The sequence below is a fragment of the Gorilla gorilla genome, chromosome 14, assembly GCF_029281585.2.
Source record: "Gorilla gorilla gorilla isolate KB3781 chromosome 14, NHGRI_mGorGor1-v2.1_pri, whole genome shotgun sequence".
NCBI lineage: Eukaryota > Metazoa > Chordata > Mammalia > Primates > Hominidae > Gorilla > Gorilla gorilla.
Genome location: NC_073238.2, coordinates 59,657,245 through 59,786,176, shown reverse-complemented (window position 1 = coordinate 59,786,176; position 128,932 = coordinate 59,657,245). Strand labels below are relative to the sequence as shown.

The 128,932-nt window shown below is 40.1% G+C and overlaps 2 protein-coding genes, 2 non-coding genes and 1 pseudogene across 21 annotated transcripts; 1 reads left to right on the top strand and 4 right to left on the bottom strand.

Moving 5' to 3' along the window:
* Nucleotides 1-8,542: 8,542 nt before the first annotated feature.
* LOC101124545 (rubicon like autophagy enhancer) lies at nucleotides 8,543-103,745 on the bottom strand. Of its 18 annotated transcripts, XM_063697338.1 has the most exons (18): nucleotides 98,459-98,595; nucleotides 66,570-66,740; nucleotides 62,131-62,253; nucleotides 59,819-59,892; nucleotides 54,019-54,221; nucleotides 38,256-38,525; nucleotides 35,050-35,132; nucleotides 34,356-34,566; nucleotides 29,422-29,520; nucleotides 28,880-28,940; nucleotides 27,787-27,919; nucleotides 25,827-25,972; nucleotides 22,771-22,835; nucleotides 16,435-16,673; nucleotides 15,606-15,667; nucleotides 11,765-11,918; nucleotides 11,057-11,147; nucleotides 8,543-9,813 (listed from the first exon to the last, which is right to left on the bottom strand). In XM_063697338.1, exons 5-18 carry the CDS (start codon nucleotides 54,170-54,172, stop codon nucleotides 9,701-9,703), a joined length of 1,881 nt encoding a protein of 626 aa, XP_063553408.1. In that variant the 5' UTR covers nucleotides 54,173-54,221; nucleotides 59,819-59,892; nucleotides 62,131-62,253; nucleotides 66,570-66,740; nucleotides 98,459-98,595; the 3' UTR covers nucleotides 8,543-9,700. The 18 variants fall into 18 exon arrangements, with proteins under 18 accessions (XP_063553408.1, XP_063553410.1, XP_063553406.1 ...); XM_063697340.1 differs by lacking the exon at nucleotides 38,256-38,525; XM_063697336.1 differs by lacking the exon at nucleotides 59,819-59,892.
* LOC129526516 (U2 spliceosomal RNA) lies at nucleotides 40,737-40,926 on the bottom strand. The gene has a single exon (XR_008671176.1). It is a non-coding gene; the product is annotated as a U2 spliceosomal RNA (small nuclear RNA).
* LOC115930517 (U6 spliceosomal RNA) lies at nucleotides 76,688-76,789 on the top strand. The gene has a single exon (XR_004067148.2). It is a non-coding gene; the product is annotated as a U6 spliceosomal RNA (small nuclear RNA).
* Nucleotides 98,591-104,193, bottom strand: LOC129526146 (protein phosphatase inhibitor 2-like; annotated as a pseudogene).
* A 5,058-nt stretch (nucleotides 104,194-109,251) lies between these two features.
* Nucleotides 109,252-112,455, bottom strand: LOC115930451 (dehydrodolichyl diphosphate synthase complex subunit NUS1-like). The gene has a single exon (XM_055359594.2). The coding sequence runs from the start codon at nucleotides 110,359-110,361 to the stop codon at nucleotides 109,480-109,482; it is 882 nt and encodes a 293-aa protein (XP_055215569.1). The 5' UTR covers nucleotides 110,362-112,455; the 3' UTR covers nucleotides 109,252-109,479.
* Between the last annotated feature and the right edge of the window lie 16,477 nt (nucleotides 112,456-128,932).

Here is a 128,932-nt window from a genome sequence, read left to right as displayed (position 1 = left end):
CAGATGCACATATATCAGCATCCTCAGTTGGCCATGGCCACCAAGAGCAGCTCCCTGGGTAAAATGACTAGCCAAGAGGGTGGCACGTGCTCTGTGACTAGTCAGGACATGGTCAGAATGTCACTTTAGCTCACAGGCCACCGTGAATGGCCATAGTGCAGGAAAGGTGTCCACCCAGCTTTCTATAGAGTTCAGGGTTGGAAGAAACATATAAATATCACACAGGACATATATACAGTAAAAACTTACTCATATATCTCAAGTTCAGTTTAATTAGGTGCCTGAATTTTTATGGGCCAAATCTGGCAACCCTACTAGGGCTGTGCCACTCCCACACCAATTCTCTCATCCAAAGACGGGGCCCCAGGAAGCTCAGCCGAAATGTGGCCAATCTGGACTCTGACAATGAAAGACGGTTGACAGGGAGGTGACTCTGAGGAAATCCAATGGCAACTGACATGTGCTCTGAAGGTGGAAACCACCAGCATTAGGTTTTCATAAGCACTGGCACCAGAAGAGAGTAACTGTTCTAAGCTACATCTCGGTGTGCTTTTCATTACAGCACTTTCACTTCCATTATCTTGTTGGATGCACACAATCACCCTGCAAGGTTGGTGTCATGTGCCACTTTCCAGATAAGGGAGCCAAGACGCAGAGATTAAATGAGCTGTCCAAAGTCACTGCACTTGAAAGTGTCTAAGCCACCCTTTCCATGTAGGTTTCCTGACTGTTAATGGTCCACTCTACATTCTCATGATGCCCATGGGCCAAAACAATCACTCTTTCCTCCCCACGACAAGTGATTGAATGGGAAAGGGTCCCTTAGGAAAGTTGATGTTATTTTTATGGAAGACTCAGAGGGTCAGACGAGCAGGAGGGAGGGATAATGATTCAGATGTGTGAATTATACCAGGGCTGAATAAAGAGGTTATAGAGAAGTTATGATTCAGAAAGGAAGGAGGATGGACTAAGGGTAGGCAGGGGAGCTTGGAGGCCAGGGGAAAAAAAACACTGAATTTTATACACAAAGTGATAGACAAGATGCTAAACATACTTTTCATAACTTATATCATTTAATCTGTACCACAACCTTGTGAGACAGATTATCAGCATTTTACAAATAGGAAACCGGAGTCTTAAGAAATTGGAGCAACTTATCACAAATCACAGGACTAGAAGTGAAAGGATCCAAGTGCTTCTGGCTCTAAATTCTGGATCACTTAGACTCACTGTACCCCAAGGGAAAGTGGGGGAAGATTTGGGGGTATACTAAGGGCAAGAGGAATTTTTAAAGAGGTTCCTGATGGAGGGAAGAGAGGAACAGCTCAGGAAGTGGTGCAGGTCAAGCCCAACAGGAAACCTACTTGGGTAAAGAATTTGGACTTTTTTTTTTTTTGAGATGGGGTCTCACTCTGTCACCCAGGCTGGAATGCAGTGGCGGGATCATGCCTCACTACAGCCTCAAACTCCTGGGCTCGATCAATCCTCCCACCTCAGCCTCCTGGGTAGCTGGGAATACTGGCACACACCATTGTGCCCAGCTAATTTGTGTGTGTGTGTTTTTTTTTTTTTTTAAGAGACAGGGTCTCGCTATGTTGCACAGGCTGGTCACAAACTCCTGGGCTCAAGTCATCCTCCTGCATTGGCCTCCCAAAGTGCTGGGATTACAGGCACGAGCCAGCACCCACCCAACTTAATTTTAAATTAAGTCTTCAGAGGGTTTAATCCAGGGAGATAGACGATCTGATTTATGCTTTATAAACATTCTGGTGTTGTGTGGAGAATGGACTATAGAGGGGCAAGTGTGGAAAGAGGAGATAGGAGGTTTTTAATTAGGTTGAACCACACATGAAATTGCCATTTGGTAGCTCAACAATTATAAAATAGCAGCAATGCTACGTAATTCAATCTAATAGAAGTTCAGGAGAGAGATGGTGGCTTGTACTGTAATAATGTCAGTGGCTGTGGTGAGCCATCAACTAAGATATATTTTGTAGGTAGAGCTGACAGAAGTTACTGATGGACTGGATCTGGGGAGTGAGGGAAAGGGAAAGGATGACTCCTAGGTGTTTGGCTTAAGCGACTGGGTCTATGGTGGTGCCATTTTCTGAGATGGAAAAGCCTGTAAAGAAATACTAATACAAGCACAGCTATCAGTGGGCTGCTGAGTACCAGCCTCTGGGCTGAAGCTACAAATTTAGAGAGTCATTCAAAGCTATTTCACTGGATAAGACCATCCCAAGAGAAGAAAAGAGATGGCAAAACTGAGCCCTGGAATCTCTGTCTTTATTTAGAGATGGACAGAGAAAGAAGAGGAAAACCTACAAAGGAGACCAAGAAAAGAGACCACTGTCTACAGAGGAAGGGGAGAAATCACAAATGTCATGATGTTTCCGGGTTCCAAAGCTTCCAGGAGGAAGGTGAATGGTTGCATCCATCCATCTGGTCTATCTGACAGCCGGCCCTGTTCTTTTTTGTTCACGTGGTCTTTAGTAATTTACTAAATAACCAAGAAAACCAGGAGCTTTGGGTACCAGGCAGCACCTCCATCATCAGACTCTACGAAGATGGAGTTTCAGGTGGTCCCCAACAGCTAATCTGATTTCTCCACTGTGGGCATGGACAGTAGAAATGCAACCATTACTCTTAAAAGTTGTATAGTACTGATCTCATTTATCATCTGTAATTTGTCATTAGTGTAAATGATCTGATTTATCATTTATTTAAAATGATATCTAGTCTATATGGTAAAATTTACAAAGAAAATTTTTGAAAATTATTCTAATCCCACTATACAGAGATAATCACCACCACAATATGATGAAATTCATTATAGTCTAGCTTTTCTTAGCTAGACTTTTTTATTTTATTATATTTTATTATAAAACAGTACTCTCTTTTGTTAAGAAGAATGCAAGCAACTGTGGTAGAGAGGTAGGTGAAGACAATACAGTGACTACTGAATTTAGATATTGCTAGTGACCTTGACGGTTTGGGTAGAATGGTTGAGATGGAAATGCTATTGTTGTAGGTAAAGGAAGAAAGAGGTGTGGAAGCGATGGCAAACATTAAAAACTGTTCTTTCAAAAATGTTGCTGTAAAGAAGATCATAGAGGTAGAACTTGAAAGGAATGTGAGGTTAAAGAATTTTTTTCTCTCTGCATATTCCTTTATTTTTTAATATAAGGAATACTAGATAATATGGATAACTCAGAGGAGTAGAATAGTTTTTGATGTCTGCATGACTGTTATGGACTGAATATTTGTATCTCCTCAAAAGTCACGTGTTGAAGACCTAACCCCCAATTGTGACAGTATTAGGAGGTGGAGCCTTTAGGTGGTGATTAGGTCACGAGGGTGAGGCCCTCACAAAGGGAATTAGTGCCCTTGTAAAAGAGACCCCAGGGGATTCTCTCTCTCTCTCTCTTTTCCTTTTTCTTTTCTTGGGGGCGGGGAGGGGGGACCAAGTCTCACTCCGTTGTCAGGCTGGAGTACAGTGGCATGATCTCAGCTCACCGCAACCTTCAACTCCCTGGTTCAAGCGATTCTTCTGCCTCAGCCTCCCGAGTAGCTGGGATTACAGGCACTTGCTACCACACCTAATTTTTGTATTTTTAGTAAAGACTGGGTTTCACCATGTTGGCCAGGATGGTCTTGATCTCCTGACCTCGTGATATGCCTGTCTCAGCCTGAGGCATATATCTCAACTTTGGGAGTGCTGGGATTATAAGCGTGAGCCACCGTGCCTGGTCCGCTCTCTCTCCTTTCTACCATGTAAGGATACAGTGAGATAGTGCCATCTATGAGCCAGGAAGTGGTCCCTCAATAGACATCAAATCTGCTGTTGTCTTGATCTTGGACTTCCTAGCCTCCAGAACTGTGAGCAGTAAGTTTCTGTTGTTTATTATCCACCTAGTGTAAAGTATTTTATTATAGCAGCCTAAACAGACTAAGACAGTGACAAACATGTCCCCTCGGTACTCATCCCCTGGACAACAGGTATCAGGACATCTTATGTTAGTCAGAGTAGGCTGGGTTACACTGCAGGAACCAGCCCCACAAAAATCTCAGGAACTGAACAAAATAAAGGTTTATTCTTGCTTGTAAAAAGTCCAATGCAGGCACCGCACTCCTGAGTAGTTCTATTTCAAACAATCACTCAGGGAGTTGGGTAGGGCCCAGGAATGTGGACCTTCATGGGCTGCAGGAGCTAAGGGAGAATAAAGTCTCTCTCATAGTTTCCAAGAGACTTTCAAGGGCAGATAGAAAGGATCAAAGGCTGCCAAAAGTTCTGAGAGCTGTTCCCAGTGGAATAATGAGGTAAATGCAGATATCAGAGTGTAAGGAGAAGGGAGCGTGTGTGTGCATGTGCAGTACGCTGAAGAATGAGCAAGATCGGGAGGGAGATGGAAAGGGGAAGGGCCCGCCACTCCCATCTGCAGAGCCCATGCAAGAGTACAAATACAGGTCCACATGCCATATATCCAAGTATTTAAAATTTGAAATATGTTTTATCCTCCTACCATGGTGAATATCCCTTTATCAGGACCCGAGAAAGCAGGTTTGAATTTTGAAATCTTTGACTCCTCAGTGCTCTGCTCTGGAGCATGGTGGCTCAGGTATAGCTAGCATTGGGCCAACCCCTGCCCCTCTCTCTTCCCACTTTGGCTCCATCCTACAAGCAGCTGCCCCTTGGCTGCCTCTTGGTCTTAGCAGCGCAGTTCACTTTCAGGAGGCTGGACCAGGGGAAAGACCTGAGCAGCCCTAAAAGTGGGGTTGAGACCACAGGGCAGGGGATTCTGTCTGGGGCTCCATTTGATCTAACAGGAGGGGTGGGGGCTTTGGGTGCCCTTGCCCTTTGTCTCCTCACCAATAGGGATGTACGTAGCCCGAGGAAGGCCAGAGCAGGGCCTCTTTCCAGGATGAAAGGGCAGTCCTGATCCCAGGCAAGAGATGCAAGAAGAACAAGACCATGGAGGCAGGAACATGGCAGGACTAGAAAAGAGGGGGCAGCCCTGGGGAGAAAGAAGCCTGGAAGCACAAGCAGAGGCCAGAAAATGTGCAAGGAAGGGCTGGGCGCGGTGGCTTACACCTGTAATCCAAGCACTTTGGGAGGCCGAGGCAGGTAGATCACTTCTGAGACCAGCCTGGCCAACATGGCGAAACCCCATCTCTACCAAAAACAGAAAAAAATTAGCTAGGCGTGGTGGCACATGCCTGTGGTCCCAGCTACTAGGGAAGCTGAGGCAGGAAAATTGCTTGAACTGGGAAGCAGAGGCTGCAGTGAGCCGAGATCACGCCAACTGCACTCCAGCCTGGGCGACAGAGCGAGACCCTGTCTCAAAAAAAAAAAAAGTGCAAGGAAAAATACACAATTTGCTTAACCTATGTGGTTAAGCTCTTCAATCCTCAGTCCCCTTGGCTTGGAGAGCTGCCCAGATATGCGAGGATGCAAAGGTTCTCAATTTCTCATGTTTGTGCTGAAGCTTCCCAATTGTGTCTGCAGCCTGCTACCTCAGCATTACTCATAAAAGTATTGTTTTAGTTTCTCGTGAAGTGAAAAAGGGGAACTACAGTTTTCCTTCCCATATCAGTTGAGAAATTATTTAAAGATAGAGATCCTTAAATGCTTGTTTTAAGGAAGCACGCTTCTAAAGGAGGTTGACAAATGACACACTTCACCCTCCTTTGGCGATGAGTTCAGGAAGGCTTCCTGCAGGTAGCGTCTGACGGTGGCTAAGCCAGCCACGCAGGCTCAGACCTGGGGGCAGAAACTGAATGTCAAACCCCTTCCTGACATGTCTACCATGTTCCTTCCAGCAGGTTTGAATTCCGAAGTCTCAGACAAATGACCACACTCTGGGTGGTTTAAAACAACAGGGTCAGGTGCAGTGGCTCAGGCCTGTAATCCCAGCACTTTTGGAAGCCGAGGCAGGCAGATCACCTGAGGTCAGTGGTTAGAGACCAGCCTCGCCAACATGGTGAAAACCCGTCTCTACTAAAAATACAAACATCATCCAGGCCTGGTGGCGTGCGCCTGCAATCCCGGCTACTCGGGAGGGTGAGACAGGAAAATCACTTGAACCCAGGTGGCGGAGGTTGCAGTGAGCTGAGATCGCACCACTGCACTACAGCCTGGGTGACAGAGCAAGACTCCATCTCAAAAAAAAAAAAAAAAAATGAAAACAAAAACAAAACAAAACAAAAAAATCCCAGGAATTTATTCTCTCATAATTCTCAATGTGAGAAGTTTGAAATCAAGGGGTCAGCCGTGTTGGGTTTTTTTTTTTAAGGCTCTGAGGAAGAATCTGCCCCCTGCCTCTCTCTGGCTTCTGGGGGCTGCCAGCAATTCTTGGTGCTCCTTGGCTTGTAGATGCATCACCCCAACCTCTGCTTTTGTTCTTCCCTGCATCTTCTCTCTTCTCTCAAGTTCCCTTTTCTTATAAGGACACCAGTCACTACATCAAAACTCATCCTAATGCACTATGTCCTCATCCTAACTTAACCACCTCTGCAAAGACCCTACTTCCCAAAAGGCCACAGCACAGACACCAGCATAGACCTTTAACATATTCTTTCATGGGACACAATTCAACCCACAACAGTAGCTATTGTTCTAATCCTTATATTACAGATTATAAACTGAGGCCCAGGGAGTAACTTACCCAGAGATACAGAAAATAAGGGGTATGACTCAGTTTGTAATCTGTCTAGACCTCATTATTACCATTTGCCCTTGCTTGTACCAGGCCTTTTAGTGGGTGCTTCATTTTCATTTCTAATCCTTATCTCAACTGCAGAGAGTCATATCCCTCATTTTACAAACAGAGGCTTAGATAATTTAAATGGCTTCCCCAGTGTCTGAGTCTATTTGTGTTGCTATAAAGGAATACCTAAGGCTGGGTGATTTATAAAGAAAAGAGGTTAATTTGGCTTATGGTTCTGCGGGCTGTACAAGCATCGCACCAATATCTGCTTCTGGTTAGGACTTGCGGCTGCTTCCACTCATGGTGGAGGGGAAGGGGAGCCTGCGTGTGCAGACTCCCCTTGTATGGAAACAGAGGAGGCAAAGAGAGGGCAGGGAGGTGCCAGGCTTCAGAACAACCAGCTCTCATGGGAACTAAGAGTGAGAACTCACTCATCACCACAAAGATGCCACCAAGCTATTCATGAGGGATCCGCCCGCATGACCCAAACACCTCTTATTAGGCCTACCTTCAACACTGGGGATCAAATTTCACCATGAGGTTTGCAGGAGTCAAACAAGCCAAACTAGAGCACCAAGTCACCATGGGTAGGTAGAAAGTGGCATATATGGGATCTAATCTGAAGTTGTGGCCAATAATTCTCACCCAGGTCAACGCACCAGACATCTTTGGGATGGCTCGCTCCTCCTCATCCTATAGCCTCTGCCTCGAGATGGTGTAACTTCCTCCCTGCAGTTGAGAATCATGACTGTAAATGACACACTACTGGAATTGCCCATGTGAAGAGTGTAGAGGCAGAAAATGAATCACTGACCTTTACAGCACTGCAACTGATGCCTCACAGTGGGTAATGGTCTGACCAAGCATTCATCTTCTTTCTGGCAGCCAAGGAAGAGTTGAACAGAAAACCCACACAATCAGGAAGACCCATTAAACAGCTATATATGCCACAACTAATTACTTCCTTATGGGGTGCTCCATGTGGGCTGAAGATCACTTCCCTAACAGATGCCCTCCTGGGAAGAAGACTCTATTATCACATTGGAGAGGGACAAAGTCTCAGACAAATCCCATACTGCAGTTATTTAAATGACCTCATTCTGCCTCAAAATAAAAAATCAAAAGCATCACTTCCTGGCAACTGCTGTGCACTCTTCCTTAATATCAAAGATATGTAACACACACAGGCTCATCAGTGCTTTACAAACATACAAACCCTGAGCACAGAGCCCTTCAAGCAATGCTTGAGCTACAGCAGCTGCCTTAAATCAACGCTGATGTGAGAAAACACTCTGCCCAATGCCACTTCTGCAAGTTGGAGCAACAGTTACCAGTTAAGGTTGTTTTTACTCCTTTGTCTTGAAAAGACACCACAAAAGAAGCAGGGGCTAAGCATGGGCTTTGGAGGCAGGTGGACTTGAATGTCAACCCCAGCTCCATCATGCACTTCCTGTGGGAACCTAGGAAAGTTATTTCTCTTCTCTAGGCCTCAGTTTCCTTGCCTGTAAATGGAGATATAGACATCTACCTCAGAAAGGAATGTGAACATACCACTCTTACCCTTGATTCTTAACACAGAATAGGAGCAATGGGCAAGAATGAAACATTGTTTGAAGTCTGGTTTTATTTATTCTATGTGCCTCTACACTTCTATAATACTTAGAAAAGATCTGGCTTAAATAATGGATGTGAGCACAGTTCTGGCAGAGGCATTGCGGATGAGAAAACAACTGACAGAATGAGAAGACTGAATGAAAAGAGATTGACAGAAGTCATTCATTTCTTTCATGTGCTCAGTACTATCCCATTGAATAAAACACACCCATACACATGGCTGGATGGGGTTAGGGGACAATCTGTGTCGCTTTATTGCCTGCCTGTGCTGTCTGAGAAAATCAAGGTAGGTTTAGTTAGGGCATGTGAATCCCAGGGAATGTAATGCCCAAGCCCTAGGTTGCAAACCGTTCAGTCTAAAGGTGTACCATGAAGGGACCCAGCCTCAAGGCCCCTTTCTCAAGTGGGAGAAAGTATATAGAAAGTAGAAGAACAAAGAATAGGCTCACATGTTTCAGGAAAACACATAAGAACTATTAGAAAAAAGAAATTCATAAAGGTTTTGTGATTCATTTAACCTTATTAATCGATGTCTATGATTTTAATGTTATTACTAGAATCACACTGTTCATTATTTCCCCCAGTTTGTTTAAATCTGCAAATACCTTATGTTCAGTTTTACATCTCTTAAAGCAAGATCCTCAAGGGCAAGGATGAAATTCTACTCACTTCTGCGTCCCTTGACATTGCAGCGTGTGGAACAGAAATGACAAATACAGGTTCGATTTGTGCCACCTGAAACAGTGCCATCTAGAAGCAGTTGCTTCAAACTGCACTTCAACGGGACCTACACGCCCTGCTAAGCAACTCAAACTCATCATGAAATAAATCTGCAGAAGAAATGTGTACTCTCTATTCAAACTCTGGAGTAAATAAAATGTGTATGATTGACACAATCACAAAATGGCATTTAAGTGGAAGTCTGTTTCCTGAAGAAATAAAAGCCAGTGCAAACAGATTTGGGGTCATATTTTTGTTCACTGAAAGGACCAACCAGTTTCATCAAACAAGCTTTAGAGGAAGAGAAATTGAGTAATTCATCTTGTCAGTTACAGTTCACATATATGCACACACACACAAACTGGCTCAGCATCAGTGAAACATAACTATTCATATACAAAAGTATAAAAAACTTCTTTAAAAAACCAATAGCAGCCAAAACAGAACATTTGTAAACAAAACCACTACTATCAGCCCTGTGCTTAATCACAGAATCTGCATTCTTTTGAAACATTAAGTATATGCAATAAAGAGAATATAGACCATCTTTTTCCTTAATATACAATACCCAATATCTAAAACAATGTCACCAATAATAGACACAAATCGGTGTTATCATAAGGCATGTTGAACAGTCTTTTTCACAGTACTCAGGGGCATCATGTTGCTGCAGAGGCCACACTTTCCAGAAGTTTTCTCCTCGCTGTGATCCTCGCACACCGGGGGCACTCGGAGGACTGGAAGCACTGTTTGTGAAAGCAAGCCCTGCACGCTGCAAGCAAGGAAGAGAGCCGTTAGCAAACGGTCTATCTTGTTTTCTCACATTTCTGCAGACATTCGTCTCCATCCTAGGGAGGGAGAGGGGTCTGAATCCAGAGCCCAGAGTCTTCTAAAAAGAAACCAGCCAGGCTGAAATGCACGTTTCAGCAGGTCACATTTCAGCAGACCTGTTGGACTCTTCCAACAGGTCATGAACAGGAGGCTCAGAGAGCCTGATGTAACGGACACTGCAGTGCCCCCTGGATCTGCTCAAGCACCGAGGCAGGCGTTTCCCCAGCTGCCGAGAGAGGTGGTGGCTGATAACTCTTGGGAAGCCACATTGTTTCTCTAGATATGGCCCTACATCGAGAAAGCTGCTTTGTCCCCTTCCTGGCACCAGCCTGCATTCAATGACTGATCACTATATAGTGAGTAGGCCAGCCCAAATTTGTCCCCAGTTTGGAACAATGCTGAAAGGCCACCAAACTCCAGAGCTCCCCGTGAGATGAGCTGAGGGCTCCACTGCAACCCCACCACAGTTTAACTTCTCCCTCTCCCAGTCTTGCTGCCTGCACACCCCTACAGGTATTAAGTTGAAGAACATGAAACTTTTTGTAGGCAAATCTCTGCCCCAGAGTCTCTTTGCTGGGGAGCCAGTCCTGCAACACTGCCTAAAGGGTTGGGGAGACAACACTGGAGTGGCCTGAGAGGAGGATATGCCCCTATCAAGGGTGAAGGCAGAGTTCATTACCAGGATCTCTCCCATTAAACAGAGTTTACAGAACACGGGATTCTCTCGGGCACTAACACCATAGAAGGGTCGGCAACCTTTTCTGTAAAGAGCCAGATAGCAAGTGTTTTAGACCCTGAGAGCCATGTGTCTCTACAACACCTACTCAACTCTGCCTCCGTGGCACAAAAGCAGCCAGAGACTTCACCACTGGGCATGAATGATCCAATTACAAGACAGAGGGGTGGGCACAGGCAACAAAGGCACCATCTCCTCTATCCAAACCCTGCACCAGAAGACATTATCCTTTATCCCTGCCCCACCCAAATACTCCTCCTTCTGTGCCCAAAACTTCATTATCTCCAATCCAGCATACAAGCACACACCAGCATGACTGTACTTTAAATAACTGTGCTTAAATTATTAAGCTATTATTCAGCTTAAGTTAATGTTGTGCTTAAGTTACTAAACTTAGTTTAATTAGTTAACCTATTATTAAGCTTATGTTATTAAGTTATTAAGATACCTGAACATCTTCTACATGTTGCTGTCTGAAATGGGAAGATGACAGTCGTATTCTGGCAAAATTCACAAATAAAGCCCTTTCCTTGACACAGCTGTAAAAGAAGACATCAAAAAGTTACAACCTTCTCTTGATGGAGAAGCTGAGTTTTCACTATTACAGAACTTTATAAACATCAGTGTTTCAGTGTCTATGATTCCAGCCTCTAGAAGGAAAAGGATATTGTGTTTTGCAGCAATGAATGGGTCAGAATCAAAAAAAAGATAAAAATGTACATTCATCCAATTCCATATCAAAGCAGTTTTAAAGTACCAGAGTAAGGTCCTAATTGTAAACATGCACTCTGAAATGATCTAATTTCATTTATCATTGCTGCACTACAATTCTTCAATCCGTGTAGACACAGAGCCTCCTGTTCCATTGAATCCTGGTTCCACATGACTATACTTGGTGCATCAGGGCAGAGTGGGCCCTGAGCAGAACTGGGCACCCAGATGAAGTCCATTGGTCCAGGCTTGCATCCCAGCTCTGCCACTTACCAGCAGGGGCATCTCAGCTGTTACTTCACAGCTCTGACCTCAGTTTTCTCATCTCTAACTAGGTCACTGGCACTTCCCTCAGGGTTTGTGAGAGTTAAATGAAGTCAAGTGCGCAACACCCAGCACAGGCCCTGGTGCATCGGGAACGCATCTGCTCTGGGTGCACCCTCACCTCACAGCCAGCCACATGTGCAAGGGAAGCTTTCAGAATGTCCTTGAGTAAGGGTGCCAGCAACCCTTTCTTGATCCTGACCAGGTCCTCAAGGGAGAACAGGTGGAGCTCATCAGTCAAGTGTCCCGGCACCTGCTCGAACTCCTTTAATGCACTGCCAGAGAGGAAACAAAGAGGAATTCAGAAACCCACCCACACAGAGGACGGGGAAGAATGGGGCCAGTTGTTTTCTCTTGGCACTCACACTTAATTTTTTTTTAACTCAATTTAAAAAATAAATAGCTCCAAGAACAACAGTGAACCATGCTCGCCACCATTCTACATGTTGCAAGTTTGCTTGGAAGCCAGGAAGTTAAAATTCCATGAAAGCTGATTTCAAAAAGCTGAATAAGCAGAGACCTGTATCTCTTACAGCCTGCCCATGCACACATTGAGCAAAAGAAAACTGAGCATTAGTTTTTTAGGTCTTAAAGAATGTGAACCTAGTACCCTTTGATTACCAAGTAATCAAAATTCCTACCTTATTTCTTCCAGCTACATTTCAAGTCTATCAGCCTTATGGACTGCTGGCTCAGCTGCGAAAATTCTCACTCACTCGGCAAGCCTATGACTTCCAAATGCATGAGTCAGGCACTGAGCTTAAGGCTCATGCAGCCAACTGCCAGTGGTCATGGTCCCTAGGGCATTCAAAACTTCATCTTCTCCAAACCCGGCAGGTGTCGACCTGAATTCTCTCAATGGCTAGTAGAAGCACTATTCCCTGCACTTCCAAGACAGCCATGGCCTACAATGGACTTGGCATGCTACAGTGCCAAATTCTCTTCAATTCTGCACCCAGCCTGAGGTGCCCACTCCTGCGGCATCCTCTGCCTGGAGAATCCCCAATCCCTCTTCTTTGCTTCACCTTACTCTTCAAGCTCAGCCTTTTTCTCCTGGAATCCTTGCTTGCTGTCTACCCTATCTCACTCCTAACTGAGCTAAATGCTGCCTCCGTTTGTATCCTCATGGTCCCCCGACATGTGTCTAACACTCAGTCCAGCAGTGATCGGTTGGTGCTGACCATCCCCCTGGACTTAACACAGATCTACTAATTTTTTTTATCTGAAGCCCAGAATGGATATTCAAGATTTTTTGTACAAGGTAGGAAGTATAGGTATTGTTCTATGTTGTGGATGAAAAAACCGAGGCCCTGAGACCAATGCCATGCCAAGGCCATGAAGCAAAGGCTCAAAACCAAATGACTCTAGAATACATGCTCCTTCCCCCAAAATTTAATTAAAAAGCAATACATCATCATTAAAGATTAGAGACTGAAAAAAACGCTTTAAAGCTAAACCATTTATTTAAAAACTCTATAATTCCACCAAGTACAATAAACAATCTTAACTTCCTTGAGTAACCTATGCTTTTTCTACTTAAAAATCTCTCTCTCAATGAATTCATGCCTAAGTCTTTACTGGTTGTATAGTATTCTATTCTACGGACATGGTATTAATGTAAGTACTGCCCTATTATGAACACCTAGATTTTTAAAATAATTTCAACTTTTATTTTAGATTTGGGGGTATGTGTGCAGGTTTGTTACACAGGTATATTGCAGGACACTGAGGTTTGGAGTATCAATGATCCCATCACCCAGGGAGAGAGCATAATACCTCTTAATAGACTTTTGATGCCTTTTCTTATTTAAAAACAAAACTAGTAACCCCAGCACTTTGGGAGGTTGAGGCAGGCGGATCATCTGAGGTCGGGAGTTTAAGACCAGCCTGGCCAACATGGTGAAACCTTGTCTCTACTAAAAATAACAAAAATTAGCCAGGTGTGATGGCACATGTCTGTAATCCCACCTACTTGGGAGGGTGAGGCACGAGAATTGCTTGAACCCGGGAGGCAGAGGCTGCAGTGAGCCAAGACTGTACCACTGCACGCCAAACTGGGTGACAGAGCTAGACTCTGTCTTAAAACAAAACCAAAAACAAAAAAAAAAAAAACTATACTTTAAATCTCTGCCTATATCCATCGGTATGTCCTTAGGATAAACTTCCAAAAGTACAATTTTTGAAGACCATGGTTCCACTTGGTTAGACATGCCTCCCTATAAGGGATTTTAAAAGGCCCCTGGTATACTCATGGTCATATCCACTTTATTCACAATAGCCAAGGAGGGGAAGCAACCCTAGTGTCCACGGATGAATAGATGGATTAAAAAAATGTAGTATATACATACAATGAAATATTATTCAAACTTAAGAAGGAAGGAGATTCTGGCTGGGCGCGGTGGCTCATGCCTGTAATCCCAGCACTTTGGGACGCTGAGGCGGGCAGATCACGAGGTCAGGAGATCGAGACCATCCTGGCTAACATGATGAAACCCTGTCTCTACTAAAAACACACAAAAAATTAGCCGGATGTGGTTGCGGGCGCCTGTAGTCCCAGCTACTTGGGAGGCTGAGGCAGGAGAATGGCCTGAACCCAGGAGGCGGAGCTTGCAGTGAGCCGAGATCGCACCACTGCACTCCAGCCTGGGCGACAGAAGGAGACTCCGTCTCAAAAAAAAAGAAGGAAGGAAATTCTGACACATGCTACAACATGAATGAACCTTGAGGACTTTATGCTAAGTCAAACAAGCCAGTCACAAAAAGACAAATACTGTAAGATTCCTCTTATATAAGGCATGTGTGTGGGCAAAATCATGGAGACAGAAAGTAGAATAGTGGCTGCCAGGAGTTAGGCTAAGAGGAAGAGGGAATGGGGAGTTGTTAAATGATACAGAGTTTTAGTTTTGCAAGATGAAAAGAGTTTGGGGGCTGCATGGTGGTGATGATTGCATAACGATGTTAATACTTTAATGCCACTGAAGTGTATTCTAAAAATGGTTAAGATGGCAAATTTTATATGTATTTACCACAATTTAATGATAACAATAATAATAATAAAAAGGCCACTGGCTAGAGTTGTTCATCCTCCAACTAAACCATTCTTCTTAATGAGTTAAATTCTCCATTATACAGTTAGGCTGTGTCCCCACCCAAATCTCATCTTGAATTGTAGCTCCCATAATTCCCACATGTCATGGAAGGAGCCTGGTGGGAGGTAATTGAATCATGAGGCACGTCTTTCCTGTGTTGTTCTCATGGTAGTGAATAAGTCTCACGAGATCTGATTTTTTTTTTTTTTTGAGACGGAATCTCGTTCTGTCTCTAGGCTGGAGTTCAGTGGTGCGATCTTGACTCACTGCAACCTCTGCCTCCCGGGTTCAAGCAATTCTCCTGCCTCAGCCTCCCAAGTAGCTGGGACTACAGGCATGCAGCACCACGCCTAGCTAATTTTTGTAATTTTAGTAGAGACAGAGTTTCACCATGTTGGCCAGGATGGTCTCGATCTCTTGACCTCGTGATCCACCCACCTCAGCCTCCCAAAGTGCTGGGATTACAGGTGTGAGCCACTGCACCTGGCTGATCTGATGGCTTTATAAAGGAGAGTTCCCCTGCAAATGCTCTCTCTTTGCCTGCCACCATGTAAGACGTGCTTTTGCTCCTTGTTCACTTTCTACCATGATTGTGAGGCCTCCCCAGCTATGCAAAACTGTGAGTCAATTAAACCTCTTTCCTTTATAAATTACCCAATCTCTGGTATGACTTTATTAGCTACTTGAGAACAGACTAATGCATCCCACTATTGGCTTAGTAATTCAAAGAGATGGCATGATTTCCCAAGGAAAGCCATGAGGTCATCACTGTGCTAAGAAGCCCTGTGTAATGGGGGAGCCAGATGCAGGAGGCACTAATAGGATTAGCAGATGTATGGAGGGAAGGCAGCCTGTCCCAGCTGAGAATAGTACCTGTTAGCAAACCTACAGGTCTTCAACAGCTTCTTGATATGGAAGAGCTGCTCCTGAATTTCCTAATGGGAGAAACCAAACACGGGGAAAAGTTAAATGTAATAAATGACACGGGAAAAGTGCAAGTCAAATTTAAATGTTATTTCTAACCTTGAAATGCTGCATTTGTATAAAACAAACCTTGAAAGCAAACCGCCTATACAGCAAGCCTTCACAACTGAGTCCGCTGATCCACAGAGTGTGCCCTGGATGGATCCAGGTTTTGTAGAACCTAAAACTTACAGAACTTTGGGGCCTTCTTCAAGAAAAACATAATACTAAGTATAAGATTCAGTGTGGGGCCTTGGAAAGAGCCTGTGCAGGAGAGGGGCTCCAAAGTGTAAGCTTCACTAATTTTTTTTTTTTTTTTTTTTGAGACAGGGTCTTGCTCTGTCACCCAGGCTGGAGTGCAGTAGTGCAATCTCGGCTTGCTGCAACCTCCACCTCCCGGGTTCAACCGATTCTCCTGCCTCAGCCTCTCGAGTAGCTGGGATTACAGGCGTGTGCTACTATACCTGACTAATTTTTTTTTTTTATTTCTAGTAGAGATGGGATTTCACCATGTTGGCCAGGCTAGTCTCGAACTCCTGACCTCAGGCAATCCGCCCACCCTGGCCTCTCAAAGTGCTGGGATTACAGGCGTGAGCCCCTGCGCCCAGCCGCTTCACTCGCTTTATGATCCATTTGCCTCTTAGAGGATGTATCTGTGGGTTCCCCAAGCTAGTGTGATGTGCATTTCCTGCCACAGGACACTTCCAATGAGAGGGATGGGGTTGGGGCTGCGGCTCACCTTCACTCTGTCCAGCTCCTTGGCTTTCGCATACAGCCTTTGGCCAATGCTCAGCAAATTGAAAATGGGCTGGTGCCATATGCTGTCGAGCAGCCGTTTGGAGAAATTGCTGACGTAGTACTTCTTGAAGTCCCACATCATCAGGATTCGGGCAGGGATGCACGACTCTGCATATGAGTGGCAGCAGTCACAGAAATACTTCCCTAGGTATTCGCAGTACCGGAGCCGCTTCACAAACTCTGCCAAGCATACCGGAGGGTGAGTGCCACACCTGGTGCTGAAAACCTATCCTGGTATACCCCGACTTCCAATTCCTACGCAAGATTCAAAGACTCTGATGACTTGTTTCATGATGATAAAGCCATACTCAACCTCATGACAGCTGGGAAGGCTCCAGCAGAGACTTGGGGAATTAAATCATGGCCATTCATGAGCTCTGCTCTTGTGGAACAGATGTCAGAAAAACAAAACCTTCCCAAAATACTCCTGGATTTGGAAGATGGAAATTGCAAACTGCAGTGTGGCAAAAGGAACATTCATTTTAGGATCTGGAAATCTGGGTGGGAGTCCAGACTCCTCTCACTAGCAGGAAGACTGAAGGCAGGTTAGGCTAACTATTCTGAGACCACAAAACGCAACTCAGAACTGGATCGAGTGTTATTACACATAGGAAAAGTGCTTTATAAATTGTGAAGCAGTATATATACAATGTTAGGAAGCAGCATCATAAAGACCTTGATAAATCAATGAGAAAAAAATACAAAAATGCACAAAGGATGAGAATAGGTAATTCACGGAAAGAAGAAATGCAGATAACTAACAGAGAAAAACAATCTCAGAAACCAAAAAATGCATATTTTAAAAGTGAGGCTGAGCATAGTGGCTTGTACCGGTAATCCTAGCACTTTGGGAGGCCAAGATGGGAGGACTGCTTGAGCCCAGGAGTTCAAGACCAGCGTGGGCAACATAGTGGGACCCCATCTCCACAGAAAAAAAAAAAAATTAGCCAGGCAATGTGGTGTGTGCCTGTGGTCCTAGCTACTTGGGAGGCTAAGGCAGGAGGATTGCTTGAAGGTGGAGGCTACAGTGAGCCATCATCATGTCACTGCATTCCATCCAGCCTGGGCAACAGAGCGAGACCCTGTCACAAATTGATGACAAATAATAAAATTAAATTGAAATGAAATGAAAGAAAAGAAAAGTGAGATACTCTGTTTTGACTCAGCCTGTCATAAATTTAGAAGACCCAGGACTGGTGCAGTATCTAGAGGAGGGCACTTACGTCTAGCACTGATAGAACTAATTTGTAGGAAGACATTTTTGTGATAGACTTCAATTCCTACATGTGTAACAGTAATCCTGCTTCTGTTACTCCATCAGACAGAAGTGCTAACAGGCACACATAGTGATATAAAAAGGTGTTCATTACAGCACATTTATAATGGGGGTGGCAGCCAAAATGTCCATCAAAAGGCAATTGGTTAAATAAGTATGGTGCCCTCAACATGAAATGCTGTACAGCCCATAAAGTACACAGAAGAGCATGGGAAGTGGACATCCAGTTACAAATAGGTATAATGTGATCTCAATTTTATTTAAGAACATATATATAAACATACACATAAACATATATTCACTGTCTAAATCCCCACCAAAAAGCCAACAGTGACTATTTCTGGAGGGTAGGGGAAAGAAGGAATTTTTGCTCTTTACAGTTTTTTTTTTTTTTTTTTTGAGAAGGAGTCTTGCTCTGTTGCCCAAGCTGGAGTGCAGTGGCATGATCTCAGTTCACTGCAACCTCTCCCTCCTGGGTTCAAGCGATTCTCCTGCCTCAGCCTCCCCAGTAGCTGGGACTACAGGGCGTGCCACCATGCCCGGCTAATTTTTGTATTTTTAGTAGAGATGGGGTTTCACTATGTTGGCCAGGTTGGTCTCAAACTCCTGACCTCAAGTGATCCACTCCTGTTGGCCTCCCAAAGTGTTGGGATTACAGGCGTGAGCCACCATGCCCACTGCACTTTCTAACCTACTAAAATAAACACTCATTGACCACTTTTGGAAATGTGTCTAATAAAATACATTAACAAACAAAAGGTATAAAAACTAATGCAACAAATACCTGTGCACTCACCACCCAGCTTCAGAAAGAAAACAATTCAGTTGAAGTCTTCTATGTGCCCCTCCCTCAACACTAGGTTCTGACATGAACCAAGTTTGATATTTATCATTCATAGTTTGAGTCATGTACGTCTTTGTAACTGAAATACCATACAGCATAACACAAATCTTAGTTGCCATATACTGGGAGGATTAATGAAATCATGGATGGGAAAGCAGCTGCTGTAGAACCCGTACACTGTAGATTCTGAAGATCATTTCCAAATAATGGCTTTAAAAATAAACAAGCCCTGGCCGGGTGCGGTGGCTCACACCTGTAATCGCAGCCAGCACTTTGGGAGGCCGAGGTGGGCAGATCACCTGAGGTTGGGAATTTGAGACCAGCCTGACCAACACGGAGAAACCCCATCTCCACTAAAAATACAAAATTAGACTGGAGTGGCGGTGCATGCTTATAATCCCTGCTACTTGGGAGGCTGAGGCAGGAGAATTGCTTGAACCCGGGAGGCAGAGGTTGCAGTGAGCCAAGATTGTGCCATTGCGCTCCAGCCTGGGTGGGCAACAAGCGTGAAACTCCATCTCAAAAAAATAAAAATAAAAAATAAACAAGGCCTGGCTGGGAGCGACCACAGAAATGAATCTTGCTGAGTACTTACTCTGTGCCACAGATCAGTTAAATGTTTTATGTTTACTATGTCATTCTGTGCTCGAAAGTCTGTGAGAGAGGGACAGTTATTTCCCCTATTTCACTGATGAAAGCACAAGACACTGAAGTTAGGCAACACGCAGGGCCACACGAACAGTATGTAGGCAGGCAGGATTCCAAGCCAAGCCTGGACTGCGAAAGCTCCGGCCCGCAGCCATCATGTCCCACTCCTCCTCCGCTGCATTCGATGGTGGGAAAGGGAGAGGGAGCTAATGCCTTTGCACTTGCCCAAATTGTCCCTCAGACCCAGGTCACACTCTGAGTTGATGTTTAAAAGCAAACAAATAAAGAGTTGTTTTTTGTTATTCATGATAGTTATGTTCTCTAGAGTCGCCATGAACACTGAATTAGTCAATACTGAACCACTGCTCCTGGGGGAAATTCAGGGTTAGGCACCTGTGAGCTTCTGGTAGCAACAGTTTCATCTACTCCTCAACACACACTCAATATCCATTCACTCATTCATCAAACTTCATTGAATACATGCTGTTATACTATCAATACAGAATACACTAATGTCCATCTTTTTTAATTTCCTAAGTCCTTTAACTAAAACAGAATACGAAGTAACCTAAACCAGTGGTTCTTGGCCAAGGGTGATTTTGCCTCCCAAGGGGCATTTGCAAATGTCTGGCGCCATTTTCAGTTGCCACTGGGAGCTGCTTCTGGCATCTACTGATGCTGCTAAACATCCTACAGTGCACAGGACCCCCCACGACAAAGTCCATGGTACTGAAGTTGAGAAATCCTGCTCTAAAACACAATTGTCCTCATTTTATGAAAAGTCAGCATCAGGGGGTTGGGTGGAAGAGAAATATTCTAGAACAGAGATGTCTGGTATAACTTTCCATGGGGATAAAAGTGTTCTGTATCTGTGCTGTCCAATACAGTAGCCATGAGTTACATGTGGCTATTGAGTACTTGAAATGTAGTTAGTGTGACTGAGGAACTGAATTCTTAATTTCAATTAATTTAATTTTAAATAGCCAGGTGGACTAGTGCTACCATACTTCATAGTGCAGTTCTAGAATAAAGCTAACTAAAGAGAATCAATAACTAAATGCAATGTATGAAATTTGATTGCAACCTAGATGGAAAAAATAGCCATAAATGATACCTTAAGAACAAAAAGGACTAGGAAGTAGACAATATAGAGAATTGTTTTTAATTTTTTTGGTGTGATAACTTGTTTCTTATCCTTATTTTTGGGATATACTGAATTAGTAAAGGGTAAAATGTCATGTTCAGTGTGTGGAAATTGAAGGAGACTAAGGAAAACACGACAACTAAATTCAACATGGAATTCTGAAACAGATAAAGGATGTTATTGAAAACCTGGTGAAATCTGAATAAAGCCTGGGGTTTCATTAATAGGACTGTACCCCATACTACTTTCTCAGGTTGAAACTATGATTATGTAAGATGTTAGCAGTAAAGGAAGCTGGGTGAAGGGTGTACAGGAACTCTCTCTACTATTTTTGCAATTCTTCTGTAAGTCTAAAATTATCTCAAAGACAAAAGTTAAAAAAAATGTATCCTAGAAGCTAGAGGAATTTAACAGGAAAAGCCCAAAATTATTTCTATGCTGTCTACAATCTGTGCTCCGCCTACCTCTGCAGCATGTTTTCTCCTCCTATTCTTACTCTCTGGCCACACAGGGTTTCTTTTACTTGCCACAGGCCCTTTGCACATGACGAACACCCCTACTTCTGTGGGCAATCACTTTCCAATAAAACCTCTTACTCCCAGCTTCTCAAGCTCAGATGAAGTTCCCTTGCTGTAAATCCCACGGCACTCTTGACTCTTTTGTTACGTACATCACTTTGTGTTACATACACTTACTTGGCTGATGAGTGTATCTTCCCTAAAAGATGATAAGCAAGCTCCCTGAGGGCAAGGCCACTGTACAAAAGTGCAGACACACATCTCCATACCTGAACAAGCTTAGGGAAATAACAAAAAGTTGGTGGAGCGATAGTCATATGTGTACAGTTTCTGACTCATGCATTCGATATTTACAGAAGTGCCAGGATACAGTGGTTAACCAAAGAGACATGTTCCCCACTAGATGTGCTGGGAAAATGACTCATTCAAAGAAAATCAGCAACAATGGTGATGCCCGTCAGGCATTATCATCCAGTGTGGGAAAGGAAGCCCAGATCGATTCCTGCTTGCTATTTTTATCTCTTGAAGTAGGAGCTCCTCATAGTCTTTTTCCTTCAAAAACCGACTATCAAAGGCTAAGGGAACTCTTTCCACAAAGCTCCTCTTTCCAGCCTTTTGCAGGTCAGACATACAGGTACCATCAGAGCAGAACAAGTGATTCCCAGTCTCAAGGGGGAAACTTGCATTTCTGACTGAGGAGAGCCCGAGGTTTTTTTTTTTTTTTTTTTGAGACGGAGTCTCACTTTGTCATGCAGGCTGGAGTACAATAGTGTGATCTCGGCTCACTGCAACCTCTGCCTCCTGGTTTCAAGGAATTTTCCTGTCTCAGCCTCCCGAGTAGCTGGGATTACAGGAGCCTGCCACCCATGCCTGGCTAATTTTTTTGTATTTTGAGTAGAGATGTGGTTTCACCATGTTGGCCAGGCTGGTCTCAAACTCCTGACCTCAGGTGATCCACCCACCTCAGCCTCCCAAAGTGCCGGGATTACAGGTGGGAGACACGGTGCCTGGCCCAGGAAAGCCTAATCTTCTAGGCCTCAGTTGGCCCAGGAATGATCCTCTCAGGCTACCTCCTCAAACTCTCAGAGAAGTTTGGCTAGCTCCTTGTTAAGCCATTCCTTTACTCAACAAATATCTTTTGAAGACCTACTATGTGCCAGGCACTCTTCTAGAAGCTGGGAATAAAGTAATAAATATAACAGACAACACATGTGGCCTCACAGAACTTATAATCTAGTGTTGAAGACAGATAATAATAAGACATATTAGTAAAATATAAGACACTATTTTAGAAAGACTGTGCTAAGAATACAAAATAAGAAGGAACTTCTAAGAAAATATTGTGCAAGAAAATAAAGAAAAAAAATAAGGATGGGTAATATAAAGCGTTCATCGGATTGTCTGTGGCCAGCAGTGGGGCAAGACAGGTATTTTAGATAGGGCAGCAAGGGAAGACCTCGTGACTTTGGAGTGAAAATGTGAAAGAAGCAAAGGAATTAGTCATGGGGGTGTCTGCAGAGAGAGCATTTGGGGGAGAGAAAACCACAAACGCAAATATGTCGGAAGTGAGCCTGGCATTTTCAAGGGGCAGCAGGAGGCCACGTGGCTGGAGCTGATGCCCAACAGGGAGAGAACTAGGAGGCTGGTCCTGGTGTCCTCGGTCCTAGTTGGTCACACAGCCTTGTCAGTCATGATGGACTCCTCATGAAAAAGAGGGCAACTTCTCTGAAGCTCTTATAACAACTTCTCATCAAAGGCATCTCTCACACAAGCAATGCGCTGCCCTACTTTGCTATTCTGGACCTTGTCATCACATAATAAGCAGGCGATCCATTATCCGTACTTACTAGGCTCTATTGGAGTTCCACAGCCGGCACAGAAAAAATTCTGGGCTGCCACCACAAGGTCCCTCCTGAATACGAAAAATAATACTAGTTACATTTCAGAGAAGGTCAATGGCACATTTTTCACTAATTAGAAAAGAAATTGCCATCGTGATACTTTTCTCAGCTAAGGGCCTTAACTTTGTCACTTTTCATTTGGGAAAGAAATAGATTTATTCAATACAATTTTCTAGTTGAAATCCCTGGGTCTTTTAAAGCTATGACTAATTTTTTTTATTTTTCATTTTTTTTTCCTGAGACAGGGTCTTGCTCTGTCACGCAGGCTGGAGGGCACTGGCATGATCATAGTTCGCTACTGCCTCAAACTCCTCGGCTCAGCTCAAGCAATCCTCAGCCTCCTGTGTAGGTAGCTAGGACTACATGTACACGCCACCATGCCCAGCTAGCTTTTTTTGGCTTTATTTACCTTTTTTTTTTTTTTTGGTAGAGATAGGGTCTCTCTATGTTGCCCACACTGGTTTCGAACTCCTGGCCTCAAGTCATCCCCCTACTTCGGCCTCCCAAAGTGCTGGAATTACAGGCATGAGCCGCCGTGCCCAGCCTTAAAGCTACGTCTCTTTAAAAGCTTCTGCTAGGCTGGGCACGGTGGCTCCCCCCTGTAATCCCAGCACTTTGGGAGGCCGAGGCAGGCGGATCATGAAGTCAGGAGATGGAGACCATCCTGGCCAAACCCCGTCTCTACTAAAAATACAAAAAATTAGCCGGGCGTGGTGGTGGACACCTGTGGTCCCAGCTACTTCGGAGGCTGAGGCAGGAGAATGGTGTGAACCCGGGAGACGGAGCTTGCAGTGAGCCAAGATCGCGCCACTGCACTCCAGCCTGGGTGATAGAGTGAGACTCCGTCTCAAAAAAAAAAAAAAAGCTTCTGCTAAAACCAAAGCAGAAGTCAGCGTCACTGATAACTCCAAGGGGTTTCTAGGGAGGTCTCGATGCCCGTGTACAGGGTTCCAGCTCCAGAGAGATCCAGAGACATGTTATACAAGGAAGACAGTTCAGGGAGGCCATACACCAAAAGATGATGCACTTAGGAAATTCACAAATGGATCTAAAGAAATTTAGACGAATAAGAGGTAACGTAAGACAAAGAAATCAAATCATTTCTGGTAAGAGATATTCCATTCCATTGAGGGATTTTCTTTCTTTCTTTCTTTCTTTTGTTGAGACGGAGTCTTATTCTGTTGCCCAGGCTGGAGTGCAGTGGTGCAATCTCAGCTCACTGCAACCTTCACATCCCAGGTTCAAGCGGTTCTCCTGCCTCAGCCTCCCAAGTAGCTAGGACCACAGGCATGCACCACCATGCTCGGGTAATTTTTGTATTTTTAGTAGAGACGGGGTTCTGCCATGTTAGCCAGGCTGGTCTTGAACTCCTGACCTCAGGTGATCCTGCCCACCTCGGCCTCCCAAAGTGCTGAGATTACAGGCATCGGCCACTGTGCCCGGCCTGAGGGATTTTCTATTGAACTGTTTATGCCATAGTTTTACATGTGACTTGGAAATACCAAGGAAATTGTAAAATTTGGTTACAGTTCAGGATCAGCAAAAGATGGCCAAGATAAAAATATGCTAAATCTCTGCCCAGGTGCCATAGTGAGGACCTAGGAAACCCCTAAAGAAAAGATATCCCAGGCTAAGGAAAGCAACCTCTCACGATGCCTAGACAGGGAGTTCTGCCCAAGCAGCCCCACAGACTTTCTTGGCATTCTCTCAAAAGAAGAAAAACAAAAGAAAGATCTAGTCTATAAGGCACCTCCGTGGGGCAGAGTCAACCTCTCTCCAGTCCCTTGGGCACAGTCAACAACCCTCACCGGTCCCTTTGTAACGCTTGGCAGTTTGCACACCAAATTGAATACAAACCAAGAGGGATGGAAAAATTATACTTGGTTAAAATGTTTTGTGTATAATCTTTGATCATAATCTGTCCTATAGTCTCAGAATAAATTACAATTAAACTATTACTTTAAATTTATAGGTTTATTTCCTTTTTTGCATAATCTTAGTTGTTTTGTCTTTTAGAACTTTTGTTACTTCTTAGAGAACAAATATATTTTTATTTACATTTTGTTACATTTCTTTTGTTGGTTTTGAGATCGAGTCTCGCTCTGTCACGCAGGCTGGAGTGCACTGGTGCAATCTCAGCTCACTGCAACCTCTGCATCCTGGGTTAAAGCAATTCTTGCTCCTCAGCCTCCCGAGTAGCTGGGATTAGAGGGCTGCACCCACCACACCTAGTTTATTTTTGTATTTTTAGTAGAGAGAGGGTTTCACCATGTTGCCCAGGCTGACCTCAAACTCCTGACATCAGGTGATCCCTGACCCCCGCCTAGGCCTCCCAAAGTGCTGGGATTATAGACAGGTGTGAGCCACCGTACCCGGCCTCTGTAACATTTCTTAACTATAAGTGCTTTCCCTAAGATTAAATGTTCCTTTTTTAGAAGTTTGTTCATTCATTTTTATTTCACACTGATTGTTCTGGAAGATAAAGTGGTCCAGTCTTTTAAAATTGTCATAGGCTGAGCGAGGTGGCTCACACCTGTAATCCCAGCACTTTGGGAGGCTGAGGTGGGCAGATCACTTGAGCCCAGGAGTCCAACACCAGCCTGGGCAACATGGTGAAACCCCATCTCTAATTTTTTTAAAAAGGAAACAAATTTAAAAAAAATTATTGTATATAATTTTTAAGTTTTGATATTAGCCACTTTTAAAAATCCCCTTTAAGCCTATTTAATTTTGAGTTGCTATGCAATATTCACAATTAGGGTTGCATAGCTGAATTCTCAACTTGTCAAAACTTACAGAGCCCCCAAAAGTCCATGGTAAACAAGAGGAAAAAAAAAAAAACCTAAGCCAGAAAATACAGCCAACTTTCCTTTCCCTAAAACAAATTTTCCTGTGTTCTTTAGCATATGTATTTTTTTCACCTACTGCCATAGAGAGTCAGGTGGGATCTGTCACAATGTGATTTAAATGGATTGGAGGCCCAAGCAACAGCCCATACTTACTTGAGTGGTGGATGAATATTAAATATGATTTGAAATCTAGGAGGAGCCCAGTCTTCAGTCCCTCTGATCCTAGACTTAAATTTAATTTCCTGTACTACATTCATACTGGATTCAAAGTCTTTTCGGACACGCTCTTCATTTACGACCTGCATAAGACATAAGATGATTTAGGAACAACTTAAGCATATTTCAAAGAATTTAAATTAAAGGAACATCTAAATGTATTTCCAACATTAAAATTTACCATGAAAAATTAACAGTGCTTTTAACTGAACTAAAGGGCATACCAAGAGCCCTCCACATCTCTAAAGCCATCTGCAAGAGAATTGCTTTAAACGCCACCCAGATGAGATCACTTTTCTTAGTATTTTTAGTTCATTTATTTCCAGACTTCAAATTTACTGTAAGTAGGTCATTTTGACCTGGAATGCATTTATGAATAGCAGAAGCCTCACCCCTCTTAGTCAACAGACTGAAAAATGCTACCAATCAGAACCCCTATCATTATTAGTCTTCCCCAGAAACAGCTCTATTAAGACCATTCCCCTTGCTTACAAATGTTCAGTGCCTCCCCGCTGAACCACTGGACTTTCCTACTGTCATTTAAAATCCAAACTTCTCAGCTGGGTGCAGTGGCTCATGCCTGTTTTCCTAGCACTTTGGGAGGCCGAGGTGGGTGGATCACTTGAGGTCAGGAGTTTGAGACCAGCCTGGCCAACATAGTGAAACCCTGTCTCTACTAAAAATACAGAAGTTAGCCAGAAATTGCTTGAACCCAGGAGGTGGAGGTTGCAGTGAGTCGACCTTATGCCACTGCACTCCACCCTGGGCAAGAGAGTGAGACTCCATCTTAAAAAATAAATAAAATAAAATAAAATAAAATAAAATCCAAACTTCTCAAATTAGCATTCTACATCCTCCACAATTTGGCTACTATCATTCAAACCTTATTTCCATAAAGAACAACCTCTCAGACACAAATACTCACAAACGGGTATTATCCAACTGCACCGAATCACTCTGCTCAACGGCATAGCATGCCCCTCCACTTTTGCTGCAGCTTCCTTTTGCCAAGAAAGTCCTCTCCCAACCTTCCTACCTGCCACAGTTCTGGCCAGCCCGATACTTAGCTCAAGTTCTGAAATCTGCAGTCAGCCTTCCTAAGTTCCCCTGGTAAAATTAAACACTCCTTCCTCTGCACTTCGAGGGCATTTTCCCTACCCCTGTTTTAGCCTTTGTCATAATGTTCTCTACCCTCAGAAGGCTGCTTGCTCTCTGACAGCAGTGAGCAGTGTGTTCCATGAGGGAACCAACATGTACTTTCCAATGAGGCAGCCTGGGCATGACTCCTGCTTCACAGCTGACCAGCCCTGCTGGGAGGCTGGGCCCACCACCTAAAAATAAAAATAAGGACAGCCTCTACCTAACAGGATACTTATGAGGATTAAAATGTGGACTGCTGGCCGGGCACGGTAGCTCAGGCCTATAATCCTAGCACTTTGAGAGGCCAAGGTGGGCAGATCACTTGAGGTCAGGAGTTGGAAACCAGCTGGCCAGCATGGTGAAACCCTGTCTCTACTAAAAATACAAAAAAGTTAGCTGGGCGTGGTGGCGTGCGCCTGTAGTCCCAGCTACTTGGGAGGCTGAGGCAGGAGAATCGCTTGAACCCAGGAGGCGGAGGTTGCAGTGAGCTGAGATTGCGCCACTGCACTCCAGCCCGGGTGACAAAGCAAGAATCCATCTCAAAAAAATTAATAAATAAAATAAAATAATGTGGACTGCTGAGCACAGTCTCTGGTACACAATAAGTACTCAACACATGCCAGTTTCCTCATTCATTTTGAGTCTCCCCTAATATCCAGTGACCATACAAGGAAAGACAAATGTTTAAAGTGAACAGGGCAGGCAAAATGAGGATTTAGGAACTTTCAATTCAAAGTCAATTTTTTTTGATACTTACTATCGAGCCAGCTGCACTCAGGGAACCTGCCAGCTGAGAATTAACTACTGACAGTATCCAGCACTTCTGGAACACGCGGAACAGCTCTTTGGCTAATAGTTCTGCAGAATTGAAGTCTGGCTCATAAGTGACACTGAAATGTAAGACATGCAAATACTGGAAAACTATATTCATGAGGAGTATGTTCAGGGTCTTCCTGAGGTTTTCAACTGTTCTTCCCAGCCCCCAAAACTCAGAAGAGGCTGTCATATGAGATGAAGCATGAATCACTCACCAGGCATCTTACTCAACGTAGCTCCTGCATGTTCAATAAATAAAGCATCTTTTATTTACTGAGGGCACTAAGACTTAGAGGTGTGGTGAAAGAGCACTGGCTTTAGAGTCAGAAGACCTGCATTCAAGCCCTACTTCTACCTCACAGCCTTCGTGTCCTGAAGCACATCCTATATATAAGTCTCAATTTTTATGTCTATAAAATGAGGTTTAAAAATACACAAATATATGGTCGGGCATGGTGGCTCACACCTGTAATCCCAGAATTTTGGGAGGCTGGGGCAGGCGGATCACCTGAGGTCAGGAGTTCAAGACCAGCCTGGTCAACATAGTGAAACCCCATCTCTACTAAAAATACAAAAAAAAAAAATTAACCAGGTGTGGTAGCAGGTGCCTATAATCCCAGCTATTCAGGAGGCTGAGGCAGGAGAATTGCTTGAACCCAGGAGGCGGAGGTTGCAGTGAGCCGAGATTGGGCCATTGCACTCTACCCTGGGTGACAAGAGCAAAACTCGGTCTCAAAAACAACAACAACAAAAACATAAATATACACACACATGCATACATAAAATTCACCCAACCTGTTTAACCGAAATGAGGATTAAATGAAAATGCATACAAAAGCCTTTTATATATTGTAAAACACTATAGAAACTTTGGGGGTGATTGTTTCATTTCTAGGTGATACTCTCCTAGATTCATGGGAACAAATCACTGGAACTAGCTAAAGTGGGCCCAGAATGTCAGAGGCCTAGTGTTCACACTGCCTCAGAGGTGACAGCCCAAGGGTCTATGTGCACTGTGCACGGAAGACAGATACCTCTTAGAGGAGCTGCAGGAACAGCTACAGGTTTCTGTGATATCATTAAAATCTCCAAGCTCTGTGGGAAAATAAAAGAAAGAGTGGTGAGGTCTTTTAGTCTGTTTCATTTAATCGCAGTCCATTTTATAAGAACACTAAAATCACTCCCTGCATCTCAGAAAGAGCAAATTATTCAGCATCTCCATGCTTCAGGTTCTGAGAAATGGACGGAACAGATAATGAGAGGACAGATAATGATCAAAGATGGGATTTCATCTGAAATTTCACCAAAATATAACTGAGAGGCCAAAGGATATCCGACCATAATGAATATCTGCTTTTTCATTCAACTCTACAAGTGAGATGAGAGATTAGCTATCCAGACATTTGAAACAAGAACATCTTTTATATATATATATATCAGGGCCATAATCTGATTTTGGAAGAAGTTGGTTTGAATGCCACTGTAACGTAGTTTTGTGTGTGATGCATGTTAGTGTGTGTATGCGGATGGGATTGGGGAGGCAGCCAGTCACATCCAAACAGTTTCCAAATCTTACCTAAAATAACAAATTCATCAACATCGCATTTGCAAATCTCTTTCACATCATGGTAAGTATGTGTTTCAGTCACTGGGCTGACCTGTAACACAGCACAACCTAGACAAAGAAAGGAAGGAGGTTTTTACCAATAAGAAGAAAAAGAAAAACTGTACAACCTGCAACACCCAACTAAATAGAAATTGGGAAATGAAGAGGGCTAAAAGTTTAAGAGAATTAAACATTTCAACTTACAGAATTAAAAAACTGGGGAACTATTTGTGTGTTCTTTTTGCACTCACTATGATTAAGTGCCTGTAGTCCCGCTACTCAGAAGGCTTTCATCACAAAGAAGCTATCTGCAGTCCATCCAATGTTTTAAAATATTGAAACACTGAAAGCATCTAAACGTTTAATAATAGGAAATTGATTTTGCAAATCACACGATTAAATGCTATCATTTAAAAATGTAAATCTGCCAGGGGCAGGGGCGTGCACTTGTAGTCCCAGCTACTCAGGAGGCTGAGGTAGGAGAATCACTTGAGCCCAGGAGTTCAAGTCCAGCCTGGGCAACATGGCAGAACCCCCGTCTCTACAAAAAATACAAAAAAATTAGCCCAGTGTGGTGGCCCAGCCAGCACCTGTAGTCCCAGCTGCTCAAAAGACTGAGGTGGGAGAATCACTTGAGCCTGGGAGGCGGAGATTGTAGTGAGCTGAGATCATGCCACTGCACTCCAGCCTGGGTGACAGAGTAAGACCCTGTCTCAAAAAAAAAAAAAAGTGAAAACTATAGCAACATGATTATTAATACTATTAGTATGAATAGTATTAATACTATTAATAATACTGATAATAATAGCATTAATAATCATTATATTATTAATATAATTATATAATCATTGTAAATATAAATTTGTAAAACTGTCTTCATTTGAATAAACATAGGAGAGAAACACAGAAAAAGGAATACAGTTGCTTAAGGAAATAGCCTAGCCCATAGTTTACACAGAAGTTATGTGGGCTGGGCACGGTGGCTCATGCCTGTAATCCCAGCACTTTGGGAGGCTGAGGCAGGCGGATCACAAGGTCAGGAGTTTGAGACCAGAGTGGCCAACAAGGTGAAACCCCATCTCTACTAAAAATACAAAAAAAATTAGCCAGGCGTGGTGGCAGGTGCCTGTAGTCCCAGCTACTTGGGAGGCTGAGGCCAGAGAATCGCTTGAACCTGGGAGGCAGAGGTTGCAGTAAGCTAAAACCACACCATTGCACTCCAGCCTAGGCAACACAGACGGACTCCATCTCAAAAAAAAAAAGAAGTTATGTGAAGGGTTTTGAAGTAGGCTGGCTGACTTTAAGACAGAACCCATTCTAGCTGGGTGACGATGGACAACCACCACTTCCAGCTGCAGTTTCCTCATGGATAGAATGGGGGTAAGAGCACCCATCTGTGTTTTTCACTGTCTTTTGCCCATCATCCATAGTAACGTACAATTTACATTGTGACTTAGTACAGACACAATAATATGTTTAACTGATAAAAAAAAAAAACTTTCAGGAAACATTGCTCACCCTCAGTGAGATGCACTCTGCTATTTTCTACCCTTGTTTTTTTTTTTTAATGTTCTCAGGACCAACTGGCAGTTTGAGTAATACCAACCCACCTCATGGAGGAACATCTATTGCCACAAATGTCACAAGAGAAGTACTTAATAAAAGATAAATATTTATATTTGGAGGATAGAAATATTCTTAATTTTCATTTAACATATTCATATTTATTCATGTTTTCTTAAAATTTCAGCTACCATCAATTTACACCCAACCACTATTTATAAAAATACCTATTTCAGACAAGGAATTATACTAAACACAAATACAAAGAAGACAATTTCTCAGCCATCTAAGAGTTTAAAATCTCATGAAGGGCTGGGTGTGGTGGCTCGTGCCTGTAATCCCAGCAATTTGGGAGGCCGAGGCAAGCGGATCACCTGAGGTCAGGAGTTTGAGACCAGCCTGGCCAACATGGTGAAAGCTCGTCTCTACTAAAAATACAAAAATTAGCTGGGCGTGATGGTGTGCGGCTGTAATCCCAGCTATTTGGGAGGCTGAGGCAGAAGAATGGTTTGAACGTGGGAGGTAGAGGTTGCTGTGAGCCGAGATCACACCACTCTACTCCAGCCTGGGCAACAGAGAAAGACTCCATCTCAAAAAAAAAAAAAAAAAAAAAAAAAAAAAAAAATCTCATGAGAGAGCTGAGATACTAACAGACCTAAACCACATACACACACAAAAAAACACAGTTGCATTGCATGGGCCTTGAGAAGTTCTGAGGCAGGGGTCTGCACTACACAACTCCAGGGAAAGACGAGCATGCAGATGGCACTGGAGCATTCTGGAGCACAACCTGTGTTTCATTCCACATGGATGGTGCTCCTCCCCTGGGATACAAACCAGGGAACATGTCACAGTGACAGTGGCAGGACATTGCTTCTGAAGGATGCGAAGGATCAAAGACCTGATGTGTGGTTACTGGGGGAACCCACATTTCAGGACATCCTTCCCAAAGCCATGGGGGGAAATGTCTGCCAGCAACTATACACAGTCTAGTTCAACTACAGCCCACCATCCAGCCAAGGGGAATGGCAGGAGATTCCTGTTTAAAAGGCAGGAAGCAGCCGGATGCCACAAGGCTAAAAATTCCAGAATAAAATGTGGCAAAAGGTCGGCAAGCCATTATAGAGGACAAAAAGTTGTGATCCAGGAAGACAGATACATGCAGGATCAACTAGGGGAAACAAGTTGAAAGTAAAGAGAGAAAATTAAACCAAATCGGTATTAAAGAACTAAATTGTAGTCCTTACAAAATGACTAGCCAGAAGGCTACTGCAGCAGGCCAGGTAAGGGATAGAAATGGGAAATGGATGGAAGAGAAGTGATTACGACTGAGAAGTCAGGATTGATTTGTTTACTAACTAGAAACGGGACAGGAGCACAAGACCACAGAAGAAGGAAGAGTCCAGTATACTACATAGGAATCACTTCTTCTCCACCCACATTCATTTTCTCCCTACTGGTAGCCTCAGAGGGCACGATCGTCCATATCAGATTTCCCCGCCCCCTGGCTGCATCTGACCAACCAGTTATGGACATCTAACCAAGGTAAGGCCCATCAGGTGCTCTGTCCTGGGATCTGGACTGAGGGTCCTGCAAAACTGAGTTGTTGAGCTGTGACCTGGCTGAGTGGTCAGGAAGACTGCAGAGCTGAAACTAGATGCCAGGGGTGGGTAGAAGTAGGTAGGCTACAGAAAAAGAATGAAGCAATTGCTAGAAAAGAAGAGATGAGAGGCCCAAAGTCCCCGAAAAGATAGACACTGGAGCTTTGTCTATACTGATCATATGTGTCCCAGATATATTTCCCACCGCTGGGTTCAGTGAGAATGTTCTATATCTTAAGACAAAACAACCCTTTTAATTTGAGCCAGTTAGTGCATTCAACAGGTATTTGATCATATACCTATTCTGTGCCAGGCATTATGCTACACACCATATGGAGTGAGTTCTTCCTTTGTTATTGAGTATTACTGATTAACGTGTAGTAAAGGAAGTCAAGAAGAAAAGCAAGCTTTAGTGGTTTTCTTTGGAAAGAAGGGGATTGTGAGACAGTGATGGAGAGAAGACTAGTTTAGACATATTAAGTTAGAGGTTAACTACGCCCACCTTTATGTTGCAGTGAACATATATCAACAATGAATAAAATGAAGCATTTTAAGTCACCCAGAAATGAAGTATTAAGTCACAGGTCCTGGGGGGCCAGCCAGACGGACAAGCCTCCAGCCATAGAGAGCAAGCACTTAGAAGAGATGTCCAGGACTGAAAATATAGATTCAGGAGATAATAGCTGAGAAGGAATAATTGAAGGTGTATAGTAGGTTAAATCTGCCAGGAAGCAAATACAGATTAAAAAAAGAATATAGGACTGGAGGCAGGACTTAAGAAATGGTAAGAAAGTAGCAAACCCTAACATGAGCTATCGGCTTAGGCACTCGTCCCTCGGGGAAGAACCCCCAGGTCCCAGAGTGAGCCGAGGCACTCCTCCTCAGTGACAGTGACGCACTGTGCTGGGTCCCCACCTCTGTTCTACAAGTTACCCCACAGGGCTTCCCGGTCCCATGCTCCAGCACGCAGACTCCTTGAGGGAAGGAGCACACCCTGCATACTGTTGATGTTCAGCACCTAGCACAGCACAGGCCCATTACTGAATGAAAAAAAGAAGATTCATTGGAAAAGGAAAGATGGTGTAAGAACAGCTAGGAGAATGCCATGTGACAGAAAACAAAGGACGAGGAGACATCAGCCACTTTTATTTCCAGTGAAAAAGAAAAGTAGGATGAAGTCCAAGATTAAAAGAACAAAACAAAACAAAACATAGGATTTGACAACTGAACGGAGCATGATAACCAATCCTGACCCAAGATGGCAGAAAGGGTGAGGATTACAGAGGTTACTCAAGAAGTTTTTAGACAAAGGATTTAAAGACATACATTTGTCCTCCTTTATCTGCAGTTTTACTTCCCATGGTTTTAGTTACCTGCAGTCAACTGGTCCAAAAATATCCAATGAAAAGTTCCAGAAATGAACAATTCTTAAGTTTTAAATTGTGCACCATCCTGAGTAGGATGATGAACTCCCACACGTCTTGCCATGTCCCCTCTGGAACATGAATCATCCTTTGTCCAGCATACCACACTGTATATACTACCCACCCACTAGTCACTTAGTAACCCTCTTGGTTACAAGAACAAAAAAAAAGTAGTGTATATAGAGTTTGGTACTATCTGAAGTTTCAGGCTTCCACTGGGGGTCTTGGAATATATGCCCCGTGGATAAAGGGTAATTATAGAGGAGATATATGTGAAACACATAACATACAACTTCCTCATATTTGCCCAACTTGCCTTCATAGCCACTGTATGAAGAAGTAGAAGACACAGACTCTTGCTTTATGTTGGTATCAAAAGTCATTTCAGAGTCAGGCTGATCACTCCCAAGTAACCCACTGACTTCTTCTTTATTCCAGCTCTCTGTCTGCTGTTGACTCAGAATGTTACACTTCATTTTCTCCATTGCTGATATAATCATATCTGCAACATAAAAGTGGGCATTTTCCTGCAGAAAAAGAAATCAATTAAAATACAAGCATAATCAACTTTTTCATGGAGGGTATATTAGATTTGAAAAATCAATATGCTCTATTTAAGTGGAATTAATGCATATCAGTATAAATATTCATTTAACTGAGTTACCATAGGTCACTCTATGACTTATAGCACACATTGTCCAGAGACATAGATTCGGCTTACTATAATCAACGGACAACTCAAGTTGGATTTCTTGTTATACAAAACCTTAGGTTGGGGGAAGCCTAATGCCAGACATCATTCATCAATCACAGAAAACTTTCTAGCTGAGCACAGCCACTGCCTCGGAACCCTTCTTAGCTTAGTGTTTCTGGCAGTCTCCATCAATCAAATGCTGAAAGGAAACCTATTTGTAATGATTCATCAAATTGAAGTTTCCAGATTTAAATCAGAACAACACTATCTAAAGGATTAAGACTCTATGGTTAAAAAGAAAGAAGATAGCATTCACCTTTTCTACATCAACAGGCAGCACAAATACCTCTGGTGAGAAGGAATTCAAAGAAATGGTTCTTCTACTGACTTGAACAGCACCTGCCAATATAGCAAATTGTTAAAAATGGGGAAAAGGGAGTTTAAAGATTACCTAATAAAATAAAACAATTATAGGAAGTGGCTTTTAAATAATGTAAAAAAATAAGCACAATTCTAGAATAAATTAAGATGACAGGAAAAGAAAGATCTTTCTGATGGCAGGTCTTACAGATATTGCTTTAATGATGACCATTTCTAGGAGAGGCTGTTGGAGTAACTGGGAGGTATCCTCAGCCACCAGAGTGGAGGAGACCAATGAGGAAAAGAGGGTAGAAAGAGAATAGGGTCCTGGGAAATCCCAACACGGGCTGGGGTAGAGTGAGAAGCCACAGTCCAAAAGCAGGGTCCTAAGGATTATGAGATCGCTTCTCTAACTCATTGTGATTGATCTTAAACTTCCTTTTTTCTTCTTCTTTTGAGACAATATCTTGCTCTGTCACCCAGGCTAGAGTGCAGCGGCGTGATCACACTTTAGTGCGGCTTCAACCTCCTGGGCTCAAGCGATTCTTCCACCTCAGCCTCCCTAGCAGCTGAGATTACAGGTGCCACCATGACCAGCTGATTTTCTAAATTATTTTTGCAGAGATGGGGGTCTCATTAGGTTGCCCAGGCTGGTCTCAAATTACTGGGCTCAAGCTATCCTTCCACCTTAGCGTCCCAAAACACTGAGATTACAGGCAGATTGAGCCACCGCACCCAGCCCTAAACCTCCTGTCTAGAGAAATAAAATCCAACCAAAAAAGGTCAGCATTGCTTCTCTAAGTTAGTCTTCTTCCAGTCAAAACCAACAAACTGCAGAAGGTACATTCTGCTGACACATCCATTCCTGCACCCTTAGCCACTCCATTACTGGCAATGACCACCATCAAAACAAACATTTTTTCTGTCATGTGATTTCTTACTGCAGCATTTAAAGCAAAAATTTCTGTGTCAAGAGCTGAGATGTCCCAACCTGCTAAATTAGAACAAAATGCTGCACGTGGTGGTGACACAGCTCTCAGCATGATGGAGTTGCAAGCAGAGTCATTCAAATCCCTTGCTTCATGTTCAAGAAGGTAGTTGTTGCATGGAAAAATTTGGACTTCTTAGCTTCAGAAGCTATGGCTGGCAAACTTTTCCTGTAAACAGCTAGCTGGTATATATTGGAGGATCTGAGAGCCATACAGTATCTGTTTCAACCACTCTCTTCTGCCGCTGTCGTGAGAAAGCAGCTATAGACAAAAGAGAAATTCATTTATAAAAACAGGAAGCTGGCAGGATTTGGTCCACAGGTCATAGTTTGCAGACTCTGAGTATAGAGGAAAGAGCACAGAGAAGAATCGGAACAGAGTGGATTCCAGTTCCAGCTGTCCGTTCACCAGCTGTGCCTCTGCATCAAAACGCTCTCAGCCCTTACATTGGGATATTTATCAGGACATTAGGAGATAAAGGAAGGTGAAAGTGCTTGTAAATGTGTAGTTCCTATGCAAACACAATAAACTGTGGAATCCCTTCCTACAGCCTTAAGAAATGCTTACAGATGCCGATAGTCTTTCCCTAAAGTATTTTCTGAAAAAAGAAAACCCTTTTGCCGCCATCTGAGATGCAGCGGTCATAGGAATATCCACATCTTAGTGGCCAATGGCTGTTTTCCCTATTGCTGCCTCCGCACCAGAGAAAGAACCAGATCACTCAAGGCTTCTTTTTCTTAATCTTAAAGAATGAATCCCCTTACTGAGTTTAAGAGATATTCTCAAAACATTCCGTGAGTTGTTTCTAAAGGCACTGACAGGAGCTGTTGGGAGTCCTTGTCTTTGGGCAAAAGGGGCTGGGGTATCTGTTTTCTTTCTGAGTAAAAGAAAAAGCTAAAGGATAATTTTAAATTGTAGAACTACTTCCTGTACCATGATAGAATAAAAAGTTTCAGGCAAGGGTATGCTAGGCCCCAAAGATCATCTTCAGTTTATTATAACTTGTCATTATGGTGGTTCTCTGTTGGGGAGAGGGCTTTCCTCTATAAGACAATCTATTAAGACTAATCTCTCACTTAGCCACTACTAAATTTGCAAGTCACTCTTAATCCTTAGAACTATCCAAGCAAGTGAGCAAAAAAATAGAAAAAAAAAAAAAAAAAAAAGGCCTGTAATCAGTGTTGTCATTTTGCTCAAACTTGGTCCTTATCTCAAAATTAACCATTGAAAGATTGTCCAAAATTTGTTCTTCTTAAGCAATGAATAAATGTGTTAAAGACTGTCATCATCTTTGATTGCTCAAACATTTCCAAAAGAACAAATAAACTCCATATTTTAGGTAAGGGGGAAGATGAGCTCCTGCTAGTGAGAAATAAATATACAGAGAAATAGACAGGCAGGCAGCAGGCAGACTGATGACTTTTTAAATTGCTTTGAAAGAAAAAGCTTCATTGATTATTTATACTAGGGTTTGAATAGAAATGTAAATTAATAATGACAAGTGTGACTATAACAAATATTTTAAAATGAAATAAACATGTCACAGATTATAACAATAATAGCTAATTTATTGACTCTTGAGTAGTACTTCGCACGGATTATCCAATTTTTAGGAATTTTAGGGTCTTAGGAATATGTACATTACTTCATAGCAGTGAGAGCCCTTGTTTTAATAAAAAGGGGTTTTGTATAGTCTTCGGGGGAAACTGTAGTTATTGTTTAAAAATCTTACTATTTTCCTGTCAGATTCTATACAGGTAAATATAACAAGTGAAGTGACTTCACCACCTACTAGGTACTGGTGTGAAATGCAGACCCCGTGACTGTCTGGAAACATCTCCAACCTCCACACTGACTTGAGAGTGCTTCCGATGCTCTCCCTTGTAGACAATTTAATGAGCTCTAAGTTCCTGAAGGCAGACACCAGCTTAAAGATGGCACATGGCACTGATTATCAACTACGTTAAGCTAAAAAGATAACAATTCTCTGCAGTCTAAGGAGAAAGCCAATATTTGATTTCACCTGTTGTGACCGCCCAGATGGCTGGGCTGCTGACAATATTAGATGAGGCAATGCATTGTCCCATGGGGAAGACAACAAGGCAGGCTTTAGAGCAAGGCGAAGCAAGGGTGTGAACAGAGAGGAATGAGGGAGGTCACCTACTAAAATTACCTTCATCAGCAGAAGATGTCAGATGGGAAGGCTCAAAAAAAGCACTGTCAGTCTCAGGATATGGGGAGGTGGCCAAAATCCTAGGGCTTGTGGGCAGAGACACCCGATGAGAGTATCCTGGGCGGACCATGTGTACCTCTGTTGAGGACAGAGAGAAGCTGCTACTCTTTTCACTCGAGCCATGGGGAGAAGCGCTGCCAACGGAGTCTGTGGTATCCTCAGACAACGCTGTCTCTGCCAGGGAGTCCCCGAGGCACGAAGGTGAAGGGCCTGAGGGAGAGGCAGCATCTGTCACAAAATGGGTCCCACTGTTCCCTGCTGCTGGCACCTGAGATTGCAAGTCCTGCGGCTGTTGCTGCACATCCTGGGGGTTAATCCAGACAGCTTTGTGCCTCATGAGCCTGATGTCTAATTGGCAAGGAGGATGGTCAGTGTTCAGGAGTCTGGGTGAACCATCAATAATGCCAGAGTGATCGCTGATCCCTTCCCAGGGCTCCACAGGAGAATCCTGCCTGACTGTAGGCTGTGACACCATCTTTCCAGGCTTGTGGCTGGTGTGAATCCATTCAAAACAGATAGGAGTTCCCTGATTGCTGGTACTACTTGATTTGGGCCCTGAACTCACCACATGGCCAGCTGGGGGTCTGGAGAGCTATTCTGCAATGAGCAAAGAATCATTCAAAATAAGTAAGAATTCAATTGTATTTTGGCTACAAATTATTTGGAGATGGCAAAACCCAAAAAATTTAGAAGTCTGTACTTGGCTCTATCCAACATAGTAAAGCCCGCTTGGATTTATAAGTGAAAAAATAAATAAATCAGCCATAAAACTAGCAGTAAACCTACAGAGGCTTGACATTGGGAGAGGAAACATTCTTCAAAGCATAAAATTCAGAAATCACAAAGGATCAACTGATAAATCCCATAAAAATGTAAAACATCCATGCATCAAAATTATTTTAATAAAATTAAATGTCAAATCCAAGACAGGAATACTATCTGGAAGTAAAGACACATTTCCACATTTCCTTTCTTTTTTTTTTTTTTTTAAACACAGAGTCTCACTCTGTCACCCAGCCTGGAGTGCAGTGGGGCCATCTCGGCTCACTGCAACCTCCGCCTCCCGGGTTCAAGCTATTCTGGTGCCTCAGCCTCCCGAGCAGCTGGGATTACAGGCACGTGCCACCACGCCTGGCTGATTTCTGTATTTTTAGTAGGGATGGGGTTTCACCATGTTGGCCAGGCTGGTTTCAAACTCCTGACCTCAGGTGATCCACTCGCCTCAGCCTCTCAAAGTGCTGGGATTACATGCATGAGCCACTGCGCCCAGCCATTTCCATATGTTCTTATTTTCATTTACCATATGTTCTTATTTTCATTTAGTTTGTTCTTGTGTTTCAACAAAGTAGGCAAAGTGGTACATAAAACAGACGGATGATTCATAGCACTGAAGACTTTGCTTCATGTAACTTATATTACCTTTCATACTTATAATATCAGTATCAATGTATTCTCAGTTCATAACATTTAAAGAACACAGTATGAATCTAGAACCCATCTTTAAAACCCGCTCACTTCTAAGCTCAGATTTTAGCTTTAGTGAAGACGTAATGATTAAAATGTTGAGAGCTACACAAACAAGAAGCACTCTTGTCACTGTAATTACGGGCTCGGGAAATGTTTTGCTTTTCTGTTCTTCCACTGCCCTTTGCATTGTGAAGCTAAACGCAACTTTCAACAGCAAAAGCAAGAAGAGACAGGGGAAGGCCTAGAGATAGAAGGGTGGCCTATGCCACATTCACCCTGCACAGTGGTGAACGGGAGACTTTGGAGTTAATTACAGGGCTGTAAATACCATTGCTGTGTATGTAGGCAACTCCCACATGTATCTCTATTTCTGATTTCCCGGCTAGCAAATCTTATTGCCTATTTGACATCTGTCCAGTGGGTACTGCAACCTGATACATCCAAAACAGTCACTCATTTCTCCTGAAACCTGCTCCTTCCCTGCTTTTCCCTCTTCCAATTGCCCAAGGCTGAAACTCAGGAGTCATTTGTGATCCTATCTTTCCTTAGCTCTCCAACTTCATTCCATCAGCAAGTTTATAGCTATAGCTGCTGTCTTAGTCTGAGTTACCGTCTTCTCACACCTGGACATGCAGCCATAGCTTCCCAATAGATTTCTCTGCTGTTACTCTTGCCCAGGCTGGAGTGCAGTGGCACAATCTCGGCTCACTCCAACCTCTGCCTCCCAGGTTCAAGCAGTTCTCTGTCTCAGCCTCCCAAGTAGCTGGGATTACAGGTGCATGCCACCACACCCAGCTAATTTTTGTATTTTTAACAGAGACGGGGTTTCACCATGTTGGCCAGGCTGATCTTGAACTCCTGACCTTGTGATCCACCTGCCTCAGCCTCCCAAAGTGCTGGGATTACAGGTAGGATCCACCGTGCCCGGCCAGTAACACCGTGTTTTAACACCCAGAGGGGTGCGCCGTTCCTAGGGGTACAGCAATACCAAGTTGATGCATGCAGTGGACGGAGCAAGCTCCTAGTCCATGTCCCTGCTCCAAAACTCCATTTAATATGTTGTCCTCGGATAAAGGACATATCAGATATTAACTGATAAGAACAGATACTACACTTGATCTTAGCCAAAAGGCCGAGAAGCGATTACTCTTGCCCATTTACAATCAAGAGGCATTCAAGAGATCTTTTATAAACCTAAATCAGATCATGTCATTGCCCTAAACAAAATCCCCCAAAGGCTTCCCATCAAATCTGGAATAAAATCCAGACTCCTTACCTTGCCCTCAAGGCCTGACATGATGCTGTCCCTGTAAACCTCTCTCACTTATCTTCATCCAGCCTCCATAAGCCCCAACCACATTGCAAGTTATTGAACCCTACAGGCTCCTTCTAACCCTAGGAATGCTGTTTTATGTTTCCTCTTTCTGAAATGCTCCTCCCCCAGATGATGACACATCTGGCTCCTTCCTGTCGTAAATGCCTTGATTTATAAATTACTTCCTCAAAGATATCTTTCCTAACCACCTTTCTGCTTAAGGTAGTTCCCCCATCATTACCTCTCACATCACCATAAACATTTAGTTTTCGTCACAGAGGTGCTCACTTCCTGCTATTTTTTAGTTCATTACCGCCATTCTCCCCCTACTCCCACCTAACTGTAAGCTTCATGAGAGGAGGGGCCTTGTCTGTTCCCTGCTGGGTAGCATGCCCCATACCTAGAGCTGCATATGAGGGTTCAATAAATGTTTATGAGTTGAAAGAACAAATCCAACAAAATGGAGACAAAGTTAAGAGCTAGAGAAAAGACCGGGCGCAGTGGCTCATGCCTATAATCCCAGCACTTTGGGAAGCCAAGGCGGGTGGAGAACCTGAAGTCAGGAGTTCGAGACCAGCCTGACCAACACGGCGAAACCCCATCTCTACTAAAAATACAAAAATTAGCTGGGCGTGGTGGCGGGCGCCTATAATCCCAGCTACTGAGGAGGCTGAGGCAGGAGAATCGCTTGAACCTGGCAGGCGGAGGTTGCAGTGAGACAAGATTATGCCATTGCACTCCAGCCTGGACGACGGTGAGACTCTGTCTCAAAAACAAAACAAAAAAAGAGCTAGAGAAAAGACCTCTGTGGCAGATATAACTGTTCTATTAATGGGGCAGAATTACTCATGTAGGAATAGAAGTGAATCCACATTTCCTAAAACATGAAATTGTTCTCACCCAATAATAAAAGTTCAGTAGACCAAAATAAGGTACATATGAAAACTGTTCTTGAGACTTTGAGTCTCAAGAGTTTTGGAGACTTCTTGATTTGAGGGCCCTATATTTTAGTTTATACCTTCTGGAGTAATAAGGATTATAATTTATACACACACACCCACACAGTTGACCCTTGAACTACATGGATTTGAACTTGGTGGGTCCACTAACATGTGGATTTTCTTCCATATCTGTCACCATGAGGCAGCAAGACTAACGCCTCTTTTTCCTCTCTTCAGTCTACTCAGCATGAGAGGATGAGGATGAAGACCTTTATAATGATCTATTTCCACTTAATGAACAGTAAATATATTCTCTCTTCCTTATGGTTTTCTTAATGACATTTTCTTTCCTCTGCTTTATTGTAAGAATGCATTATATAGTATTATACACTAACATGCAACATATGTGTTAATCAACTGTTTATGTTATCAGTAAGGCTGCAGTTAACAGTAGGTTATAAGTAGTGTTAAGTTTTGGGGGAGTCAAAAGTTGTGTGCAGATTTTCAACGGCACAGGGTGTTAGTGTCCCTAACCCCTGCATTGTGAAGGGTCAACTCTATGTGTGTGTGTATATATATATCTTTTGCATATGACATATATTGTTTTTGGAGGCATATAGATATATATATCTTTTGTATATAACATATATTAATATATAAATGCATCTTTTGTATGTAACATACATATATAAACATATACATGCATCTTGAAAACACTACGAAAGCCCCAAATCACCATTCACAAAATATCACAGAGTACAGCTGGTTGTGTTAACTGCCAGAACTCACCAGCCCAAAATGCCTATCTTCCCTCTCCTGACCTCAAATCCCACCTTGTGCACCAATTTCTCTTTGTCACACATCTTTTCGTCTCCAATAATTCTGGATTTTATAATTACAAAAGGAAACCATGACTACATTTTTATAAAATGCCCAAACACAGAAGCCTAGAGTAAAAAGTGAACAGCACTCATCACCCCAAGCCCCACGATCCTACTTTATTCTCAGAAATAACATTGTTAACCATTCTATTCTTTCTAGACCTTTATCTATGAATTAACGTACATATTTCAGACCAGAAGATATGTTTTCTTTTTTATACACATCCATGGGATCATACTGGAGATATTTTACAACTTATCTTCTTTTTCACTCAACATTATGTCTTGAGGGTCTATGTGATTCTCCTAAACTGTGTTATCACTTTCTATAGTATAAATATATCATACTTACTTAGCCAGACCCTACTGATAGAAATTTATTTTTAGCTTTTTGCAGTTATACAGTATATAACAATGAACATCCTTGTTCATGTCATTTTTTGGTTGACTTTCTTTTTTTAGTTCCTTTCTCTTACTAGTTCCACTCTTAGTCTGAGTCCATAGTTCATGATAGCCTCATTATTTCCAAGAGAATAAAACTATATAAGTAAGTTATGGTTTATTCTCAATTTTCTACACATCTTTTGTGTGTTTGGTGGGGGGAGATGATTATAGATGTGAAATCACATGAAAAACATGCAGTCTCAAATGGTAAAGCAGTAGTGATTCCAGGTGGTTTTGTTTTTCATTTTGTTTTCTTTGAGACAAGTCTCGATCTGTTGCCCAGGCTGGAGTGCAGTGGCACGATCTCGGCTCACTGCAACCTCTGCCTCGTGGATTCAAGCAATTCTCATGCCTCGGCCTCCCTAGCAGCTGGGATTACAGGTGGGCACCACCACGCCCGCCTAATTTTTGTATTTTTAGTAGAGATGGGGTTTCACCATGTTGGCCAGGCTGGTCTCAAACTCCTGACATCAAGTGATCCACCCAACTGGGCCTTCCAAAGCGCTGGATTGCAGGTGTGGGCCACTGTGCCTGGCTGATCCCAGTGTTTTTTATAAACAAGTTATAGTTAATAGTTCAAAGAGAATGACCTTATTTGGAGCTTCCCATACATGGACTGACCTAAGTGAATTGAGCAAAAACCAACGTCCTCATAAAAAACAACTGTCAAAAGCAGGTGCTTTCTTCACTTCCTTCTAGAAAAGTGTTGTTGCTTCACAAAAATAACCAGCAGGTGCAGCTTTGCCAGGTTATAAAATCAAAGCATTGAGAGTTAGAATAGGCCCATAATAGATTCACAACCATGTCTAAGGTCACAGCTGGGCAGTGGCAGAGAGAAGACAAAAGGCCAGGTCGGACACTCATCAGGAGTATGAATTTCTCGAAGAGGCAGATTGACACAGAGGAGAAAGTAATGATTGGAAACCATCAAAGTCCATGCAGTAGTGACAGGAGGTCAATATCCCCATTTTTTATTTTATCTTTAAGGCAAAAAACAATTTGCTAGGTGCTATGATACCACTGCCAGGTATGTTACTTGTTGCCATATTGTTTGTAGTGTGTTAGTTATTCAGTTAAGTATTATTTTTTTACTGAGCATCTACTACAGGTCTGGCATTGTTTTTGTTTTGGTAGCACTGGGGTAACAGACGGGACTAAAATAAGCTTCCTGCCCTTCCTCAGCTTATGTTCTGGAGGAAGGGAGATAGTGAATAGACATACATTTATACATTCAGACACACAAACATTTCAAGGATTGATAAGCAGAGATAATACAGGTCTAAGCAATACTTAGCATCTTCTCAACATACTTCCCGCCACTGTCACAAAGGGGGTCCTTTGAATCAGAGATACTTAGGTACAAAAAATAAAATCAATTTCCAAAAACATTTAAGGGAAGAGATACCAATCTCAAAGCTTACCATCATTCTTACTGAGATTTTCCAGCTGGGATTAAAAGGTAAGCACAGGCTAGATTACTAGTGAACATATAAGCTGCAGCAAAGGCCCTGGACAAACAAGAGACTTCAGGACTCCTCCAGCCAAGTCATTGTGACATGAGAGTCAGTGGCCCCATCGAAAATGATTGCATCACTAGAGCCACCAGAGACACAGTATTAACAGCAAAGATGCAACTTCTGCAGGAGGGATAGATGCCTCAGTGCCACCATGATGCCTACGGTGACCTCACAGAAGTCTTTCAGATCATAAGCAGCCAGCACTTGGAGGGCAGAGCAGCTTTAGCTCCCACTATGTATAACAGTCTTCAAGTTATTTCATGAATAGGCAAAAGTACATCAGATTTAGGTTTTAGGATTTTCTATGCCCCAATACTAACTGCCTATTGAATACACAACTGGGGGCATCAGAGTAAAGACACATCTTAAATCTTACCTTGTCAGTAATGCTTCCTTGGTCACCCTATAAAAACTGGTAATTGCCCCTCCCAAACAGTTCCTATCCCTCTCTTTAGCTCTATTTCTCTCTTTAGCACAAATCTCATTGTATTTAACCTCAATGACTAGTACCCCCCAGAATGTTAAATCTATGAGGGCCCTTTTATTTTTATTTATTTATTTTTTTGAGACAGAGTTTCCATCTTGTTGCCCAGGCACAATCTCGGCTCACTGTGACCTCTGCCTCCCAAGTTCAAGCAATTCTCCTGCCTCAGTCTCCCAAGTAGCTGGGATTACAGGTGCCCGCCACCATGCCTGGCTAATTTTTAGTATTTTGTAGAGACAGGGTTTCACCATGTTGGCCAGGCTGGTCTCGAACTCCTGATCTCAGGTGATCCACCCACCTCGGCCTCCCAAAGTGCTGGGATTACAGGTATGAGCCACCGCAGGCGGCCGAGGGCACTTTTTAAAATAACGTATTTTGGACACTGCTTTGTCCCCAGAACCCCAGACCAGTGGCAATAATAGGTGTTCAATAAATATATTCTTTGCACTTATGAATGAAATCATGAACAAATTATCAAACGATACCTAGATATGGTTATGTTGTTTATTTCCTTGTCACCCAAGAAAGAAAGTCAAGAATGGATGTCACCCTTTAGAAGAAATTAGAAATCATGACCTAAATGTTCATCAACCACTTCCTTAGAATAAAGGATACTAGAGAATAGAAATCACAAATAAATAAGTGTCTAGAGTGAAAAGTAAAATTCATTTTTATCAATTTTATGGTACATTACTAAGCACAGCCAGTAATAAACAAATACTGAGTAGAGCATGAATAAATCTTCAACTGTAGCATGCGAGCTGTTTGGTTACCACAGTTCCCCAGAACTTCTTCCCTTCTTTCTCAGGATCTACTTCTCTTCATGCTTTGACGTTAGGCAAAGATTCACATCCCAAAGAGAATAACAGAGCCTAAAACTATCACATATCAAATAGAAACCATCAAGATGCCCAATAATTTAACTCAACAGCTTCCAAAACAGTGTCCAGGAATTGCAGTAAACTGCAATTTTCCTATTTCATCTATATACTATATACTATGTTGTAATAAAAGCAGCAGAAAGGAAACAGTGCTATACTGTTTCCCTGGCTGGGTGGTATCACAAAGGACTCCACTCCAGCTGATTTAGCCTTTGGTAATGACCATTAATTTTGAAGGTTTGCTGTCAGAAGAACACAACAGAAGGACAGAAAGCAATCAAGAGAAATGGGTAAGTAAGAAGGGGAAGGCAAAGTTCATGGAAAATTGAATATTTCACCTAAAAGAACTGCAGGGTTGCCCAAAACACCCAAATGACTAACTCCCTCTGGTCGCTTTATATGACACCCTTCCCAGTCTCATTCTGCAAAGTCATAATTTGCAAAATTTCAGGTGTTATTATGCCAAGTTGAGAACTGAAATGGAGACCATTAGGGGACTTACCCAAAGTCTCGCCATTAGTAATTAGCAGAAGTAGGACAAAAACAAAAGTCTGAACCTGATCCAAAGCTGTTTCCACTGGTATTTCACACGTTCCGTGTGGGCTGAAATTAGCAGGCTATTTTCAATTTCATTAGCAAAGTAATTTTAAGAACTTTCCCATCAGACATGTCATAAAATATAGGATTAAGACCTACATAGGTATATTTGATTTCATGCCTCTGGACAATTGTTCACAAAATTTTATTATTATTCATACTTGTATAAAAAAGCTTTGCACCACACAGATCTAATATAAGAATATTAATTTATACACCTTACATGTGTACAGCTATGCTAATACATTAGGATACATACAGCATACGTAAAAATAGAATTTTGTTCTTTCTTTCCAATGAATCATCTTACACTTAAAGGTAAATACCCTCCACTTTGGGGACCACCACTAAATTAACATTCTACCTAAAAACTTTACATATATTAAAAAAACCAGATTTATATGCAACAGAATTTGATAACTAAGACAGTGAAAAAATATTAATACAGAAATTTACCCAAAGTAAAGGTAGGCAGCTGCACTTGAAAAATGGCTAGATTTCCATGTTTGGGCAAATAAAATGGAAAGCCATATTGGAAAAATGGTCTGACAGTTCCTCAAATATTAAATATACAGTTACCATTTAATCTAATAATTCTACTCCTGGATATATATACCCAAGAGAAATGAGAACACACATTCACACAAAAACTTGTGCCCAAATATTTCTAGCAGCACTATTCATAATAGCCAAAAAGTGGAAACAAATGAAATGGCCATCAACTGATGAATTAACAAAGTGTGCTATATCCGTACAATGAAACGTTATTCAGCCATCATTAGAAATGAAGTACTAATTTATGCTCTGACATGGATGAGCACTGAAATGACTATGCTAAGTGAAAGAAGCCAGAAACAAAAGCCATTTCATATATATATATATATATATAAAATGTCCAGAATAGGCAAATCCATTGAAATAGAAAGGAGATTCGTGGTTGCTTAGGGTGGTGGGATGGGAACAGCTAAAGGGTACCAGGTTTCTTTTTGAGGTGATGAAAATGTTATAAAATCAACTGTGGTAATGATGGCATATATTTGTGAATACACTGAAAATCACTGACTTGTACACTTTTTTCCTTTTTTTTTTTTTCGGTTTTTGAGACGGAGTTTCGCTCTTGTTGCCCAGGCTGGAGTGCAATGGTGCGATCTCGGCTCACTGCAACCTCTGCCTCCTGGGTTCAAGTGATTCTTCTGCCTCAGCCTCCAGAGTAGCTGGGATTACAGGCATGCGCCACCACGCCCGGCAATTTTTGTATTTTTAGTAGAGACAGGGTTTCTCCATGTTTGTCAGGCTGGTCTCGAACTCCTGACCTCAGGTGATCTGCCCGCCTCGGCCTCTGTTGCTCAGGCTAGAGTGCAGTGGCATGATCATGGCTCACTGCAGCCTTGACCTCCCGGGCTCAAGTGATCCTATTGTCTCAGCCTTTAGAGCAGCTAGGACCACAGGTGTGCCACCATATCTGGCCAATTTTTTATTGTTGTAGAGGAAAGGCCTCACTATGTTGCTCAGGTTGGTCTCAAACTCCTGGCCTCAAGCAATCCTCCCAGTTCAGCCTCCCAAAGTGCTGGGATTATAGGCAAGAGCCACCATGCCTGGCTAGACTTGTACACTTCAAATCAGTGAAGCATTTGGCATGTAAATTCTATCTCAATCTCAGTAACAGTATTTTTTAAAAAATAAGAATAGGAAATGCTCATCTCCCTTCAAAAAGATCTAGAACTAAAGGGAGCTGTATTTCATGGGCTACAGGGATCAAAAGAGCACAAGCTACACACCCGGCTGTGAACAAAAATACTGAAAGGACAGGAGAAAGTTAAAAGGAGAAGTAGAGAGTAGATACGGGAAATACTGAATAAATGTGTCAAAAATAGGTAAGGAGAAGAAAGAGGAAGTAAAAGTGAAATTGTCATGATAGAACTATCTAGAAAAGGAAAAGAAAAAAAAAATCAAGGGCTGGTAAAGATAACAGATGACCACCAGCAATTGAGCACCTACTGTCAGACCCTACCCTGAGGAATCCAGACATCCAAGATTATCTTCTTTTTTGAGATGAAGTTTCGCTCTTGTCACCCAGGCTGGAGTGCAGTGGCACGATCTCAGTTCACTGCAACCTCTGCCTCCCAGGTTCAAGCGATTCTCCTTGCCTTAACCTCCCAAGTAGCTGGGATTACAGGTGCCCACCACCATGCCCGGCTAATTTTTTTTTGTATTTTTAGTAGAGACGGGGTTTCGCTATGTTGGCCAGGCTAGTCTCGAACTCCTGACCTAGTGATCCACCCGCCTCAGCCTCCCAAAGTGCTGGGATTACAGGCATGAGCCACCGCGCCTGGCCTATCCATGCTTATCTTTCAACCAGTGCTGCAAGAAGGCTCTAAGGCCAAGATTTACAGATGATAAACAAGGTAAAAAAAGTTAAGTATTGTGGTTATGTTTTAAGTGCCTATTTTTTAGAAATATATATACAGAAGTATTTAGAAATAACTGATAGAATGTCAGTGGGGACGATAAATAGAAATAATTGGTAGAATTTCTTAAACTTGCTTTAAAATAATGCCAGTGGGCAACATGGATGAAGCACAACTGGCCATGTTGATAACTGCCGAAGCTGGGAGAAGGGAGAAGGTTGTTCATTGTACCATTCTATGTTTAAGCTTGAAATTTTCCATTAAAAAATTCCTGTAAGTTTTCTAAAAACCTTCAATTTGCTACATCTGTCCATGAGTCCCTAGGTTGCCTATCTGACCTCCTTATCTGCTACCTGGACACCTCTATGCCCCTCTACCCATACTCTCTTGTGGATCTTTATTCAAATGAAGACCTTACCCATCACCTTCAAACTGAGACCTTTCCCATCACCTATGACAAAACCACATCTCTACAGATAACCACTCTCTCCATGTACTGCCCCGTAGCCTTCTCTACAGCATTCATCTTCTGACACCTTCCTCCTCATCAATTCATAACTAATGCTTATATGACATTTACTTTGTGCCTGGCACAGTTCCAAATTTTCTACACACACACACACATCATTTCCTTATGCCTTGATTAGGTCAGAATCCTTCAAGGCGCTTCAGATTATTAGCAACCTAGCCCAGCCCCCAACAAAAATGAACTCTCTTGGTTTCTACACAGCAACATCCAAAGGGCAGCTGGAGGATGGGGGTAGGGTGAAGACTATTAAAGCTATCTTGATTAAGAAACAGTCAGTATATGAGCCAAACCCACAAGTCCAGGTGGCACTGTTTGGAAAAACAGAAAGCAAGAAAACTATCATCTGTAATTTCACAGTATAATAGACGACACATGGAGTGAATAATGAATTGTTTCTGCTATACTAAGACACATAGCCAGCCTACTTGAGGAGCTATTTTCAAATGACCAAGACCCAGGAGGCCCAGGCTAAACTAATTTAGCCCTAATTCTACAAGCACAGCGGTGAACAGAAGATCTTTAAATCTTGTGGACTCAAATATCTCTTCAGAATATTAATATTCACACAGCATGCAGCAGACTGCCTATACCTTGGCAATGCTAATGACATTGACATGTCTACCTCCCTGAGCCCAGATCACCATAAAACCAAGCCTAAACTAAAAGTGAGCAACCAAAAAAGCCCCAGATTTTTATATAAGTCATGGGACGAATAAAATGATTTAACAATTGAGCCATATTTTTAAAAATACTTGCAAAATATGCATATAGATAAGTGCTAGTCCCTTCACTTAACAAACTTAAAAGTCCCATGCCAAAAACTTCTAAGAATCATTTCCAAGTAAATACAGAGAGAATAGGGAAGTGCCCTAAATATATTTTTGGAATTCAGTTCTTTTCTGATCAACTCTAGCTTGTCGGAATAAAAGAACGTAAAAAAGTATAAGAAGAATACATTTCTTTATAATACAATACCTTTGAATACAATTCTTCTTATACTTACTCTATAATTGTACTTACTCTACAGTTTTCTGCAAACGTACTTACTCTACAATTTTCATCATCTAAAATCAACCAGCAAACAGTACCTGCTTACTGTGGGTGCTTTTCAACGTTACCTGTTAAAAAAAAAACTTTGAGGTCTAATTTACATTTACTTCTTTCAATAAATATAAAGCTAAGGATCATTGGAATGAATGCATTTTTAAACAATTTTTCAACATAATTGTTGGAAAAATCACATTAAGTGTATAGTTTATTCTAACTTCTATTCATTTTCCGGCCTACTGATGACAAAAAGGCTTGAATCTGAAACTTTTCTTTCTACACTCTGAGAAGTATTTTACTTTCACGGAGCATACTTTGGGCTCAGTAGAAACAAAGGATTCATTCAATGTAGAATTATTATCATCATTTCACGGGTCAGAAAAGGAAGTAAAGTGATGACCACATAGCCACTCAGCAGCATGCTCAAGTCCAAACCCTGGAACCTTGTCCATAGCCCCTAGTCTCACCATCCATGTTGCCTCCGTGTGTGGGATAAAAGACAATGCAAAAGTTAAAACACTCGCACACACAGGACCCAATTAAATACAATTTTAATGCCAATCTGAGAAAAATGACTTATTAGCTGTGTGATTTTGAGCAATGCTCTTAACCTCCCCCATGACGGATGGTGTGAGAACGAACAGAATTGTAGCACGTGTATCAGTCTGGTACACAATGTCCTATGAAGGTTAGCTTTATTACCATCATTATTATTGCAGAAAGACTTTCAGTTCAGAATAAGACAGTACAGTTAAAGAGACCTGGTTTTATTTTCCAGCTTCTTAACTGAGTCATCTTTCAGCTCCTTTTAATTAAAAAGAAAAAACAATCAGAGATCTAATTGGGTATCAGGAAGATACACAATATGACTAACAGGCACTAATATTACTACACTTATAGTCTCTGGAAGGCTGGACATACTTATCCAAGAACTGCCTAAATTTTTACAATGACACATCATGCTAAATCTTCCATATTAGAAATTCCATATTTCTCTCCATACTAGAAATAATCGTTCCATATTAGAAATAAGAATGTAGATTTGGTAACAAGGGAAACTATTCAAATTTGCCAGTGCTATTATTTGTGTGCCTTCAGATGGGGGGGGAAAAATGTGTCAGCAAGCAATGCACCCTTTCTTTAGTTTTTCACTTATTATCCTCTAAAGATCATGCAAAAAAAAAAAAAAAAAAAAACCAACAAACGTTTACTCTTGGATGTTTAACCTTGGCTCTGACAGAATGTTCCCTGTATCAAAAAACAAGAACTCAGCCAACAATGTTTTTGTTGTTAAACGGTTGCATGAAGACTATGTCCAGTCAAATCTAACCCCTCACCCCGCTCCAAGGCTATGACCCTCAATTTTCATCAAAGTTCCTACCATCTCCCACTTTGTAAAGGCCCTAAAGAAGTTAATGAAAAAAGGCAAAGTTCCTGTCCTCTGCTGTCACTCAGTAATGAGCAGTTTCATGTGGCAGTGCAGAAACTGGGGTTTGAGAAACAGACGTGTCCTGACACTCTGGACCGGTAATCATGAAAACCCCAGCACTGCCATAAAGATGCTGTCTTAACTCGGCTCCAAACAAAGTTCTGTCGGCGGGCGGCCGGCAGTGTTTCAGCGGGCAGCAATGTGGTGATACCTTCACAGGATACTTTATAGGCTTCAAAACACTTCCCTCCCTCCAGGCCATTAACCTTCTAAACCACACAGTGGGGTATGGCTGGAGTATTCTCCCCCTGAGGCAAGGGAACTGAAGTTCAAGAAGTTTTCTTGACTTGCCAAGATCTCCCCGCTACTTCGGCTTTAAGAAACTGGGTCTAAGAAACTCAAGCTTACGGATTCTGTGTTCTCTGCGCGCTCCCACCACATCTTCAATTCAAAGATCCTTCCAAATTTCACAGAAATAACCCAGTAAGGGCAGCTCTTGAGTATTCCTTTTCGAGTCTTAATTTTCACTCAAGGCGAAATAACCCCTCCTCTGAAAGTTCTCCACGTTTTCCAAGCGGACAGCATCAAGTTCGCAGGGGATCTGTATCAGTCTCAGCAGGTGGACTTCACAAGGGGCGGGTTGGGGTAACGCCCGCCTGACCGTGTCCGGCGTGGCGGGGGGTTGGGGGCGAGAAGAGTGGGGGTTGCTATGTAGGGCGCCCGGACCAAATAACACGCCGCGATTTCACACTCCAGCCTAGCTCAGTTATGTAGCCAAATGTTTTTCTGTCACCACATATCCACGACTTTGGCTGTGTTGAGGACGAAAACAGAGAAAAGACACTGATCCCAGAACACTGCGCCTGGGAGGACGCAGGGCGCAGGCTTTGTAGTCTCTGAGAATCGCCCTGCGTAAAAGTGTCCTGAGGTCCCGCTTCTGCGCCCTTCCCGGCCCAAGCCGAACACAGGGTCAACCTCACTCTACAAAGTCAACGGGATAGAAATCTGCCACCCCGCGAGGAGCCCCTTCCTACTGTCTCCAAGGGGTCCCCGACACTGCCCTGAGCGACCCTAAGATACCTGGGTGTCTCTGCTGGGCACAAACCTCTCTGGAGCCACTTCCACCATCCAACCTCTCCCGCGGCCCTCCCTTCCCTTTCTCCAAACACCCTCTCCACCCCGCGCCGCTCCCCTCTCGCCCCCGGCCCCGCCCGCCTCACCCAGCCAAACCCGAGCGGTGGAACGCTGCGCCGGGTAAACGCCGCGCGTCGGGTCCTCCCTTGTGCGGCTCCGGGCAGCGTTCCGTGGCCACCGCGCTCCCGGTAACAGCAGAAAGGGGAGGGAGGAGAGCTACCGAGGAGGGGACAGCGACGCCCGGACGCCGCCACGCCCCCGGCCTCCCACACGGGTGCCACCGTAGCTCTTTAGAAGCTCCTCAGGGAAGCAAAGCGCCATTCCCGCTGCAGGCACCGAGACGTCGCCGAGATGGAAGAAACTCTGGCCATGCGCGCTCCTACACCGGTGCCGCGGCGCCCGGGCCCAGCACCACGCACCTATGCGCGCCTCTGCCGGTCCTCCTAGAAATCCCGCCCTGCCTACCCGCTGCGCCAGACGCGACGACGCTTTCAGGGGTCAAAGACCTGGCAGAAATGACTTCCCAACCCCAGATGCTCCCAGCAGCAGTATTTAGCAGTCATACAATTGCCTGAAATGAAGAATGAGTAATCTGGATGAGTCGGCCCTGAAATCGACCTGCAACTTACCCGGAACGTGAGCTGTCTCTCTCTGACCTCTGCTGGCTGCTTCACCTGGAGTCTGAGTCCGACTCATGTAGCACTTCACTGTCCGCGTTAGTTCAGCCTTCACTGTCAGCAACTCGTCACCTTGTCCTCTTGCAGCGAAGGTTTGGAATCCCATCACGGGTGTGCAGTGGTTAGTCCTGAGATCATGGTGGTGCTAGGAGAACCTGCCAACCAATACAGAAAGTTGTCACGAATAGAAACCTAAGCTCTGGCCGGGTGCGGTGGTTCAAGCCTGTGATCCCAGCAACCAACTTTGGGAGGCCAAGGCGGATGGATCACTTGAGGTTAGGAGTTCGAGACCAGCCTGGCCAACATGGTGAAAGCCTGTCTCTACTAAAAATATAAAAATTAGCCGAGCGTGGTGGCGGGCGCCTGTTATGCCGGCTACTAGGGAGGCTGAAGCAGGAGCAACCCGGGAGGCGGAGGTTGCAGTAAGCCGAGATCGCGCCGTTGCAGTCCAGCCTGGGTGACAGAGCAAGACTCTGTCAAAAAAAAAAAAAGAAAAAGAAAAAGAAAAAAAAACCAGAAAGGAGAAGAAGGGAAGGAGGGAGGGAGGGAGGAAGGCAGGCAGGCAGGAAGGAACCCAAGGGAGGGAGGGAGGAAGGAAGGAAGGAAGGAAGGAAGGAAGGAAGGAAGGAAGGGAGGAACCTAAGCCAAGGAAGGGAGGGAGGAAGGAAGGAAGGAAGGAAGGAAGGAAGGGAGGAACCTAAGCCAAGGAAGGGAGGGAGGAAGGAAGGAAGGAAGGAAGGAAAGCAAAGAAAGGAAGGAAGGAAGGAAGGGCGAAGGAAGGAAGGAACCTAAGCCAAGGAAGGAAGGAACCTAAGCCCAGCAAGGAAGGAAAGAAGGAAGGAAGGAAGGTAGAAGGAAGGAAGGAACCAAAGCCAAGGAAGGAAGGAAGGAAAGAAAAGTAGAAAGGAAGGAAGGAAGGAACCTAAGTCCCAGAAGGAAGGGAGGGAGGGATGGAGGAAGGAAGGAAGCTAAGCTCTCTCTCGCGGTGCCCTGACTTCTCCCGGGGAAGGACCTCTGAGCTGCCTGCACTGGTAATGACACATAGGTGAACCGGTCCTGGCTTTCTTAGAAGATTCCCTGCTGCATAAAACCAAATCCCGTTGCACTTTCCTGGGTTCCTTGGCTTTGTCCTTTGTCATTTCCAGGATGGAGCAGAGGCACTGGTAATTTGGCTTTTACTTGCCTGGTACCTCTGGCATGGAGTGGCTAAACGGTGGCACCATGTACTAGTTGCTGCCATCTTCGGATAAAATATTGAATCAATATGACAAAAGTCAGATGAATACTAGCTGCCAATTACCCTGCTTCCCTTGGGGGCAGCCTGTTTGGAGCATAGACCAGCTTTGACCTGCAAGAACTCTGGATATTTGGAATATTTAAAATTCCAAATACAGTATCCCAGGAATTCAGGTCAGCTGAAGGCCGATTGGGAAGGGCTTACCTTAAATGAATCAGAAAGAAAAAGGTGTGGGTGTGTGCTAACATTTTTTGAGTATTGGCTATGTGCCAGGTACTTTTTCTTATTATTTTAAGCAAGTCTGTGAACATCCCTGAGAATAACAAATCATTTGTTCCCATTTCGCAAGGGGGAATCTATGACTTAGACAGGTTCAAATAACTTGCCCAAGGTCACAGAGCTAGTAGGTAGCACAGTTAGGCTTTGAAGGCAGGTGTATCTGACACGAAACCCTATGTCCAATTTCCACCATACTACCAGCAAGATGGAAGAATAATGAAATAAAGGGACCAGGCAAGAGCCAGTTTCAGGAATACTTAAAGGGAAAGAGGAGTCAGGAGGAACTTAGAGAAAGAATCTTGAAACAAGAGGAAATGTCATGCCAGGTAAATCAGTGAGTCAAAAACCAGAAACAGCTGTACTAGTTGGCAGACTGGACATAGTCCAAGGCAAGAAAATCGTTTTTGTAGGGAGATTAGGATATTTTGGACCAAGATTGTGGGCTTTAGTCATCCCCTCTGAAGCCACTCTGAAATCACCTTTCTCAAAACTGCCATAAGGCAGGCCTAGGCACTATCACGTGGACATCCTACTAAATCTGAGTATAGACCTTCGACATCTCGTCACAGACGCAGGAGGTTCACATTCTGAAAGAGCATCTCTAGGACTAAGGAGAAACATTCAGGGACAGGTTTTTCAAGTTAGGAATGCTCACTGGAAATCTGCTCTGTCCCCTCTGGGATCTGGAAGTAGAATTTCCCAAGCACTAAATGCTGAGGCGTGGACTTTCCAAGAATTTCCTGATTGGTTAATTCTGAGAATGTCACTGATCATTACAGACGGATCACCATGCAGGAAAAGGAGAGGCTGGTTTGGGTTTTTTCATGGGGAAGGTGAACTTCCAGATCACAGTGCCCTCCAAGACACAGGGCTTGAAAGTCATGAGTGTCAGGGACAACTCACCGTGTCAGCTAGCCCAGCCGGGCTCATGCCCAGCACCCATTGATCACACACAAAGCTCCACTGTGGCCAGGATAGCCTCATAAAAGACCGAAAGCCTAGCAGCTGCCTGCCAAAACCCAGCCAGGCTTCACAAGAAGTGATTTGTGCTGTGAGCAGAGCTTTGACCCCGGTTTTGAACTCAGCTGACAGTCAGCAAAGGGGAAACCAGTCTCTGTACAAAACAGGAAGGAAATGAGATGAAATGAACTGCATTATAAGCTACCAGAGGGTGCCTAATGGCATCTTCACCACATAGAAGTCCCAGGGAGAAAGACTGATGATTTCGCATGGGAGAGAAACCCAGACAAGCACCAGGGAAGGAAAGAACCGAGGAAAGCTGCATTTGGCTTGGCTGTTTCTCTTCCTCCTTGCCTGTCTGACTTAAACAGCCACTGTCTGCAAAAGGACACATCTGTGTGAATCCACTTACATGAGGAACCTAGAATAGACAAATTCATAGAGACAGAAAGTAGAACAGAAGTTGGCAGGGCCTGGCAGGATGGGGAATCCAGAGTTATTGCTTGATGGACACAGATTTTCTGTCTGGTTGATGAAAAAGTTCTGGAGAGAGATTGTAGTGATAGTTGCACAATGCTGTAAATGTACTTAATGCCACTGAAATGTACACTGAAAAATGGTTATGATAATACATTTTGTTATATTTTACCACAAATATTTATGTGTATGGTGTATGTATATATGTATATATTATTTATATATTTTACATATACATATATATGTAAAAAAATAAATGTATTATCATGATGTAATACTTCTTTGGAGTAAAAGCCCAGGTGAAAGCAATCAGCTGACAGGGCCCCTACATCTGGAAATTCTTCACTTGAATTTTTGTTCATTTCTCTTTTTAATTTTTATTTATTTATTTTTGAGATGGAGTCTCACTCTGTCACCCAGGCTGGAGTGCAGTGGCATGATCTCAGCTCAGTGCAACCTCTACCTCCCAGGTTCAAGCAATTCTTGTGCCTCAGCCTCCCAACTAGCTAGGATTACAGGCATGCACCACCACACCCAGCTAATTTTTGTATTTGTAGTAGAGATGGGGTTTCACCATGTTGGCCAGGCTGGTCTCGAACTCCTGACCACAGGTGATCTGCCTGCCTTGGTCTCCCAAAGTGCTGGGATTACAGGTGTGAGCCACCACACCCAGGCTTTTTGCTTTTAATTTTTTTTTGAGACAGGGTCTTGCTCTGTTGTCCAGCCTGAGTGCAGTGGCATGATCATGACTCACTGCAGCCTCGACCTCCCAGGCTCAGGTGATCCTCCCACCTCAGCCTCCCTAATAATTGGGACTACAGGCAAACAGCACCACACCCAGCTAAATTTTTTAAGTTATTTGTAGAGATGAGGGTTTCCCTATGTTTCTCAGGCTGGTCTCGAACTCCTGGGCTCAAACAATCCTCCCGCCTTGGCCTCCCAGAGTGCTAGGATTACAGGCATGAACCACTATGCCTGGCTCTATGAATGTTAATAAATCTTTGCCAGGCATGGTGGCTCACATCTGTAATCCAAGCACTTTGGGAGGTGGAGGTGGGTGGATCTCTTGAGGTCAGGAGTTCCAGACCAGCCTGGCCAACATGGTGAAACTCCACCTCTACTAAAATACAAAAATTAGCTGGGCATGGTGGCAGATGCCTGTAATCCCAGCTACTTGGTAGGCTGAGGCAGGAGAATCGCTTGAACCCGGGAGGCAGAGGTTGCAGTGAGCCAGGATAGTGCCACTACACTCCAGCCTGAGCAACAGAGCAAGACTCTGTCTCAAAATAATCAAATAAATCTTAATTTATTTTTCTTTCCATTTAGGGGTGCCCAGGGCCCAGCTTTTGGGTTGTTGCAGCTCCTTATTCAGAAGGAAGAGTAGTTCTGCCATTTTATTCTCTGCTCCAGCTGGTGTTAAGTAGCTGGGGGTTTGTGGTGGCATAGTCAGAGATGTGGCCCTAAAAGGGACTCTTTACCTTTGAGGACTAAACTCATTTTTTTTTTTTTTTTTTGCCCAAATTCCTGTCTAAGCGGTCTGGGGAGTCATGCCCTACAAATCATAAATTCTCATCAGATGGGTTTTATTTAACCCTGTATGTCGTGACTTACTTTCCAATCTGACTCTGGCATAACATCACGAGACAAGGAAGAAAATCAAAATATTTTACCCCAAAACGTGTTTCTTTGCCATATTTTGAAATGACCCTGCAAAGCTGTTCTTTGTGGGGGAAAATTTACATCTGTAAAAGATCTCTATTAAAATAGCTAGATCTTTTTCTTCCAGACCCTCCCAATCTAAAGAGATTAACTAGGATCTGAATAGGAAACATTTGTCATCTATTGTCTCTAAGGGCAGACACTATAAGACTTCAAAACAACTTTGGTCACCACAATTTTTATCTTAACCTGAACATTCCCTTCTTATGAATCCCAGGTTTTTAGACAAACTCAACCAATTGTCAACCAGAAAATGTTTAAATTCCCCTATAACCTGGAAGCCCCACCACCGCCGGCTTTGAATTGTCCCGCCTTTCCAGATCAAACCAACTATTTCTTCAGTGTATTTGATGGATGTCTCATGCCTCTCTAAAATGTATAAAACCAAGCTGGGCCCTGACCACCTTGGACACATGTTCTCAGGACCTCCTGAGGGCTGTGTCACTGGTCATGGTCACTCATATTTGGCTCAGAATAAATCTCTTCAAATATTTTATAGAGTTTGTCTCTTTTTGTCGACACCTTTGATATTAAATCTATGCACTATTTACAAACAGAGAGGGAGAAGGAAAGGGAGGGAATGAGAGAGAGAGAGAGAAAAATTGAAGAAATTAAAAGGATTGTAGACCCAACTGACTATTTGCTTCCAGCAGCCAAGATGACCAGTTAGGACCATCCCATAGCTTCAGGCTGACCATTATCCCCAGGGTAAGCCTGTTCCTGAAAATGACTGGATGAGGGGATGTGCTCTTGGTCTGACAGATAACAAGAAGTAACCTTTGACTTTTAGTCCTTCCTCCTGTGTCTTCAGTACACAGTTGCCACTTTTCCTCTTTGAAGATGCTCTTAGCTGGACTAGTAGAACTAGAAGCTGCACCTGTCTTGTGGTCTACTTTTATGACTAACAATGTGGTATAGATAAAATCCGTGGTTCCACATGAGTGCAATGGCAGTCTACCGTTAGAACTAAAGACATTAAGTTGTTTGTATTCTGTCTTGCCCACTGGGTTGTGGAGCCAGGAAAACCTTACTCATTCTTGAATTTCTTCCCCATCCCCCATCCAGAACCTAGCCACGTACTTTATATATTTTAGGTGTTTCGTAAATGTTTTTAACTGCTCTCATGGCTTGTGCGGTATGATTTGAATGCCATCCTGCAAAACAGAAAGACGTTAAACTAAGATTATCCCATGCTTGGAAACAGTTAATATGTCCAAAGTTCAAAGTCTTCATCTAACATTTATAGTGTTGTCTGAAATTTCAACCTAATTTTCAGTCTCTTCTTTCAAGCCTGCCTCAAATACCCTAAAATCCACAATAGCCACTAATTGTTCTGGGAATATTCTCCATTTTCCTACCCTCGTACCCCAAGTCATTGACCACATCTTATATTCTTCACATGTACTTCCTAGTGTTGACCCTATACTTCAGTGTTTTGTGCCTGACATTTCCTTTGTCTCGGGGGTAGCCTTGTAGCCCAGTTTAGATAATCCCCAAGTCATTTCCACATGGACTGTTTGATAAGGAAAGGCTAAAAGACTTAGATAAAATCTTAGGTGGCTAGTATGAATTTTATTCTATAACTCTGGTATCAAAAAAAAGTGACATTATCTTATTTTTCCAAAATTTCTTCTAACTCAAATGAAATTGACCTGGTATTTCCTACTTGAGTAAATGACAAGCAATGGAGTCTGCCACATGTTGGAGAGCCTTACTCTTACCCCGCTAGAGCTTCTTGAGAGCCCAGGTACTTATGGAACATCCAGGGAAAGATTTCTGGCCTTTGTTCCATCATTATCACTGCAGAAGTTCCCATTTTCAAAGCCTGTGTTAATTAGGAAGTTCTATCACTCTATGCCCAGTGTAGGTACAGGGATCCTTTGCCAAGCCCCTAGAGGTTTAATGGCTCAGCATCCAAATGCTACCCTTTCAGAGAGTCTCTTCCTCATTCAAACACCTTCTTCAAACTTCCCAGCAAAACAAACAAACAAAAAATCCCTCTCCCTTATCTCCTACCTGAAGAAGCTACCTCCCAGTCAGGCAACTCCTGCCTCTCTGCATACCATATCTTGGAGACAAAAAAACTAAAGACAAAAATCTTTAACTCTGCCCCTTGGGACTCCCAGCCCTGCTGGCCGTCTTTCAGGAGGGGAGAGAAAAGAGGTCTCATTGATTCAGATTTTTCCACAAAGCAGTAAGAACAAAATAAATCAATTTCTTAATTATCAGCAGCCGCAAAATACAAATGAATTCCTTAATAAATTATCCTACCACAGTGGTTCATAAATTCTAATGCACTGGTACAATGAATACCAACGGACACTGGTCTGTGACCTGAACAGAGGTTGCATCTCTAGAAAGTTTATAGATCCAGCTTCTCTTGCATCAATTAACTTCACCAGCCATTAAAGTCATTCAGCTTAATGTGATGCTCTGATTTTATGTTCACCAAGCCATCTACTTAAAAGTGGACTTTCTATGTCAATTTGCTTATAGAAAGAGAAGGCATTTATGAGTGAGAACATGTGGTGTTTGGTTTTCTGTTCTTGTGTTAGTTTGCAGAGAATGATGGTTTCCAGCTTCATCCATGTCCCTGCAAAGGACATTAACTCATTCTTTTGTATGGCTGCATAGTATTCCATGGTGTATATGTGCCACATTTTCTTTATCCAGGCTATCATTGATGGGCATTTGGGTTGGTTCCAAGTCTTTGCTATTGTGAATAGTGCTGCAATAAGCATGCGTGCAAAGTGGGAGCTGAACAATGAGAACACATGGACACAGGGAGGGGAATATCACACACCAGGGCCTGTCAAGGGGTGGGGGGCAAGGGGAGGGAGAGCACTAGGACAAATACCTAATGCATGCCGGGCTTAAAACCTAGGTGACAGGCCGGACACGGTGGCTCACGCCTTTAATCCCAGCACTTTGGGAGGCCAAGGCGGGTGGATCACGAGGTCAGGAGTTCAGGACCAGCCTGGCCAAGATGGTGAAACCCTGTCTCTACTAAAAATACAAAAATTAGTTGGGCATGGTGGCAAGTGCCTGTAATCCCAGCTACTCAGGAGGCTGAGGCAGAGAATTGCTTGAACCCAGGGGGTGGAGGTTGCAGTGAATCAAGACCGCGCCACTGCACTCCAGCCTGGGTGACAGAGTAAGACTCCATCTCAAAAAAACAAAACAAAACCAAACAAAAAAAACCTAGATGAGGGGTTGATGGCTGCGGCATACCACCATGGTACATGTATACCAATGTAACAAACCTGCATGTTCTGCATATGTATCACAGAACTTACAGTATAATTAATAAATAAAACAATTTAACTCATTCACATGTTTGCAAAGACCCTAAATAAAATATTAGTAAAGTAGCCGGGGGTGGTGGTGGGCACCTGTAATCTCAGCTACTCAGGAGGCTGAGGCAGGAGCATCGCTTGAACCCAGGAGGCGGAGGTTGCAGTGAGCTGAGATCGTGCCATTGTGCTCCAGCCTGGGCAACAAGAGTGCAACTCCATCTTAAAAAAAAAAAAAAAAAAAAGTAAATATAGCGTTGGAATAAAAGAGAAAATACACTGAAAAAAAAATAGAGAAGGCATTTACCAACCAGTATGGACATTCCCACCTACTCCACTCCCCTAATGTTATATTTTTATAGTACATAGTAATAAATTATCATTCTTGCTTATATATTAATCTCTGGTGAGTTTGGTCCGATTACATCAGACCCTGTAATAAGTGGAATAATGGTCCCCCAAAGATGTCCACATTTTAATGCCAGGAGCCTGTAATTATGTTACATGGTAAGGGGGAATTAAAACTGCAGATAGAATTAAGATTGCTAGGCTGGGCACAGTGGTTCATGCCTGTAATCCCAGCACTTTGGGAGGCCAAGGTGGGTGAATCACTTGAGGCCAGGAGTTCGAGACCAGCCTGGGCAATATGAGGAAACCTTGTCTCTACCAAAAATACAAAAATTGGCCAGTCTCATAATGCAGTCTTAAAAATAAATAAACAAAAATTTAAAATAAAATATTTTTAAAAATTTTTAAAAGAATTAAGATTGCTAGTTAATCAGCTGGCTTTAAAATGAAGAGATTATCCTGGGTTATCCATATGAGCTCAATGTCATCACAAAGATCCTTATAGTAAAAGAGGGAGACAGGAGAGTCAGAGTCAGAGTGATTCATTGTGACAAAATTTTGACCAGCCATTGCTGCCTTTGAAAAAAATGGAAGGAGGCCATCCATGAGGCAAAGAATATGGGCAGCGTCTATAAAGACAAAGAGACTAGGAAACAGATCCTCCCAGAGCTTTCCAAAAGGAACAGAGCCCCACCGACACCTTGATTTTAGCCCTGCTAGGCTCATTTCAGACTTCTGGCCTCCAGAGCTATATGATAATACATTTCTATTGGTTTTGTTTGTTTGTTTGATTCTTTTGAGGCAGAGTCTCACTCTGTCACTCAGGCTGGAGTGCAGTGGTGCGATCTCAGCTCACTGCAACCTCCGCCTCCTGGGTTCAACTGATTCTCCTGCCTCAGCTTCCAAGTAGCTGCGATTACAGGCACAGGCCATGATGCCCGGCTACTTTTTGTATTTTTAGTACAGACAGGGTTTCACCATGTTGGCCAGGCTAGTCTCAAACTCCTGACCTCAAGTGATCAGCCCGCCTCGGCCTCCCAAAGTGCTGGGATTACAGGCGTGAGCCACCGTCCCCGGCCATTTCTATTGTTATAAGCACTAAATTTATAGTTACTTGTTACAGCAGCAAGAGGAAACTAATAGGACCCTGACAGCCTGAATTATTTTGGTTGCACTGACGACATACAGTCTCTGGATTTCGTATACCTGCCAAGTGGTTTCCTGGACTCACCTGGAAATATCTCAATTTTTTTCTTTCCCTAATTATCCAAATGCTTTGAACATAATATAGGCTCTTAAAAATATCTGTTGAATCAATGAATTTTGGCTAAATATAAAGTCTGTGAGTCATGGCTGGTGTGTTTTTGATAGTCTGAAAACTTTTAGGATTAACCATTTCTCTCTCTAACGAGTTGTGAATAAATGCCTCTAATATCAATGTGATAGATCATTTTATGTGTCACTGGGATAAGAGGATGCCCAGATAGCTGGTCAAACATTATTTCTGGGTGTGTCTGTGAGGGTGTTTCTGGATAAGATTAGCAGCATTTGAATCTGTGAACTCAGTAAAGTAGGTTGGCCCTCCCCACTGTTAGGGGGCATCATTCAATCCCTTGAGGGCCTGAATAGACAGAGGAAGGAAGAATTCACCCCTTTTTCTCCACCCCACTGCCTCAGCTAGACCATCTTGTCTCATCTCCTACTGTGCCCTTTGTTCTCAGCCCTTCAGACTTGGATTTCATTATTCCATCGACCTTCCTGGGTCTCCAACTAGCAGACAGCATATTGTGGATTTCTCAGCCTCCGTAACCTCCATGATCATGTCAGCCAATTTCTCATAATAAATCAACTTCTCAGCCGGACGCAGTTGCTCATGCCTGTAATCCCAGCACTTTGAGAGGCCAAGGCGGGCGGATCACCTAAGGTCAGGAGTTCGAGACCATCCTGGCCAATATGGTGAAACCATGTATCTACTAAAAATACAAAAATTAGCCAGGCGTGGTGGCGGGAGCCTGTAATCCCAGCTATTCAGGAGCCTGAGGCAGGAGAATCGCCTGAACCCAGGAGGCGGAGTTTGCAGTGAACTGAGATCATGCCACTGCACTCCAGCCTGGCAACAGAGGGAGACTCCATCTCAAAAAATAAAATAAAATAATAAATAAATTTCTCTCTCTCATATATGTAATATATAGATATAGATATATATACAAATATACATATACATGTATACATATATTATGTGTATATTATATATGTGCATATATTTATACACACAGAGAAAGTATAGTGTATACATATACATATGCTTTTGTGTATATATACATACACATATACACACATATATACACAAAAGCAAAATGAGCAAAAGTCCTCAGTTTCAATATCCTATTGGTTCTATTTCTCTGGAGAACCCTAAAAATCAAGCAACTGGTAGTTAAATTATATGGACTTAACAGCAAATTTGTGAGGATAACACGTAGCTCTTTTTTCTTCTTACATGGAAAATGTGAATCATTTGAAAATCAATGCCTAGTCTTAACATACAGTAGTGACTTTCCCCATACAAGAGGAAGCTTTCTTTCTTTCTTTCTTTTTTTTTTTTTTTTTTTAGACAGAGTCTAAAATATTTTAAAAAATATTACCCAGTAACCCAGGCTGGAGTGCAGTGGCATGATTTCGGCTCACTGCAACCTCTGCCTCCCGGGTTCAAGCGATTCTCATGACTCAGTCTCCTGAATAGTTGGGATTACAGGCATGAGCCACCGCGCCTGGCCCAGGAAGCTTTATTTCTATTTAGAGGTGTGTGGAAGCTCTTTAGGCAGTCTAGGAAGTTTAGACAGTTTAGGAAGCTGGTGACATTCTGGTCAACACTGCTGACAACATATCATGTCCAACACTAAACACTGAGCCTGTCTGAAGAAGAAAAGACAAGTAGAGAGTTTCAATGAACCATTACAACATTTGGTCAGCTAAGAAGGGCTCCCGAGAGACCAGTTGTTACTGTCTGGTGCTAGCACTGCTGTCACAATGTCAAACCAAGTGTAAATAAAAAGGTCCCTTGAAAAATGCTATCAGTTGGAAGTTGCTGGCTTGAGAACCCTCCTGGGAAGAGATGTGCTTCTTGTATTGAGACTAGCCACACTCACTGGGCCTGTGTGGGCTTGGGGACTTTAAAGAAAAAAGTTCGGCCGGGTGCAGTGGCTCATGCCTGTAATCCCAGCACTTTGGAAGGCCGAGGTTGGTGGATCACCTGAGGTTGGGAGTTCAAGACCAGCCTGACCAACATGGAGAAACCCTGTCTCTACTAAAAATACAAAATTAGCCGGGCGTGGTGGCACATGCCTGTAATCCCAGCTACTCCGGAGGCTGAGGCAGGAGAATTGCTTGAATCCGGGAGGCGGAAGTTGCAGTGAGCGGAGGTCTCGCCATTGCACTCCAGCCTGGGCAACAAGAGCGAAACTCTGTCTAAAAAAAAAAGAAAGAAAAAGAAAAAAGTTCATTGTCCCTAATTAGTGTTGTATTTCTGTGACTTTAAAGCAGTCCTATTCGTTTTTTTTTCTTTTCCTTTTTCTTGTTGAGATGGAGTCTCGCTCTGTTGCCCAGGCTGGAGTGCAGTGGCACAATCTTGGCTTACCACAACCTCCGCCTCCCAGGTTCAAATGATTCTCCTGCCTCAGCCTCCCAAGTAGCTGGGACTACAGGCATGTGCTACTATGCCTGGCTAATTTTTGTATTTTTAGTAGAGATGGGGTTTCACTGTGTTGGCCAGACTGGTCTCAAACTCCTGACCTCGTGATCCTCCCGCCTCAGCCTCCCAAAGTGCTGGGATTACAGGCCTGAGCCACCACGCCCGGCCAGTCCTATTTGTTAAAGTGATAAAACATGTAAGAGTTGGCAGAAATATGTGCAACACATGGAACAAAAAGAAAGCCTGGCTGGTTTGTGTTGCTGCTCTAAGTTGAGCTTGGCTGGATTATGAGAAGGAAGAGTGAGCAGCAAAGTCTGGAGATGGGAGTCTAAAACCACTTTAAAGAGCTGTAGACTTAATTCCAAGGGCAGTGGGAGCTACTTAAGGGCTTTGAACAGTGGGGCATGATCAGGTTGGAAGCCTATATTTGCATTTTCCTTCCTTGGTGATCTAATATTCCTTAAGGCAGTGCTTTCCAAACTTTAATGTGCACAGGAATTACCTGGAATCTTGGGAAAGTGCAGATTCTGACTGAGTAAGTCTCATGTGGGTCTCCAGATGCTGCGACAAGCTCCTAGGTGACGACAGGGCTGCTGAGCTCCAGACTGCTCTCTGAGTAACAAAGTCCTAGACAGAATCATTTGTGAGCCTCCCCCACTGGCTTTTTCAGAGCCTGCAAGAAAGCGAGGGAGCAGCCGTAAGGCACAGACAAAGCTCCTTTCCATCCTCAAATGGCTACATGTTTTCCTGGGGTGACCTAATTGCTCAGGCAGAGAACATTGTGGCAATGTCATTAGTCATTCCTTCTGAGTGTTTTGTGTTCTGGACCATTACTTAGACTCTGCTCTTTTAGCTCAGAACTTTGCGTCTCATCTGGCTCTCCATGTGCTCAGTTACCAAATGGGCTTTGAAATTCCATTTGGCCAAGCACTGTGGCTCACGCCTGTAATCCCAGCACTTTGGGAGGCTGAGGCAGACAGATCATCTGAGGCCAGGAGTTTGAGACCAGCCTGGCCAACATGGTGAAACCCCATCTGTACTAAAAAATTAGCTGGGTATGGTGGCATGCACATGTAATCCTAACTACTTGGGAGGCGGAGGCACAAGAATCACTTGAACCCAGGAGGTGGAGGTTTCAGTGAGCCAAGATCGCACCACTGCACTCCAGCCTGGGCCAACAGAGCAACGCTCTGTCTCAAAAAAAAAAAAAAAATTCTATTTTCCTGCCGTCTGCAGCAGGATTGACTTCCCCATTCCTTGAGATTGACATCAAGCCAAGAATATCAGATTCTCCAAATGTGACCAGTTTGCCTTTCTTCAAATAATCTTGCGATGTGAAGGGAGGTTGCAGAGTCATAAATTTGACTATTTTTAAAAATTTTATTTTCTTTTTAGACTAAAAAGACTAGATCTGAGAGAATATTTTAAATTGACATTGCGGAGAGAGAAACACAGGACTCTAGCCTTTGTTTTGGTCATCATAGCATAGATAGATACACACACACACACACACACACACACCCTTTTATAGTAGAAATGAAATGATAAATGTAAAGTACTTAGCACAGTGCCTAGCACACAGGAAACATCTGAAGGAAATTAAAGTATTTTACCCCAAAATATATTTCTTTGACATATTTTGAGATGGCTGCTCAGGGAGACAGCAAAGCTGTCTTGTGGGGGAGATTTGCATCTGCAGAAAATCTGCATTGATGCAACCAGGCCTTCCCTGGTCTACATGTGGGAAAGGTGAACTGAGAGCCTGCCACCTTTAAACATCTGAAAGAAACATTTACCATCTATTTTCTCTGAGGGCTGCTACCAGTGAGGTTTTATTTACATGAACAAGACCACGTTTACTAGCCAGAGCTCCTCCTTCCTCTTTTTCTCTCTCTCATATAACTTACCTTGCCACTATAACCTGGTTTATTACCAGAACCTGTTTCTGGCCATGCTCTGAGCCCCCATGCTTTCTGTAACCTTCTGTACTCCACTGGGGGTTGGGTAATCATTCTGTGATTCTGCCAATGTACATATTAATAAATTTGTAAGCATTTTCTGCAATTATCTGTCTTTTGCAAGTTGATTTTTCAATGAAACTTCAGAGGGCAAAGGGGAAGTTTTCTCTTGGCCCCTACATATCCAATATATGGTAGCTATTATGATCAAAATACATACTTTAAGTCTGAACGCCATGGCTTACACCTGTAATCTCAGCACTTTATGAGGCCTTGGCCTCCCAACGATCACTTGCGGTCAGGAGTTCGAGACCAGCCTGGGTGACACAGTGAGACTGTGTCTCTACAAAAATTTTGAAACATTAGTCAGCCGTGGTGGCATACGCCTGTAGTCCCAGTTATTTGAGAGGCTAAGGTGGGAGGATTGCTTGTGCCCAGAAGTTTGAGGCTGCAGTGAGCCATGATCGAGCCACTGCACTCCAGCCCAGGCAACACAGCGAGAGCCTATTTCAAAAAAAAAAAAAAAGAGAGAGAGAGAAAAAAAAAGGAAAAAAAATACATGCTTTACAGACGTGATGTGAGAGTTAAGTAACATGTGTAAAGCACTTTAGGATAGTGCCTGGCACGTGGTAGATGTTGAATACACCATAGCTTTCGTGATGGTGATGATGATGGAGATGATGAGGAGGAGGAGAGGATGGGAGGAAGAGAAGCAAGAGGAGAAGAAAAGGGGAGAGAGGGGGAAGATAAGAAAGGGGAGGGAGAGGAGGTGGTGGTTGGTGGGGAATTGGAGGGGAGAGGAATATAAAGTTTGACTTAAACAGGGATAACAACAGTGGTGTGCTGATAAATGTTTAACAACTGGCCTTCAGCACACCACTGTATAAGCGGCAGGATAAGATTAGTTCCAAGAGTCTCCAAGGCCGGTTTTGATGGTGACAGCATGAATGGGAGGTGTGAGGAGGTATGGCAGGAGCTCACGGAGCTTTGGGATTCTCCCAACCTTCCTGCCATTGCAATGACACTCATTCCACAATTAAGACTGGGTGTATCTTTATGGTTTAAAATGATAAATTTTATGTTATGTACATTTTACTATAATAACATATTTTTAGTTAAAAATAACATCAACAAGAAAACTGGTGAGATCAAAATAAAATCAATTGTTTAATAGTTAAACAAAAACCCTGAGATATCCTCATGATAACCTTGTTTGGAATTAAGACAGAATCAAGAAGTCAAGCCACTGTAACTTGAAGCATTCCTCTTCAAGAACCTCTCCATCTTCTTCAGTTTCTGTTTTCTCTTTTTCCTCCTGTCCATCACCTGAATCACCCTTTACATTTGCAAGTCCTGAGAGTGGTGCCTCACCAAGGACTCTCTGTGGGCCCTGCGTCTTTGCTGAGCTCGCCCTAGTTTGAGCAGTGGTCAGGCAATAGTCAGTTTCTCCTGGCAGAGTCACCATTCCCTTATCTGTGCTCTTCTAAGCCTCTGGAAATTAGAAACTTCCCCTAAGTACTTTCTTTCCAGGAAGGAGACTCAAAATATTCCTTTTCCTGTGCCCCACACCTGTGTTCTCAGCACTCATACTTCTCCAGGTTATATTCCTGTTAGTTGTGTTAAGGTCTTTTTCTGTCCTTTAGTGATTGAAGCAGATGCATTCAATCTGAAATCTGAAAATCTTATATCAAATCTTGGCTCCACTTTGAGTAATGTATTAAAGTCAGATGAGCATTCCTTCTCTCTTCTGTCAATAGAATTACCTTCCTATGATAAGACTTGGTGGGGGAATTAAGGAGGTAAAGTAATTTACTTAAACATACTTCAACAACCAACAATGATTATCATGCAACCAATGCAACCAAAACTCTTTCTTTGCACTTTTTTTCTTTTCTTTTCTTTTCTTTTCTTTTTTTTTGAAACAGAGTCTCACTCTGTTGCCCAGGCTGGAGTGCAGCGGTGCAATCTCAGCTCACTGCAACCTCTGCCCCTGAGTTCAAGCAATTCTACCGCCTCAGCCTCCCAAGTAGCTGGTGCCTGCCACCACACCCAGCTAATTTTTGTATTTTTCATAGAGATGGTGTTTCATCATGTTGGCCAGGCTGGTCTTGAACTCCTGACCGCAGGTGATCTGCCTGCCTAGGCCTCCCAAAGTGCTGGGTTACAGGCGTGAGCCACCACGCCCAGCCTCTTTGCACTACTTGAGGACCATCAAAGGCAATCGCACTCATGACTCTCAGTCTTACTTTATTGCATTCCATTTCCCCTCCCCTCAGCTTCATTTATACCCAGAGCCTCCTCCCAAGTGTCTCTCACTCTCCAAATGCCACTTCTTACAGGAAGTTACTCAACACACAGTAGCTAGTGTTTGTGTCTATATTTTCGACAGCAACTGACACAGAGCCTACCACATAATGAGGGCTCCACAAACATTTGTGAAATTGAATGGAGTTTTATCAGAATACAGACATCTTACTACAAAAAAACTAGAGTAAATAACTTTTTCTTCTAAAAAAAAAAGTTCAACCTCAGTTACCTCTCTCATTGCTAACCTCATTCCCTCCCCCTTGTAGCCACCATCACCACCCCAGGGCAGAAAGGGCATCTGGAACATGATGTGGCATTTCCTTCAGCATCCCTACCCCCACCATTAGCTTAATTTGTTAGGACAGTGACCAGGGAGTGACTGCAATCAAAGGGAGGGTGCTGTGTGCTTCTCTCCAGCTCTGAAGTGCGGCTAACTCTCCTTAGGGTGTAATCAGAGGTTCTTCTTCAGAAGTCCTTGGCGTACTTTTCCTAGCTCACCACAACTATTTCTTCAGTTCATGTCCAAGAGGAATGGGATCATGTTGTATAAATTAAACATTTTGCTTCTCCTCTATCAACCCAGATCCATATTTATATCCACTATTGCTGTTCTGATGATGGAAGATTCCCATCATTGCTTCTTTGGTTCACACTCCAGCAGCACAGTCATGCGTCTCACAGTCTCTAAGGCCACTATAGTAGTTACTGGATAACAGTAACATCAAAAAAGAAGGAAAAGGAAAGAAGGAAGGCAGGAAGGGAGGAAGGGAGGGAGGAAAGGGAGGGAAGGAGTGAAAGAGGAAGGGAGAAAGGAAGAGGGGGGAGGGAGGAAGGAAGGAAGGGAGCTTATTCAGCTTATTGTCAAGCTCAAGAGAGGCTCATAGTTTCTTTATATATAGTAGTAATATTTTCAGAACCAAAAATGAGGATATAGCCTGATGAATGACATTTTCTGATTTTTAATTATACAATTCATAAAGTAATTAAAATTTTGCTAAATTTACTTGAAAACATGTATTAATTAGCCTTTATTGGAAAGAAAGCAATTTAATGTAATCATGTTTATCTGAAAAATTCATGAGATTAGATTATTTTGCTTATGTGGATTGGTTGAAGTGGCAATGGACATAATTCTGAAAGCAGCACAATTTTCCTTAATCAGTTTCTATTCCTGTGACTCTATCTTATGCTTTCTTATGAAATTGAAATGGCATCGAATCTACTTAAACACATTTCAAGAACCAACAATATTAATGCTGCAGTGAGCCATGATTGTGTCACTGTACTTCAGCTTCAGTGACAGAACAAGGTCCTGTCTCAAAAAAAAAAAAAAAAAAAAACAGCAATAATTATAATGCAACCAAAACTCTTTCTTTGCATTTTTAAAGGATCATCAGAGGTGATCATAACTCTCTACCCTACTTCACCACATTCAGTTGAAGTAGGAGACCACCGGCAGGACTTATTTCTTGGTCCCCATGGGTAAAGTAAAGAAACTGGCAGGAACCAGCAGATGGCCAGAAAAGTGATCCCTAGCTGCTCATTAGCATAAGACACTCCTACCAGCACCATGACAGTTCACAAATGCCATGACAACCACCCAGAAGTTACTGCCCCTTTCCTAGAAAGTTATGAATAACCTGCCCCTAAATTTGCATTAGCCCACCTCTTAATTTGCATATAATTGAAAGTGGATATAAATAGAGTTGCCAACAGTCCATAGCTGCCAACTTTGGTTGCCCTGACTGGAAGTTAGCCCTGCTTATCAAGGAGCAGTGCCATTCAACAAAAAATTGCTAACACCACTGGCTCACCCTTGAATTCCTTCCTAGGCAAAGCCAAGAACCCTCTTGGGCTAAGCCCCAATTTGGGGGCTCATCTATCCTGCAACACCTTTGCCCCTCCCTCCAATTTATTTACACCCAGAATCTACTCCCAACCATCACTCTGTCTCAAATTCCACCTAAACTCTCCCAACATGCTTCTCTGTTTTATTATGCAGATTGACTTTTCAGACCCTTTCCCAACAAGCAAAGAGTGATAAAGTGAGAGAGACTCAATGAGAAATTACAGGATTTGTTTTACTGGGTGCATAAAGTGGGAAAAGACTAGAATATTTCCATACTGATCATTTTTTGGCCTATCAAGTATTGTTTTATGCAATTCAACTTTTCACCTCCCAGAAACTTTTCTCAAAATTTTATGCATAGCTTTATAATTTAGTTATGTATTAAACTTGGGTCATCTCTTCCTTCTAAACTTAGAAAAGGAATATAACTGACTAATTAATGTTAAAGGTTTCCGTAGACAAATAATCCAGTGGAACAAAAGAGAAAATCCAAAAACAGAGCCACATATATATGACCACTTGATTTGCAACAAAGATGCACTGCAATTCAATGGGAGAAAGAATGGCTTTTTCAGGCCAGGCGCGGTGGCTCATGCCTGTAATCCCAGCACTCTGGGAGGCCGAGGTGGGTGGATCATGAGGTCAGGAGATCGAGACCATCCTGGCTAACATGGTGAAACCCCATGTCTACTAAAAATACAAAAAATTAGCCGGGTGTGGTGGTGGGTGCCTATAATCCCAGCTGCTCGGGAGGCTGAGGCAGGAGAATGGCATGAACCTGGGAGGCAGAGCTTGCAGTGAGCCGAGATCAGCCACTGCACTCCAGCCTGGGCGACAGAGCGAGACTCCGTCTCAAAAAACAACAACAACAACAAAAAAAAAGAGTGGCTTTTTCAAACAAAAGGTACTTGGGCATTTTTATATCCATGTGGAAAAGACCTGAACATTGACCTTCACCTCACACCATACACAAAAATAAATTTGAGGTGGATCACAGACCTAAATGTGAAACTTAATAAAGCTTTTTAAAAGAGCACAGAGGAGAATACCATAATGATTTGAACAAAGATTATTTAAACAGGACATGAGAAGCACTAGCCAAAAAGAAGAGATTGGTATTTGAAATAGAGCTATTCAATAACATCTATAATTTAGCTGAATTGTTCACATTAGTTATGGTTTATAATTATTGGGGATTCATAATGTATCATGAATGACTACACAGACATGCAGTTTCTTCATAGCATCGACAGTCTTTACAATTTGGTATGTTTTTGCTGTGGCTGGTACCGGCTTTGTCTTTCCATATTCAGTGCTTCCTTCATGAGCTCTTTTAAGGCAGGTCTGGTGGTGAAAAAAATCTCTCAGCATGTCTGTAAATGATTTTATTTCTCCTTCGCTTATGAAACAGTTTGGCTGGATATGAAATTCTGGGTTGAAAATTCTTTAAGAATGTTGAATATTGGCCCCCACTCTCTTCTGGCTTGCAGGGTTTCTGCAGCGAGATCCGCTGTTAGTCTGATGGGCTTACCTTTGTGAGTAACCCAACCTTTCTGTCTGGCTGCCCTTAACATTTTTTCCTTCATTTCAACCTTGGTGAATCTGATGATTATGTGTCTTGGAGTTGCTCTTCTCAAGGAGTATCTTTTTGGTGTTCTCTGTATCTCTTCAATTTGAATGTTGGCCTGTCTTGCTAGGTTGGGGAAGTTCTCCTGGATAATATCCTGAAGAGTGTTTTCCAACTTGGTTCCTTTCTCCCCATGACTTTCAGGTACACCAGTCAAACGTGGGTTTGGTCTTTTCACATAGCCCCATATTTCTTGGAGGTTTTGCTTGTTCCTTTTATTTTTTTTTCTCTAATCTTGTCTTCCTGCTTTATTTCATTAAGTTGATCTTCAGTCTCTGATATCCTTTCTTCTGATTGATCAATTCAGCTATTGATACTTCTGTATGCCTCACAAAGTTCTCCTGCTGTGTTTTTCAACTCTATCAGGTCATTTAACTTCTTCTCTAAACTCTTATTTTAGTTAGCAATTCTGCTAACCTTTTTTCAAGATTCTTAGCTTCTTTTCAGTGGTTTAGAACATGCTGCTTTAGCTCAGAGGAGTTTGCTATTACCCAGCTTCTGAAGCCTACTTCTGTCCATTTGTCAAACTCATTCTCCATCCAGTTTTGTTCCCTTGCTGGCGAGGAGTTATGATCCTTTGGAGGAGAAGTAGTATTCTGGTTTTTGGAATTTTCAGGCTTTTTGCAATGGTTTTTCCTCATCTTCATGAATTTATCTACCTTTGGTCTTTGATGTTGGTGACTTTCAAATGGAGTTTCTGTCTGGATGTCCTTTTTGTTGATGTTGAAGCTATTCCTTTCTGTTTGTTAGTTTTCATTCTATCACTCAGGCCCCTCTTTGGCAGGTCTGCTGGAGTTTGCTGGAGGTCCACTCCAGACCCCCTTTGCCTGGGTTTCACCAGCAAAGGCTGCAGAACAACAAAGATTGCTGCCTGTTCCTTCTTGTGGAAGCTTCGTCCCAGACAGGCATCTGTCAGATGCCAGCAAGAGCTCTCCTGTATGAGGTGTCTGTGGACCCCTGCTGGGAGGTGTCTCCCAGTCAGGAGGCACAGGGGTCAGGGACCCACTTGAGTAGGCAGTCTGTCCCTTAGCAGAGCTCGAGCACTGTGCTGGGAGATCTGCTGCTCTCTTCAGAGCCAGCAGGCAGGAACGTTTAAGTCTGCTGAAGCTGCGCCCACAGCTGCCCCTTCTACCAGGTGCTCTGTCCCAGGAAGATGGGAGTTTTATCTATAAGCTCCTGACTGGGGCTGCTGCCTTTCTTTCAGAGATGCCCTGCCCAGAGAGGAGGAATCTAGAGAGGCAGTCTGGCTACAGAGGCTTTGCAGAGCTCCAGTTTGCTCCACCCAGTTCAAACATCCTGGTGGCTTTGTTTACACTGTGAGGGGAAAACTACCTACTGAAGCCTCAGTAATGGTGGACGCTCTTCCCCCAACGAAGCTCAAGTGTCTCAGGTCAACTTCAGACTGCTGTAATGGCAGTGAGAATTTCAAGCCAGTGGATCTTAGCTTGCTGGACTCCATAGGGGTGGGATCTGCTGAGTTAGACCACTTGACTTCCTGGCTTCAGCACCCTTTCCAGGGGGGTGAATGGTTTCGTCTCACTGGTGTTCCAGGTGCCACTGGGGTATGAAAAAAAACTCCTGCAGCTAGGTTATTGTCTGCCCAAATGGCTGCCCAGTTTTGTGCCTGAAACCCAGGGCCCTGGTGGCATAGGCACCCAAGGGAATCTCCTGGACTACAGGTTGCTAAGACTGTGGGAAAAGCATAGTATCTAGGCCGCAGTGCATTGTTCCTCATGGCACAGTCCCTCACAGCTCCCCGTGGCTAGGGGAAGGAGTTCCCGACCCCTTGTGGTTCCAAGGTGAGGTGACTCCCCACCCTGCTTTGGCTTGCCCTCCATGGGCTACACCCACTGTCTAACCAGTCCCAATGAGAAGAGCTGGGTACCTCAGTTAGAAATGCAGAAATCACCTGCCTTCTGTGTTGATCTCACCAGGAGCTGCAGACTGGAGCTGTTCCTATTCAGCCATCTTGCTAGCAACCTCTTCTATATAGTTTTTAGAAATTCTTTCTAACTTAAACTTGCATATATTCTAGACATTTCATTCCTAGATATTTATGTTCACATGAAGATTTATACACAAATTTTTATAGCTTTATTTGTAAAGCACCAAACTGGAAACATTCCAAATATCCATCAACAGGTAAATGAATAAACAAATTGTATACCCATAAAGCAGAATACTATTCAGAAATTTTAAAGTGTTGATTAACACCAAAATGTGAATAAATCTGAAAACAAAAACAAGGTAGTAAAATAAACTCCACAAAGTGAGTACATAATGTGAGATTCCACTTATATAAAATGCTTAAAATAAGAAAAACAAAATATAATGACAGAAAGGAAATTAATAGTTGTAGAAAGGAGAGGTTGTAGGACTCTATATGAATTACAAAAGAAGATACTCTTGGGGCTGGTGGGTATACTTATCAATTTAATTGCAGTGTTTATTTGAGTGGCTTATATGCATATCAATTCAACAAATTAAACACTTTATGCACTGATTATTGTACGTCAATTAAACCTCAACAAAAATATTAAAATGCATTAATCAGTATGTTAAATATTACTAGAAGGAAGCACTTTTAAAAGAATTAATATAAGTCATTAAGATTTAAAAATTGCTATATCACAAATTAATATACAAATGATGACTGTAGTAAATCCTAACATTAAATAACAGTTTTCATTATTATACTGTACATATTCATTTCATATTATTTTGTTTTATTTTTGTTTATGTTTTGCCTTTTTGAAATCTGTTAGTAAACTAGATATGGGAAATTTGCTAACCATTTTTAAAATAGCTTCATAATTCTGGAGTCTGTAAATAAATGGGGTATAAATACAAACCACTTGGGATTTTAAACATATACTGTCATGCTCACTTTGGCACTTATACTAAAATTGAAACAATAGAGAAAACTAGCATGGCCCCTATGCAAAGATGACACACACATCTTTGAAGCATTCCATATTTTTACCAGAATAGCCAGATTAGAGAGAAACATAACTGACCTGATGGAGCTGAAGAACACAACATGGGAAATTCACAGTGCAATGACACGTATCAATAGCAGAATAGATGAAGTGGAGAAAAGAATCTCAGAGCTTGAAGACTATCTTTCTGAAATAAGACAGGCAGACAAGAATAGAGAAAAAAAAATGAAAAGGAATGAACAAAACCTCTCAGAAATGTGGGACTATGTAAAAAGACTGAACCTACAACTGATTGGGGTACTTGAAAGAGACAGGGAGGACAGACCCAAGTTGGAAAACATACTTCGGGAGGTCATCCAGGAGAACTTCCTCCAATCTAGAAAGACAGGCCAAGATTCAAATTCAAGAAATCTAGGGGGCCCCAGTAAGATACTTCACAAGAAGATCAACGCCAAGGCACATAATCGTCAGATTCTCCAAGGTTGAAAGAATAGAAAAAATGTTACGCGCAGCCAGAGAGAAAGGCTGCGTCACCTACAAAGGGAAATCCGTCAGTATAACAACAGACCTCTCAGTGTAAACCTTACAAGACAGAAGCAATTTGGGGCCAATATTCAACATTCTTAAAGAAAACAATTTCCAACCCAGAATTTCATATCCAGCCCAACTAAGTTTCATAAGCGAGGGAGAAATAAGATTCTTTTCAGACAAGCAAAGGATGAGGGAATAAGTCACCTCCAGGCCTGCTTTGCAAGAGTTCCTGAAGGAAGCACTAAATATGAAAAGGAAAAACTGTTACTAGCCACTACAAAAACATACTGAAGTATACAGACCAGTGACACTATGAAGTGACCACGTAATAAGTCTGCAAAATAACCAGCTTGAATTATGATGACAGGATCAAACTCACACATAGCAGTATTAACATTAAATGTAAATGAGCTAAATGCCCCAATTAAAAGACATAGGATGGCAAGCTGGACGGGGTCAAAATCTGTTGGTATGCTGTCTTCAAGAGACCCATCTCACATGCAAAGACACACATAGGTTCAACATAAAGGGACTGAGAAAAATTTACCAAGCAAGTGGAAAACAGAAAAAAGTAGGGGTCACAAACCTAGTTTCTGACAAAACAAATTTTAAACCAACAAAGATCAGAAAAGACAAAGAAGGGCCCTATATAATGGTAAAGGAGTCAATTCAACAAGAAGAGCTAACTATTCCTAAATAGATATACACCCAATAAAGGAGCACCTGGATTTATAAAGCAAGTTCTTAGAGACGTACAAAGAGATGTAGACTCCCACAAAATAATAGTGGGAGACTTTAACTCCACACTGACAATGTTAGATGGATCATCAAGACAGAAAATTAACAAAGATACTCAGGACCTGAACTCAGCTCTGGATCAAGCAGACCTGATCGATATATACAGAACTCCTCATCTTGCAAACAACAGGATATACATTCTTCTCACTGCCATATACACTTACTCTAAAATTGATCACATAATCTGAAATAAAACACTCTTCAGCAAATGCAGAAGAACTGAAATCATAACAGTATCTCAGATCACAGCACAATCAAATTAGAATTCAAGACTGAAAAATTCACTTAGAACCACAAAACTACATGGAAATTGAACAAGCTGTTCCTGAGTCACTCGTGGGTAAATAATGAAATTAAGGCAAAATCAAGAAGTTCTTTTAAACTAATGAGAACAAAGAGACAATGTATCAGAATCTCTGGGATGCTGATAGAGTGGTGTTATCAGGGAAATGTATAGCACTAAATGCTCACATCAAAAAGCTAGGAAGATGTCATATTAATAACCTAATATCACAACTAAAAGAACTAGAAAACCAAAAGCAAACAAACCCAAAGATGGCAGAAGATAAGCAGTAACCAAGATCAGAGGGCAACTGAAAGATAAAGACATGAAAATTCCTTCAACAAATCAATGAATCCAGGAGCTTTTTTTTTTTGCAAAAAAATAATACAGTAGACCACTAGCTAGACTAATAAAGAATAAAAGAGAGAAGAATCAAGTAGACACAATCAGAAATGATAAGGGGGATATCACCAATGACCCCACAGTAAAGCAAACAACCATCAGAGAATACTATGAACACCTGTATGCACATAAACCACATAAACTAGAAAATCTAGAAGAAATGGATAAATTCCTGAATACATACATCCTCCCAAGACTGAACCAGAAAGAAATTGAAACCCTGAGTAGACCAATAATGAGTTCTAAAACTGAGTCAGTAATAAGTAGTCTACCAACCAAAAAAGCCCAGGACCAGATGGATTTACAGCTGCATTCTAACAGAGGTACAAAGAAAAGCTGGTACCATTTCTATTGAAGTTATTCCATAAAGTTGAAAAGGAGGGACTCCTCCATAACTAATTTTATGAGGCCAGCATCATCCTGATACCAAAAACCTGACCACAATACACCAAAAATAGAAAACTTCAGCTAATATCCCAGATTAACACTGATGCAAATATCTTTAATAAATACTGACAAACCAAATCCAGCAGCACGTCAAAAAGCTTATCCATCACATTCAAGTTAGTTTCATCCCTAGGGTGCAAGGTTGGTTTAACATATTAAAATAAATAAATACAATTCATCACATAAACAGAGCTAAAGACAAAAACCACATGATTTTCTCAATAGATGCAGAAAAGACCTTTGACAAAATTCAGCATCCCTTTATCTTAAAAACTCTCAATAAACTAGGTTTTAAAGGAATATACCTCAAGATAATAAGAACCATATCTAACAAACCCACATCAAATATCATACTTAAAGGGCAAAAGCTGGAAGTATTCTCCTTGAAAACCATCATAGGACAAGGATGCACTCTGTCACCACTCCTATTCAAAATAGTATGGAAGTTTTGACCAGGGCAATCAGACAAGAGAAATAAATAAAGGGTATTTAAATAGGGAGAAAGAATGTCAAATTATCTTTATTTGCAGATGGTCCTATGTCAAGAAAATTTCATTGTCTCAGTCAAAAAGCTTCTTAAGCTAATAAGAAACTTAAGCAAAGTCTCAGGATACAAAATCCATGTGCAAAAATCACTAGCATTCCAGTACGCCAGCAACAGTCAAGCAGAGAGCTAAATCAGGAATGAACTGCAATACACAATTGTTACAAAAAGAGAAAAATATTTAGGAACACAGCTTATAAGGGCAGTGAAGGACCTTTTCAAGAACTATGAACTATTGCTTAAGGAAATCAAAGAAGACACAAGCAAATGGAAAAACGTTCCATGCTCATGAATAGGAAGAATCAATATTGTGAAAATGGCCATACTGCCCAAAGTAATTTATAGATTCAATGCTATTCGCATTAAACTACCATTGATGTTCTTCACAGAAGTAGAATAAACTATTTTAAAATTCATATGGAGTCAAAAAGGGAGCCTGAATAGCCAAGACAATCCTAAGCAAAAAGAACAAAGCTGGAGGCATCATGCTACTTGACTTCAAACTATACTACAAGGCTACAGTAACCAAAACAGCAAGGTACTGGCACAAAAACAGATACAAAAACAAACGGAACAGAATAGAGACCTCAGAAATAAAACCACACACCTATAAGCATCTGATCATCAAAAAACCTGACAAAAACAAGCACTGGGGAAAGGATTCCCTATTTAGTAAATGATGCCGGGAAAACTGGCTAGCCATATGCAGCAAATTAAAACTGGACCCCTTCCTTATACCTTATACAAAAATTAACTCAAGAGAGATTAAAGACTTAAATGTAAAACTGGAAACTACAAAAACCGTAGAAAAAAATCTAGGCAATATCATTCAAGACATTGGCACCAGCAAAGATTTCATGATGAAAATGCCAAAAGCAATTTCAAAAGCAAAATTTGACAAATGGGATCTAAGTAAACTAAAGAGCTTTTGCACAGCAAAAGAAAGTATCATCCGAGTGAACCAGTAGCCTACACAATGGGAGAATATTTTTGCAATCTATCCATCTGACAAGGCTTTAATATGGAAAGTCTACAAGAAACTTAAGCAAACTTACAAGAAAAAAAGCAAACAACCCCATTAAAAAGTGGGCAAAGAACATGAACAGACACTTCTCAAAAGAAGACATACACGCGGTCAACAAACATGAAAAAAAAATCTCAACATCACTGATCATTAGAGCAATGCAAATCAAACCCACAATGAGATACCATCTCGTGCCAGTGATAATGGCAATTATTAAAAGGTCAAGAAACAACAGATGCTGGTGAGGTTGCAGGGGAAAAGGAATGCTTTTACACAGTTGGTGGGAATGTAAATTAGTTCAACCATTGTGGAAGACAGTGTGGCAATTCCTCAAAAATCTAGAGTTAGATATATTATTTGACCCAGCAATCCCATTACTGAGTATATACCCAAAGGAATATAAATTATTCTACTATAAAGATACATGCGCACATATATTTATTTATTTTATTTTATTTATTTTTTTTTTTTTGAGACGGAGTCTCTCTCTGTTGCCCAGGCAGGAGTGCAGTGGCGCGATCTTGGCTCACTGCAAGCTCTGCCTCCTGGGCTCACACCATTCTCCTGCCTCAGCCTCCCGAATAGCTGGGACAACAGGCGCACACTGCTACACCTGGCTAATTTTTTGTATTTTTAGTAGAGAGGGGGTTTCACCATGTTAGCCAGGATGGTCTCGATCTCCTAACCTTGTGATCCGCCCGCCTCAGCCTCCCAAAGTGCTGGGATTACAGGCGTAAGCCACCGCGCCCGGCCCCATGCACACGTATATTTATTGCAGCACTCTTCGCAATAGCAAAGACGTGGAAACAACCCAAATGCCCATCAACGATAGACTGAATAAAGATAATGTGATACATATACACCATGGAATACAATGCAGCCATAAAAGGGAACAAGATCATGTCCTTCGGAAGGATATGGACAGAGCCGGAAGCCGTCATCCTCAGCAGATTTTTGCAGGAACAGAAAACCAAACACTAATGTTCTTACTTAAAAGTGGGAGCTGAACAATGAGAACACATGGACACACTGTGGGGGAAACAACACATATTGGTGCCTGTCAGGGGAGTTGTGGTGGGAGGGGGCTCATCAGAAAGAATAGCTAATGGATGCTGGGCTTAATACTTAGGTGATGGGATGATCTGTGCAGCAAATCACCATGGTGCACATTTACCTATGTAACAAACCACATATCCTGCACATGTACTCCCGAACTTAAAAGTTAAAGGAAAAAAAAGAAAATGTAACCAAATTAAATTTAAATTGAATCATTTAAATTAAATGAAAATGATTTAAACCATTTGATTAAAAGATCGAATCAAATAAGATCTAGTATTTGAGAGCACAGCATGGTGACTACCGTCAACAGTAATTTATTATGCATTTTAAAATAACTAAAACATTATAATTGGGTTGTTTGTAACAAGGATAAGTGCCTGAGGTGATGAATACCCCATTTACCCTGATGTGATTATTATGCATTGTATGCCTCAATCAAAAGATCTCATGTTCCCCATTAAGGTACACACCTAACATGTACACACAAAAATTAAAACTTATTTAAAAAGACAAAATAATGCCTATTCCCGTCTTTTATATATTTAAATGTGACAAATAATAAATACAAATAATGCACAAAGGCTTTACTTAGCATAGTTACCTTATTGTTATCTTAGCCTTATTAATAGCAAAATATTTTATAAACTTGAGTTAAATATCATCGATAAAGTTCTAATCAGCTGCCCATAAGATATTTAAGACATTTTTCTAAATACAAAAAATTAAGTTTCCATGCTTTTGATGGAGCATCTACATGGGAAAATTTTAAATTGCATCAGAAAAGGCAGAGAAAAGTGAATTATGATTTCCAGGAAGATAGAGTAACCTTTGCATTTTAATAATAAGTATGTGATTCATGCCAGATTCCTATGACAATTCATAACTATATTCTTGGATATTTTGATTCTACCTGGCTTGACTAAAAAATAATCTTAATGGAACATTAAATGAGGAGTAGAGAGACAACCTGTAATCAAAATCAAATTATTCTCTGATCTAATTCATCCCGAAGATTCTTAGAATAGTTTATTCCTCACAGTATATTTACTGATACATTGCTGCTTAAAAAAATCACTTTATTTAATAACGACTTGGTTATATATGACTACAGGTAACAAGAACGTCTTTTTCAGGAATCAAATACAAATTTCTGAAACAGTGACTGATAATGCAAAACAAAGGGAAACTAGTGTTTAATGGAATATGGAGGGTCAGATGTGGATAAAATATTTCAAAAAAAAAAAAAACAGGAGTACCTTAACATTGTAATAGAAATGCAAATGTTTAATCACTCTTTATTCCACCAGGAGAAATGCACTTAAAGTAATATAATACTAGCCACAACTTATTTGAGAAAAGAATCAAAAGCAAAGATGCCAGGCAGAATTTATATTAAGTTGCAAAAAGTAAAGTCTGGGTTAGATAGAAAAGCAGTTATCTCATTTCACATGATAGAAATAACAGAATATTTAGACTACCTTTTCTTCTCATGAGAAAACACTCAATAAATTGAGATAAGAGCATTTTCTCCTATTTCCATTTTAGGCATTATATTATTTTTTCATTTCTCATGCCTGGTTTTGTTAAGTAAGCACTCTCTTGTAGCCAGAAATCATTCTGTCAAAGGATAATAATTCATTTTGTTGTAATTTTGTTTAGTTTAACACAAACACACACCCTTATTCTTTAACTGGTATACTGGATTACTGATTAATTGTTGAGGCACTATTTGGACAATTAAAAATTAGAGACTCCTTTTGGTATAATGATTTTTATAAATTGATTTGGTTTAATATTAATCATTATGAAATAGGTAATAGACTATTTTTCCAAGATAATTACATATATATGTGGATGATTTGTGCCCTTTTCAGTTTTTTCTCGCTTTGTATTTTTAACTTGTTTCTCAAGGATTTTGTCTGCAAACATACTGTCATTTGTTACTTGTGAGGCGAACATTGTTAACATTAAAATTTGTCATTGGTGATTACTGTAATCCTAAATTTGATGTGAAAAAATTCCTCCTACAGTCCTGCTACTATATTGGTAGAGTCAACTGTCAAAAATAATAATATAAATTTGTAATAAAACAGACTGTTGATTTTCAAAAGAATAACAAATAAGAGGGAAAAAAGTTACATACAAAGCTGCCTACATAGAGAAATAACCCTTCAACAATATTATAAAATTTATTTTAGCACTGAAATGTGTTGATCACATTTGCATGAGGAAAAACATCATATTTTACAGTTATTTTAGATATTTACATAAAAATGAGGCTCATAAATAAATCTATATTGACAAAGAAGGACAATGTTTGTGCTGTACTGAGAATGACAACTGTGATGAATCAAGGACAACTGTGAGAGTTAAGTTCAAAAGGAAATGACTTGATGAATAGCAATTTTACCTCAGGCCACAAAGTACACTAGGTCATTGTCTGCAGGCTCTTCTGAACAGCCTGTGTTCATCCAGAATTATACCAGAAGGATAGAAGCTGTGTGAGATGAGACAGAAGAGATCACCTTTACAGCCCCAAAGTATATTAATGCTCTTTTTGCAGCTCTCACCATCTTTTAGAGATGCTTATGTTGATGCTTTTTTGATAAACCGCTTAGCCAAAAAATATCTTGAGAAAGTGCTAAACAACTACAATTGAACTTTTATTGTTGGTAAATAGAAAACTTTGATCATTTAATGCACAACACTACAGTGAATGATGGCGGAGTTAAAGATGAAACATGCCTGATTATATAATGGTCAAGAATATGATACGCTTTAGCTATAAAGTGCTTTTATTGGAAACTATTTGTCCACTCACCTTCAGATCTCAGTATAAAAGTGGGTTCTCAGACTGGTCTCCCTAAATGCACAGAGTAAACTAGATTCAACTACCATAGGCATTTGCAAATCTCTATACATGATTTGGAAATTATTTGTCACTTTAGTGATATGTCTCCGTTGTTCACTAGACAATACGCTCTGTGATAGTAGGTCACATATTTGCTTTGTTCAATACTGTGCCCCAGAGTAATTTTGGGGGTACATATTAGACATTCTGTGCATATTTGCTAAATACATATAGGAATCAATTGATTTTATAAGTGAAAAACTAGAAGAACCACCTGTATAATATGGATACTACATAAATGCAATGTGTTATAATTATGAAGCAGCATATGGTAATTCATATTTCATTAACATAAGAGGTAGAGACATTTTTCAAAAAGCAGAAAACCAAGAATCACAGGATTGGGTTTATATAAGAAGTGTCACTAAAATTTGTGTGGTCTAGGCAAATTTACTTAAAATTAGCGTGAAAATTCACTGAGATAATAAGTGTAAAATGTTCTATAACACTCTGTATTTTACATATTTGATGAGTCATAGATATTAGTAGTAAAATTATGGCAACATAACACCTGGCCTTCTGCATAGGTGACCATGCTACATGTGTTTTTCTTCCTGGCAGTTGCCTTCCATACAAGACTACAATTTCTCCCTGTTCTACTCAGAAATATGAATGTGACTCTTGTTGGCAATGAAAGGTAGAAACGCATGAATCAAGTGCAGATGTCTTTTCTCTTCTGCTGTGATGTATGGAAATAGTCTAGATAGAAGCTGCTTTACGATTTGAGTCCTGCAAATTAGATGACATTGAGCAGAGCAACCACTGACCCATAATTAAAATAAAATGGGAAAATGAAATAAGGTCTGTTTTAATAAGTTTCTATGATTTTTAGAATGTTTTCTACAGCTGCATGACATGACCTAATCCGACAGATTTAACAACCCTCTTTTTTAGTTAGAAGCACTGAAAATTTGATGGCAAGATTACATAAAGAAAGAATGATTGCTATAGTGGCCCAAAACATGATCCAGAAACTTATATCAGAAGAGCAGTGTTGAGAGTAAATATCTTACATTTTTCAAGCAAGCATTTTTTTTAACATTGAAAGTGCCATTAGAGTTTTAAAATAGTAAGCTTTAAGGCAGTCTTAAGATTTACACTATAAACAACTGGTGGGAAATAAAGTAGAAAAACCAGCCTAGCACAGGGCAAGAGTCTAGAAGTAGTGAAGACAATGTTTAGGTGCTAGTGAGTGCCTGAGAGTGCCCTGTGCTTGTGTGATTCCTGGTTTTCTGCTGTTTAAAAAATTTATCCACCACTCATGTGAATGAAATATGAATGACTGTGCCATAGGAACACCTTCCACCCAAGAAAAATGTGGACATCTGAAATGAGAGAAAATGTGCGGTCAGCATTTGATGAGGTGCCAGACCTCATGATCACTGTCCAGTACTAGCGTGGTGAAGCACTGGAGGCAGGTGTATGGTGAGGCACTACTAGGCTGAGGGTCTCTAAGACAATCTCTAGCTCCAGCCTAGATACCAGACTACTGCTGCCGTATAATTGACTCTAGGTAAACAAAGAGAAGAACTACCAAGTTTGCCAATGCACAGAATCATGAGAAGTAATTAATTGTTGTTTAAGCCACTATTGTGTTATGGAATGTATTAGCCTACTTGGGCTGCCATAACAAAATACCACAGCCTGGCTTAAATGTCAGAAATTTATTTTCTTACAGTTCTGGGGTCTATACATCTAGATCAAGGTAATGTCAGGGTTTGTCTCCAGTGAGGTCTCTCTTCCTGGTTTGCAGATGGCCCTTCTGGCAGTAGCTTCACATGGCCTTCTTCTGGGTGTGCACAGAGATAGAGATGTCATTTCTTATAACATCATCAGCCCTACTCTCACAATAATGACTTCATTTAACAATTAACACTTTCGTATAGGCTCTATCTCCAAATAAAATCCACTGGGAGATAGGGATTCAACATTTGAATTTTGCCACAGTTCAGCCCATCACATGCAACTAAGGCCAACTGAAACAATATATATTTTTGAATTGTTTTAATGTTCCATTAATCAATTCATTTATTTCTGGAGCAATATTGTAGTCTTAGTTCACAGCTTTAATAATGGCATCTATTTGCCTGGCACAGTGTCTCACGCCTGTAATCCCAGCACTTTGGGAGGCCAAGGTGGGTGGATCACCTGAGGTTGGGAGTTCAAGACCAGCCTGACCAACACAGTGAAACCCCATCTCTACTGAAAATATAAAATTAGCTGGGCATGGTGGCACATGCCTGTAATCCCAGCTACTCAGGAGGCTGAGGCAGGAGAATCGCTTGAACCTGGGAGGTAGAGGTTGCAGTGAGCCGAGATCGCACCATTGCATTCCAGCCTGGTGACACAGTGAGACTCCGTCTCAAAAAAAAAAAAAAAAAGAAAAAAAAGAAAGAAAGAAAGACATCTGTTAAGAAAATTTCCTGCTTTTATTATATTTTCCCTTTTTTGACATTGATTTATTCAGAAATATATTTTAGTTTCCAAACACATTTTTCCTGGTTTCTCTTTATTTTTGCTTAATTGGATTGTGGTTATAGGCTTCTACTTTTAAAATAAAATTCTGTTAGTTTTATTAATATCTATTGACAAAAATTATATAAATATGAGTATACAATGTGATGATTTGATATACATATGCCTTGTGAAATTTTTATATACCTGTTATATTAGACAAATAAAAAGACACAATCTTTTTAAACGACTCTGTTTTTAATATTTGACTGTTGGATAGCTTTGAGGCCTAAATTGCCCCTTTCTGTTTTTGTGCTATTTCTGGAAAAGCAGATAGAGCCCACAGGCACCTTTCTTTGATGAACAGGAAAGATCAAACAACACAAACCCAAGCTCCCATGCAGAAACCCTCTCTCTCCTCCTCCACCTTAAACACTCAATCAAAAAGTCCCATTATGTGAGTAATAAATCTTTTTATACCTTGGTGTTTTTGTGGTATAATCAATCTCCACATCCATATCAGTTTTGGGTTGGAGGGATGGATCCCATAGTGAACCAGAAAACAATTGGTATGTGAACAGGATAGCCTAGGTAATGACCACCATCTGTGGCCCTTTATGTCCTGGTTCACTGATTGGCTCTGCTCTCTGCTGGACAGTATGTACTTTCGGCTGTTGCTAGCTGACTTCCATGTGCTTTGAGCTTTACTTCTTAGTGCCACATATGTTACTTCTGTCAAGGTTCTGCTTCATATTTAACTGGCATTATTTGAAAATTTTGGTAGTTGGTGCTCAAGAATACCAGCATGGGATTAGGGATCTTCCTTAACATGGCACAGATTGTGTGTCTCAGCCTATACCTATCTGTGTGTCAAATTAAATCATTTATTTTGATCTAACCATAAGCTTTGATTGAATCTAGACATCAGTAAAACATTGGCTCACTTTCTACTGAGTGCTTGGGAAAACACATATATACTGTACAATTTATGGACCCATTAGGTGGTTGCTTAAATAACTATAGTCACCATTTTTGAATGCTGATGTCAACGCTCTTAATATCAGATAGGTCTCTAGGAATCCAAATGCTGCTACCGCCATCTATACTTCTATCACAACAGAGATTCTGATCCTCAAACTTAAGGAGGAAAACATCCAAGGAACCTTGGCATAGATCTTGGGAAAAGCTATCTTGAATCCTTTATATCGCCTTATCTTCCACCCACCTCTTCTTTAAAAAGCCAGGGGGCATCATCAATCTATTGGACAAGGATAAAATGGTTGGACTGTGAGTCTGATGAATGCTATGGCTTGTCAACATACCAAAGAGATCATTCAAACCTGGCTTTTGCCTAGCGCCTCTAAAGCCAGTAATGCAATAAGTACCGTGGGGAGCCTCTTTACTGTGATGACAGCAATTTGGGAACTTCTGGAGGAAGAAACTTATAAATATTAGGAGTGTAGAGAAGGACCCTAAGAACATGGGGACTAACAGGGACAAATACACAAAATGAGCTACCATCAGCACAAAAACCAAGACAGACACCTAGATACATGATGACAAGCCAGAAACTCAGACAGAGGCCCACAGTCTGATATAAATGGAAATAAATTTACTTACTTAAAGAATTTACCCAATAGAAATATTAAAAGGGTGCTGTTTGACATTTAAATCTCTACATCATTGGTTCTAAATTAATTTTAAAATCTGCTGAAATGTATGTATTGACAACTATTCATGGCCTTAACTGATATAGGTGACAAAATTGTTATTATACATGGATGTCCCACTAAATTCACTAAATTTAAACAAAGTACCTGCTATTTTCTTAAGGAAGTTACCAGGCATAAAACAGAAAACTAACAGATATGTGTTACCTTAACCATGAGAAATGTTGCTTTGCCAGAATTTCTAATGGCCATAGTATTCATTGCCCTTAAAATATCCTATAGTGGCCCCTTTGACTCAAGTAAATAATTGAAATAAAATTATGTCTTTGGCACTTAAAATCGACTTGACAAATAAAACCCGATGGATCTTCTAGTTTTTTTAATTAAAAGAGTTGATAAAGCCTAATATAAATTAAAATGTGGGTTTCAATGTTTGAAATCTACTTTGTAGCCCTATGTAGAAAAGGATGATTATTTTTACTATTTTACTATTAAATAGCCCAATTCAATCTGTTCTTAAAACTGAAAATAATGATGGACATCTTGCAGTGGCAGTGGATGACCATGAACTCAGTGTGGCTCTACCCATTAAAGCCCACACCTATAATATTACTGAAATCATCGATTCCATCCAATCAACAACTAGTAAATACTTTATAGTACTAGATTTGATTAATATGCTCTACTCAGTGCCTAGTTAGGTGAACATGTTCTGTTTAGTGCTTATTTCAGCTGCAGTGCCTTCACCTTTGAAGGGATATGCATTTTCCTGGATACTGATGGGGTGATTCAATAGCCTTGCATTCTTTTACAGTCTTTGTAGGAAAGATCTTAGTTGTATCTGGCTTTCTCCAGGAGCACAGGTCTGACATTACATTGATGGTATCTCCTCCAAGGAGATTTATTTGTCACACACACATGCAGGACATAAAAGTAATCACAAAGGCGTTTACAAAAAGTAGCAGTGGAAATAGGTTATAACTCTGCATTTACAACAAGGTCCCACTACTTCAGTTAGATTTCTGAAAAATATTTGGTTTGTTAAAAACTGTTCCATCCCTGACACTGTTAGAAACAACAACAACAACAACAACAACAAACTATTGATCATCTCAGCACCAAGAATGCTGAAAGAATCTTGACTTCTTTTAAGGCTTTGAAGGTTCTGGAGGCAATATATTCCTATTTTAAAATTTTATTTAGCCTAATTTATGCTATAATTCACAAATCAGCCCACTCTGAATGGGATTCTCTGCAACAAGAGGTTCTAGAATCTGCCCAACTTGAAATTCAACAAGCAGTCTCATGAGTATCCCCTAAAGATTTCCATAAAGGAGAACTTCTCTGTTTTTAGTCTATTGTCAGATGAAATCACGCTGAAGAAAATCACCTTTTCACAGAACAACCGGCCAGATATACGACCCCCAAAATCAACTCGATAATGAGAACTGAAATTCATATACTCTTCTGATGGTAGAACCACCAAATACACAACGAATACCGCTGGGTTTCTGCTGCTACCCATCCCCTAACCAGAACATAAATTTTTAATTTATATATTCTGAAGATGTGCTGTTAGGAATATTTACATTTATACATTTTAAAAGATTTAGATATTTAAGGGTAATTTGAATTCTTATTTTCTAGTAAAAATTTTATGTAAAGTCTATATTGTCAGATATAAACGTGGCTATCTCCGCTATTTCCAGTTACTACATATTTGGCTAGATCATCTTTTATCACTCTTTTATTCTGAAAATTTGTTCTTTGTTTTTATGTATGTTTATTTAAAAAATATATAGATAAATTTAGTAGTTTAATGCAGTTTTATAATCTTTGTCTTTTCTAGGTCTTTTTTATTAATTAATAATTATTATATTACTGAACTACTGTTATTTCTCAAATATCTTATGTAATTTCTGTTTATACCATCCCTTAATGTGGTTTTTCTATTTTCTTATGTTTTAATTGATTTAGATCTTTTCTTTATTTTCTCTAATAATTTGTAACTTAAATATGTCATTTCTATTTCCCTAATATTTTCTGACAGATTTTTGCTATAAAACTCACCTATCAATGTTAGGGCCACTATTAGCATATGATTTGTCATCTAATTCAGGGCATTGTTGAAAATATGAGTTATATTTGTATTTATAGTGAGACATACAGTTTATTTACATAATTATACATTTAAAATATCGTGGGAAGCCAGAATGTATGCCAACCAAGTAATCGTTAAAATTAATATCTCTTTCCTCATGCTAAATGAAGTAATGATTTTTAAAAATTATGTCTTTGTTTCTATCAACCTACAAATTTATCAATTATTTTCTTTATCATTACTTTTTGAATCTCAAATTTTACATTTGAAGTAATTTTTCTTCATCATAAAAACATCTATTAGATCTTTCATTAGAAAATATCTTTCATAGAGAACATTTGTTAGTAGAAAGTATTTTTATTCCACTATCATTCTTGAAAGATACATTGTGTGTTAGAATTCTAAGCTAATTATTTTCTCTTAGTACTCTGCAGACATTCATTTATTCTCTGACTTCCAGTTATTATTTATCTCTTCTCTGGCTATTGTTAAAGTCTTTTTGTTAACTCTAGCTTTACTAAGATGCATTGAAGTGAAATTTATATTTTATGCATTATGATTTGAATTTGGGGCTTCTTAAATCTGTGTGTCAACACTTGCCATAAATTTTACCATTACCTCTGAAATTATTACATATTTACACATTTATTTATATGTTTATTTCCAGAACTTCAATTAGATGCAGATCATACTACCTTACTCTGCCATGTCTTTTTATTGCTTTATTTTTTACATGCTTATTACTTTGTCTTCTCAGAATTTTCTTGTTATATATTTCAGCTTATTAACTGCTTTTCAGTCTTGTCTGCTAAGTAAGCAATGTTGTTTTATATAAATTATCTTTGTAAATTTCTAGTGGTTATATATCTCTTTCAACTGAGCATATTGACTAGATCATCCTCCCCCCACGCAAAGCTGACCCAAAACACAGAAAAATAACATTAAAGTTGACCTCATTACAAATATCATATAAATATTGCATTCTCATTATTTTTTTCTTTCCCTTTATACCTTTTGAGTAATTCAAACTGGATGCTTATGAAAACTTTATTTATCATTTTTGTCTGACTTCATATCTAGAATCAATTTGGTTCAATGCAGCTTCTAACCACCAGGATATGCAGGCATAAAAAATGAGTTACAGAAAATATATTTTCATACGCAGCTTATGATTAAAGAAGAGAAATGGCATTTTCATGGAAACCCACAACACGCAGAATAATAAAATGATTTCCATGTAAGAACAGATAATATCCAGGCACACTGACCACAGTGTTCTTCCTTCAACACTCCCCATGACTGCAGGGCACATCTCTAAAATATTTGCTTGGCATCTCCTTTACCTTTCTCAAAGATTTGCTCAAATCTCATCTTCTCTATGTGTCGTTATGCCCACAATACTGCACCACAAGGCATTACCATGGGAACCGCTCATAATCCATATTCTACTTTAAAAAAATGTAACATTTACCATATACGCATACATATTTTTATATGTAGATGAAATAAGCCACCTTTTTTTTTTTTACTTTTAAAGATTTTATTTTTATTTAGAGCAGTTAAGCTCATGCCACAATAGAGCAGAAAGTACAGAGAATTACAGTAGTCTCTCATTATCTGTGGTTTGACTTTTCAGTTTCAGTTACTTTCATGGTCCAAAAATATTAAATGTAAAATTCCAGAAATAAACAATTCATAAGTTTAACATTGCACATCATCTTGAGTAGCATGATGAAACCTCATGCTGCCCCACTCTGTCCTGCCCAGGGACCAGGGCCATAAATCATCCCACCCATTAGTCACTTAGTAGACCCCTTGGTTATCAGATTGCCATGGAACTGTAGTGCTTGTGTTTATGTAACCCTTATTTTAGTTTACTTAATAACAGCCCCAAAGTACAAGGACTGTGATGCTGGGATATTTTTATCTGTCATATTTTATTGGTAGTTGATATGGTTTGGCTGTGTACCCACCCAAATATCATCTTGAAATCCCACGTGTTGTGGAAGGGACCCAGCGGGAGGTAATTGATTCATGGGGGTGAGTCTTTCTCTTGCTGTTCTCATGATAGTGAAAAAGTCTCATGAGATCTGATGGTTTTAAAAACGAGAGTTGAGCTGCACAAGCTCTCTTTGCCTGCTGCCATCCACCGAAGATGTGACTTGCTCCTCCTTGCCTTCCACCATGGTTGTGAGGCCTCCCCAGCCATGTGGAATGGAACTGTAACTCCTATGCACCTCTTTCTTTGGTAAATTTTCTCAGTCCCAGGTATATCTTCTTTTTCTTTTTCTTTTTTGAAATGGAGTTTTGCTCTTGTTGCCCAGGCTGGAGTGCAATGGCGCAATCTTGGCTCACTGCAACCTCCGCCTCCCGGGTTCAAGTGATTCACCCGCCTTAGCCTCCCAAGCAGTTGGGATTACTGGCACGTTCCACCACCCCTGGCTAATTTTGTATTTTCACTAGAGACACGGTTTCACCACGTTGGTCTCGAACTCCTGACCTCAGGTGATCCACTCACCTCGGCCTCCCAAAGTGCTGGAATTACATGCGTGAGCCACCGCGCCTGGCCCCAGATATGTCTTTATCAGCAGCATGAAAACTGATTAATACAGTAATATTGTTATTAATTTCTTAATATACCTAATTAATAAATTAAAGTGTCTTTATTGTAGATAGGTATATATGTATAGGAAAAACACATAACACTCAGTTGACCCTTGAGCAATACAGATTTGAACTAAGTGGATCCACTTATGTACAGATTTTCTTCCACCACTGTCACCCTTGAGGCAGCAAGACCAACCCCTCCTCTACCTCCTCCTCCTCAGCCTACTCAATGTGAAGATAATGATGATAGACCTTTATGATGATCCACTTCCACTTAATAAATAGTAAAACATATTTTCTTTCTTAAGATTTTAATATTTTTTTCCTAGCTTATTTATTGTAAGAATACAGTATATAATACATATAACAGACAAATATGTGTCAATTGACTCTTTTATGTTATTGATAAGGCTCTAGTCAACAGTAGCTATTAGTAGTTAAGTTTTTGAAGAGACAAAAGTTATAGGCGGGTATTTTATTGCATGGGGGACTGGCACCGCAAACCCCCATACTGTTCAAGAGTCAACTAAAAATACAAAGTTTGGTACTATCTGTAGTGGTTTCAGGCATCCACTGGAAGTCTTAGAACTTCTACCCTGTAGATAAGATGTGACTAGTGTGCTATATACCCACTGCCCACACCCATGCATTTGCTCCCCTATTATCTACATCCCCTACCACAATTATACCTTTGTTATAATTGACGAACCTACATTGGCACCTCATAATAACTTGAAGTTCATAGTTAACATTAGGATTTACACTGTATGGGTTTGGACAAATGTCCAAATATCAAACTGACAGAATCATACAGTATGTATCTTTTCAGATTGTTTTATTTCACTTAGTCATATTCATTTAAGGTTTCTCTATGTCTGTTTATGGCTTGATAATTCACTTATTCTTAGTGATGATTAATATTTCATTGTCTGGATGTGTCATAGTTTATGCACCCATTCACTTATTAAAGGACATTTTGGTTGCTTCCAAGTTTTGGAAATGATAAACAAGGCTGCTATAAAAATATGCTGTGCAAGTTTCTGTGTGGATATAAGTTTTCAATTCCTTTGTTAAGTATACAGGTGGACAGTGGGCAATTGCTGGATTTTATGTTTATTTTGTAAGAAAGCTCCAATGGTCTTCCAAAGTGACTGTACCATGTTTAATTCCCACCAGCAATGAATGAGAGTGCCTATTACTCAAAATACCTGCCAGCATTTAGTGTTGCCAGTATTTCAGGCTTTGATCATTCAAAAGATGTGTAGTGGTATCTCATTCTTATTTAATTTGCATTTTCAATCAGGTTATTTGATTTGTTATTGTTGAATTTGAAGAGTTCGTCGTATTTTTCGTAACAGTCCTTTATCTGATGTGTGTTTTGCAAATATTTTCCCCTACCCTGTGGATTGTCTTCTAATTATCTTAGCACTGTCTTTTGCAGAACGGTTTTTAAATTCATCTTACCAATTTTTCTGTTTCTTGGATCATGCGCTTGACGTTGTATCTAAAAGGTCATCACCATACCCAGGATCATCTAGGCTTCTTCTTATGTTATCTTCTGGTAGTTGTATACTTTTGTGTTTTACATTTAGATCTAAGATCCATTTAGGATTAAATTTTGTGAAGGATGTAAGGTCTGTGTCTAGATTTCATTATTTTGCATGTGGATACACAGAAGCTCCAGCACCATTTGTTGGAAATACTGTCTTTCCTGCATTGTAGGACCTTTACTCCTTTGTCTAAGTTAAGTTGATTTAAGATCAATTGTATTTATTTGGGTCTATTCCTGGGCTTTCTATTCTAGTCTTTCTCTTTCTTTTCTATTTTGTTGATCTATTTGTTTATTCTTTCACTAACATTTATCATATTTTAGCCTCTATAACATTTTCTAACTGTTTGGTTATAATCTGTCTCTCCTATCCAGAATATAAAACACACAAAGGTGGAGACCTTCATATATTTTTTCTTTTATCTTTTTCCTATTTTTGTTTTCTATTTACTCTAGTGTTCCCCAAATGATGACTTCAGTTCCTGTATATAATAGTTTCTTAGCACAGATCTCCGTCTCAAAAAAAAAAAATTGCCCAATGCTATGCAGTAATTTTTTCAATCAGAAGATTTTATCTGCTTTTACTTAGGCTACATTTTTTACAATTCTATTTGCAAGGTATGTTCTGAGCCTCTAGATTTTTCTGATGTATAGCCTATTTGGACATACTCTTGTTTAAAAGCATGTATCAAAATATTTGAAGCTGTATGCTTGATTTTAAACTTTGAATACAGCACAACTTTGAGTTGTTCACATTTTTAAGAGGTGCACAAGTTTCCCTGACATCACTTAGCAACTATCTGCAGTAGTTGTGCCTTAACACTCTCAGTTTCACATGGTAATATAGAAGACCAACAAACACTACTTTTGTTCCTTCCAAGAGAGTTTACCAAAATACTTTTTAGAAATAGCTGTGTTTCACTGTTCACGGGGCGGTCAAGCTGTGCTGCAGGACAGAATATAAAATGAGTGTGGCCAAGGTTAACAAGCAGATGAATGCCACCCAGGGAAGAGACCTACATGATTTGGGGTCACTGAGAACCGAAGACATGTACACTAGGCTCCAGTGGTATGGTACAGCTATTTATTTACAGAAAAAGAAGAAAAGGAGTGCAGGACTTTGTTTCCCCATGGCCAGAGAATCCACTCCATAGCCGATGTGGTTAGTGTGGCTGCAGGTCCCTCACTTTGTACTGCACTAAAGGGACCATGACCTCTTCCCCTTGGGTCTGAAATATAGAAAGCTGGGGGAGTGCCAGAGGATCACTGAAGCTTGGGCCTAAGCAGAATATTTATGGAGCATACATCAAGCCTAAACAGGGAAAAGTATTTTCTTGCTGGAAATATGACAAGCCCAGCCCAGGCTGTGAGGGTTTTTTATCTCCCAATAAGAAATATTACAGGCCCAAGGCCACTCTTACGCAGCCATGCAAGCAGCAAGAAGTTGCATATGCTGCCTTTCTCAACTTGTTTGAACTTAACTTTCTAACCTTTAAGCTAACATTTAATTTCGTACCTACCACATCTTTACCTGTGGCAAGCTTGCCACACAGCATGTTGGACTGTTTCAGGAGAGTCATGGCCAAGATTTATTTACTGCTGCAGCAACTAACAAACATCCATCTTTTAGAACTGGGTTGTAAGAAAGCATAAATTCTTGTTTATTTGGTAATATCTTAAGTGTATTTAGGGGTGCCTAATAATATGTGGGATGGAAGACTGATTATATTACCATTAATTATAAAATTATGTTACAGGTAACATATTATAAATCTAAGTAGTTAAGTAGGATGCTTGAATTCTAATAAAACAGTGAATAGGACTATTACCTATATACAGTATTCAAGTTTTTAAAATTTGTGCTGTAAAAGTGGATTTATAAAAATTTTCAAAACCATTTATTTTATATAGTGTTCAAAAGCAGGATAACTAAACATTAAAAGGACTTTACTTTTTAAAACAATATTGACATATTTTATTGATTATAGCCCAAGTGATCATTTATATTCAGTTCATAATGATAATTATTTCAAAGAGCTACAAGGTATCAAAATTCTTATTTAGAACGACATACATTTTATTGTTGATAAAACAAACAAGCTTCTGTTGTGATCAATAGATGAGATATATAACTAATTATTTTATAATTTTATTTAATCCTATAACTCTAAATCATCATTTGATTAGAGAGCTGAAAAGACATTCAGCCTACAGAGGTTGAATATAATTAACCTCTGTGACATAAATGAATATAATTATTTATGTCACTGAGCACAGCATATTATCTAATTTGATACGCAAATGGGTATGTAATAACATAAATTACATGTTAAATTTCAGATATAGAACAATAATGAAACCCTTGCACCTTGCAGTTTATACAGGAAAATTATAATGATACTGGGTTTCTTGATCTTTTGGACAAACAAAATGTATAGAGGTAGTTCTCTAGGTCAGAAAAATGCCCTGTTTAAAAAATTATCACAGGAAAAATTAGCATAAGGTCATTTTTAAAATGTTCAAAAGACACTAGTATACTCATGAAAGTAGTTATTTTAATTGCTAAAAGTATTCACATATGGAAAATTGTTTCTACCATTTGCATAAAACATGCATGATATGTTTACTGTCCAAAAGAGGTTGGGAAATTTTAACAAAAAGCAGCATATCTGCTGAGGGGCCTGTATGTTTTAAAAGCTTAAATAACATCGAATGCATTTAATGGGATTGTTGTAAGATTTATATCTCGGTGGGGGCATTTTTAAATGAACTTACATTGTTCTTAAATATTATTCTTTGAAAGAATTTCTTGAAAAAACTGAATATTGATGAATGAGCTTATCTTAAAGTCCTTTAATTGACATAATCTAGCAAAGAAATGAGCTCATGTTTCAGAGCTCATTTGTGTATACAGAACAAACATCACTATATTTTTTCAGTATATACTTATATTTTCTCAAAAATTAGTATACCAGAATAGTTTTTAAAATATATACGCATATATACATATATACACATACACACATATATATACATACACATATATATGTAGTGTACATATGTGTCCCACACATTAGAGAAAATAAAGGACACAGAATATAATTTTATTCTAATAAACTGCTTATCTGACTTAAGTGATAAATACAATAACCTTTGGTGTTAATAAACTTTGTCTTATGGAAAAGCACACAAAACAGTGAGAAAATATTGGTTATAGCTCTTCAAAATCAGTAGCTAGTTGGGATAATAACTCGCTATAGAACATTTTCTTCAGGAAAAACATTGTTAGTGATTATCTTCATAAAAAAATTTGTGTTTTGATTTGACTCACATCATTCTTTTGTTGCGAAGTTTTCCAGGTTAGCTTGAAGCCTAATCATGTATTCAGATTATCCTCAATGGTTCTCATCACTGTCTGCACAAAACAGTCACCTGAGGCTTTATATAATACAGGTCTCTGGGTCCCATCTCTAGAGACATTGATTTAATTGGACTGGGTTGCATCCAGCACACTCGGGTTTTTAAGACTTCAAGGTAATACCAGAATGCAGCCTAAGGAGAGAACCACTGATGTAAGGGATTGATTTTTGTAAATACTAGACACATTCAAGATAATCAAAATTTTAAAACTTACATTTATATCTCCATTGTTTCCACACAGCTCCATCATTATTTTAAAACCAATCAGCCATTAGTTAGATATATTTAACACACATTTTTTGCACCAAAGGGTATAACTATAATTATAAATCAAATACTTGATGATGATACTCCTTTCTCCAAACTCAAAATATAATTATGTATTTGTTCATTCATTATAAAAATACAAGTAGTTAAACAAGTTGGAATTTTTATGAATATACTTTTATACCTGAATTAAAATCACTTCCCATGAAATTCTGTAGTGTTTGGTGAGGTGAGACATTTCCCAATGGGAGGCTCTCGTGTCTCATTATTATTAGGAACTTGTGTGAAAGTAAGTGTAACATCCACTCATTATGTAATGCTTCCTATAAAAGAATTGCAAGAGCCCCCAAATTAGTGTTCCATTAAGGTATTGTTTTAATGATGGTAATTATCACTGATGGTAATGTGACTGCTTCCTAGGAGCTAAAGTAAACAGTCTTACTTTGAAGAATGTAATACAGAACATAATGACTCATATAAATGAAATAGCCTGATAATCTTGTCAGATGAACTGTAACACCTTGTGGGACTATTAGAAACTATGTTAACTTGGATCTCTTCCTATTTACATAACGAGTTTTAATTTATGTCACGTAAATTTCCCACACTGAGTTAGACTGAGGTCAACTCTGGATAGTCTCACTCTTCCAACAGAAGCCTCATGAGATCTGGAGTTCCAAATTTGTCTACAGAGTACTCTGTAAAGACACACACACATAGGTGCATGCAGACATACACAACCACACATAAACATACCATGAAGAAACAGAGGCAACTACAGCTAGATAGGACAAAAAAAAAAAAAAAAAAAGCAAAGAAAAAACCTCAAAGAACACAAAACTACAACAATCAACAATACAGAACCTCATTATAAACAATAAAACCATTCACAAACAGAACAATCAGAAACTATGAAAGGTTAAAGAAACATTGTCTATGAGAGATAGCTACAAATAGGTTCAGGCATGCATTAAAATGATTACTAAGCCTAATGTTCTTCCACTGATTCTTCTTAGCCAGAGTAGCTGGGGACAGGAATGAGATAAAGGGAGTAATATTCTTCTATACTCAAACCTTATCATATGCTTGTGATTGAAGCCTGGGTGACAGGGGTGTGTTTCTCTGCAGGATTTCTAAGATACACTGTTATCTCTTTGGGCTTGTGCCTTGTAGCATTGTAAACATGAACACTATATAGCCTATGATCCTATGATCAGATTTCTGCACTTCAAAATAAGTACTGCCCCCATTACTAATTGACATTTTCAAGTGTAAATTCTACAGAATAATGCATTCACATCCTTAAATAATGGGATTCAATTCATTATTTTAAAGCACATCTTTTTTTCAAGGGTAAATGCATAGCATTGTACTTTTCTGGAAACAAAGAAGCAAAGAAAGGGAACATCGATTTTACAAAAGTTAATTTCAAATACGAAAATAATTTACTTTTTATGTTATTGTTAACATGACATGTTCATTAAGTGAGACACAAAATTATTAAAATTTATCTAGCAATGTCCTTTTAGGCAGCATTAACAGAAAAAAATTCTTTCACAGGTATGAAATTTATTTATTAACTCACTCAAAAATATTTCCTGAATGGATGCTATGTTCCAGGCCTTATTCCATGTTCCAAGAATGTAACAGTGAACAATACAGACACATTTCCTGACCTCACAAATCCTCCAATCTTCTGATCTTTGAGTAGATTTACTTTTAGTAATTCTGAAGATAGAATTATTCTTCATGGTGTCATTATAATTTAATCCCTACATTCCCAACAAAATCCTTACATCAGTACTATAGTTGACAATTATAGATACTAACCTTTAAAAATAAAAACTTAATTTACTCAACATATTTTCAATTCACTAACAACTTATAACTACAATTTAAAATTGTAACATTTAATTTTAAAATAATCTTCATGTGGTCGCTATAAAAGTTTCTGACATGCTATGGTTTATATTACAACATCCAAAAAAAAAAAAAAAAAGATATAACATTCTCATTTTGAAGTTAAGAAAAAAAAGTTCTATTATATCAAAACTGAATCAAAAGTTAAGAAAAAGGTCATGCACAGCTGTTTTGATTGTAATTGCATTACTTTTTTTACATTTAAAATATAATTGTTAGGACTAATCATCCTTATATTGTTATTTACTACATAGTTCTGTAAAAGTAGTGTTTTATTATATTTTTGGTAGTTGATTTTTCTTTCCTCTAGCCACTTTATTTAAATTTCCTGTACATATTTGAGTTTGTGCCCCCTGTTTTATAGCATCACAATGGAAGTGCTACTCTGTTGGAGTGAGGAAATTCTATTTGGAGTATGGGACAAGGTACTGATTTCCCACTGTAGTAGGATAATGGTTTCTTAAATATACAAGTCTTGTTGGATAGGAGGGGAGAAATGTGATTCAACAGACAGATAAACCAGGGGTATTTATAATCAGGGTGTGGTTACCAAAAAGTCTGATCCTAAGGTGTGGCAGACCAAGTGCCAGGCAGAGACTCTTGGGAAGCATCAAGGACCACCCAGTTCGCTAACTCAAGGAGCCCACTGCATTTACAATCAACAAACACAATTTATGCTCGTATGATTTTGGCCTACCTGATTCTTCATATCCACTCAAAAGTCTTATACTTATCCCATAATCATCTGTGGTGTTATTCACAACAAACAAACCAATGTTCCTCATCATTTCTCCAAACTCTCATCTATTTTGAAGCTCATGACAACAGTTTATGACACACATTGCCCCTTTTTGCCACAGCTATTTACAGATCTCCAGATCTGTAATTTTGTCTCCCTCATTCTCTGAAGTTTAGTAATTCAGCTTACTATCTTTCTCTTCCAAACTATCTCTGCAACTTTTCAGTAAATTTCCTATCCATATACACTATGCTTTCAACATCCATTTATTTACACACGCAGTTCCTTTAGGAATTCTCCTTCAATGGACTTCTGGTCCCTGTTAGTTCAGCCATCGGAACTTTGAAAATTACCAGTAACAGCTAACCCCTCTTCCTCACTTATTACTAGGTTCATCCCATCTTCCAACCAATCCATTGATACTACTGTATTTTCACTGTTTCACCATGTCTTTCCTACCTATCTGACTTACATCTTATAACCACTCATTATAACCTCTTTCCATTGTTCATAAAGCCTCAATACCATTATCAACACCCGTGTTTTATTTTCCTGAAAAAATGTTTACTGTTTTCACTGGTTTTTCACTGGTCACCTGTTCTAAGTCATCATCGAATAAGTGAACTTAAAGGAGAAAACCTCACAACAGTGTTGAATGATCTCATTTTAATATCCTGACCACCGAACTCAAGGGATTCCTTAAGGCTGTAGGGTGATACCACTCTATCTCCTTATTCAATTTGCTCTCCCATTATTCTGCGTAACTGTTCCAATTATTCCCCGCTCTATGGAACTAGAGCATTTTTCTTCCAGATACATATTCATGGCTATTATTTCACTGAGAAAGTAGAAAGTATATGAAGAAAATGCCTGCATGGACCCATCATCGAGTCTATCAACCTTCCTATACTCCTATCCTCTTCCCACAACAAATAAGCTATATGCTCCTATATAAGTCTCAGCTCTACACTTATGCAACAGATCCCATTACCTCTTGTTTGCAAAGTGAATTACTCCGGCAACTTCCCTATCATGTTCCTGTATGATCAATGTTTTCCTTATTATTTAGGCATTTTCATTTGTATAGAAACATTGCAGTTTCTACTGCCTTAGAAACAAAGCAACAAAAAAAATAAAAGTCCATTGACTCTGCCTCTTCCTCTAATGCCTGACTTGACTGTTCTATTCAACAAAACTCATTGAAAGTGTAACTGTACTTACTGTCTGAACCCTTTCTCTTCCCATCCTCTCTCCAACAAACTTCAATCACACTTTGCTTCCTCTACTCTGAAGAAATATCACATGCTGTTGTCATCTCTGCTCACCTGAATCCAGTGGTCAATTATCAGTTCATGTTTAAGTTGACTTAACAGTATCTTTTCACACCCTGTTATCATTCTACAACTTTTAGAACATTAATTTCCTCAGACCACAACTACATTCTACCTTGGCTTAATTTTTTTTTTTTTTTGCAAGTTTAAACATAATTTATTTGTGAGAAAAAAAGGCTAGTTTTGATGAGAAAAAGTTCAGTCCTTCCCTTGTAAATACAAAGAAACTCAACAGGAACTTTAAAGGTAGTAGGACAGAAAATGCAAGAGTAACTCTTATAATCCTTTTCAATTAAACAGACAAATCAAGTTGAAGACAAGTGTTAAAATACTATTCGGCCTGAATATTTATCAGACTATACATCCTGTTGTTCAATTGTCTTTTGATTTAAAAAAAAAAGCAAACCAACAAACTTCTAAGAGGTATCGCCCCATTTAGAGTGATGAAAATAACTTAGTTCCCCTCCCCAAAGATATTTTTTATCCTCTAAAAATGCTATATAATATCTTACACAAATTAACCAGTGTTTTTACAAAAGTAATGCAGTTTTGGACTGATGATATTACACTGGATTTGTGGTAAAGTACTAGGCACAAGATATATATACCAATTAGGCATGTTCCGTCTAATCAGTTTCTAAGGATATCATTTAATTCTTGGTAATATATAATAATAACTGGTATGATTTTGATACTTAAATCATAAATTGTGGAGAAGAAGAAGCAATGTATTATAGTAACAGGGTTTCTATCTAGCAAACAGTTGCAGTGTTGAACAAAGCTCTTCTATGAACTTACTGAATGTGTTTTGCCGTTGGTCACTTCTTGTAGAGCTTTGATTTGATTCTTCCATCTTCATGCTTTCTCCATCTGCAGTCTTTAACATTTCTTCATCTTTGTCATCATGTAGGTCTTTTCAAATTAATTCTCTAGCTAGTTTGATATTGAGTCCCTCATTGTAGTGAAGCTTCCTTTTCATTTGAAATTGTCGCCTTTTTTCTCGTTCTTCAGGTGAGAGGTCACTAGCCTCCTCTCCACTGCTTTCTTGTTCCTGAACCCGATACTTTGGGTTCAAGCCTTCAGCAACAGCAAGATATCTGGTGCCACGGCTTCAGTGGTTTCTGTACCACTACACGCATCTTCACCATCACCCATCTTACGACAGTAAGGAGTGCTTGGTTCATCTATTTTCATTAAACCATAGTCTTTGTCCGCTGGATGATATGTCCCCAGGATGTTCATTTCTTCCCACTTCTGGGATTTTTTGCTCAGCTCCTCCTCGACACTCCCGCTGGGCTGTTCAGCCGAGGCCACCATAGAGGAAGCTGTAGAGGTCTTGTTCTTCGGGATCCCCTTGACTGGCCAGTGCGAGGCAGTCCAGGCCGCCATTTCTGGGCGCTCTGGCTGTTGGCTCAGGGTCGCTGCTTGGCGTGGAGTCCGGAAGAGAAGAGTCGGGCACTGGCAGAGACCGTCCAGGGAGCCGCGGAGCCCGCTCAGGGCTAAAGCGGCCGCATCTGCCGTCTCAGAAACGGCTACCTGAGTGGTTGTCACGAAATAACGACCCCGGCGCAAGAGCCAACGCCGAAGGAGTGGCGGCTGCTCACGGGCCCTTAGCCGCCAGCACTTCAGCCGCTGGCCGCGGGGAGACGCCGGCAAGAGCTCCAGCTCGGGAGCGACGCCAAGCCTAGCGGGACCGCCCTCTCATGATATCTTACCTTGGTTTAAATTCTATCACATTGGCAGCTGTTTCTCATTCCCCTTTGCTTATCCTTTCTCATTTTATGGATCTGGAATTTCTTCTGTGTCTACGAACTGAGACTTCCAACCACTTCTCTATTATAATTTCTGCACCCAGTTGCTAAGTTATTTCGTGCAGTCCAATGCCTGGAAAAGTAGTCTGTATGTTTGATGACTCTGTTATATCACTTTATTCCGAGCTCGGCTTTTGTTTTTGGCACATCATAAGTCCTTTTAAAATACTGTTTGAATAAATATGGAGATGAGTGAGACCTAAAATATCAGGTATCTTTATACAAGGAGCCATTGAGATGGCTATTAGCAGAACCAGTGCTAGTCGTTGGACTTTTGATCTTATTTTGAGTCCAAATTAGGAATTCCTTCTTTCATCATGAATTTAAAATGCATTATTTTTCTCTTAAAAATGGTGCCTGCCAGATGATTGATGCCTTTATACTTGAATATCAGTCATTAAACATTTCATTTACAGTCAAAATATACTTAATATACTCAGCACTATTACATCTCGTTAATTCTGAGAAGGGATTGAATGACTTGCAGTGTCATGATATCTAGCAATTGGGATGTTATAAGAAATACAGCTGATAGAGATAAATAGATGATAAATAACATAATATTCTTTACACAAATTTTTAAAACAAATTACAGCTTTTATTTTTATTTTGGACCAAGATATAACTGGTATCAAGTCAGGAATAGTGTGATCTTGGGAAATTCATTTATAACCTCACATTCCTCCGTTGTAAAATGAAAAAAAAAAATAACTTTCTCAGTGAGTTGTAAGGAGTAAACAAAATAGAATAGAGTCTGGCAAAAAAGAAGCTCTTTACAAGTTAATAATAATTATGTTATATGTAATCACTTAATTCAAATTGACATCAAATTAGAAGTATATTTATTAAATACATTTGTGATGTCAAGATACACTAATATATCTAAGAGATTTAAAACCGAATCATATTTGACTTCTTTTCAGTGTTCATTCCTTTTGTAACAAGTGTGTGGTACTTATTTTAATATTTTTGTTATTGTTTTACTTGAACCATAAAATCACCACATGCTTTCAGAATACAGCATTCCTAGATTCATTCCTGATTCACAGAACTGGCTATGGTAAGAAAACAATAATAATACATTTTAAGCTGATTATTTTATATGTTCTCCAAATCAATCAGTTTCTAGACTACCTCTCTTGGCCCACTACTATAGCATATTTTTTGCAAATGTCAGGGCATATCTACAGCTTCTGTAATCATAAAAACTAATTTTCAGTCTTGGCACTAAGACTGTTTGCATATATTCAAAAGAATATTTGACTTTTGACCTTCTATTCATTTCCCTAACACTTTTCAAATTTATCCTTATTGATTCAATTCATTCTCTGTGAAATGTACTTTTTTCATGCCTGCGATATTTTTTGTGTTTGACACAAATGTTTAAGTTAATATAAAATTTAGGTTAAGTACATCAGATACTAAGAATTCTAGTTCAATATATGGTGACCTTTAGAGAATTACTTATGTTAGAAAATACACTTTGTCAATGAATACTTACTTAGAAAAGCATTGTGTCCTGCTCAAGTGTTGCTTAAATAGAATGTATACGGTAATAGGTCACCTTGAAAAAATATGGCAGATCGTGAAGGAACTGAGAAATAGGTTGAGCTAATGAAAAATGCATTGATGATGCTAAGACATTTGTCTGAATTTATAGAGCAAATTGTTGGGGGAGGCACAAGTAAGAAGGAGGCTTAATATTCAAAAGGTATTTTTTATTAGTATCAGCGGAGCAAAGAACTATGTCTCCTCCCAGTATCTTAAACTAAGAAAGCAGACTAGTGACACAGGAATTTTCGGTGCTGCTTTGCAAGCTGGTGACTTCTGAGGCTGGTGACGCCCCTACCCAGGATTGCCCTTGGATTGCCACGGGAGGTACCCCACCCACTTGGTTCAGTGGGCTGCCTTTGGCTTGTGCCTCCAGGCTGGATCGAGCACTCACGGTGGGATCCCACGCTCAGCCTGCAGCTCAGCCGGGCATGCAGCAACCTTCTTCCACCTTGGGCACCTGCATCTGGATGAGGGGAATGCAGTGGCTGCCAAGAAACTCGGAGACACCAGCAACTCCAGTATTATTATTGAGGGGGTATCATTCCCACCCTCTGCAGCTCAGTGTACAGGGGTGTGTTAACATCTTTTTCAGTCCTGTTGCCCAACTCTGGCCTGTGGTTCCCGGGCAGACCCAGCCCCACTGCTACTTTCTGTTGTCTAGGGCAGCCGCCAGACACTGGTGGAGGACTGTGGGCTACAGTGGTTCAGCCTTTTTCATACCAACGTTTGGCAGGTCCCAAGTTCTTGTCCCACTTCCAAGAAGAATGAAGTTACTCTGATAACTGAAGGGTGAGGAGGGTGGAGACTTTTACTGAGCGACAACAGCACAGGTTTTAGCAGAGAGGGGACCCAAAGAGGGCAGCCCCCTACCCAAAGTCGAGTAGCCTGTGAGGTGCCTGAGTCCGGCTGAGTCCTTGGTTTTTATGGGCTCAGAATGGAGGAAGTGCATGCTGACTGGTCCATGGGCAGGAGGAAGTGGTTCTGAGTTGGTCCATGGGTGAGTGTGGAAAAAGCGCCAACTGACTGGCTGAAAGGCATCAAGGAAGTTCCCACTCTGGGTTGCAGACCCTACCTGGAACTGGAAGCCCAGCCCCCAGGCTTTAGGTTATCCTTGACTTGATGGTTGGGCCCCACCAGGGACCTGCCCTGCCTAGGAACCTGTCTGCCTCCCGCCACCACCGATAGCATCTTTTATTAATGTAAGTTCACAAATACTACATCTTAGATTGTAACCATTTAATGCTAGCATTGAATAATTATATACTATAAGAGGAAATATTTTAAGACAGAATTAGTGACTATAGTTATAAAGTTATAAGTTGGGCTATTATCTATTTATTTTTGGATAGTGGGGTGTCTTTATAGGTGCTAAAATTTTAATTCCAGTTTAATACAATACACTTAAAAAACTGTTTAGTTAAAATGTATATTCCATCAACTTAATTCAGTTTTTATGTCTCCTCATGCAAGGAGCAAGAGGTTGGTAGACACTTTAATTCAAATGAGAGTTCAGAAATTAGAAACTTGACAAAATTGCCAAATAGCTTGCACCAGGCACTCTTTTAAAGTAAGCATTAAAAAATATCAACTCATCAAGCTGTGTCAACACTTTTATTCTCCTCATTTATTCTGCAAGGCAATTGAAAATCCATGAGATTTGTAAGATATTGACCATAATGTTTGCATCCTCTATGTTTTAATGAAATCCTTTTTTCCCTATTATATAAGGGCTCCCAAAACAAACTCATTATATTCTACATCAAAAATATAATATTTTAATTATGGAAAGTTCTTTTAACTTTCCTTTTTTTTTTTTAGTTTAATCATTTTTATTTCAAGTGTATTTAAAAAATCATAAATGGGGTTTCATAATCCAAAGTTGAAACATTTATTCTTCAAAGCTTCAGAATTTAACAACCAATTGTAGACCATGCTTTCCAAATCCAGTCTTCTTTGCTATTTTTCAAACTTCTGAGATCTAGTATTAAACTGCTCCATTCTAAATGTATAGTTTTAGATAAGTATTGTACACTTGTTGATAAGGGTTTTCTGAAAACAGTCTATCAAATATAAAGAATGGTTTCTAAGAATCAGCAGTGAGGGAAGAAATATTAAACACCTATCAAGAAATCAATTATTCATTTTAAAAATAACAGAACCAGTGCTGCTCTCTGTCATAAAAGAGAACATGTAAAATTTATTTTTATAGACTTTGGTAATATTTTATTCCCCCCCAGAGGCCTTCAATCCTACTTAAAGATATTTTACACACAGTAACCATCAGGATTTACTGAGTAAAAATCTCAGGTATTAACCATGCCCCTAAAATGTGCTATTCCAAAGAGGAACAGGTTACTTTTGAGGAAAAAAGCTGCCTTGGTAACTTCCCTCAAATGTTTAAATAAAAATAGTTGATGGAAATATTTTTTAAAAGAACTTTGGGTATAATATGGCATACTGCCCATCAAACAAAAAAGGAAATCAAAACTTTCTTTCCATTTATAATAAGTTTTCCACCTTTACTATCAAGATTACAACTTATTGACCTTTTATGCTTGCTTGGTTTTTTTGACTGCCTAATCCAATGTTTAAATTTTTAAAAGTCTGCATTTCAATGTAGTAAGACTTATTTTTCAAATAATCTTCAGAACCCAGAATACAGAGCAACACTCTCAGAATACCAGAGCAACACTCTCAAGTCATACTTTTGACTACAATTAAGAGATGAAAATGGATGGATATCTGAAGATAGGTATTCCCTCTGCTCTGAAGGTGAGCAAGATTTTAACATGTGAGCAACACAGAACTCCACTCCTCTGGAGCTCCTTTCAACTCAGAATGCTTCAGTTCAGTAAGTCAATATATTATTCTTAAAAATTAAAGTTTGGTCACTAAGAAGGACTGAACAAAAATTATTCCCCTCCCGCCAAACACAACCAGAACAGTTCTAATCAGGCCCTCTTCTCCCCACAAAAATAGGGAAGTAGCTGGGCTGAAGACTTTAAGTGTGACATTTCAGTTCCTAAAACATCACTGCTATTTGCTCAAAGTTGTAGGTCTATGTATTTCCTTCTCCAATACGTCCCCATTTATAAGTTTATTTCCATACATACAAACGTGCACATGTGTGCACGTGCACACGCACACACACACACTCACTCTCAAGTAAGACACTTTTTTGTGTTTGTTGATAAATTATGAGGATTATGAACTAGGTGTGTACAGGGTTTCATAGGTGCTTTGTAAACATCAGAGTCACTTGGGTCCTTTCCTCCACAAGCCTCAAATCAAATTATGCAACCAATGACCACTACTTTCCCAGACGCCGTTCACAGGCTGCATATTGACGAAGGGCAGAGAAAAAGTCCTCATAACTGATGTTTAGGTGGGAAGGCAAAGAGACAATCTCAGTCAATCTGATGTGCCAGGGAAGAAAGCCTAATGTGCTGTCCACAGGACCGAACTTCAATACTAAATCAGGATCAGGACAACCATTTGAACTAAGTAAACTGCCTAACGTATCTACATCCACATCTGTGGGTCTCTTTTGCTTCTGGGCTACTAACTGGCAAAAGTACTGAGCAGCTATTACAATATCTGCTTTTCTATCTTCCGGAGACAGCACCTTCACTGCCAAATGGCAATTTAAAACTTGATCATCTTTGTCATTACTATTTGCAAATTCTGGTGAGTATTTTGAACAATCTAGGCCCAGAAGTTCTTGCTGTTCTTTTAAAATTTCATCCATCAATCTGGAATTATTTCTTTTGAAAATACCTTGGTGGTCGTAGACGCTAATGTAGGAGATGCCCACGGCCATACACCACACCACGAGGCTCGCGATGTCCGAGAAGCTGGGTTCCTGCTCCACCTCGGTGATCACCAGGCCCATATGCACAGGCAGCTTCTCCAAGGAACGACCGTCCGCGCGCCAGCGCATCCGGTGGAGTGCGACTGCCAGGCACGACCCCCCGCGCGGGTGCCGGTGGTGACGGCGGTTCCTGCCGACTGCCGGGGGCTTGCGGAGCGTGAAGCCGAGCGGCGCTAGGACCGCGGCAGAGGCGGCGCGGCAGCAGCGCCGCCAGATCCAGTTCCAGGTGCCGAACGGAACGCGGAGCCAGGAGGTGAGCGTCCGGTGCAGACAGAGCAGCGCGTGCAGCACCCGCCGCACCAGCTCGTACACCCGCCTCATACTCTTGTGGCCCTCGGACACCCCCTCTCCCTCCCGCCCACTCCCGCGGCGCGACGGCTTTTTATCCGCCCCTGCGGCCGGCGCGGGCCATCGCTCCGCGTCCCCCCGCCCCCCGAGCCCGAACCCCTTTCCACTGCCAACACCTTAACTTTCCTTAATAGTCTTAAAGTATTTATTCCATAACTCTAGGTACAATTATATACGTGACTACATTTATATGTTTTAAAGTCTCAGTCATTTTTGTGTTTTATGAGAAAATGAATTGTTTTCAAACTCAGTTTGAAATCTTCATTAAAAATAAAATCTAATGAGTTATGTAGTGAAACTCATTTTAATGTCACTTATATATAACTAGAATTAAAGAATTAAGACAATAGTTCCCATAGTTTCAAAAACTATCCTTCTCTTCCACTATTATTGACATAGTCAGTGAATAAATTATCTAATTTACCATGTTCTCACATAGAAGTGATGGTTTCACCTTTTTGAAACCATGGTCTTCTAGAAAATGGGGAAATGCCAGCATCCTAAAATCAGCAATCTCTATGATGCCACAGGCATAAGCGGAAAAAAAGTCATGTTTCCCTAAGTTAATTTCTGAATAAAATAGAAATGTGTGGAATTGGGAGAGCATAAGATAGAGAGACAAAAGAGGATTAGAGAAGTTACAGAAAATCCTTGAAGAAGTGACAAGCAGAACAGAGACAGGTCAAAGTAGATTTATTTTTATGTCAGTATTTACTTATAAGTTGTGATGGGCTTCTAAGCTTACACTTTTAATATGTCCCTTCTTTTCTCATAAAGTGATGAAGCATGGTTTCATTCGACTATAATTAGTTTGGAGAAAAAGTGATTTGAGAAATTCTCTCTTTTACATAATGATATTTTATGGATAATTAATGTTCATAACATTAGATTTTTAAGAAAGCAAATAAAACAATGCTAACAGCTGTTCTGATCCACATTTTAATGTAACAGTTTTCACAGATAGTTTGTGATTTTGCTTTTAGAATATCCAGGGAAGTGGATATGTTGTGTTTATATGTGAAATGACATACAATTACTTTAAGATTTTGGAGAATATGATAAATGAAGACTTAAAAGAGTCTCATTTTTCAGCTTCTAATGTTCCCTTGACGAGAATGCCTAAGGTAAAAGCAATGTTAGTTTTTCACCTCATTTCACTGATGAAGTGGTAATTCACAAAAGTGCCTCTGTAAGTTGAGAAAGTATATCCAGGTGTATAAATTTGAATGCATTCGAGCATTTGGTTTTTGCTTCAAGCTGCATTTTTCCTTTATATCAGAAAAGCTTTGAGATACAAGTGGTTAAATGAAGAATAATTAGAAGCAAGGTAACATTGAATAAGCATAACCTAAGTACAGAACGATGCCTCAACACTTTCTGTTAATGAATATTTATGTCCTTTTACTGCTCGTGCAAACACATATTTCTGTGCATATTCAGTTAGCTTTAATACTTTAAATAAATTTTTAAAAGGTTTAATTTTAATACCTAACTTTTGCTTAAAATATATCTTTATTCAAGTTATTTATTCCATTGTGCACATCATAACCTTTTACTTTAGATTCTGGATGGTTCCATAATGTTTGGTTAAGAATTTGTTTCTCTAAATGCTGAATAGTTCATGCATTTAATGAGAAATATATAATCTTGTATTTCTCTAAACTTGCAAATTCACTTATACTTCACATAAGAATGCACCATCAATTTATTTATTTTTAAGAAAAACTGAAAAGAATGATTAAGATAGTATTATTTGAATTTATATTTCATTTTTAGAGCATAAAATGAAGTAATGATTCTCGTATCTTCATAATATATATTATAATCCTCAAAGGTCTCTAATATACAAAGTAAATTTTTCACCTTCCTTCTTTGCTTCTTTACCCTATTATTATTCTTGCTTTGTGCCATTTTGTTTCTGCCATCTTATTCACAAAAATAAAAATATTTTTAAACATATGTCATATTAATGTACTTTGAAATGTATTATATATTATAAGTAGCCTCTGTGCAAATTAATGCTCTTATCTTATTTGAAGTTTGTTTATTAAAAAATATGATTATATTTTCTAGATATTTTCTGGTTTACTTTTCTTTAAAGTGTTTGCATTAATCACTGTGATTACTGTATTTTTTTTAATTTACTTTTTGTTCTTCCTCCTATAATATGGTCATTCTCCCTTTCCTTCAGCCAACTGGAATACTTAGTTAATTTATTCTTTTCCTAAATGAACATTTAATTATTGACTTTATAATTGTGAAAAAGTTTTATCTATATCCTGTGATATTTTACGTCATGGAAAGTTTTCTTTTTATAAAATTTATTTGATTGTTTGCATATTTATTTTTTGTGGAAATTTTAAGCAAATCCTAAGGAATCTAGAAGAGCCAAATCAATGTTGAAAAAGAGCAGAGATGGAGATTATGCCCTACAATATATCAAGGATTCCTATTCTGCAATAATTAAAACAGTGTAGTATTAAACAAAAATAGGATGTACACTAATGGAACAAAAGCCAGTCCAGAAAAAGACTCACCTCTATAGGCTCATGATCTCTCTCTCTCTCACTCGCTCACTCTCTGTCTCTCTGTTTAAATATATATATATGAAAAAGTATAGCTTATTTTTTAATAAGTCATGCTGAAGAAATTTGATATTCATATTGGATTTAAAAACACCTTGAACTTTAATCTCAATCCATAACAAAAGTCATGATTTCCTAATAATTCAAGAGAATTCAATAATTCTCTTTGCGTGTGTGTGTGTGTGTGTGTGTGTGTGTGTGTGTATACACACATGCACAGGGGCCAAGACTTGACTGGGTACTGCAAAAAAGAGTATAACCAAGTTGCCTGATAGCTAAAATATTCCAACTTGCTCATTAATCTTTGGAGTCTTTCAAATTAAACAACAATAAGATACCAATCCTCACCTATCATAATGTTTATTTTAATTGTGCTAAGTAAACATTATTCCCTCCATGTATTTCATAATCTTTGTAGAACACATAGCACAATATTGCTTTTTCTCATTAGAGAATCACAGTGCGTGTTTCCTGAAGTAGAACAATATTCTAAGTAAGATTTAATCTCAGTTCATAACTGACTGAAATTCAAGGGTAATTTATAGTTTTAAAATATCCGCAGGTGAAAGAAATGTTGTATTCCTTTTTTTTTCCTGAGCAAAATAAATCTGTCCTGCTCCCCTTACTCTCTCCAGAGTTAATCTTTAATTGTTTATGAAGATTGCCAGTTGAAAGCATCTGAGCATCCTGAGTGATCTGAAGTTTATACACTTCAGGGAAATGCGAAGAACTTCCTATTGTTGCCATGGCTGACATGCATCTTTCCTGGGCCAACTTGGCACCTTTCTTGTGCCCACATGGCCCCTTCAAAGTTCAATAGTAAACTCCCCTAGAATGATCTTTCCTCCCAAAGGCAACATTCAGCCAACAAGGCCTTTGCTTAGAATCCCAAGGCAGAAGTGCTACATGTTCATTTTCAGCCTCTGCAAAGACATATATATGCAAATTATTTGGTATTATTCATGCAAACAGCATTCAAATACCTAATGATCTCAGTTTAGGATTTCCAGCACTATTTCTAATGCCATACTACACCTGTCTCCCACATCAAAGCACTGGAATTTCAATCTGCCCCGCCTCTGAGATAATCCACTTTAATCTATTTCACTCCCTATTGCCCCTAGAAGCCAATATTAGATAAAATTTAACATTTCACTCATTCTGGGATAAAGATAGCATAAAATCATACTGTGGTGCTTGCACATGATGTTTGTAAAAAAGAAAAAATCAATAAAAGTATTCCTTTTTCTCTGGTAACATATTCTCTATTACCAAATTTGTGAATGTGTGGGGAGGAATCCATTCACTAGGGGAAGGGAATCAACAAAGCTCTATTTATCTTAATAATTCCCGTGCTCCACAAACAAGAATAAAGTAAATTCCACCAGAGTAATTCAGGAATCTTTACACAGGATAATATTTTCCTTACCTAAAATGCATTTATAGGCATTTATTTCTTAACATCTCTTTTTTCAGCCACATTAATTTTCACACTGAAATCTGTGATGCTTTATACTTACTGATGGCAATTAGAAAAGAGAAGAAAAAGGAAGTTGGTAGTAAAATGCGAAGTAAAGAAAAAGGTAGATAGATGGGCACATTTTTGCAACAATACTTGGAATAGGTAAATGATGCAGATGAATAAATAAACTCAAAGCCACAGGCCAATATATCTATGAGCAAAAAAGCTGAAACAAAAGGAGGAGGTTATGCCAGACTTTGTTTTTTTGCTGTGGTGGAATCAAAGGTAGAAAGGTAGAACTAAGTGTATATTTAGTAGAAAAATAGTGTGCCTACTGTACTAAATAAAAATTATCTTGGTGACAATCAGGTTTAAAAAATATAAAGTAAAAATTTTAAGAAATTGAAATTCTAGGTAAAAATCAGATAACTACTCTAGAAAATACAAATTTGAATACATATTTTTTGAAAAATAGAAAAACTCAGGTTAAGTTTCATAAAAGTACCATCTGAATACTCTAGAAAGAATAAATCCTGACAAAATTTTTAGCAAATAAGGATTGGTAAGTGAAAATTAATTGTCTAGGGGCTTTTATAAGTAATTTAAGTGTCTATGATTGCTTGACTTGATGTCCATGTTATTGAACATTTCAATGATCAAGAATCAACGATTATGACACTGAGCTATCAAAACTGGTAAAATTGTTACAGAGCTTAGAGAGGTACATGTAAATAGGCGACTAATAAATGTATCTTTTGAATAAATGAAATATATTAAATACGAAAATAGATTTCTGGAATATTAAAGAAAGTTTACATTTATAGATATAATTTAGAAATGATGTGACTAGAGTTGATCATTGAATACTAGATTGGCTAGCACTTTCTGGGAAAAAGCATTAAACATAACACTGACAGTGTCCAAAGCTGCTCTTTGAAAGTATTCAACAGAAAGTGCTCAACTGAATAATTTTACTCATTAAATTGATGTGATATATCAGATATGCTTAATTCAAATCTCTTTTAGGAGTGGATGGACGGCTTAGATTTTCCTTCCACTACAGTACCACAGACAGTAATAATCAAATGATGGTTGTAAATGCTAGTTGATTGATTACTAAGCAACTTATAAGCTTTTTTTCCCCTTTAATAATGTTCTATACTTACCAGGTTGGATCAGTGATGAAATGTCCAAGGCCTGAAATTTCTACGATTAGTGTCATTCTTTGTGATAAGATATTATTTAATCAGAAGGACCATGTCCAAAAGAAAATTTGTTTCCTGGGAAAGGGAGCATATCAGCCTATTATGATACATTCATGGATAAGAATGACCAATCATGAACTCTGGGTATTTCTACTTTGATGCTGCAGAGATTGCAATTACATTTGCACTGATATATTTTCAGCCTGAAATAATATGTTAAGCTTTTGATATATGCCCTAAGAAATGATGATGTTGGCTCCGAAAAAGATTTCTACCATCAAGGGGACTAAAGGAGTTTAAAACTGGAAGCACACCCTGGTATTAAAACCAGGAAAACAGTGGACCGTAAGAGACAGACATCTGCTTTTTAAATTGTATTTTTTGGGAAAAACAAAAAGGTTTTCTCATTAATAGATTTCTTTCACTGAATATAAACATAAGCTTAGATCTTGATGTAGTTAAAGAATATATTCTTTTTTATTCTTTTTTCTTGATGCTAATCTAATTAAATTATTCATCAGGTACCCCATAATTTAGCAAACGATTGTTTTCAAAAATTAGAACAAAGTTGTCAGCAACTGTTCAACACTGATGAACTCCTGAAACACTTCCTTGCTTTGGTTCATCAAAACAGACAGTACATTTTAGTCAAACACCCTGATGATATACACATTTTCAATATCTAGTTTTTATATATTCTTTAATTGTGGAATTGTTGGAAAATTCCCAAATGTTCATTTGCCTCCTCTCATTGAAAATGGGCACCTATCACTTCTGTTTTGAAGTTTAAACAGTGCATTTAAACATTTCATTACTATTAATGTTAAAAATAACCCTTGCTTTTTGATGTAGATACACTGACTTTTTTTCCTCATTTGCTGCATTAATTTGATAATAATGTGAAATGGTCCTAAGTTATTCTGCAAATTTAAGGCTACACAAACACACACACACACACACACACACACACACACACACACACAATAAAAATTAAACAGAAGTAGAAAATAGTTACTAAACAGCCAGACTTTGATATATGTAAGCTGCTACTTTGTTTTGTAGGGTTTCAAAACTTAAGCAGATATATTCTTCTCCCAGTTCTTCTGATTTATTTTTACTCAAATCCTGAACATTACGTTAATCTTCTGTATGTTTGACATTGCTTAATATCAGTGAGTACTTATTCCAAAATAAAGCTCTAATTCCATTTCTTCTTATGACTTAGTACACATTGTTTATGGTGGCTCTTGCCTGAAATAATGAGATGGAAGTTGATCTCTCTTCTTTCTCTCTCTCTCCTTCTCTCTCTCTCTCACACACACGCAGACACATGCGTGCATATACACACACACACACTCTCACGCTCATAGGATCAATATTTATGGAGTGTTCACTGAGTCCCAGGCGTTTTCTCAGCCATTAGTAATACACCAGTACACAAGACCAAGTTCTTAGCCTCTTAGCCTTTTGGGAATTACATACTGGCATCTGAGTCTACTTGTAAAAGTTGTTTTTTACCATGTAAAGTATGTTCATTCATGGCTTGTGAGTAATATATTGGGGTATTAGGAAGTTAATATTTATATAGTTAAACTAAATATAACATTTAGTTAAAATATGAAAAACATGGAGCATCTTTACATAGTTAAACCTACTAGTTTTCTAGCAGTGCCAGTGAAATAAAACAATAAATTATAATTTGAATGGTATTTAATCCACAAAACTCTATCTTCACTTTTTTAGAAAATCATTCATATGATCAAAAAGAAAGGTACTAACAATACTACTGCATGGTTAGTGAATAATTCTCAATAAAATAGAGAATAAAATGGCCAACTACAAACTTATAAATTAAGCTTATAAGACATTGATTAAGCAATAAATTTAATAATAACTTGTATCATTTTCTGTGAAAAAATAAAGTTTAACAAGAGGTGTACATATATGTGATAAAATATTTGAACAATGAATATCATTTCATTTTTCATGCGTTTATACGTAGCTATCAGTTTTTTTTTCTGTCCATGATAAAACTGTGGGAAAGATAGAATAACTCTTACAAGACTAGTATTAACACTTCCATTTTTAAGATAAGGAAACGGGTTCAGAAAATACACATAAATATGGAAGAAAAATTAATAAATTATAAGAATATGATGTAAACCTAGGACTGTCATCACCTTCTAATAGTTCTTAATTTTTCCAACTTAATCCTTTATGATATTATGTTCAAACTGTGGGCTCTAGATAAAATATGAATATTGTTTTAAATAAATATCTACTACTTACTGTCTGTGCTTTCTCCAGTGCTAAATAAAACCATAATTCAGTTTCCTTATCTCTAAAATTTGAATAATAATGGTAACCTATCTTATAGCTATTATGGAAATTATTGTTTGAAATAGTATACAATGTCTGTTATGTCAACTGTTATTTAGCACAGACTCTATTGATCTTAATTTCACTTTTCTTTTAAATCTTCTCTTTCCAGGATATGTATGTATGCAGTGTGTATGTTCTTTTTGATAGAATTACCAATCACCAGCCCTTACATTTTGGCAACACATTAAGCACACACAAAAAATCATGCCCATTTGTACTTTTCCCACTCTTGTACTTTTGTAATATTAAAAATTGGTGACATAGAGCATGCAGTCAAAACCTGCAGAACAATTATATAATTCTAATATCATGCATATCACTTCCATTGTTAGTAAAACTAACAATGTTAGCTCCACTTCAATTAAGCCGAAACTATCTCTATAGCCTTTTCCATGTATTGCAGAAGCAATACCTTGTTGATATCATCAAATATTCCTGAAAGTCATTGCAATGGTAGCATAACTCTAACTCTAGGTTAGCACAGTAACACATCACATTTCTTCTTTGCTATTTTTATTTTTCTTAATGAAGTAAAATTTCTTTATTCTTCTTTCAGCTTTTATTTAATTTCATTTTCTCTCTTAAGTGCTGTTTATTCATACATATTAACTATTCCTTGTCTAAAATTCTTGGAACCAGAAGTGTGTAAGATTTTGAATTGCTTGGGATTTTGAAATATTTGCATATACATAATGAGACGTCTTGAGGTTGAGACACAAATGTAAACACAAAATTTATTTTTCATAAGCACTTTACCAAGATAGTCTGAAGCTAACATTACATAATATTTTTAACAATTTTGTGCATAAAATAAAGTTCTTGTACAGTGAACCATCAGAAACCAAAAGTGCTACTATCTCAGCCACCCACGTGAACAGTCTGTGGGGATTTTTTTTTTGGCAACACCATCATTCCTAACTCTGAATTTATAACTACTGATAAGCATTTTCTTATATTTTTTTCACACATAAGCACTTAACCATAATAAATATGACATAATATTAATACAGTGAAAAAATAATATATTTAGGATAACTAATCAGCACACTAGCTTCACCAGAATACCTTTAACAGCTGTTAAACAACAGCAACAAAAAATAAGAGCAGGCTTTCAGTCTCCATGTAAGAAGCTGTGTTTTGATTAAAAGGTTACTGTAGACAGTATTTTATCTTTTGTAGGTGAGAAAAAAACACTAGAAACAGTCGCCAACCAGGAAGTGGATCCTCTAGGGGTGAGGAGACATTCAGCTGGATGGCTTTTTTAAATGCTTCCTCCAGAATCATCTGTCTCATTAACAACACTCTTTGTCTTAGAAGTCACTTTCTGATTTTATGAACTGAGAAGATTTCTGTTTCTGTTATGAGTGCACAGTGCTTTAGGCCTTCAATAAGCTCATCACATATTTTCACCATGTTGTCGTGGGCTCTTTTTCTGCAACGTATAAATCATCTTCATGATCACTATTTTCATGATCACGTTGATTCGGAACCATTTTGGCTGTTTGATCATGAGTCAATGAATGAAAAACTGCGTTCTCATTATCACTGTTAAAAACTTCCTAAATTCCACTTCTTCCGGCTTACTGAGGGACTCTGAAGGTATTTTTTGCATATGTAAGGAGATCAGACATCGTTTTTTTTCCTCACTTCATATGTGGAATCCTTCAAACCCACCACCTTATTCATCATCATCACTAAACATGGTTACAGACTAGAGGCTATTCCAGACATGCACAACTGTGTCTTTAGTCACTTTATTCTAGCATTGGCAACAGCGTAGATGGCATCCTTCATGCTAAACTTCTTTTGAAAACCTTCTACATTCACATCTCTGTTCACTGCTGCTAGCATCTCTTCAAAAAAAGTGTGTTTATATTTACTCTTTATTGATCTAACAATATGTTGGTGATATGATGGAATTAATGAAGTCATATTTGGGGAAAAACACATGGCATAAAATTATTTTTGATGAGAATTTCAACTGGAGGATGAGGAGAACAGTTGTCAAGGAATAACAAAATCTTGCAATCATCATCCAGTCCAGCGACGCTGCAGTGAGCTTGAGCTGCTGGTACAAAATGTTTGTGAAACCAGTCAAAGAAGACGCCTTGATGATTCATGCTTTCTTGTTAGCATAATAATGGACTAAGAAATTTACTCCTTGAAAAGAGTGAGGATGCAAGCTTTTTCCTATCACAGGAAGTTTATACTTATGTTTGCCTGTTGCATTAGTACATCCCAGACACTTATTCTGTCCTTGGCATACTTAATTCCTATAGTGGCTGTCTTATCAGCTCTAGTCGATGTCTTTCTGGAGCAACAACACCAAAACAGAAATGAATGTTTCATCAGCATTATAGACTTGTTCTGGCATCAGATCTTCATCAGCGATAATCTTGATATACTCATTAATAAATTTATCTACAGCCTAATGGTCAGCAGATGCTTTATCACCATAAATCTTTAAAAATGTAATGTCATGACTTTTCTTAAATTTTTGCAACCAATCTGTTTAATATTCAGAGTTCTTTTCAATTTTCTAGTTCATTGTAATAGATCTTTGCTAATGTCATGATCCACACACCATTAAGTGGCACGCTTTATAAATAAAGCATATTTATTTGTAGCTTTATTCAGTGTTTTTGTATTTTTCATTATCTTCTGCTGATCACGTTCAGCACAGATCTTCAGCAGTTTACCCTTAAGTTTCTTCAGGGGTATATATGTGTTTCTTCAGGGATGCTAACATATCCACTTTGGTTACACAACTTACCTATTTATTTTTAGCTTTATGCAGTGGTTTTGTATTTTTCAATATCTTCTGCTCATCACTTTCAGCACAGATCTTCAACAGTCTATCCTTGTGTTTCTCCATGGGTATATAGGACAGTTAGTCTACCACCATATTCTTCTGTAAGATGTTTCACACGTACACTGCTGTCCAGTTTCTCTAGCAACTTGACTTTCTCTTATATAGATAAACAGAAACGCTTTTATTTTTTCTTATTACCATTACCCACAGAGGTATTTGCAGACCTTTTTGACATTTTCAGTAATGTCTTTACACCAAAGAGCAGAGAATAAGCAAGAAAAAGCACAGTCAGTAATGCACGTAGGTCTTGGCCCCATGTAGGGCACTGGTGGGAACACACATCCAGCCTGTGCATGTGCCATTTTATTACCCTTCGTAGAAGGGCATGGAGAAGATATATCACAGCTGAAGTGGGCTAAGATGGTCATTTTTCCTTGGAGATGCTGAATAAACTGTGGGTTGTGCCTTTTGACTGCAACCTATCACATGAAGTTAGGTGTGGAATTTTCCACTTGTGGCATCATATTAGCACTTAAAATGTTTCAGATTTTGAAGCGTTTTGCATTTCATATTTTCAGATTCAGAATGCTCAACCTACAATGGGTTCTGATATATTTCTTCACTTAATTTTTGTAGATATTTAGATTCTAGTGTTTCACTTATTTTAATAAAATACTTAATGTATACTTGATTTATAGTGAAGAAAAGCAATATGTAAAAAAGGAGAAATACAAAAATAGCTATTTATTATTGTCCTTTATCCACCACTGAGCTCTCATCTTTACCACTTAATCTGTGGGAAAATTTCATATTTCACGTATTTCTTGAAACACATTATCATGAGTTTAAAGTTATAGATGGTTTTTCGAAGAATGAAGGCTATGAAAACATTTGTCTCTTTGGTAAAAAACATTTTAAGGCAATTTTATGAACATATGAGTAGATATTTCCTGAATATCTATGATGATAACGCAAAAGAAAAATCCCAGGTTGTGACATAACAATTTGTAAAATACTTCAGTTGGAGTAGAAACAATTGTGCAGAGGCTCAGTAGTTTACTCTGTAGTATGAGACAATACTACTTTCTTTACAGTGTTTCTCTAAGAATTTAATTGCACATTACTTTGGAAAGCACTCTAAAAGTTTTTAAGTTTGAAATATGCCTAACATACAAAACAAAATAGCATAATATAATAGACATCCATGTATTTACTTCCATATTCAACAATTTTAATTAAACTTGCTTTATATATTATGAGTATTAAAGAGGGAGTCAAAATTTTCCTCTCCTGAACGATTTCTATTTTATTCTTTCCCTCTCTGGTGTCGCTGTGCAACTTTCTTATTCATATTTCACATTATCATTAAATATGTATGCTTGGACAATATTCAGAAATGTTTTATAATTTTTCTTAATACATTTCATCATATTATACTTATTCCAAACATAGTGGTTTCTTACTCAACATTATACTTTTAAGATTTATTCCCATTGATGCATTTGGGTCCAGCATAATCAAGTGCTGTTTAATATTCTATGAAATAAATGTTGAGTAAGTTAAGGATACTTTCAGTTTACTTAATAGAAATTCCCGACAACCTTCCATTTAAATTTAGGGGTCGTTTTCTCAAATAATAAAGATCTGGACAGAGAGTCAGTCCCTAAATAATGTTATTGTAGGCCAGGCTCACTTCTTTCCATCAGCAATCCTCACTTTCATTCTTAGACCCGCAGCCTCATAACTGAAAGGTAGTTGCTTCAATTCACCGTATTATGCCCTCACTATTAAGCAAGAACTAGGCTGGTCTCCTATGTACAGCCCCTCAACACACACACACACACACACACGTCTTTATAGGAAGAGAAATAACTTTCTCATAAACCTCACAGGAGATCTCTCTTCAAATATTACTAACCAAGATATAATTTACATGGACTAAAAGGCAAAAGAGAAACTTTGAAAGTGTTTGTTTATTTTCCATAGTAGAATGCCAGAGAAAGTGGCATATAGAGACTGACTTATGGCTGCTAATAGTAATGTCTGCCAATAACATGTCACCATTTATTCAAGCATTTTTGTATTGGCCAATATTTAGATTTTCTTCAACTTTTTAATATTATATAGAATACTGAAATAAATCTCTTTGGGCATATGTGTAATGAGAGTGTCTGTTTATGTACATATGTGCATTTCGGCTGCTCAGTATCTTAACACCTTTATATGATTGAGAAACCTTTTATTTTGTGATTGTTGTTGCAATGCAGAGCTTGCCACCTACTATAGAAGCTGAAGATAATGGTAATCATTATCTCAGTCTCTGTTGCAGCTAGGGTATGCCCGATGACCTAAGCTCTACCAATTAGATTAACCCACTCCCCAGAATTTTAATTATGATATAATGATACATTTAAGCACTATAAAATTCTCACTGGTAGCAATAGCAGTAGGGGCAAGATCAAGTTACTGAAACAATAGTGACACCCATGTAAGTTATAGCAACTTATCTTTAATGGTGGTGAGCGGGTTTTCCTCACTGAATCAGTTCCCGGCTCCAGAGTTTGGACATTATCCTTGACTGTATAGAAACTAATAGTCTTTTGATGAATTTTTGTTTGTTTGTTTACATTAGGCTTAAGCAAGGGAATTTTTTTTGCCTTGTTGTATTTTGTTTTAACTTTCATTTGCATTATGTGATTGCTCAGGTGGGTACACATTTTCCACGTGTATTAAAAAGTAATATTTCCTCTTTTATGACACTTTGGTTTCAATATTTTGCCCAATATCCCACTGGATTATTTTTTTTAATTTATTTGTTGGAATTATACATGTATTCTAGATGCCAAACATTTACAAATGTTATAAACACTTATAAAATTTGACCACACCTTCTTTAAATTTGTGGTTTGTCTCTTGATACATAGTTACCATGTTCAGAAATATGGAAGAAACTCTGGAGATTTTGTATAGTGATTAAAATAACTTGGACTGTGGAGTTATGCATTCAAAAATATTTATTGAGTTTGTATCAATCTATATCCATAATGAGTAGAAACCACACAGTTGATTTAGACAGGAGAAATGTAATACAAAAGACTGGTAAACTTTGATAAAACAGTAACTCTAAAATACAAGAAAACTCTATATGGTACCCTGGACCTGAGGGAGAGTATTCAATGAAGAAAAAATTTAGAAGGGGTGTTTTCTCCACAAGACTAGAGTAGTTGAAAAAGGTGCAGTGGCAACCCACTCAACAGCACCGCGTTTCACTGCTTTGCTCAGGTCAGAGCTATTCGGCAACTGCTGGACGATAACAATGGCAGAAAGCAATTCTCCACGGCATAGGTTCCACCCAGTTGAATCTCTTTCAGTGGATCTAGGTAAAAGGATATAGAAGGAGTGAGCCAATGACAACGTCTTTTTTTTTTTTTTTTTTGAGACAGGATCTCACTCTGTCGCCCAGGATGGAGTGCAGTGGCGTGATCTCGGCTCACTGCAAGCTCCGCCTCCCGGATTCATGCCATTCTCCTGCCTCAGCCTCCAGAGTGGCTGGGACCACAGGCGCCCGAGACCACGCCTGGCTAAATTTTGTATTTTTAGTAGAGACGGGGTTTCACCATGTTAGCCAGGATGGTCTCGATCTCCTGACCTCGTGATCCACCCTCCTTGGCCTCCCAAAGTGCTGGGATTACAAGCGTGAGCCACCGCGCCCGGCTGCCAATGACAAGTTCTTTTTTTTTTTTTTTAATGACAAATTCTTAACTGCAAGCAGGCCACAGGCAAAAGTTAGCAAGGGCCCAGGTACACAGGTGGGCAGAGGGAATCAAAAAACCTGTGGAGGTATGAAGCCTGCAAATTGTGGTGTCCATGCTGAGAAGGCTGCAGGAAGCCAGCCCCAGCTGTAAGATTCCTGAGGGACCTCAGATTCTGAAGTATAGCACCTCTAGATGTTCTGACACTCACACCACCCACTCACTGTAAGGAGCCAGGCACCACAGGAGAGCCCTTTCCTCTACAACATCTCTCCGGTGCCCTCTACTGAGAAGGCTTGAATACTGTGCTCACTATGGGGAAGTAAATACAAGAGGAATTCCACACGTTATGGCAGAGTGATTGCAGGGTAAATTTGGAGCTGAGAGGCAATACATTATTTATTGACAAATATGTGGCGTGCTGGCCAGCATAGTAGATGCTAAAATGTCACAGTAAAAATAAGAAATAAAATTATCTTCCCTATAGAAATTATACTTTTGTAGAAGATATATGATATTATCCAAAGAAATGATTTATAAAACAGTGAAGTTCTATGAAACAAAAATAGAGTGCTATAAAGTGTAATGACATTTATTGAGGTTCAAAGAAAGTCTCCTGAACGACAATCATATGTTTGGGGAATTAATACTTAAGATGTATACTGAATATGTGAATATGAGGTATATTAATATACCTATAAAGCTTGCATAGTAAACTGTGCTAAATGTTTAGAGTTGGCAGTTACTGGCATGGCAGCTGATAACCGAAATTTCATAATAAATGAGATTGATGAAAGAGTAGAGAAAGATAAAAAGTCACATGAAGGAATCTTTTGATAAACACACCTGAAGAGTTTTAAACTGCTTGCAGGTCAATTAAGATTCTAATTAATATGTATTCAAAAGACAACATGTAAGTCATTCACAATCTCCATTAATATGGCTTGTGGGTGGCAGAATTCAGATTACAGAGAGTTAAACAAGTAATAATCTCATAGAACCAAAAGTAGAGATCATAACATAAATAACACATTGATTTTAATTTCCAACTCAAATTAAAAATTAGATTTCATATAAAAATTTGGATTATGGGTCCTTTTGAAAAATTGGAAACCTTATCCATCTTTCCCCAAACTGGCTTGAAAAAATATTCAACCGGGTTGCCACCCCTCCTTGAGATTATAGGGTCCATACATTCTCTTTTTTTTTTTAATTATACTTTAAGTTCTAGGGTATGTGCGCACAACGTGCAGGTTTGTTACATATGTATACATGTGCCATGTTGGTGTGCTGCACCCATTAACTCATCATTTACATTAGGTATATCTCCTAATGCTATCCTTCTCCCCTCCCCCCACCCCACGACAGGCCCCAGTGTGTGATGTTCCCCTTCCGGTGTCCAAGGGTTCTCATTGTTCATTTCCCACCTATGAGTGAGAACATGCAGTGTTTGGTTTTTTGTCCCTGCGACAGTTTGCTGAGAATGATGATTTCCAGCTTCATCCATGTCCCTACAAAGGACATGAACTCATCCTTTTTTATGGCTGCATAGTATTCCATGGTTTATTTGTGCCACATTTTATGGACATTAGGGTCCATACATTCTGTATTTCATCACTGTCAGTATTGAACTGCATCACTTTTAATATTTCTACCTGGCCTTTCTAGCACTTGCACTCATAGACTCTGCAACATGCAGTTCTTTAAAGAAGATAATGTGGAAGAGAAAAATGTGGTGTCTGACAGTAAGAGGGTTATGGTTTTTGTTTTTTCTTCCTTTTTTTTCTTCTCTTCCTTCTTTAAAGAAAGTCAATAACTGATTGCCGAAACCAAGGTGTATACTGGTTGATATAAATAAGCCCATACATAGAGAGAAATTATAGATAGAACTGAGAAACTTGAACTCTATTTATGCCTATTTAATTACTGGAATAACACTTACCAAGCTACGTAAACTCTGGTGCTTAATGTCTTCACTTATACCGTGAGAATTAATACCCACTTCCTGAAGTTATCCTGCAGAATAAATGAAATCATGTTTCCAAAGCTTATCAATAGTTCATGACCAAGTAACTATTTAAAAACACATAAAGGAGACACATTATTAATATAGTAATCAACATACCACAGTGGCTGAAAAAGAATTAAACTCAAAGCACTAAGTTAGTCATTACACAATCCCAGGCTGTTTCATTAGGCAGTTGATGGTACCACATGGGGAAAGCAAAGGGACATCAAGACAATAAATCAAATACATTCATGTGCTGCTAAACGACAAGGATATGTTCTGAAAATTTGAGAAATGTATCATAAGGCAATGATGTTTGCCATGCAGATTTCACAGTGTACTTACATAAACCTGTATGGTATAGCTTAGAACACACCTAGGTTATAAGGTATAGCCTATTGCTTCTAGAATACAAACCTGCACAGCATGTTACCATATTGGATAATATAGGCAACTGTAACACAATAATAAATATTTGTGTATCTGAACTTATTGGAATCTAGAAAAAATACAGTAAAAACACAGTATAAAACAATAATAATAATAATAATAAAACAGTACCTATATAGACCACTTAGCACGAATGGCACTTAAAGGGCTGAAAATTGTTCTGGGTGGATGAGTGAGTGATTAGTGAGTGAATGTGAAGGCCTGGGATATTACTGTACACTACAGTAGACGTCTTAAACATTAGGCATTAGGGTAAACGTATAAAATACATCTTATTTCTTCAATAATACACTAAACTTAGCTTACTGATAATTTTTCGCTTTATAAACTATATTTTATTTTAGCTTTTTGACTCTCTTGTACTAAACTTTTTTCTTTTGGAATAAAGAACCATTTTTATTACAAATGATTGACTTCCCCAATTGTAGATGTTATGATCATTAACACAGTCATAACAGAGAATCAGAGATGAAGAACCTTAGGACCCATTTGGAGGACTGTGGGTATTCGGTGTCCAAGAGGAAAGCTCAAATCTGCCGACTGCAGATCCCTTACTTGGGATTTACCATCCGACAAGTGACCGAACGCAGCCCAGGAACAGAAAGAAAGCAGGTTATTTACAATCTACCGGAGCCTAAGGGCAGAAGGCAGGTGAGGGAATTCTTGGGAGCTCTGGGGTTTTGTAGACTGTGGACTCAGGACCCCCATCGCAGGGGGGGGAGGCACCCCCCACGAGGCAGGGACTGAGAGCCAGCCCCTCTTCCCCCTCTGGCTCTTAGGACCACCATCGCAGGAGGGGGAGGCACCCCACAAGTGGCAGGGACTGAGAGCCAGCCCCACATGCCCCCTGGCTCTTAGGGCCCACATCGCAGGTGGGGGAGGCACCCCCCGCGAGGTGGGGACTGAGAGCCAGCCCCTCATCCCCCCCGGCTCTCATGACCCCCATCGCAGAGGGGGGAGGCACCCCAAACGAGGCAGGGACTGAGAGCCAGCCCCTCTTCCCCCTCTGGCTCTTAGTGACCCCATCGCAGGAGGGGAGGCACCCCCCGAGAGGCGTGGACAGAGAGCCAGCCCCTGATCACCCCGGGCTCTCACGACCCCCATCGTGGGGGGGGGAGGCACCCCACACGAGGCAGGGACTCAGAGCCGGCCCCACATCCCCCCTGGCTCTTAGGGCCCCATCGCAGGAGGAGAAGGCACCTCACGCCAGGCGGGGACTGAGAGCCAGCCCCTCATCCCCCCCTGGCTTAGGACCCCCATCGGGGATCCTAAGAACCTTAAGGACCCACCTAGACGACTCTGGGTATCAGATGTCCAAGAAGAAAGCTCAAATCTGCCCACGGCAGGTACCTTACTTGGGATTTACTATCCGACAGGGGTCCAAACGCCGGGAACAGAAAGAAAGCAGGTCATTTGCAATCTACCGGAGCCTAAGGGCAGAAGGCAGGTGAGGGAATTCTTAGGGGCTGTGGGGTTTTGCAGACTGTGCCTCCCAAACTTTGCAGTACTAGCCAAGCCTTTCTATGAGGTCACAAAGGGGGAAGGTGAGGGAATTCTTAGGGGCTGCGGGGTTTTGTACACTGTGCATCCCAAACTTTGTATGGGATGCACAAAGACTTAGCCAAGTCTTTGTATGAGGTCACAAAGGGGGCGGGGACCGGGAACCTTTGGAATGGGGATCCCAACAACAGCAAGTCTTTCATGAGTTAAAGGAAAAACTTCTGCCAGCCCCAGCCCTAGGGCTACCCGATCTGACAAAGCCTTTTCCATTGAATGCGTCAGATAGAGAAAAGATGGCAGCTGGAATTTTAACCGAAACTCTGGGGCCCTGGCTGAGGCCGGTGGCCTACGTGTCTAAACAAATACAGAGGGTTTCTAAAGGACGGCC

Coding starts and splice junctions, on each gene's coding strand:
- LOC115930451 (XM_055359594.2), bottom strand. CDS start 110,361: ATGAGGCGGGTGTACGAGCTGGTGCGGCGGGTGCTGCACGCGCTGCTC.
- LOC101124545 (XM_063697334.1), bottom strand. CDS start 38,790: ATGGTGTCACAGCCTACAGTCAGGCAGGATTCTCCTGTGGAGCCCTGG. Junction 16,674..22,770: donor TGGAACTCCAATAGAGCCTA/GTAAGTACGGAT, acceptor TATGCTTGGCAG/AGTTTGTGAAGCGGCTCCGG. Junction 15,668..16,434: donor AGGAGCTGGACAGAGTGAAG/GTGAGCCGCAGC, acceptor TTCTCCCATTAG/GAAATTCAGGAGCAGCTCTT.